We start from the raw sequence: 126,160 nt of genomic DNA on the forward strand, positions 1-126,160 counted from the left end.
TTTTAGACCCGCTGGCACAGTGATGTTTTATTTAATCTGATGATAATCTAGCAACTGATTGCGTAGTATCGGTGTATTCAGTTTAGAAGGTATATATTCTATGTATTACCAATTTCTTGTAATATTCCAGGACTTTATCCCCTTTTGTTGTTTTGGTTTTGTTCTCCTCTTTTTTGTCCCTTTCTGCACTCACTACCTTTTGCTGCTGAATGGATCTGATGGCTCAGTGATTGCACCTGGGCCTGGTATATTTAAATGACTTGGAACCATGAATCTGTGAATACCGAGAAAGATCTGAGGGCCTGTTTGCAACAAGTCAGATCAGATTCTTTGAACAAGAAAAATGTCTTGATGTTATTGAGGAAGTTTACTCCTCTTCATTGTGCGTGGAAAGAATGAAATAGCGTCTGTCTCTTTTTTTTTTCCAACGCTGCTCTACTCAGATGCAGAATGTTCTAATGCATGCGAGGAAATATCGTGTCTGAGAGTGAGACCATTGGTTTCCACCATAGAAAACAATGAAGCGTGATTCTTAGAAATCCAGTTGAATGGAAAAAAACAAATTAACTGTGACAGTTTATCTGTGGTGGAACTGGGTCATGTGGTCAATGGATCGCCCCATTACTTTGTATGAGTATGAGCTGCTGACACAAGGCCGCGTGTGTGCGGGTGTTGATGTGTGTGCGTTCCAACATGTGTGCCGCATGCATGTGCGTTTCCGCTCCTGAGGGCAGATCAGTATATGTCACGGTCGGCTGGACAGCGTCCTCCTGTCACATGGCTGCAGTCTTCACACTCAACAGTGAGCACACACTGGTAACAATAAAGCCTCTCCTGGTTCTTGCAGCAGCCTTTCTGCAGTTTGTGTGATGTTTCGCCAAAAGCACATTTGGCGCGGTCGAATTTTGTGGGTTATTTGTCAAGTTGCGGTGACGTTTGTGTAGCATTCATTGCCCGAGTCATCTCGACTCATCTGCACTTTGGAAAAACATTTGAATGTTATCATCATTAGATCATAGTTTTGTGACTTCTAAAGTCTCTTTATCATCTGCAGCAGCACCTTCAGTCTCTTCACTGCTGCTCTGTCACAGCCTGTAATTTGATGACTCTCATTATATCCGCCAATGAGGTTACAGGTCAGGTCCCATTTGATATTTTGTTCATCAGGACAGGTGTCATCTAGTGGTGAGGGTGTAAATTGCAACCAACTAAACACCACTCACCACACCCTGCACTTACAAGCATGTAGGAGAACACATGTTGGCTGCAAAATCTAATGTGTGGTTTGTCTTTCGTAGGCTCCTGTAGAAACGTGTGTGCAACATTGTGGACTCCATGGAAGAAGACCTGCTCCCTCTGCAGAATGGTCTCACTGTAAGGTAACAAAAACAAAACTTTGTTTTTTTATTTTCAGGTGATTAGACACTAATGAAAACACACATATGAATATTATACTCAATTCCCGCCGTATTCTGCCATTATGTTCCCCCTAAATCTTAAGTTAGTAGGATGAAAAGCTAAAGTAGATTCCAGATGATTTCAAGATATTTGGGTAAAAGTTAGGATGCAGGTTAGGGAGTATTTGTGCAGATCAAATTAAAATGAAAAGAGCAAAACCAACAATGAATTTAATCTATAACAAGTATTGTCTGTGAAGCTGAAGCCTCTAAATACCAAAGCAGAAAGTTTTAAACAATTATTGAGCATTTTTAAAATTACATAATATGTTTGTGACCCATTTTTATGAACCAATGGGATTAAGGCTGAGCGCCACAGAGGGCGTGGGAACGTAGAAGTATTGCAAGATGGACCAACAGATTCTGATTCACTGAAGTCAAACAAAGACAAACAAACTAACTAACCGATCAAAGCAGCCAGAGACAAGAAACTCCTGTGTTCTGGGAGATAAAAATGTTCTCATTTGGAGAGAGCGATATTTAGCTTAAATAATGACAGTTTTCTGTCAGAAAAAGCTGGCTGACAGCAAGGTAGAGTGGGGGGAAAATGCTAAATATAGCATACACTTGATAGGACAGATACACTCATACAGCCCCACTTCAAATAATCTAGACTATCCCTTTAAGAACATTTCCAAATATCAGCAGTCCTGACCTTTAACTTTGTGATAGTGTGCTCATGAATTTGAATATGTGCAACAGATTGAAAGTGAAAGTAAACTTCCCGCAGTCATCCATCACGGAGAGCGTTTTTCAGTGTTTGTGGAGATCTGAGAGAACCTCCGAGGTGAAATATGTGCTGAGCCCTCTTTATGTATGAGACAAAATGTACTGTGGCGATGATCTTTGTTTTTATTTAAACAGGCAGTGATGTGATGTATTCAGCAATGATTTACAGATGGGTTAATTCAGGTCAGGAACCTTTTTTCCGCGTTTCCTAACATTTCTATCCTCGGGCCAGTTTTTTTTAGACTGCATGAAGCAACACATGATGTGAATGAACCAACTGCGCCTGCTAATGAGGACCTTGTGGGTACGAATTCCTCTCAGGATGTGCGCGCGTGTGACCGTGCAAAAAAAAAAGCACTGTGAACGCTGTTGCTCATAAAACATGCACTGCCTCACACAGCCCCATCCAAAATGTGATAAAATAAACTGAAATCCGCATTTTATTTACTGACATGCATGAATTCTCCCCCCCCCCCCCCCCCCCAGGAGTGGGGCTGAACTCTTATACTGGCAACACAAGTGTTTCTGTGTGGATGAGTTCATGCATACCTATTTGTGCATGTGTGTTTTTCTGGCAAATTGTCTTTTAGCTTGGCCAACTGGATAGCGTTACTGCGGGCCAAGTCATTAGCCACTGAAATAAAGCAGCTTTGTTTTGTTGTCATGGTCCACGAAATTCTATTTAAAATCAGGCTCCCTTCCAGAAACCGACAAAAAGGGGACAAAAGAAAATAAAAGAAGCGCACTCAGAGTACAGTATCTGAACCAAACCGCCTCTACGCCTTCGCTGATCACAATTAATCAGAACCTCTTTGAGCCAGAACATGACATGCTCGTTTCCAAACATCACGGCAAAAGTTTTAATTGGTGTTTTGAGGGATGGACGCTGGGACGAGAGCACGCTTCCTCCGAAAGAAGTGGCAGAAAGAGAAGACAAAATCCCACGAATAAAAAGGTCCTTTTGCGGATCCAGAAAAGATTCTAATTACTTTCCCAAAAGTTTTAGTCAGAGTTGATCGGGGCTCTGATAAGGCGAGCGGTTAAATCGACTTCATTCTCATTATTCCACCGAATCAATTACGAGGAATGGAGAGAAAGCAAGTGTTCACATTATCTCGATTTCAATTATTCTCTGACTCCCATCTGTCAGTCACACGCTCGCTCAGTCTTTGTCCCCTCACGCTCTGAGTTAGATGCCCAAACGCTCATCCATTACCTTCTCCAATGTGTCTAATGGTCTGCGAGCAGTTAATTCCACCTCTCTGGGGGTCTGTAAGGTGATTTAATATACTATCACCCAGGAGGTTGGGGAGAATTGAAACCAAAAGGCATGAAATTTTTTAATCTTTTCTTTTCTCTCAAATCCGTTTTCCTTTCTTTTTCCATTACAAACCATTGACATTACTTCAATTATAACTTTTTCTGGTTTTGTTATAGCTTCTAGTTGTCACCTTCTATAAGTAGTTTTGTGTAATTAATTCATTATCAGCTGTGGTTTGGCTGGTATGAATTGAAGAAAGAGAAAGATTAGTTACTTTGGTCTTGAGAGATAAAGCATCTCAAAACTTTGTATCTGCTTCAAAAAGCTTTTCAAGGCTTGTGACTGACCTCTAGTGGACAAAGAGTGACATTACACCCAACACTTTGAAAATCAAACACAAACTCCTGATGTCTGAGCCTTAAAATATTCCAGATGTTGTTTCAACCTCAGAAAGACATGTTTAACTCTGGACAAACCTGCCAAAAAAAAAAAAAAAAAAAAAGAAAAAACAAACCTTAGTAGAATTAATAGTGTATCACGGATCACCTGGACCACCAGAACAGCTACATGAGGCCTTGGCTTTACTGTAAAAATAAACTATTTTTAACTTTAAGTAAAAGTAAGTGTCTGGGCTGCCTTAAAAAATTTAATTGACTGAATCTGAAAGTATAGATTGATTAATTTTGTAATATGCAAAACAAATATACTTGATAACAAGTTGTACAAGAGAAAACATGTTCAGTAAGCTTAAGATATTAAATAAATCATGGACAGTTGCTCACGGAATGACAACCATAACAGCTCCACACTAAAAATTAACTTTTTAAAAAAAGTTTGCATTCTGGTCAAATAAATGTGATATTAATTCAGTTGCACTTGATAAAACAAATTCAATAAGCTTCAGAAATTAAGTTGATCCAACAAGTCTTCACTGACAGTCATTACAAATAAATGATTACTTTTACATTTTGTCATTTTTTTGTCCTCAAACTGTAAAAAAAAGAAGGTTCTTGTGAGAGTTTTAACTCATATTTCTAATATGACTAACTCACTCACTCAACTCATCATTTCAAATCAAAAGAAAAGTCAGAAGAAATAATGTTTAGAAGTTCTGAAATTAAATAGAACACATTTTAAGTTTAATTCACTTGAATAAATAAGAGTTAATTTATGTTAATTTGTTGGGAAGAGGTTAATAGATTCCACTAAATTCCTGTATATTTTACAGTGTTGGGATTTCTGGAGTTCCCCTGCAGGACTGTGACATCATTTTTCCACGAGAAACTTTATTATTTGGTGTTTTGATATCCATGGAAAATGCCACCTCAGGCGCTTCTACAGTTGTATTTCCCATGAATACTGAACCAGCAGGAAATCTGCTGACTTACAGTCACATTTGCATCAGCTCATCAAATTATTCAGCGGTCCAGCGAATACCGGCGATCCTCGTGTCATGTGCTGCACATTTGCACCAGATTAGTTCTGTGTTTTTTTTTTTTAGCATTTCTGCTGTTAGAAGAGTCAGACCTCAACAGGAGGCCCTGATATAATTATATAGTGTACATAACTGTTTTGGCCATAATCCTTGTTGTGACATTAGCCCCCAGACTTAATTTAAACATATAAAAGCTGCACACATTATTATTTACATTGTGTGTGGACACTGTTTATATGAGAGAGGCAGCTCTGGAGGATGGCATGGGGGATTGCTAGAATTTGGATTTATTGAATTTGCAGTAGTTTTAATGATCTTAACATTGAATCTTCCTGGAGGGATTGTGTGGAACATCTTGGGGGCCTCCCTGGTGGCAACAGGGGCCCTAAGCAGTGTTTATTTTGCTTATGCCTTGGGCTGTCTCTCTCCTTCTCTGCAGGAAAAAACCTCGACTTGTTGACTGGCTTTGGCCCGAGCCCTGCATACACTTTTCTGCCTTCTTGAGAGATGACTCATCTGACCATCTGACATTTTCCCCATTGCTCACCAGACCACTGCCTCTGTTCTGTGCACCACTTCACTCACCGTTATGTATTTTCCAGGTGCAATAAAGGGCTTACGCACTACAGCTCAACCTCTGCACCCCGTGCCGTCAACTTTTCGAAGGTGAGACTTTGAAACTGCCTGCTCACGCCTCACTTTGACATTTACAGTCGAGTGACTCAGAGTTGCTTCTTTTCCCCTGTTTGTCCTTGCATCACAAGTCAGAGGCACCGCTGTCGGGGTTAAGGGGTGAGAATGACATCTTTCTCTCAGACTCCCAGGCTCACACTGCTCTTGTCACTGTTCGTGGCCAAAATCTCTCCTTCTGTTTCCAAACTCCTACATGTCACTTTGATCCCTCCTCCCTCCCTCCCTCCTTGAAGCTAACTAATTGAAAAAATCCACAGAAGCACTGTGCTTTATATCCTATTTTTCAAGTGTTGCACTGCAAAAAATACCTCCTCAGTGCATAATACAAAGGGTCTTGAAAAGTTGTTTATCTTTAGTGCAGTCTGTGTGAGTCAGTGGGCCACTCGAGGATCCACACAGCCCTCTCAGTTACTCCCTGAGGGAAAAAGTAGACTGTCATAACCACACACCACACAAACAATAGTGGTAAGCCCACCCAGCTATCCCTGAACCAGCTCTGAACCATCGCATGAAGACACACCCAGGATGTGTGGTGATTCTGGGATCGAAAAAAGTACCTAACTCTTAACTCAATAAAAGCAGTAGTGTCATGTCCCTTTGTAGATGTTTAGCTAAGCAGTGCTGCTCATTTACAAACTAGAACAAAATAATGATTGACACTTGCTTTGCCAGCTGGAGATAACTGATACTGACACTTGCTTTATTAGATAAAAAGAATAACCCAAGTAACAGCTGTGATGTTATTAGGCAGACAATTGCCTGATCTGACATAAATACTCCTCAGAATTCAATATTACTGTGTTGTTCTGCTAAATATATTCAGGGTCATAATATGCCTTATATCATGCTAAATTGTGTTTAATTGCAAAGCAGCACACTCTAATGATGGTATCAGCATTGACTGAAGAAATGCATGCATGCATGTGATGTACTGTTAAAAATCAGTGGTGATTGCATGAGTTGCCACAAGGTGGGGCTATTGGTAGAGATGCCTTTGGAGAGGCTGTGTATCAGTAGCGTAAAGAAGAGCACATGTTGTTGTTGTTTCTACAGTATTGTGGACAATAATTACCGTAAGCTTCAGGAGTTGCTTAGCAACAAGACAGGATGCTGATCTCACTGAGATATTCTTGAGGAATAGGAAGGATGCAACCTGTAACTTGGTCTCTAATGATGACCCCCCCCCTCCAGGTACGCTGATACCCCAGATTACGCCCCCGGCCGGTCTTCGCTCGGAGGACGCGTCAGCGGCAGCAGCAACTGTTGGAAAATGAGCGGATAATTCGCATCATAAAGGACGAGAGGACGCGGGGAGGACAACGACAACATGGACCGAAGTTTATTATGAGTTCCGGGGTGAGTCAGAGGCTCAATGGACACACAAAGACAAAGACCAGGATCCGCGCGGCCGCTGCTAACGAGGTGACAGGTAAGCTAACAACACCTGTGCAGACAGTAGATGACAATTTGAGGCTCAGAAACAAACTGCCCAGCGATCAAACCGCCTGAAAGACTCGAGGTTAAAATGAGGGACTGTTGTGGGAAGGAACGTGGTGTTTAATGTCGCTTTTGTTTGAGTTTTACTGCAGTTATTGTCAGAGTGCACATCTGCGGGTGCGGATGTGCACTCTATGGCTTCAAGGTAACACCAGACCTGCGACAGATCTCGCGAGAGCTATTATTGTAACTCAGACCGTGAGTGTTTGATGTCCCTAAATCCAGCTAGACTTTTACATCTGCTTGCCTCATTATAGAACCACTGTTGATAGCATTATTAATTTGTAGAACCTGTTCGATGAAGAACTGAACCGTGCAGATCTCGCGAGAGTTCCGTAAATCAAGACAAGACCCCTCTCTACATCATCAGAAGGAAAGAAAGGGCGAGTGAAAAATTGTAGAAAAACTCATTTATAAATCAGATGATGTAAAATGGACTAAGTTTACTTTTTGAAATGTACTCGGTGTGCATGTGTGTGTGTATGTGTATGTATATATATATATATATGTATATGTATATATGTATATGTGTGTGTATATATATATATATATATATATATATGTGTGTGTGTGTGTGTACATATATATATATATGTTTATGTTAATTTAATCAGGTTCTTTGGCGCAGTTCAAAGCAGACACACAGTAAACTGTAAGAAACATACAGTCCTTATTATAGAAAAGCATGAGCATTTTGTATAAAACCCACTTTGAAGGAGTTTGCAGTGAATCTTTTCTCTTTTGTACATTGAGCACACCTAGGCCTGATTACTGCCACACCTGTTCTCAATCAAGAAATCACTTAAATAGGACCTGCCTGACAAAGTGAAGTAGACCAAAAGATCCTCAACAGCTAGACATCATGCCGAGATCTAAAGAAATTCAGGAATAAATGAGGAAGAAAAGGTTATAAAGCCATTTCTAAAGCTTTGGGACTCCAGTGAACCACAGTGAGAGCCATTATCCACAAACGGTGAAAACATGGAACAGTGGTGAACCTTCCCAGGAGTGTCCCGCCGACCAAAATTACCCCAAGAGCCTCAGTTAAGGTCAGTGTTCATGACTCCACCATATGGCCTGCATGGCAGAGTTCCAAGACGAGACAAAAGTTGAAGTTTTTGGAAGGTGTGTGTCACATTACATCTGGTGTCTTTCAGAAAAAGAACATCATGCCAACAGTAAAATGTGGTGGTGGTAGTGTGATGGTCTGGGGCTGTTTTGCTTCTTCAGGACCTGGAAGACTTGCTGTGATAAGTGGAACTATGAATTCTGCTGTCTACCAAAAAATCCTGAATGAGAATGTCCGGCCATCTGTTCGTGACCTCAAGGTGAAATGAACTTGGGTTCTGCAGCAGGACAATCAACCAAAACACGCCAGCAAGTCCACCTCTGAATGGATTGGGTTTAGGAGGCAATCGCTTTTTCACACAGGGCCATGTAGGTTTGGATTTTTTCTCTCCCTTTAATAATAAAAACCATTTAAAAACTGCTTTTTGTCTTGTCTTTGACTAATATTTAAATTTGTTTGATGTGAAACATTGAAGTGTGACAAACATGCAAAAAAATAAATCAGGAAGGGGGCAAACACTTTTGTATCTTAACGTTCACTTTTTGTTTTGCATTAAGTTTAATGTTCCTTTTTTCTTTTATTGGTGAAATTGGTTTCATAAGGCCAAAGTTACAACAGACTGCTACCGACTCCCCTTTGAGTGTTAATGGTAAAAAAATAAAATGAAATTCAAACCCAAGTCAGGGAGGGTACATTCAAAACTGATTGTTTGCAGATTTTGATAAAATTCTGGAACTTTAAGGTTTCCTTGTAGACTGTACTGTTAAATCCAGAATCTTACATCATCTGTATGAAATTAACAATTTGGGATCAAATAATTCTGTTCTCATAATGAAAATTTTATTTCCTTTAGAGTGCACTGCCCTGTCTAGCCAGAATGTACCAAAGTTCAGAGCCTGCCTCACATCTAACAATGTGCCACTCTCTGTAAAGTCCACCTCACATTTAAATATGAATGTTTGTCAGCACTCCTAAAGTGTCATCTCTATGCAAGCTTTTTCTTCCCCTTATTTCCATGTCACTAACTAATTGAACAAATGGAAATCAATGTGTCATGTCTGTTACAAAGAACCAACATCCTGTTTTATGCGAACTACACATCCTGCTCAGTCCACATCCTGTTTTATGCGAACTACACATCCTGCTTTATGCGAACTACACATCCTGCAAAGTGCACATCCTGTTTTATGCGAACTACACATCCTGCAAAGTCCATATCCTGTTTTATGCTAAGTCCACTTCTAATTGTTAACATTCTAAAGTCAAACATCACTTTAATACCAGATTTTATTCACATGTTTAAAGGTTTGATATTTATTCCACAGAAGTGGTGTATCAAAAACTCCCAAACAATTTAAGTTAATGGTGACCAGTTTACATAAAGAAGAACCTAACACACAGTCCCACCCAGACAGTGTACATGCTGACATGCATGTGGCTCCAAGCTAAAAAAAAAAAAAAAAAAAAAAAAAAAAAAAAACACAAAACAAAGTGAAAACTAAGTTTAATTGTCAAGTTAGCTTAGCATGTTGGAGCTTTGGGAGACCTGACTTACATCAGCTGAGCAGAATGAAGGCATTTAATTTTTTTTGAAAACCGTCACCTCTTTTTCAGAGTTTGCAGCAATGTCTTCCTGTGAAACTTCAGCAGTGTTTTATGGACTACAAAAAACTAAACCCCCACCCTTCAGTTGGCATGAGAGCCAGTGGATAATGACTGAATTTATTTTTGCCTGAACTATCCCTTTAAAACAGCAAGTAATATGGCTTCTGAAGAGAAAACAGAACACTTTCAAAGGTTTGATGCTGTTTATTCAACAGATTTGGTGCACAATTTAAACATTTACCACTCAAGAATTCAACATTGTCAAACTTGTCCACAGTACTTGACACAAAGTCCTGTAGGAACACCAGAGGGGAAAAACATGCAGTGATTGGTTATCAAAAACACCTGACATTTTGCAAATTTCTCCTCAGAGTAGTCTGGCAATGATACCTCACCTGGAAGAAACCCGACTTCCTTCCTGGGCTGGTCGTGACGTGGATGCGCCGCCATTTTGCCCACATGGGCGAAATGTTTGCTACAAGTCTGCCGGATAAACACCATTTGTCTTGGCTCTTTGTGGACCTGCAACATAAAGACATGCGGAAGACGAGTGGAAAAGGGAGAGAGACGAGACTGGATGAAAACCAGAAGGAGTGCAGTTTCTTGTCAGGTAAGTAACTGCACACAAACACACTGCATCTGCTGTTATCAAGCTAGCTTGCTAAAGTTTGGTTGTGCCCTTCGTTTGCTCTGAACATTCAACAGTCAAATTGGCAGTAAATGAAACCAGGTAAAAAAGTTAGATTTTGAGAAGGGATGTCGTGTTTTATCTCACCTTTGTTGTAGTTTCACAGTCATTGTCCAACGAAGTCAAGCCTGCCGAGTGAGCACATGCTGAAAGCAAAAACCACATGGTTATCACAGCCAATATGTATTGTCTAAGCCAGTGTTTCCCAACCCTGGTTCTCAAAGCACACTGCCCTGCATGTTTTAGACGTTTCCCTGCTCCAACACACCTGATTCACATGATCAGCTCATCATCAAAGCTCTGCAGAAGCCTGACAACAACCTGATCATTTGAATTAGGTGTCTTGGAGCAGGGAAACGTCTAAAACATGCACGGCAGTGTGCTTTGAGGACCAGGGTTTTTTGGCTGCAAATTTCTCACATACATCGAGCTGGTTTATGACAAATATACAGCCAAAAAACCCTGGTCCTCCAAGCACACTGCCCTGCATGTTTTAGACGTTTCCCTGCTCCAACACACCTGATTCACATGATCAGCTCATCATCAAGGCTCTGCAGAAGCCTGACAACAACCTGATCATTTGAATTAGGTGTCTTGGAGCAGGGAAACGTCTAAAACATGCAGGGCAGTGTGCTTTGAGGACCAGGGTTTTTTGGCTGCAAATTTCTCACATACATTCAGCTGGTTTATGACAAATATACAGCCAAAAAGAACAGCCAGGTAAAACTAAACCAACATAATGATTTACAAAAAGGTACGAGGTGTGGATATGGAGGCATCAGTAGTGACTGGGATGTGTGTTTTGCAGGCAGAAAAGCAGGAGAGCTGAGCCAAACCTGGGAGCCGTGGAGCCGTGGAGCCAAACCTGGGAGCCGTGGAGCCAAACCTGGGAGCCGTGGAGCCGTGGAGCCAAACCTGGGAGCCGTGGAGCCGTGGAGCCAGACCTGGGAGCCGTGGAGCCAGACCTGGGAGCCGTGGAGCCGTGGAGCCAGACCTGGGAGCCGTGGAGCCCTGTTCAGAGAGAACTCACCTGAGACGTGCAGCCCTGTTGAGAGAGAGGGGGCGAATGACACCAGGCTGCTACTTGTAGGCTGTGGAGGAGGTTCTACCCAGGTGTTGCCACTTTGCCTTAACGAGCCCCCCCCTGATTGCCACTTCCTGCAGGAACACCTGGTGGAGTTTCTACCCGGGTGCCGCCATTTTGTTTTCCTGCACCACCCTGACCGCCAGCTCCTGCAGGAACAGCTCAGCCAGGAAAAAGGCCGTTTTCAGCACATATTAAATGCTTATACTATATTTTATAGTGTCTATGCTATATAGTATATACAGTATATATAATATTCTGTATATACTAGTATATATATATATACTAGTATATATACTAGTATATATATATACTAGTATATATGTATATATATATATATATATATATATATACTAGTATATATATGTATATATATATATATATATATATATATATATATATATATATATATATATATATATATACTAGTATATATATATATATATTACGGCGGCGCGGCAAGCGATTCCAACTTTCGTTCATTCCTTCCTTTCTTCCTTCCAACTGTCTTTCTTTAAGTACGTAGGATTCCAACTGTTCTAAAGAGAGTATTAAGTAAGTAGGAAGTTAGCAGTTAGCAATAGGAAGTTAGCAAATAGCAATTAGCAAATAGCAATTAGCGATTAAAAAATAGGCAGTAAAAGTTTAGCTGCTCATGCATCTCTGTATCATAACACCTGGCATTTATGGCTCCGAAAGTCTGGGAGGGGACACGGCCCCCTCCACTACCCGCCAACCGCATCCGTGCTGGAACCCAGCAACGGGTGGAATCGAACCGCGGGCAGCTTGTCACCCCGGGATGACAACGTTCCTTGTTCTATCCACCACGCCACCAAGTCCACAACACACTTGGATAACTTCTCCGGGCGCTTTTATCTCTACACTTTGGATGTTGGACTTTAAAATTCACTGAGGGTGCTAAGATTTGAACACACAACCTCAGAGTCCAAAGACTTCGCCTTAACACCTGCGCTATCGGAGCAGACAGGCATGCTTCGGTTCTCAGAGGTTTTCACTTTTTTCTTGGAACTCTGGCCTTTCAAAGTCACCGAGGGCGGTAAGATTTGAACACACAACCTCAGAGTCTTTTTTTTTTACAGCTTTTCATATTAACCTTTGGAGATCAGCTTCCAAAATTGACTGACTTATCAGAGGATTTAACCTTAGAACCTCACACCTCACAAGCCATTGTCTTACAGCCTGAGCTATTGGATCAGGTAGTTATTTGTAGGTTTTTAGAGGTTTTCATTTCATTCTTTAGACTCTGGTCTTCAAAAGTCACCGAGGGCGGTAAGATTTGATCACCCGACCTTAGAGTCCAAAGACTTTGCCTTAACACCTGCGCCATCGGAGCTGACAGGCATACATTGGTTCTCAGAGGTTTTCACGTTTTTCTTGGAACTCTGGCCTTTAAAAGTCACCGAGGGCGGTAAGATTTGAACACACAAACTCAGAGTCCAAAGACTTCGCCTTAACACCTGCGCCATCGGAGCAGACAGGCATGCATCGGTTCTCAGAGGTTTTCACTTTTTTCTTAGAACTCTGGCCTTTAAAAGTCACCGAGGGCGGTAAGATTTGAACACACGCCCTCAGAGTCCAAAGACTTCGCCTTAAGACCTGCGCTATGGGAGCAGATAGGCCTACATGGGTTCTCAGAGGTTTTCACTTTTTTCTTGGAACTCTGGCCGTTAAAAGTCACCGAGGGCGGTAAGATTTGATCACACGACCTCAGAGTCCAAAGACTTCGCCTTAAGACCTGCGCTATCGGAGAAGACAGGCATGCATCGGTTCTCAGAGGTTTTCACTTTTTCCTTGGGACTTTGGCTTTCAAAAGTCACCGAGGGCGCTAAGATTTGAACACACGAACTCAGAGTCCAAAGACTTCGCCTTAACACCTGCACTATCGGAGCAGACAGAAATGCATTGGTTCTCAGAGGTTTTCACTTTTTCCTTGGGACTTTGGCTTTCAAAAGTCACCGAGGGCGCTAAGATTTGAACACACGAACTCAGAGTCCAAAGACTTCGCCTTAACACCTGCACTATCGGAGCAGACAGAAATGCATTGGTTCTCAGAGGTTTTCACTTTTTCCTTGGGACTTTGGCTTTCAAAAGTCACCAAGAGTGCTAAGATTTGAACACACGACCTCAGAGTCCAAAGACTTCGCCTTAACACCTGCGCTATGGGAGCAGGTAGTCATGCATTGTTTCCCAGAGGTCTTCACTTTTTCCTTGGGACTTTGGCTTTCAAAAGTCACCGAGGGCGGTAAGATTTGATCAGTTGGACAATTTTCCACCAAAATAAGCAATTTTGCAAACACACTATCAAGTAGTAGTGACTACAGCGTTTTTAAAAAGTCAGCATACCATGTTTTCATTTATATTTAACTGAAATTATCTTTTCCTAACCTTAGCAAGTGCTTTTCCAGCTAAATCCACCCAAAATTATATTTCCTTAATCAAAATGTTTTTGTTACTTTCCGGTTGTGAATCCCAATCTGTGGTACTGTAGTCCTGTACTTTATATGGCCAGCATTCACCCTGCGCTATCGGAGCAGACAGTCATGCATTGTTTCCCAGAGGTTTTCACTTTTTCCTTGGGACTTTGGCTTTCAAAAGTCACCGAGGGTGCTAAGATTTGAACACACGACCTCAATGACCAAAGACTTCGCCTTAAGGCCTGCGCTATCGGAGCAGGCAGTCGTGCTTTGGTTCTCAGAGGTTTTCACTTTTTTCTTGGGACTCTGGTTTTCAAAAGTCACCGAGGGCAATAAGATTTGAACACACGACCTCAGAGTCCAAAGACACCTTCTTAAGACCTGCACTATCGGAACAGACAGTCAAGCTGTGGTTCTCAGAGGTTTTCACCTTTTCCTTGCAACTCTGGCTTTTAAAAGTCACAGAGGGTGATAAGATTTGAACACACGTCTCATTAACAACTGTCAAAGAATGAGAAATGAGCTGTGCTTTATACAGAGAGATAGCTCAGGTGGGCGAGCTGGTGAGATGCAAGTTGTTTGGTCAACTCAGCGCTGGTTCAATCCCTACTTGAGGAGCAGTGATATTGTCTTTAAAAGACAGTATACTGCCCCCTACAGGCTGCTCTGTCACTGTGCATGTACTGATGATTGTAATCAATCTAATTGATAACATTCACGTGCAACTAATCAAGCAGTTACCAGTGTGACTGATAAGGATGACACAATTCAAAAGCAATGAATGACCAAAGTTCTTTATTTCTCATTTTTTGAGCATTTTACAGCTTATTTATCACCTCCTCCTCCTCCTCCTCCTCCTCCTGTGTTACCTGTCAGTGTATCAGGATCCATTCATATGTCAAATATATGTTTGTGTCTTTAATCTTCATGTTTCAATGATAAAACACATGTTCATTAATTAATTGTAATGTATTCAGGATAAGACACAAAGTATTAGTATTGTCACTAACTCATTAATTCATCCAGCTATGTGTTTGATTTGGGGTGGGGGTGGGTGGTGGTGTGGTGGTGGTGGTGGTGGTGGTGTGGTGGTGGTGGTGGTGGCGGTGGTGTGGGGAGTTTCGAGTCTGCCGAGATTTCTGCCGAGTGGTAGACTCGAAACACCCCACAACACCAAAAGAAGCTACCACCAGAACCGACCCCCGCCCAACCCACCTCACCACCACCTCATCACCACCACCACCCACCCCCGCCCAACCCACCTCATCACCACCACCACCACCACCACCCAACCCACCTCACCACCACCTCATCAACACCACCCACCCCCGCTCAACCCACCTCATCACCACCACCACCACCACCACCCACCCCCGCTCAACCCACCTCACCACCACCACCCACCACCCAACCCCGCCCAACCCACCGCACCACCACCTCATCACCCCCACCACCACCCACCCCCGCCCAACCCCGCCCAACCCACCTCACCACCACCACCCACCCCAACCCCAAATCAAACACATAGCTGGAGTTAATGAGTTGGACTGGTTGTAAACTTCCCTCAAATCATGACATGATAATGCAGACAGTTTAAGAGGTTGACTTAAACTTTCTTTTTTTTTTTTTTAGAGCTTTTCATATTAACCTTTGGAGATCAGCTTCCAAAATTGACTGACTTATCAGAGGATTTAACCTTAAAACCTCAAACCTCCCAAGCCGCGTCAGCGGCAGCAGAAACTGTTGGAAAAGGAGCGGATAATTCGCTTCATAAAGGACGAGAGGACGCAGGGAGGACAACGACAACATGGACCGAAGTTTATTACGAGTTCTGGTGTGAATCAGAGGCTCAACGGACTCACAAAAACAAACAGCAGGATCCGTGCGGCCGCTGCTAACCAGCTAACAGGTAAGCTAACAACACCTGTGCAGACAGTAGATGACAATTTGAGGCTCAAAAACAAACTGCCCAGCGATCAAACCGCCCGAATGACTCGAGGTTGAAATGAGGGACTGTTGTGGGAAGGAACGTGGTGTTTAATGTCGCTTTTGTTTGAGTTTTACTGCAGTTATTGTCGGAGTGCACATCTGCGGATGCGGATGTGCACTGAGCGAACACAGAGCTCATGGCTTCAAGGTAACCCCAGACCTGCGAGAGATCTCGCAAGAGCTATTATTCTAACTCAGACCGTGAGTGTTTGATGTCCCTAAATCCAGCTAGACTTTTACATCCTCATTGTAATGCCTCATTATAGAACCACAGTTGATAGCATTATTAGTTTGTAGAACCTGTTCGATGAAGAGCTGAACCGTGCAGATCTCGCGAGACTTCCGCAAATCAAGACAAGACCCCTCTCATCATCAGAAGGAAATAAAGGGCGAGTGAAAAATTGTAGAAAAACTCATTTATAAATCAGATGACGTAAAATGGAGTAGAAGTTTACTTTTTGAAATGTATTTGGTGTGCATATGTACACACACGTGTATATTTGTGTGTACATATATATATATTAGGGGTGGGACTTGATTAAAAAATTAATCTAATTACAAGCTTTGTGATTAATTCATCTCAATCACATTTTAATGGCAAAACAATATTTGCCACAAGAAGCAACATTTTTCAATTTAAATGGATTTTGGTATATGACTGAATCAAATGATAGACACATGCAAACATTTAAACAACAAAATATTGTTTATTTTGCACCAGTCTGACAATGGCACTAGTAATCATAATGGTTCAATTCAAGCTTTCATAGAACTTTAAAAATTTTATTTATTCAAAGCGCAGCATTTTGCCTGTCTGATTATGTTTACCTGCTCTGAATTTGTTGATTAAGTCCTCCTTCCTATGGATAAGCAGGCTACGTAGTTAAATTGTTTAGTTTCTGTCTGTCTTTATGACCGCGAGTCTGCACGGGGTCTTATATTTTGGAAATCAACCGGATTCTCCCCTGTTTTCTGTGGCTGACTTCCTACCCGTTCGACCTGCTCTGTGGCAATTGACGCGCCATCTGTCTGTAATTTGCCTCAGAAATCCAATTAAATGCTTTGACATGATCTGCCAGATCAGATATTAATATAGCTGAAATGTTTTGCTATAATTTTGTGAGCAGAATAATAGAGATTGTGATATTTATTGTGCATCCCTACAGTAAATGTAACCACAAGACAACTTTAGTCCTAAAAACACAGAGGACTGAAGCTGCTCCTCTGCCGGCGTGCTGCTCAAAAGACGCCTCCTTAAGTGAAAAGAAAATGCGACCAATGTATAATATGTCCTTCTGTGGTCTCTGTCCAGGGCTCACACTTGTTTCAACCGGCTGGACCTGCCACCCTCGCCATCCTTCTTTATGCTGTATGAGAAGATGCTGACCGCCGTGGAGGAGACCAACACCTTTGGACTGGAATGAGACCCTCGTAAGTCTGTCTGTCTGTCCGTCTGCCCACCGCTTCCCAGCTCCCCTCAGGCTACCCCTCCAGGACTGCTGGTGGTAGTGAAGACAGGGAGCCATGATGGAAGCTGGGTTCAAAACGCTGGATTTAAAGTCCCATTTCTGGTTTATGTTTAATTTATAATGCGTTCTATTTTATAACAGAGGCTGTTGAGACCTTTGCACCATGAAGCTGCACAGAGGTAATTTTTTTTCTTGTTGTTGTTGCACCTACTTAGTAAGACACGCTTTCACCTGTGTGATGTGACGAATGAAGACCCACACTGCCTTTGGGAGAATTTAAACTGCCAGGGTTTGATCAACTGGACACGGGGATGTTATAGATGCTCAGATATTTAGATATTTAAAACTCAGTTTAATTTTTACTCTTAACCTCCATTAAATTTAATTTTGTTGCACCACCAGTTTTTAAATGAACTTTTTTATTATTAAGGGAGAAAAAAAATCCAAACCTCCATGTGAAAAAGTGATTGCCCCCCCTGTGAAAACTTAACTGTGGTTTATCATACCTGAGTTCAGTTTCTCTCCCTTTAATAATGAAAACCATTTAAAAACTGCATTTTGTCTTGTGTTTGACTAACATTTAAATTTGTTTGATGTGAAACATTGAAGTGTGACAAACATGCAAAAAAGTTTGTATCATAACCTATTTTGCTTAAAATTAGTCATGTTTTTGCTCACTTTTTCTTTTGCATATTTAAGTTTAATCTTCCTCTTTTATTGGCAGGAATTGGTTTCCATAAGACCAAAGTTACAGACTGCTACAGACTCCCCTTTATGAGTGTTAATGGTAAAAAAAAAAAAAAATGAAACTTCAAACCCAAGTCAGGGAGGGTACATTCAAAACTGTGTCTGCAGATTTTGATAAAATTCTGGACCTACTGGTTTCCTTGTTTACACTTGTAGAATGTACTATTAAATCCAGAACCTAACATATCTGTATGAAATTAATATTTTTGGGGTCAAATAATTGTGTTCTCATAATGAAAATTTTATTATTTCCCTCACTGAGTGCACTGCCCTGTCTAAACAGAATGTACCAGAGTTTAGAGCCGAAGCCGCCTGCCTCACATCTAACAACGTACCACTCTCTGTAAAGTCCACCTCACATTTAAATATGAATGTCAGCACTTCTCTCCTAAAATAAAGTGTCATCTCTATGCAAGCTTTTCCATGTCACTAAGTGTAATTGAACAAATGGAAATCAATGTGTCATGTCTGTTACAAAGAACCAACATCCTGTTTTATGCTAAGTCCACATCCTGCTAAGTGCACATCCTGGTTTATGCTAAGTCCACATCCTGCAAAGTCCATATCCTGTTTCATGCTAAGTCCACTTCTAATTGTTAACATTCTAAAGTCAAACAACAATGTACCACTCTGTAAAGTCCACCTCACATTTAAATATGAATGTTTGTCAGCACTCCTAAAGTGTCATCTCTATGCAAGCTTTTTCTTCCCCTTATTTCCATGTCACTAACTGTAATTGAACAAATGGAAATCAATGTGTCATGTCTGTTACAAAGAACCAACATCCTGTTTTATGCTAAGTCCACATCCTGTTTTATGCAAACTACACATCCTGCTAAGTGCACATCCTGGTTTATGCTAAGTCCACATCCTGCAAAGTCCATATCCTGTTTTATGCTAAGTCCACTTCTAATTGTTAACATTCTAAAGTCAAACATCACTTTAATACCAGATTTTATTCACATGTTTAAAGGTTTGATATTTATTCCACAGAAGTGGTGTATCAAAAACTCCCAAACAATTTAAGTTAATGGTGACCAGTTTACATAAAGAAGAACCTAACACACAGTCCCACCCAGACACAGTGTACATGCTGACATGCATGTGGCTCCAAGCTAAAAAAAAAAAAAAAAAAAAAAAAAAAAAAAAACACAAAACAAAGTGAAAACTAAGTTTAATTGTCAAGTTAGCTTAGCATGTTGGAGCTTTGGGAGACCTGACTTACATCAGCTGAGCAGAATGAAGGCATTTAATTTTTTTTGAAAACCGTCACCTCTTTTTCAGAGTTTGCAGCAATGTCTTCCTGTGAAACTTTAGCAGTGTTTTATGGACTACAAAAAACTAAACCCCCACCCTTCAGTTGGCATGAGAGCCAGTGGATAATGACTGAATTTATTTTTGCCTGAACTATCCCTTTAAAACAGCAAGTAATATGGCTTCTGAAGAGAAAACAGAACACTTTCAAAGGTTTGATGCTGTTTATTCAACAGATTTGGTGCACAATTTAAACATTTACCACTCAAGAATTCAACATTGTCAAACTTGTCCACAGTACTTGACACAAAGTCCTGTAGGAACACCAGAGGGGAAAAACATGCAGTGATTGGTTATCAAAAACACCTGACATTTTGCAAATTTCTCCTCAGAGTAGTCTGGCAATGATACCTCACCTGGAAGAAACCCGACTTCCTTCCTGGGCTGGTCGTGACGTGGATGCGCCGCCATTTTGCCCACATGGGCGAAATGTTTGCTACAAGTCTGCCGGATAAACACCATTTGTCTTGGCTCTTTGTGGACCTGCAACATAAAGACATGCGGAAGACGAGTGGAAAAGGGAGAGAGACGAGACTGGATGAAAACCAGAAGGAGTGCAGTTTCTTGTCAGGTAAGTAACTGCACACAAACACACTGCATCTGCTGCTATCAAGCTAGCTTGCTAAAGTTTGGTTGTGCCCTTCGTTTGCTCTGAACATTCAACAGTCAAATTGGCAGTAAATGAAACCAGGTAAAAAAGTTATAGATTTTGAGAAGGGATGTCGTGTTTTATCTCACCTTTGTTGTAGTTTCACAGTCATTGTCCAACGAAGTCAAGCCTGCCGAGTGAGCACATGGTGAAAGCAAAAACCACATGGTTATCACAGCCAACATGTATTGTCTAAGCCAGTGTTTCCCAACCCTGGTCCTCAAGGCACACTGCCCTGCATGTTTTAGACGTTTCCCTGCTCCAACACACCTGATTCACATGATCAGCTCATCATCAAGGCTCTGCAGAAGCCTGACAACAACCTGATCATTTGAATTAGGTGTCTTGGAGCAGGGAAACGTCTAAAACATGCAGGGCAGTGTGCTTTGAGGACCAGGGTTTTTTGGCTGCAAATTTCTCACATACATCGAGCTGGTTTATGACAAATATACAGCCAAAAAACCCTGGTCCTCCAAGCACACTGCCCTGCATGTTTTAGACGTTTCCCTGCTCCAACACACCTGATTCACATGATCAGCTCATCATCAAGGCTCTGCAGAAGCCTGACAACAACCTGATCATTTGAATTAGGTGTCTTGGAGCAGGGAAACGTCTAAAACATGCAGGGCAGTGTGCTTTGAGGACCAGGGTTTTTTGGCTGCAAATTTCTCACATACATTCAGCTGGTTTATGACAAATATACAGCCAAAAAGAACAGCCAGGTAAAACTAAGCCAACATAATGATTTACAAAAAGGTACGAGGTGTGGATATGGAGGCATCAGTAGTGACTGGGATGTGTGTTTTGCAGGCAGAAAAGCAGGAGAGCTGAGCCAAACCTGGGAGCCGTGGAGCCGTGGAGCCAAACCTGGGAGCCGTGGAGCCAAACCTGGGAGCCGTGGAGCCGTGGAGCCAAACCTGGGAGCCGTGGAGCCGTGGAGCCAGACCTGGGAGCCGTGGAGCCAGACCTGGGAGCCGTGGAGCCGTGGAGCCAGACCTGGGAGCCGTGGAGCCCTGTTCAGAGAGAACTCACCTGAGACGTGCAGCCCTGTTGAGAGAGAGGGGGCGAATGACACCAGGCTGCTACTTGTAGGCTGTGGAGGAGGTTCTACCCAGGTGTTGCCACTTTGCCTTAACGAGCCCCCCCCTGATTGCCACTTCCTGCAGGAACACCTGGTGGAGTTTCTACCCGGGTGCCGCCATTTTGTTTTCCTGCACCACCCTGACCGCCAGCTCCTGCAGGAACAGCTCAGCCAGGAAAAAGGCCGTTTTCAGCACATATTAAATGCTTATACTATATTTTATAGTGTCTATGCTATATAGTATATACAGTATATATAATATTCTGTATATACTAGTATATATATATATACTAGTATATATACTAGTATATATATATACTAGTATATATGTATATATATATATATATATATATATATACTAGTATATATATGTATATATATATATATATATATATATATATATATATATATATATATACTAGTATATATATATATATATTACGGCGGCGCGGCAAGCGATTCCAACTTTCGTTCATTCCTTCCTTTCTTCCTTCCAACTGTCTTTCTTTAAGTACGTAGGATTCCAACTGTTCTAAAGAGAGTATTAAGTAAGTAGGAAGTTAGCAGTTAGCAATAGGAAGTTAGCAAATAGCAATTAGCAAATAGCAATTAGCGATTAAAAAATAGGCAGTAAAAGTTTAGCTGCTCATGCATCTCTGTATCATAACACCTGGCATTTATGGCTCCGAAAGTCTGGGAGGGGACACGGCCCCCTCCACTACCCGCCAACCGCATCCGTGCTGGAACCCAGCAACGGGTGGAATCGAACCACGGGCAGCTTGTCACCCCGGGATGACAACGTTCCTTGTTCTATCCACCACGCCACCAAGTCCACAACACACTTGGATAACTTCTCCGGGCGCTTTTATCTCTACACTTTGGATGTTGGACTTTAAAATTCACTGAGGGTGCTAAGATTTGAACACACGACCTCAGAGTCCAAAGACTTCGCCTTAACACCTGCGCTATCGGAGCAGACAGGCATGCTTCGGTTCTCAGAGGTTTTCACTTTTTTCTTGGAACTCTGGCCTTTCAAAGTCACCGAGGGTGGTAAGATTTGTACACACGACCTCAGTCTTTTTTTTTTTTTTACAGCTTTTCATATTAACCTTTGGAGATCAGCTTCCAAAATTGACTGACTTATCAGAGGATTTAACCTTAAAACCTCACACCTCACAAGCCATTGTCTTACAGCCTGAGCTATTGGATCAGGTAGTTATTTGTAGGTTTTTAGAGGTTTTCATTTCATTCTTTAGACTCTGGTCTTCAAAAGTCACCGAGGGCGGTAAGATTTGATCACCCGACCTTAGAGTCCAAAGACTTTGCCTTAACACCTGCGCCATCGGAGCTGACAGGCATGCATTGGTTCTCAGAGGTTTTCACGTTTTTCTTGGAACTCTGGCCTTTAAAAGTCACCGAGGGCGGTAAGATTTGAACACACGAACTCAGAGTTCAAAGACTTCGCCTTAACACCTGCGCCATCGGAGCAGACAGGCATGCATTGGTTCTCAGAGGTTTTCACTTTTTTCTTAGAACTCTGGCCTTTAAAAGTCACCGAGGGCGGTAAGATTTGAACACACGCCCTCAGAGTCCAAAGACTTCGCCTTAAGACCTGCGCTATGGGAGCAGATAGGCCTACATCGGTTCTCAGAGGTTTTCACTTTTTTCTTGGAACTCTGGCCGTTAAAAGTCACCGAGGGCTGTAAGATTTGATCACACGACCTCAGAGTCCAAAGACTTCGCCTTAACACCTGCGCTATCGGAGCAGACAGGCATGCTTCGGTTCTCAGAGGTTTTCACTTTTTTCTTGGAACTCTGGCCTTTAAAAGTCACCGAGGGTGGTAAGATTTGTACACACGACCTCAGAGTCTTTTTTTTTAAGAGCTTTTCATATTAACCTTTGGAGATCAGCTTCCAAAATTGACTGACTTATCAGAGGATTTAACCTTAAAACCTCAAACCTTACAAGCCATTGTCTTACAGCCTGAGCTATTGGATCAGGTAGTTATTTGTAGGTTCTTAGAGGTTTTCATTTCATTCTTTAGACTCTGGTCTTCAAAAGTCACTGAGGGCGATAAGATTTGAACACACGACCTCAGAGTCCAACGACTTCGCCTTAACACCTGCGCCATCGGAGCTGACAGGCATGCATTGGTTCTCAGAGGTTTTCACTTTTTTCTTGGGACTCTGACCTTTAAAAGTCACCGAGGGCGGTAGGATTTGACCACACGACCTCAGAGTCCAAAGACTTCGCCTTAAGACCTGCGCTATGGGAACAGATAGGCCTATGTCGGTTCTCAGAGGTTTTCACTTTTTTCTTGGAACTCTGGCCGTTAAAAGTCACCGAGGGCGGTAAGATTTGAACACACGACCTCAGAGTCCAAAGACTTCGCCTTAAGACCTGCGCTATCGAAGCAGACAGAAATGCATTGGTTCTCAGAGGTTTTCACTTTTTCCTTGGGACTTTGGCTTTCAAAAGTCACCGAGGGCGCTAAGATTTGAACACACGACCTCAGAGTCCAAAGACTTCGCCTTAACACCTGCGCTATGGGAGCAGATACGTGTACATCGGTTCTCAGAGGTCTTCACTTTTTTCTTGGGACTTTGGCTTTCAAAAGTCACCGAGGGCGGTAAGATTTGATCAGTTGGACAATTTTCCACCAAAATAAGCAATTTTGCAAACACACTATCAAGTAGTAGTGACTACAGCGTTTTTAAAAAGTCAGCATACCATGTTTTCATTTATATTTAACTGAAATTATCTTTTCCTAACCTTAGCAAGTGCTTTTACAACCTAAATCCACCCAAAATTATATTTCCTTAATCAAAATGATTTTGTTGCTTTCTGGTTGTGAATCCCAGTCTGTGGTACTGTAGTTCTGTACTTTATATGGCCAGCATTCACCCTGCGCCATCGGAGGAGACAATCATGCTTTGGTTCTCAGAGGTTTTCACTTTTTTCTTGGGACTCTGGCTTTCAAAAGTCACTGAGGGCGATAAGATTTGATCACCCGATCTCAGAGTCCAAAGACTTCCCCTTAACACCTGCGCTATTGGAGCAGGCAGTCATGCTTTTGTTCTCAGGCTTTTTTTTACTTTTTTCTTGGAACTCTGGCCATTAAAAGTCACCGAGGATGGTAAGATTTGAACACACTACCTCAGAGTCCAAAGACTTCGCCTTAACACCTGCGCCATTGGAGCAGACAGGTATGCGTTGGTTCTCAGAGGTTTTCACTTTTTTCTTGGATCTCTGGCCTTTAAAAGTCACCGAGGGTGGTAAGATTTGATCACACTACCTCAGAGTCCAAAGACTTCGCCTTAAGACTTGCGCTATCGGAGCAGACAGCCATGTGTTGGTTCTCAGAGGTTTTCACTTTTTTCTTGGGACTCTGGCCTTTAAAAGTCACCAAGGGTGGTAAGATTTGATCACACGACCTCAAAGTCCAAAGACTTCGCCTTAAGACTTGCGCTATCGGAGCAGACAGGCATGCATTGGTTCTCAGAGGTTTTCACTTTTTTCTTGGGACTCTGGCTTTCAAAAGTCACCGAAGGTGGTAAGATTTGAACACACGACTTCAGAGTCCAAAGACTTCGCCTTAAGACCTACGCTATCGGAGCAGACAGGCATGCATTGGTTCTCAGAGGTTTTCACTTTTTTCTTGGATCTCTGGCCTTTAAAAGTCACAGAGGGCGATAAGATTTGACCACACGACCTCAGAGTCCAAAGACTTCACCTTAAGACCTCTGCTATCAGAGCAGACAGGCATGCTTTGGTTCTGAGAGGTTTTAACTTTTTTCTTGGGACTTCAGTCTTCAAAAGTCCCTGAGGGTAAAAAGGATTGAACACACAATCTCAACAGATATCCTCTTATAGCCTGAGCCATTGGTTTAGGTGGTTGAAGTTTGGTTTTTACTTTGAACTTTGACCTTCAATATTTACTGGGGGAGGGGTGATAAGGATTGAACACACAACCTTAACCTCCCAAGGCATTCTTTTACGGCCTGAGCTGTCACGTCAGACGGTTAAATGAGCTATTGGATCAGGCACTTCACGTCTGGTTCTTAGAGGTTTTCATTTTTATTGGACAGTGGCCTTCAAAATTCACTGAACCTTGCAATAATCAAACACTCAATCTCAGGACCTCTAAGTACCAAGCAGCTCTCTTACAAAATGGGCTCAATGATGAGTGTTTTAAGCGTCTTTGTCCACATAGTCCCATTAATCTCCAGGTGGCCACTGGCAGGTATCAAACCAGTCATATCAAGCACCATGCTTCACCCAGCTGCAAACACTAGTGCTCAGAGAGAAAGCCCCAGTGTGAAGGGGACTGAAGGGTGGTGCTCTGAGATTAAGTCTTCACTTTGAGGTTGTTTGTTTAATTCCCATGAGTCGCAGTGAAGTTTGAAGTCCAATGCCCAAACTCCCAAGCTGCTCTCTTCCAACCTGAACTATTCGATCACTTGGACAATTTTCCACCAAAATAAGCAATTTTGCAAACACACTATCAAGTAGTAGTGACTACAGCATTTTTAAAAAGTCAGCATACCATGTTTTCATTTATATTTAACTGAAATTATCTTTTCCTAACTCTAGCAAGTGCTTTTACAACCTAAATCCACCCAAAATTATATTTCCTTAATCAAAATGCTTTTGTTACTTTCTGGTTGTGAATCCCAGTCTGTGGTACTGTAGTCCTGTACTTTATATGGCCAGCATCCACCCAGACAGCTAGGCTTGTGTGTTTGCATTGCATTATATTATTTAAAAGAAGCGTTGTCTTTGAACATAATCCAGGCAGGAACTACACTGTCAGCACAAGGCAATTCTGAAAACAAATATCCAGTAATATCTTCTCAGAAACAGTCAATAATTTTCAAAACAGCAGGTATAAACTTTATCATATTTAATTCCATTGTAGCATATTGATGATGACACGCAGTACAAAAGCAATTACCAGACATTCCATTACAACTTGGACCCAGTATACCCCACCAAAAATATCAACAATAGACACCATAACACTAAGCTTCTCTTAGTTTCATAGTGAAGTCAACAAGACGAACAAGATCTTGGTTATGGGGAGACGAAGCTAGGACCATTAAGATTATTCTCTCTCCTTTATTTTTCTTTCCCCCCCTTGAATAAAAATTGTTATATTGTATTTATATATTACAACACTCAACAGAAAATGGAGCAATACAAAAATTACAAACATGAACCTTGAGTAATGCATGGAGAAACAGCTTTTAAGAGCAACACCTATGGCACATTTTTTTCATTTCCTCACACAGTTTTGTACATTTTCACAAAAGGTGCTTATAACCACAAGCTATTTGATTCTGAAATGAATACAGAAGTATTCCATGGAAACAGTGAACTGTGGGAGGCAGCAACATGCTAATGCTCACGCTCTGACAATAGATGGCGCCATAATACCACAATCCTTCCACTTCTTGCTCTTGTGAGGCTCCTGTGCCCAAGTGACAGGCAACTCAATGAAAAAGAAGACTTAAATTATACATAAGTACATCATGTATGTCCAGATTTAATGCTGAAGTGGCTTCAAATGAGCAAATATTACATCGTAACTTGAGAAAATGTGAAATATTTGCCAGCAAATACCCACTTGACTGTGACATTTGAGAGGATTTGGGCAGGTTGGTTGCAGTTGTACTCAAACAGGTTTTTCCTGACCAGCACAAACACCTCAGCTGGACCATCGTAGAATCTGTACATTTTTGTCAATTTTAATGATTCCTAGAAAGATTCATCAAGCCTGTCAGACAGGCAGTGAGTCTGCACCCACCTGGAATATTCAGTCAAGCATGAGAGGTATAATAAAAAATGGATCAGTCAGAGACGTACATGTGATCTGATGTAACCGTGGTTTCATCATGAGAAGGTGATTATCTTAGCTTAATGCATACTTTTAGTGAAAACTCTTACAAATGTTTACAGTAAATTTGAACTTTGCACATGGGAAATTAAGTTCCAGGCTGTAGTTCATCGTTTGCTCTTATGCAACCAGATTTAGGTCAAATACTACTTTCATATAATCCCCAATGTTTTAACCATTATCTCAGAGGGTGAAATGGACAGAATTCTTCACATCTGGCCTTTGAGAGGCAGATGTAGAGCTCTGTGTAAGCCATTTTATGGTATTTGAACAAAAAAAAAAAAAGACTATTTATTAATTCTTGCAGAGCATTTAATATTATTTATAACATGGCTGGAGGTGGACTTTAAATCGATTCTGGGCATCTGGTGTGCTACTAAGGCTGGATTGCATTAACAGGGATTAATCTTTAAACCTGACTAAATCATGGTTTAACTTTAAATTATGTTGCAAATTTATAAACTAGCTTAAAATGAAGGAAGATTACATTTAATCAATATGGAGATGAGGATGTGGAGCTTACCCAAAATAAAATAATAGATAACTTAAAATTAATGAACAAACTGATTGATAGCAAGCTAAAGTTAAAATACAACAATCTTATATTTTTGCTGGCTAGTTTGTGTGTTAGCCTACTCATTCTGGATTGGAAGAGAAGCTCTAAATTCCTCTTTGAGAAAAACTTAAATGTTTTTTTTTCAATCCATTTAAAAAAAAAAAAAGATACCTTTAATTTGATTAAATTGGAGTTTTGGTTAAACAGAATTATATTTTATCTAGGGTTTAAGTAAAACAAAATTAACTGAAGTTTGAAGAGAGGTTTAAACTAAAATTAGTTTTTAATTGTGCAACAGAGCATTTTAAACCTAGTTTTTCTAATCTCTGAGAGATAAAACTAATGTTAGATCTAATTAATCTTCGCTGGTGCAACCCATACCCAGGCTTCATATGTTTATTTATTTTTGAACAACACGACTTATGATTTTTCACTGAACAATTGGAAATATGATCATTGCAGTATCCTGACAATGAAGTCATGAGTGTGTGTTAAAAAGAGCCTCTTTACTCTCACACTGCTGTGCTGAAATTCCTGCCAACATCACAAGTTCTTGAGTCCTTTTCAGAAATGAACAACTGGATGAAATGAACACAACTGTACGATAAATATATCAAACTAAAAAAAAAAAATCAAAAAAAGAGACTTTGGCACATTGTTCCTGCAGTGCAGCAGGTGGCAAGAGCACATATAAGCAAAGTTACAGCCGAGTGCTTTATAATTAGGTCGAAGCATTTTGCCACAAGTGAACTACTTTACATTCAATATTAAAGACAAAAAGAAAACAGCAGTCTGACACACACCAACATTTAGACTGCCAGTTAAAGGGCTGAATTGGCAAATTATACACTTTACATGTCAATTTACATATATATTGTTTAGGTACGTTTGTATATATACAGCCAAACAAAATTTGACATTGAAAAGTATTGTAACATTTGATCTTTTTAGACAGATGTGGCTGAACTACATTACCAGTACACACACAAAAAAAAATTCTACATTTAGCAGCAGTTACAAATACGTACTTCTTAGTGTCGGTATGCTGAAAAAGTTTTTAAAAAATTTAAAATGACAAAATTGAAATTATAAACTAAAGAGACAAATGCTTTCCTATGGTTCTCCATTGAGATATGAAGAATGAAAATTAGTCATGCTAACATTCTGAAGAGTTGTGAAAGGATAGTTTTTTGAGGTATTTCATGTGGGCATTTTTAAATGGGTTAGGAACAGAAGCAACTTTTTAACATCCATACTAAACAAGAAATACTAGTGGCTCTTGGATGTAAAAGTCTGGATAAGGCAGCAGCTGCGCACGTAAACAAAAACGCCGTGGCGCTAAGACGCAGGAGAAGCACAGAAGGTTCATGGGAAGGATGAAATCCGTGGATGAAAGGCAGGGTTAAGGTCTGATTGTCAGTGGAGGGGTTTGATCACGCCATCGGTTGGCTGGCAGAGCAGAATCTCTGCTCGAGTTCGTAGGCCGTGATTACACCAGCGTTTCCGGCAGTGCGTCAGCATTGTCCGAGGACAGCAGCTGCCAAATCTGCCACCGGTCTCTCTGCCAGTCCTGCCACTCCGGGCTGTGCGGCACCATCTGGGCCTCTGCCGTTGAGGCTGAGTTACTCTGTGCTGCGTTCCTGTGCTGCAGAGGGGGCCGCTGAGCGGTCGCCAGCTGAGGTGAGCTTTGTGAACTAGCCAGTCGATGGTGGGCGTTATAAGGGGGAGGACAGTGGCCGTCATTGAGCACAGGAGGACCATCACCAGTGTTCGCTCCACCTTGAGGTCTGGAGTTCGGGTTAAGTCCGTGCCCGCTTGCCCGATGGAGGCCGTGCGTGCTGTTGTTCGACATCGCAGAGGGGTTCGTGTTCAGCTGCAGGCGTGTTTGCGGGCTCGTGCACACCCTGGTGACCGGGGGGTGGGGTCTGCACTCGCTGACACCAGGTGCCGTTTGAGTCCGTTGTAGCGATGCCTGCTGCCTGCCATCGCCATGGAGCCCATCGAGACCTTCCTGCGAGCTGCGGGAGCTTCCCTCTGACATGTTACCATGGGAACCTAGAAACAGAAGATGAACTGCATCAGTCAAATTAATTGTAGCGTAATGAAGCACAAGGGATATACACAGCTCAAGTAGGTGCTTGACATAAAAATGTACAAAGAAATGCTCCAATACACATCAGCTCTTATTGCATCTTCAAAGAACAGGGAAAATAAAATAAAAACATAATTCTTCCTTTTTTATGCAAAAAAAGTATTAATGATTTTCTTTTAATTAGTTGATGCATTCACCTGACATCACAGGTATAAATTAGATGACTAAAAATGAATAAAAACAATAGTAATGATAGTTGAGCCTTCGGTTCTCGGTGCTCCTTGATTTTAAATGTTCCTCAGATGTCTGTTCCTCCCTGATAGTTAAGAACCAGCAGTGTGTGAAGTATTTACAGCTCTGAGTTATTAATCACTGAGAACAAGATCTGCAGACAGCCTGGACTGATTGAAATCTGTTTACCTGTGTATGGTTGGTCCTTGAGTATTGGTTTCAGGGTAGTGTGCCATGTCCCCCAAATGTTGGCATGCTCCTCTGATATAGCATCTGAACGAAGCAAAACGTAGGTCAAATTCTTCTCAATATTCACACAGTCACATAGTAAACACAAGCAAGTGGACAGGGTTGCATGTTAAAGAGTTGGCTAAACATGTCTCTAGTTGCTAGCTAGCTATAAAGTTAACAAAATGTTTCCACAATCAATAAAACTCATCTGATTTGAGTCTGTCCCTTAACCCCTCAGCTCAAAAAGGCAGCTGTTTAAACCTCCTCAAGTGTAAGTTTAAACTTAAAATTGGATCAAAGTTTAAACTGGAGTTGCCTAAAACCTAAAACAGAGGTTTAAATGCTTAATTTCTTAACATTAATCTAGTTTAAACGTTTGATGCAACATAAATGAAATTAAACCAAGGTTTAATCTAGTTTAAAAATGAATATTATTGGTGTATTATGCAGCAAAAATCTGACTTTGAAATGCACCAAATTTGAAAATTCAAAGCCAAAAATGAGAGAAATTAATGCTGTATGGATATAAAGCCTTCACCTTTGCTCCCCCAGGTCTCAGCTCCAGACTCTCTGCTCCAGCCAGCCACCTGCCCCATCAGACTGTACTGTTCTGGGATGCGGAAGTGCTGCTCGCTGCCCGGGCTTCCCGGCTCTCCTCTCCGCTCGCTCAGGACCGGGGAGTTGTTGTCATAAGGCGACACTTCGCCGCTGGACGCCTTGTTGGAGTCGCTGGAGGAGCGGCGCTCGCTGAGGGTAAAGGGCTCTTCCGTCTGTAGCAGGTCGGGGCTCCTGTGGTTAAATTAAAGACAAAAATATGTACGAAACAGGAAAAACTGACTGGGAAGGAAGCTTCTAAGCTTTGAAATTATGTGTGTAACTCACTGTGATGCTTTTCTTCTCAGAAGATAGTCCACCACATCTGGATCTGTCTCCAACAGGCTCATTAAAACCTCATTTTGCAGATCAGGAGGCACCTAAAAAATATGTTAACCATTTAAAAACAACCATTTGAGTGAAATAAATGGAAAAAATAACTTTTTGTTGTTTTTCTTTTACATAAAAATTACATAAATACACAAATGTGTCATGAATATTTCCTCTAGTAAAGTGGTTACATTTTGGACTTGTCATAAAGAGGTCATTAAATGTTATAAGTTTCTTTTAAGTTTGATAATGTCCAGTTTTCATAACAAAGACATTATTGTCTGTCTGATTAATGTCAAGGTGTCAAAGCAAAGATGTCTCAGACAATGTTTGCATTAAAGATTGACGGAATGAGTCATACATGATCATAAAGACTCCTTCATGTTCAGGACAGGTTATGACAGTATAATGTCAATCTTATGCTCACCTGTTCAAAGTGTTACCACCCATTCTTTTCTCTTAGGAACACATAATAAATAGTTTACTGCTTGTTTAAGGGCCCGATGTTTAAACATCAAACAATGAGACGTGAATGATTGTCTTATTTGCCCCGTTACCTTCATATCCAGTGAACTTCTTAATCTGATCTTCAATTATCTGAATTTTAGCCTCATCAGACATGGATTACAATGCTGGCCAAACACTGTCCACAAATCACTCTCATCACCAAACACTTTGAAAGTTGCCAGATTCAGATGTAAGCAGGTTATGAAACAAATTTCAGATGTCATTCGGAGAACCTGAGCCACCCACAAATCTGTTTTTACTCACTAAGACTGAGCGAGTCAGTACCAATTCACTCTGTACAATTAATAGCTCTTCATTGGCTTACTGCAGGAATGTAAGCCTCGGCGGAACGGCAGCGGCAGATTACAAAACATTACGGTGTAAGGTTTCGGACCCGAAATGACCCGAGCTGCCCGCCTGCGCTGTTTGAGAACAGAACGGAACAAAAGCATCTGATGAGGCGGTGGGCTAATCCGTGTGAAATCATGACCTCCTCTGACACCGCATGAGCGCTTTCAAGCCTGAATCTTCTGCTTTTATTTTTGAAAGAACAAGTTAGAGCAGAAGAGAAGTTGTTGATGTTTTAGTCTTTTGTCTTTTGCCTTCTTGTTGCACACTCTTAGAAATAAAAGTGCCATCTAGAACCATATATGGTTCTATGGCTTGTCCCAATAGGAGAACCATTTTTTGGTTCCAGATAGAAGCCTTTGAAAGGTTTCAGTTTGAACCCCGTCAGAGGGTTCAACCTACAACATAAAAGGTTACACCTAAAACCATCTGTGAAAGGTTCCACCCAGAACCCCCTATGAGGGATTCTACAGAGAACTTTCTTCTATTTCTATGGTGTCAGTTGTTCCAGAACCTTTCGACCTTCTAAGGGTGCTAACAAGAAACTCAAGAAGAACCCTTTTGGAACCCTTATTTCTAAGAGTGCATTAACTCACAAGAAGTCAGGTGTGATTTTGACCATAAACACAACCATCTGTCATCTTTCAGTCTTTGTTTATTCTCATTTTCCTCTGCTTTCACTGACTGAGACGACTATTGTCTGCCGAGCCAGGACGGATTGTCTTACTTTAAGCCTACACAAGAATGTGAGAGGGGAAGGTGTGCATGAGTGAGTGTGAGACTGTGTGTGTGTGTGTGTGTGTGTAGTGGAAGAATCAAAGGAGGAAGCGAGGAATGACTGACCATGAAGAGCGTCTGGTAGCTGGCGATCATCCTCTGCAGCACAGCGATGACGGCCGTGCTCTCCTCGGCCCGGGCCGAGCTCTGGACGCTGAACTCCTTGTCCGAGCTCTTCTGCTTGTGGAGCAGGTTGGGGCCGAAGATGGTGGCCAGGTTCAAAGACGTCATCTTGTTCCCCGTGATCTGTGTTTGGGGGACACAAACGGCACAAAAGTGCAGCCCTGTTAATGCCAGATTGTCGAGACCCAGAAGGACTCCTCCACCACTCTCCCTGCCAAAATAAAGGTATATTTAAACGAAGAAAAACTTGTGCTTTAATGCATTTTTCCCATGAATCTGTCTTATCTGCAACACAAAACATACCCAGGGGTAGTGACAATGTTTAACAGCTATAAACTACACTACAACTACAGCAGTTTTTTCCAACCCGACGGGTTTAATTAAGTATAACGAAATTATTTAGACATTTCTCCAGAATTTTCAAACTCAAACTCTTTTTACTTAACTTTTAACTTAGTTATGTCAACATTGTTGATGAAAACTATGCCATCACAGTATTTTGCTGCCATTACACAGTCCTCACAGACATTTCCTCTCCTCCCTCCTGACTGTTCTTCTCTCCCCTCTGATTCCATCCTCCATCCAACCTTCCATGTTGATTTTCTCATCTCTCCCTCCAACGTTCTGCATGTCTCGTCACGTCCCCTCTGTTTTTGTCACTTTGTCACATGGGGTTCATTACCGCTAAATGTGTTGGAGTGTGTGACAGCTGAATCTGTTTCTACCAGGGTTTGGTGACGGTGAACATCCTGTGACACAATTAGTATCTGAAGTCTCAAGCCCTTCAGAGCTTTTTTTTGTGATAAATTCATTTTTCTGATTCTTTCCCAGTTTCCTCCCTTTCCACTCCCAGTCCCAAAGGAGAGACGGGAGCCACAAGCGGCCGAAAGTATTGATGTGTTGCTGCTGGCCGAGTGTGAAACGCATCAACTTCCTGTCACGATCTCAGATACACATACTGGAGCCACAGAGTCGTGAAGGGAAAAAACACACACACATCAATGTTCGATTCCATTCTCGTGTATACACATGGAGACGACAAAACACACTTCCATCTGCGCGCAAACATGCCAAAACACACACTCCCTTGTACAAAGTGGAGAGATTACACACATGCAGAGACACTAAAACAACCATCTATCCTGACACACACACGCGTCCATGGTCTGCAAGTTAAAGGCTAAAGGGAATGTGAGACTGGGAAAGAACAGATCGTTAAAACCATCATGATGTCACTTCCTTTATTCCAACCTCTGCTACCCTCTTGACACTTAACTATAGATGAATACAATTTATATTATTCAAGGATTTGTAAATTCGGGTCAGAATTGCATTGGATCTGAGATAATCTGTCATTTAAATTCTCATGATTGACCCCTAATAAGTCCCGCCCCTTTTTTGCTCTGAGCTCTAATAACAGAGCAAGTCTGGTCCCAGCTGGAACCTCTGTCAACTTTCTCCTTTACTGTATTTCTTAAGTTATCTCATGCAAGTGAAACTCATGTAGGTTAGCTAGGAAAGGCACTAGGTTAGTGCTGGAAAAGAATATTGCTCAAACTTTTTTATTTGCACACATTCTTCCTTGTCAAAATCTGGGGCCTACATCACCCACAATGCAGCTCTACTGTGTACAGTTCGAGCCAACAGTAAGGTGTGCTATGCTTGCAGCCGCTTAGCCTCAATCAGAGATGAGGAGCAGCCTCCAGAGTTCTGGTAAGCTCACATCTCCACATTCTTTTTTGTCTTTTTTTTTCAGTTTCAGTTTATCAGATTTCACACAGCTGAAAACAACTCTGCGTCTCCTCAAAACAACTTTTTCCACATGCAGCATGAGGCAGCAGTCCTCCCCGGCACCTGTAAGCGGACGGCTCGTGCTGTAGAATGTGTGTACATACCAGCGACACAAACTGATTCCTATCGCTTCTGTGGTAATTTACTCCCAATGAGATGGAAACGCAGGGCAAACACAGTGCTACCAAAGCAGTTTGCACATGTCTGAACACAACTACATCTGGATGGTTTTGGACAGGATCTTTTTCCTGTGTTTTTAGTTTTTGAATCTCAGCTGTGGTAGGAAATTTATTTTGGTATGATTTTTTTGGTGAAAACTAGACTTCTGCTTCCCCTCTTGGCTCTAATTTCAGGCTTTAGAAAATCTAGCCTGTGAAAGGAGACTTTGGCCAATCAGAGGTCAGTGCAGTAGGCGATTCTGGTGAAAGAGAGTTTATTATCTGTCCTCCCCAGATCGTCAGATACCGATGCTTTGGGTTGGTGGATCAAGTCCAAGCAATCTTTCTCAATTATCTTTTGCCAAAATTGCATACTGTACTTTTCATTCATAAATTTCGCTCACCTCCTGCCCGTCTTTGTCCTGCCGATCGGGGGCGTGGTCGGTCACAGTGGACAGAAACTCCAGGAGACGGTGGAGAGTGTCGCTGTTGCATGCTGGGAGCAGGTAGACCAGCAGCTGAGTGATGTTGTGCTGCTCGTCTGGATCCAACACTGCAACACAGGCGAGGATGGATGTGTGAAAAAGAAAAAAAAATGGAGAAAAGAAAAAGAAAAGAGGATCCAGGTGAGAATGAAACCTACATGTGGTGTTGATGAAGGCCGTGTAGAGCTCCTTGGTCAGAAGCGGGTCGGGCATGTCCCTGAGGAACTCCTTCAGCAGAGCCGCCACGTCGTGGATGCTGTGCTCCTCATCCAGCTGGACGTCGACGCCGCGGTCAAACTCCTCGCGGAGCTGAAAGAAAGAGAAAAAACGGAGGAAGAGCGGGAGTTCAGAAACATCCTCCACACATAACAATGGCCATTATATTCCTCGTAGCGCACACACCCACACTCACTCACTTCCTGCCGGTCCTCCAAGTGACCTGGTAGACGCTGCGGTCAAACTAGTTTTACCAGTATGCATGTTAATCTGTAGGATCTGGCCTTTGGCTGACTTCCAGGGAAAGTCTATTGTCGGCCATGATGATGGATAGACGGCGGTCATCTGTGCAGCCTGCTCACTTATATACCAGTTTTCACTTTACAAATGGTGGCAAATGCATAAATGTTGACATTGGATTGTATCAACACAGACTGAACATCATATACAGATGTGTGCATACAAACCATTTAATTTAAGGAGTTTATAATAAAGAGGAGGTGTTATAAACATGCACAGGGGGAGAGTGGTCCATTTAACCACAATTAACACATTACTATTACATTATTGTGTTGTGTAAAGTAATTCGGTCTGTTTAATTCTCTTTCATTTGCCTCCTGCTCTTTAATGTTGTTAAGCGAGTTCCCACATTGTGACACAGCCTGGAAACTAAAAACTGTATTTTATTGGCAGAATACAGATCAGTCTGCACCTCGCCATAGTCTCCACCTATGATTTATTTTTTTCTTATGCCTTTTGACTTTATTCTCAAAATGCAAAAAAAAAAAAAAAAAAAAAAAAAACTTTCTACTCTGAGGGGAGATCACAGATTTTCATGCTGGTTAGAAGACAAATAAAATGCCGCCTTTCATAACCGTAATAACCTTTTGTCAATGCTGTTGCAGAGTAAGTGATAGTTGAGAAGTTTAAATGGAAAAAAGGAAGAATAAAAGCAAAATGTTTCTGTCGCAGGCTGCACTAAGATATGCAAAAACATGTTATTTAATCGATTGTGTCATAGAGATAATGCTGAACCACAACACCATCTGGGACGTCTGAAACCACAGAAGTCACTTCCTGTAGCAGATTTGTGAAACACGTCTGTTCTAAATCATGCTCGTTCAATTTAGCAAATTCTCCAAAGATCAGTAAAGGTCATGAAATATCAAGCTAATAAAACTAATAACATAACCTGACATACCATAGAAAGGTTAAGTATCTTTTTCAGCTGTTAAAGAGGGCTGCACCTCTTTAGGAGGATTAAATAATCATTCTATTCAGAACATCTGGTTGTGTGCTTATGCATGAATATCCCCACTCCCTCAATAACAAATAAGTGTTTCTAGTTCAGATTAACTCCAACAAGTGGAAGTCAGTGTTATAAAAACATGCAACACAAAAGATTATGTAAAAACTAATGCTGCCCACGCTGACTGACCCATGACGCTTCACCCTGGTTTATTCTTTCGCTGTTTATTCACTTCAAGAGGTCAAAGGTAAAAGATAATGAGAGGTGTAGGAGTATGCAGAATAACTTGATAAAAAAAATGTGTGTTGAATAAAAAATACAGCTCTGTTAGGAATGCTCAAGATCTTTATATGTGTGCGTTAGACTCTTGGATGAAGGACTGTTTACATTTAACACAATGGCAAATGCAACAGAAGGAGCTTTGGCAGCGCAGACGACAATATTTTGGTGTTTAGTGTTGGTTATCACACAGTCTATTCTTAGGAGGGAGGTTTTGTTTGTTGCTGAATGTGCAAATAACGTGTGCACAAAAAAGTCATTTCACTTTGTGCAAAATTAGCCTTTTACTTGTTGTTAGGAAAACGTGTGTACCGTCTTATCTGTGGGCAGGAAGGACACTTAAAGGGATAGTTCGGATTATTTAAAATGGGGCAGTGTGAGGCATTTATCCGTAGTTTGGATCCATTTTAGCGTCATTTTACCTTGCAGAACAGAGGAGATGCTGGTCTACCGCTGCCTCAAGAAGCTCCCATTGGCGAGAGCGATATTTGGTTCATGTATCAACTGTTTCCCACTGGAAAAGGCCGTCTGATGGTGAGGCAGAGCAGTAAAACAATATTCTAAATATATAGCGTTCACTTAAACTTTGCATTGCTTAGTGTCCTGCACCAGTACTCCTGCCGCCTCGCCATACTGAGGATGTGTCAACTGCCATTTACTGTAAGTAATACAGTAATAAGGCTGCCCTCATTCTCACTGTTCTCTTGACCCACCTGGCCTCTCTTTCTCTCCCCTTAGGGCATATTTGCAGTGAAGGTTTGCCTTTCCCTGATGTGGAGTTAACATGTGTTCTTCTTCTTTCATTGTGAGTTTACTAAATAGCTCTTATTTTAATTCTAGAAGAGACAATATCAGATGAATCTAGCATATCTGAGCTCACCTCTGCTTTCTGTCTCCCTCAGAGCACCAAGGTCCATGCAGCCTTTTGTCTCAGCATATGTAAGTACAAAATAAGCTATTATGTCTCTGTTCACCTAAACATTATTTAAACTATACCTTAACTGATCCCTGCTCTCTCTCTCTTTCCTTTGTCTGCCTGTCTCTGCATCTCTCTCTCACTCTCTCTCTGCTTCTAATACTTTAAGGTGCCACTTTGGTGAGGAGCTCTTTATTTTACATGGATATTGGCTTACTGTGGGCATAATTGTGTATTTGTATAAACAGTATATTTCATTAAACACTGAAAAGAGATCTATAGCAGTGTTTCTTTGACATCCACTTTTACTTCAAGATGGGAACTGTGACACTGTGGCCATCTCTTCCAAGATGAAAGTCTCTGAGTAGTGAAAGAGCATATAAATTTTTTAACATGTTTACCTCACACAACCCCCCTTCAATAATATGAAGTGTCCCATTAATGAGGTGCTGCTGCCATGCAGAACACAAGAGATGAATGCTCACCTGTCGGACTCTTTTCTTGGAGCTTCCTACTCTAAAGATCCCCACAGTCTGCAAACCTGAGAGGAGAAAGGAGAAAAAGTATTAAAAGAGCTGTCTGTCTCTAGCACCTGTCACTGTAGTAACAGGAAAAATGAAAGACTGGATTAAACATATACGTTGCCTGCAGTCATACCGTATTTCTCGATGTGCTGACAGCAGCTGTCGACCACCCGGGGCACCTGACGGTAGATGGGATTGAGGCTCAGCCTCTTGTCCCGGTGCTTCTCCTTTTTGCTCGGCGTCTCAGCCGGCAGGGAGAGCTGCAGGGCCTCGAGCAGGCGGGACTGGTTGTCGTCCAGGTCTGTGATCGAGTCCACTGACATGCCACCCTGTAGGTTGATCAGCTCATTTAGACACATTCAAAACAAACACCCGCTGCCTGCTCAGATTGGGATCAATTTTATAATCGTGCCTCACCCTCCTGCGCGCTCGTGGCGCTGCCTCAGGCGTGTTGGGTGACGTTGACTCATTGGCTGTCTCCGAGGTGGAACTCAAAGAGGAGTTACTGCTGGATAACTCCTTATTGGACGGTCGCTTGGTTGCAAACTGCAGGACACAATCCAAGAGTTAGATGTCTACAATTTGCCTCATTCTGCAGTTTAAGATAATGCTTGTCCTAAAAGGGATAGTTCATAAAATACATTTTGTTGCTGACAGAGTTCACAGCAGTTCATGCTGTTGCTTAGCTTCCTACACTGGTGCCCCTGCTGCTTCTCCAAACTTGGGGTGTGTGGACCACCATCTAATACAGTACCTCTACAAAAAGTCTGAACTATCCTTTTAAATAAAAGCAATTATCTAAGCCTAGGGGCATTTAACTGACAGATAAACTGTAAAATGACATCACCTGTAAAATGGATGAGACGAGGTCGGAGGAGTCCTTGTGCTCCTCGCGCTGTGGATGGTCCTGTCGATAGCCGTCCTGACGCTGCCTGTGCGTTCTGTCATTAGCGATGACCTGGGAAAGCGGTATACTGAAGGCCTGGGGTATGCATTCTGGGAAAAAAGGAAATAAAGACCAGAAAGGAAGGGGATAAGAGGAGGAGATATTACATTTTAAAAGATAATAGCAAAATACAGCTGTGGTCAAGAAAAGTGCCATGTTCTTTTATAATTAATTAAATATTTCATTTACATTTTACATTCATGGTTTGTCAGGTTGTTTAATGGTTTACATATGTGAATGTTAAGGCAACCCATGATACATTGTTGTAAGTTTTGGGTCTCAATCTGAAAAGTTTTGGGAATCCCTGATGAAAACAAGATGGAAAGGCACAAAGTTAGCCGAGAATGGAAGGAAAAAAGAAAAAGAAAAGCTCAATTAGCAACTTCCAAAAATAGCTCTTAGACTCTATGAACTTTCATCACGGACATCAAACGCGTATCTCCAATGAAACTCTCTTTACTCTCTACTGAACTCGCCTTTTTACATGTGATAAAAGCCTCCCAACACGTTTACTATGCCAGTTAAAACACTCATAGCTCTACTACAGTACTACATCTGTTTTCCAAAATAAGACATCACAGAAAGAAAGTTGGCAGAAATCTGCCTTTGACAGACCACTAATTCTAGTGCCTTTGACCAAAATAACACAACTGTGATTGACTCTAACCCACAAGCAAAGTCATGCACACGCTCAGAAATACGGGTTCCAAAAGGATCCCTTCTGAAGGGCTTTCATCAAGGGTATGTCGAGGGTTCTTTGTAGCATAATAGACAAAACTGAAGAGACAAAAGTTCTCTGTAGAACCCCCGAAGTGCGCTCTAGTTAAACCCTTTCACAGACGGTTCTACAACCCTGATTCCAAAAAAGGGGGGACCTTCAATAGTTGGGACTCAATTTTAGTGTTTCAAAAAAGACGGGGGCAACAAAAGCCTGGGAAAGTTGCAGAACAATCAAGAACATTCAACAGGTAAACAGGTTATTTGTTCACAGGTGATAGTATCATGATTGGATCTTAAAGGCTCAGTTCGTCACAAGCAAAGATGAGACAAGGTTCATCACTTTGTGAAAAACTACTCAACGGTTTAAGCACAATGTTTCTGAACACAAAACTGCAAGAATTTAGGGATTTCACCATCTACAGTCCATAATATCCTTATAAAGTTCAAGGATTCTGGAGAAATCTCAGCACGTAAGGGGCAAGGGCCAAAATCAACATCAAATACCTGCGATCTTTGATCCCTCAGGCAGCACTGCATTAAAAACTGCATTAAAAGCCAACATAATTATATAAAATATACTACATCGGCTCAGGAACAGTTTGGAAAACCGTTGTTGGTAAACACAGTTTGTCGTATCTACAAATGCAAGTTAAGACAAGCGAAGCGAAAGAGACATATCAGCACCAGAAACCATGCCAACTTCTCTGGGCCCGAGGTCGTCTGAGGTGGACTGATGTACAGTGGGAAAGTGTGCTGTGGTCTGATGCGTCCACGGACGTCATGTCCTCTGAGCTCTCCTCTGGAGACCAGTTAAAGAAATTCTAGTTAGCACCTTTGTTTCTGAGAGTGTAGGTCATTTTTAGAGGCTGCTCAGCACATGACACATATGTTTATAACAGCTAGCGTGTTATCTAACTAGCTCTTATTCTTTTGTTCCATTTTCAGTCATTTTAAACCATGACGAGAGACAGAAATAGAGTTTGCTTTGGCAAGGAGTTGCAGGAGACGTATTCTAACTTGAGCAAAAGCGTATGCAGAAACTTGATGAAGCAAAACATGGCAATTGACATGGGACTTCAGAGAGAAATGATGTCATACTGGGCCATCGCAGGCTATATATTCCATTATCCCAAAGCCTGAGCCAACAGCTGAGAAAAAACAGTCCAGCTGTTCAGTCGATGTGTGTGTGTGCGTGCGTGTGTGTGGAGGCAAAGGAAAACAGAGGGAGAGAAAGCAAAATGCATTCCACAACCACAAGTGGAGGGCTGTGGTTCCTGAACAACATGACCACTAACACTGTGACACAACGAATTTGCTCTGCAGCCTCACAGCGCTAACAGGAGCTTATGTAACACGCGCACACACACACAGAGAAACGCGCACACATACACAATCTGGATCGAATAATGCACAGAGCTTTGCCAACGTAATGCACAGCACTTCACAGCGAGTCCGCGGCCAGACCACATTTATCAAACCATGTCAGATTTTCATAAATCTACATTTTCCAGGCCTTAGGAGCTACGGTCTTGGTTTTCGGCACCGTTTTTTTTTTTTTTTTGCTATTTCTTATTCATGACCTTGTACTGTAGAGTGTTTATATAAGCTGGATGTGTTCTAAGTCTTGGTCCACAAAGTCTCTCACAGCCTCGGGAAAGTTATAAATAACATGAAACATTTGTTTTAATGTGCACAAAGAAGTGCCAGATGGGTGGAGTTTACCACACAGGACAATGCGGACAAAGTGCCAAGAAAGCATTTAAGAGACCAATTAGTGAATCGTTGCTTTGACTGACAACTTGCTTGATAAAGTCTGAGGTAAAATGTTACCCATAAAGTCCTCAAAGCAGATCGTACCGGCTATTAAACCTTATTTGCAAATATCTCGACTGAAGTCTGGTCACAATATCCTCATGTTCTCTCTCGCAGAGAAAAGGCTGCGGCTGCTTCAAAGTCAAACACGGGGCTGGTATTCGGGGCGAAAATTAAACTTAGAATCCATTTGGCGAGTTAGACCGCAGTTACATCTGAGCCATCTGCTCCGGAGGGGTACAGCCAGGCATGTCGCGGTGGGAAAAGCCACCTACACCTAGACTCAGAGATGACGTCAATGTTACATAACTTCTAGAAATCAAACTTCTATAATTAATGTCATTCCGGGATCAAGAGCAGTTGACTGCCTCATGATAACCATTGACAGCATCAGGTTCTGACTGGCCAAAGCGTGTGCATTATTTTCAGGCAACACAGCTGTGACATACTGCTGCAGCCTCATCATCCCTCCCATATAAAACTCAGAGCCCGACAGCTGTTTCTTATTGGAGCAGTAAACAAAGATTTGAAGCCCAGTTTTAACACAACATATTGCATGAAAATATGAGTTGCTTGCTTTTTTTTGCATACTTGCCAGAGTCAGATGAATACATGGCTGCTTTTTTTTTTACAATTAATTGAAATATTAGCAAAATCGCAGTATGCAACATGCAAATCGAAGGAGCTGCAATTTTGGGGACATTTTCCAGGGAAATATTTTATGCAGAAATGAGCACTCCAGATCATTAAGCAATCATTATTCTTTCACACAATATTGGTGTTATTCAACTTCTTAAGCAGGGATGCAGTTTAGCATCAGCTTTTCAACATCCACCCCACAGTTTCTTCAGATATTGCCTGATGTTGGCTGACTTCCCTTCTCACAAGAGCGCAGTTACTAAATCTCCATAAACTGCCATTGCTTACTCATTTGTACCATATTAGTCAGTGCTGAAGAACACTGCCGGCTAAGCAGAAATCAGCGCTGGTGAGTGTATTTTCTCTGAGTCTATTTATTGTAATCAAGAACTGAGATCACAAATTTGACAAAGAAAAGCCCAACTCAGTTTATCTCCTGCTCCTTTCACCGAGATCCTTTTCTCTTTCTGCCAAATATGCTGTGCTTAGTGCAGCAGAGCGGCTGCTTCTCAGAGCTAGTCCCCTTACAAGGAGTCCCTTCACTTAAGCTAAATATAAACTGTCAAAGCTCGGTAAACAGAAACTGTGTTTTTATAACCTCTCCGTTCACCTGCCCGAGGGGCGGAGACCGCAGACTGCCTGGCCCTCTGTCTCACGGGCAGGAGAGCGGCGCGTAACAGTCGTGACAAAAACAGGCTGAAAGAGAAAAACCCCGTGAACTGGTGCTTAAATTAACTTGGCATACCTTTGTCTTTACTCTTCTCCTTTGCTAGCGAGTCCAACTTCCTCCTCAGTGACTTTTTCCTCTTCTGTCCATCTGCACGGGGAAAAAAACAAAACAAAACACAAAAATAATTCATGTGAAACAAATTGCTTCCATATCGGCTCTATCTTATCTCCCTTATTATATCTAATAAGCTTATGTCAGGAATGCAGACATAAATTAACCACAGGGGGAGAGCTGTCTATGAACTCAGATCCGTTTAACTGGAACGTCAGACAGGGTCAGCCACGGTATTAGACATCATGAATAATATCCATCAAAACATGTTAAATCACTTATATTACTTATCTACGGTGGATAATACGAGTTATGGATTTTCTGGGAAATATTACAGTGCAACACAGGGGCATCCATAGGTGTTCTTGGCCAGGTTTCCCATGAAAAACAGATTTCAGGTTTTGTCTTCAAAAAAGTTTTGAAAATGCAAGTATTTGCAAATTATTGCTCTGTTTTTATTTGTCCCAAATTGTTGGAATTGGCAAGCATTAAATAATGACTATCAAAAGTTAATATGAGGATATAAAGGAATCTGCAATGATATTTATGATAAAGGCTTTGAGAGTCTAGAAATGTTTGGTTTAGGTGCCTTGAAAGTGCCTGAGATTAACTCTGCCAGAACCCTGCAGTCTGGATTTTAATGTTAGCGCTGCCCTGGTTGATTAAACATGACTTAAACAAATGTAAAGAAAAGCAGTGCTCGAGTTATCACGTCAGTCACTCTGAAAGGGATGTTTATTAAGCGTACACGTGACTGCTTCACATCCAGGTTTTGGAGTGCGGCGCTCTGAAAGGAGGAAAGCCACTTTGTCAGCTGTCAGCGTGATGAATGACTCCTGAATTTGCTGATTAATGATCAGGAAAATCTGGAAATTGCGCCGACCTTAAAGCCTCGCGCCAGGATGTCAGTTCTTGAAACCTCAGCAACTTTTTGATGCTATCACTTGGTCACTCTGCTCTTTTTTTTACACAGAACAGATCATTTAAGATTTGGACCCCTTCAGAGAGTCTTTGCCTTGATCTGCTGGTTTAGCAACCTTAGTTTGAACCCCCAGATGTTCCCTTCTGCTGTATCAAATGAGTCACTCGCAGAGCTCAGGAAATTTTATCCAGCTCCCACAACACAGTGGTAGCATTAGCTTGTTACGTCAGGGAGCAGGTTCAGTTTCCCCATGTGGCCGGCGATCTCTGACAATTCTGAACAAGTTCTGCGTTGCTGCTGCTCTTTGATTATCAGTTGTGGTGATGTACGAGAAACCTGCATGTCCTCGTAAGATTCAAAGCCACAAAGAAAGCCGCAGCTCGGAGTCAGAAGGACAAGAAGTGAAATCTTTGGGTGCATAAGAGAAAAATAGGTGGGAAACAGTGAGGAGGGGGTGTGACATCGGAGAAAGAAAGCAGATGTTGTGATGGAGAGAGCGCAAGCGAGAAGGGAGAAGCAGAGATAGGAAATGGTTTGGATTTTTGACAGATGGCTCCCAAAGCCGTACGGAAATCCCCCGAACCTCCAAAACCTCCCCAGTCCAACTCCTATAAGCAGTTGTGAAACTGTCTGATAAACCTTTTACCTCTCCTCTGCCCTCGTGCCATCTCTCTTTGCCCTATCTCTCTTCAATCTGCACTTTCGTTCTCCAAGAAACACTAGAAACATGACCCCCGCCGCTCGGATAAATATGAGAAACAGCAGGGCCTTAGAGCCTACATTAGCAGTGCTGAAATAGCACTCACACACACACACACACACACATACTCTTACACACAAGTTGAAATATTTCCCCAGCAAGCACATGGCGGCCGTTAGGGGCTCTGGAATTCATAAGCAACACAGACAAGTACGTATTAAATCATGGTGGGGAGAGGTTTAACCTTCAGCTGGAATGCAAGGCCCTGGATAATCCACTGGCTGAACTATACTACTGCCACGGCGGACACTCCACTTCTATACCGTGCAGAGCGAAAAACGCTGCTCACTGTGCATAAAATGCATCAGTGTGACCACGGGCTGACCATCCTGAAAACAAGGTTAAATATTAACATGAAAGTTCTGGTAAACTATTTGATTTAAGTTAAAAAAAAAGTTACCAGATGGGTTATTGCGTAGTCAGACTATCTAAACCAGCGGCTCTCAACCCTCTGTAGGGGTTAGGATCCCTCAAGAGGTTAAAACTATCCTCTGATCTTTGCTAAATAGACGTTAGTTCATTATGTAGATAACATTAATATGTGATTTGAAGGTAAAGTGATCACACCCAAAGTGCACAGGAAAACTGTGTGCACACACCTACCACAAGAAGATGAATCAAGAAAGCATCTATACACTTATCTGTAAAGGATGTTTACAACAGACCCTCCCCTGTTTTACAGTCCAGCTCTAAATATATCTGTCTAACTTGTGAGTTTTACAGTTTTACATGAAGTTCGCTCCGCTTATCAGTGACAGGGCTACTCATCCTGTTAAAACAGATGTGTAATGTCCTCTGTGGCTTTGGAGGAGCTTCCTAAAGTCTGTTTGGCTTAAAACTCACAAGGAGCTTGTGTTACAAATTGGGAGCACTGAGTATAAACGTGCATTTAACAGGAAAATGAAACTGATGCTACTGAGCTGCATTATAGGAAATATAGGCTTCAGTGTTTTTTGAGCTTAATAGGGAATAAAAATCAGGACTACAAAAATAAGACCAGAATTGTATGAAACTACCTACTTTATGTCGTGCATTCCGGTTTTAGTATTCAATCTGATAGGATTTGTGAAGTTTATTGACATGTTTGGTTTAAATTAAGTGGGATCGTGTGCATCTTTATTTTCTATCTATAAACGCTGATGCATGCAGACATTTTTTGCATGGGGGAAACAAACCATGAAGTTTCAGTACAGTGCTCCACCCATTTCTGCTATATCTGGATTAATTTGTCTAAATTTGTCCTTTTCAACAACCTTATTCACTTAACAGTTTGGTTTACAAGACCAGAATACAGTTGTTTAAGTTCAAGATGGAGCCACAAGTACAAATACAGCCTGAGTTAGGACTTTTTAATAGACTCTACATGGTGGTGAGTGGGGTGACTCCACTCAGCTGCAACAGGAAAGGGAGTCGCGTGTCGTTGCGAGCGGGGAGGGTCAACAGATACCACGTCAAACAGGAAGCACCCGATCCCAATGTGAAGTATGGTTTACATCTAAATTCATGTGTTGTCACAACTTCCCCAAACATAGACCATACATGACCTCCCTTCAATACACTTGAGGGATGACAGGAGGATGTGGTCAGAGGCTTTTTACTTTATGGGACACTTGAAAGTAGCAGGACAAGCTTGCACAGCAAACTTTGGTTAAGGATATCAACTGAGTAGCAGCATGGAACAGTTCCGGAGTCACTCACAGATGTGTTTGGCCACATTTAACAGTCACATAAATGTCAGGGGTCTTGAAAGTATGCTGAAGCAGTAAATCCCACCCTTCCGGGACCAACAGACATAAAAATTATGTAACGCTGTTTAACTCAGGTCTGCAATTTGTGTTAAAAAGCGCACACATGCTCCCACCTTTTGGCATGGTTATCTGACATCCCAGGTCATAGTCCTGGTGCAAACGGGTGTAGGCCACTTCCTGCAGCCTGGCCCTCTCCAGCTCCGACAGGCTCTGGATCGCAACCGGGGTCAGACGCACGCTCCGCCCCGACAGGCTGCTCCAGGTGAAGTCACCCTGGGGTACACAAAGGGTAAGGGCAGGATAAGACCATCAGATCACACAAGAAATACATAGAACGTGTATAATGAACCCTCCACTGCAGTTTTTTATCTTGAAAAAAGTCTAATTAGTTTAATGTTCCATGTTAGAGTTTGTTTTGGCATTAAAATGTCTAAATCCCTGCAAAAGAAAAGGTAACAACCATTAGCGTGTTTATATCATAGGATTAGCAACCGTCTTAGTGTCCTTTGCTATTTTTCAAGTGTAGGTTTCTAGCTCGGAGTTTGTTGTTGTTGTTTTTGTATCACTTAGCGACAGGGACTTTGAAAACAGTAGCAGGAGACGAGAATGCTGACTGAAACAGCTGGCAGACAACTTCCTGTAAGACAAAGTGGCAGTCCGCTAACAGCTGCTTAGTTACACATCCGGCAGATACAGAGTTAGCATTTAGCTGAAGTCATATTTTGGTCTGCAGTAAATCCTGAAGGAAATAGTAATTAGCTGCTCAATGCTATGCACCTAGCATCCAGAGTCCAGAATCCAGACTCACACGCCAGAATCTGCATCCCTGTCCCTCATCTCCATCCTTTTCTCTACTTGTCCACCAGATGCTCTCGGACTTGGACTTGCCCTCCTTTCCCCACCTCTCCACCTGTTCCCACTTCTCTTCAGTCTGGCAGTCGCCATGGCTATGCCACCCACGCCTCACCTGCACCCCTTTTCCCTAATCAGCCCACTCTGCACATACCAGTTCACTTCCTTTGTTCCCTGCCAGATCATCAAGTTTAATTTCCCATGTGCTCCAGGTTCTTGTTTTCAAGCCTCTGTTTTTCTAAAACCTGTAACCAGTCTGTTTTTTTATTTTTGCCTGTTTATCAGATTTTGGATTTTTGCCTATTCCTTTTCGATTCGTCTGCCCGTGTTGGATTGGTGCCTTTTTGTTTTGACCCCTGCTTGCCTCATTATCCCATGAGCCTTTTTGTGTCTTGATTTTCACAAATAAATCATTGAACTGCATCAGCTCTGCCTAGAAGTCTGCATTTGTCTCCTGTTCAAAGGGACTTTACTGGCATGGGAAATAGATGACTATAATAGACTTTGCCAAAGCCTGTGTGACACAAAAATAAAAGAAAATTATACATGAAATCAACAACAGATTTTTCTATGAATAGAGGCCTTTTTTTTTATAGACAAATAACTTAAATTAAAATAGAAAAATGGGGATAAAAAAGTAGAACAACCCTTTTCACATGCATTCAATTGTTTGATCTATAAAACTATTGCTTGCAGAGCCTTTCACAATATGTTTCTGAAATTAACAATCATGTTAAAAGTACTGATTTAGTCATTCAAAAAGGTGCAGATAAGTTTTAACCTCACAGGGTCTTCAATCCCACATTAAGGTTCTCTGGACCTTGGCCTCAGCATTCTTTGAGCAATAAAAAAAGCATTGAAAAGACCTTTTTTTTCCCTCATCCTCACAGCTGACGAGCTCTGGGTTATGTCATTAAAATCCCAGAAAATAGAGAACAAATATTAAAAGTATGAAAAATACCGCATGTGTGCAGGATGTTACTTTTACAGTCAAAGCCAAACTAAATGTATAAAATTGAAGTGGCCTAGACAGACAGATAAACAGAGAGACGGCATGTGCCTTGGAAAAGTCTTGTCTTTCAAGGAGCAAGTGGGGACATGAAGTAGCCTCGCATTGATGGATTTGCAATACGCTCCACGCACATAAAAGAAAAAAACATTAAGAACATATTGCATATGTGGAGGAGGAGATGCGGTTGCTATAGAAAACAGTCTGAGTCATCATCCTCATTTTTCAGCCACAGACAGGTCAACGTCGCGGGTTCGGATTAACCCACGATCGAGGTGGGATTGAACTGAATTGTAAAGAATCGCTAGAAACGCAGAGACCGTGCTGGCTTTGAACATTTGAGTCATCTGAATCTCTGGTCATGCATTCCTCTGCGTCTACAGAGAGGAGAGGTCAGGAAGAGGGAGAGGTTAAAAAACGGGGGGGGAAAAGAAAGAGAGGAGACGCTGCTGCAATTTATCTAATGCCTTATCCAGACAGAGGGCTTACAAGTGTACTCTAATGTGTCTGTGTTTATACAGGGTCTTGATTTTGCTCTGCTGCAACCTGAGAGAAACTATTTTACATCACAGTTTATAGCTTGGAAATGCTAAAATCCACTCCCATTCATACATATTAGACTCTTTCCCACTTTTTCAACTATTCATACTACTTCAGCTCCTTCTACATGCAAATTAAGGCCAGCAATTCAGTTTCAACAAACCTACAATCAAAGAAAAATGGCTTTCCCTGAGACCCACTGAAGACTTTTTGTTAAAAACCTCACTTTGCTTTCAAGATTCGGCCTCTATCAACAATATTTTCTTGGAGTCGCTCCCCCTGCTGTCAGCCCTCTTGTTATTTGACCCCACTTAGTGCAGTGAAGCAACAGAGCCATCATTCAGCCATGGGAGGGAAAACAAGATGTGGACACAGGCAACCTGGAGAGCCACCTGAGTGTGTGTGTGTGTGTGTGTGTGTGTGAAACGTCACGAGTCCAGAGAGAAGAAGCTGCCCCCTTTAATAGAGCATTTTATCCAGCACAGCTGTTTTGTGTGTGTTTTTTGTGTGTGCGCGTCAGTGTGTGCCATTCCTTATCGCTGGCTGAGGAAACCCTATTCCCTCCTGCTTGACCTCACACACAGCTTGAGGGGGTGCACACATGCACATGCCTGTACACACCCACGCGTACACACACACACGGCGAAAGAAAAGACAAACAGTTGGAAAAGTTAAATAAGAGGCCTCTCCTCGCTCGAGCTGCTCCAGCTCAGCAGGGTTTCTGAAGAGGATGGATGAGCTTCACTTCTTGAGTGTCGGCCTATGAAACCAGTGGAATGCTGACAGAAGAGCGAAGGGGGCAGACTAAATCCTGGTATCGCCACTGGACTCTGGCAACAGTCAGCCGAAAGCTCGCAGGGACGCCCATTCAGATTTATAAACTGAGATGCTCTGCAGCCAACCTGCACGGTTTAACTTTTGACGCAATACATTCCTGATGAATAATGTTTGATTATTTGTTTCACGTTTGATTTGCTGTTTGAAGGCGTCCAAAAGACACAACCTCTGTGTCATCCCTCTGGCATATTTCTCCTCTAACTGTTCTTAAACTCTAACATTTGTCATTTAAATGATTGGACCACAGATTAATGATATGCTCCACTATTCATTGTCATTATTTTGGATAGACGCTCGCTGCCTCTCTGGCAAACACTGCAGATCGATTCTGTGCAAAGCAGAGCTGCTGCACATGTCAATTTTGTAGTTTTTGTCGTTACAGCTCAGAAATCAGACACTGAGAACAATAATATTAATATGATGGACAGCAGAGCTGCATGTTTTGATAAGAACAGCTTATAATGAAGTATTGTGCTGCAGAGATCATCTTTTCTTAGTCTAAAAATAATAAAATCAGCCTGAAAACACCCACCATGTGGATTATTTAATTGTAAAACAAACCGAGCTGTCCCATAAGTCACTACAACCCCCTGAGTCCTCAGAAAAAATGCCAAGGACATGACCTCAGAGTCCCCAGTGCTGTACTCTACACCAGAAAAACCAAAGAAAAGGAAGTGACACAGAAATTGCTCAAGGCGAGGCTGAAAATTGTTTCTGAAACCTTCACATGGACGAACGATCTAAAAAGAAAAAAAGGGGGGGGGTTCAAACATGCTCCACATCAGCACTCCACTAAATGGAGCAAAAAAACACAGCTTTGGGATCCATTTTGGCCTTCAAGCATTTCGAGTCGACAGCCAAGTTTACCCAGTCAGACATCCAAGCCTGGCCTGAACAGCAGCAGACACAAACACAGAAGCCGATGGTGAAGAGTCACCTTGAGTTCATGATTAAAATTAGAGATTAAAAGTAGAGATTAATGTTTTTTTTCATCCTGCACAGCTGAAACAGTCATCAAATCAAGAGCTCATTTTCTCACACTCGAGACAGTGATGGCAGCTCAGTACACTGCAGTAAATGCTGATTTGTTTGGCTGTATCAGTGGAGTCAATGAAGCGAAGCACACATGGATGATATTATCATAACCAATGTTATAGTCAGGCCCATTCAGGTTAATGGGATCACATGTTATTCATTCACTGCTCATACAGACCGCTCATCTTGCAAACGTCAAGCCTCAGTGCACCGTGACACTGAATGCCTCTGGAACATACAACCAGAACTTAGCGAGATGTAACACTGTTTGCACAGGCTGTATAGAGACAAATCTGCCACGCAGCTACTGTCACGATCCTTTAACTCGGAATGTTTGTCTCCAAAATATAGCTGGTTGCTAAGCCTTCACACAACTGCCATCATCTGTTTTCCTCTGTATGTATTCGAGCCACCGAACCCCCCACAGACGCCGTTTGCTGGAACGACCGCCGCAGATCTAATCAGACGATCCCAGTTTAACTAATGGTATTTTCTGCCGGTTTGCTGCACTTGATCCAATTTTGCATTAGCAGAACTAAATCAGTATAAATCATCAGGAAAGAGGGAAAGGAAAGGATTAAGCGCATGCGGTAAAAGAATGCAAAAAGTGATATATGTGTGTGATATAAGCCAAACAACAGCTCAGTGAGAAGCGCATGAAAATGACTTAACTTTAAGTCTCCCTACTTAACATTTTTAAGCACCATATCAACTTTTTAAATGGTTTATAACACACTATAATAGTTATAAGCAGCTATGAGGACATTTTATGTGTTAGAAAATCTGAGACATGACATCATAATAATCAAAAATACCAATTCAGCTTTCTTTTTACTGTTTTCTGCACTTACAAAACACAGAAGATGGCTGAAAGATGTTGCTGGATCGATTGCTATCTATATCTAAGTACAAGAAACAGCTGCAGCGTTCAAAGGGTTAATGTGTCTAACTTCATCTATATGAAATGTTGTGTAAAGCCTTAGTACAAAGCTTCTGTTTAAGCCTATTGGATTCATGATTTGTTGTGTTGCTGTTGCTGCTGTGACAGATGTTACACTGGAAAGATTAATGACTTTGCTGACTGGGCTGGACTGACACCATGCAGTTAGATGACTAATGCCACTCTGACACACGGCGCACTGCAGCGCTGCGGTTTCTCTTCTATTTTAGACAAAGGGACAAATGTCGCAAAAAAAAAAAAAAAAAAAAAAGCCACTGCCTAAAAAGAATATGTCAGTTTCCGTGGCGACGCATACACAGAAAAATCAAAAGGGACGGGAAGCGAGAGAAATATTGCTATGGTAACGCACCTGGGACACACAAGCACACAGTCAGTGGGACACTTGTTGCTGTGCTGCACTGTGTAAATCATTCACTGTGACAACGCCTCATTAACACTGTTAATAATGTGCATCATTACACTTATTCAGCATTTATATATGTACGTTTTTCTGCAGGAAAAAAATCACTGCCACTTTATGTGCTTGTCCTCTGGACCATTATTGTCCTTGATGACTTATTGACAGCACCATGCTATCTATAATGTAGCCAATAATAGACAACACAGAGACATCAGTGTGAGCATTATTGACCTGGAGCGCCATGGCAACACATTGACAAAAACTGTTATTACTGGTTATACACATGTGACTGTATGACTGTGTGTGTATTGTATTCATGCACATGCTGCCTTCAAGTGCTGGTGGAAATATCCATATTACAGCCCCGTACAACAGTAAATAGAGACAATGACCAAAATCCTCTTTTCATGAAAAAAAAATCTGTTATAAAGCCTTTAATCCACTGGCTTGAGCAATGAAATGAGTGCAAATCCTGCAAGACTCCAATGAGTTTTAACCTTAGAGAATGCCACTCCAGCGGCGTGGCTCTACAGAGGGGCAGACTGCCTTGAAATTATACAAACATTCATGTTCCCGACACAGTGAATTCCTTAACTTTAAATCAAGCAGTGGCAGGTTGCTGAACCTGCTTCCGGTGCTGCTGCTCCAAAGTGGCACTAAGTGGCACTATCAATAAGTGCTTCAACTCCACTTCAGAAAGTCAGAGCTATCCCTTTAAGATGTGTGAAATCGATGCAGCATGTTACCTTTATTTACTTCCTGTGAAACTGCATCAATATATTGACTAAAGTTATAGAATTGCAATTGCATCCCTGCCAGGGGAAGGATGTGCAAATGTCATCTTTACAACAATATGCATTCAAAAAACTACAACTGCAAGAAAGAAGAGATCACTTACAGTGAATAAAGACACTAAAGGCACATTCTAAAATTCTTCACGGTGTGCTTATGGTTTGTTTTCATTCTCTTTTCTGTTGCAGCTGCCTTTAAATGACCCTTGAGCGGAGTTTCTGTGCCACAACACCGATCCAGAGGAATGCGCAAGTATTTTTCAACACTTCTTTTTTTTCCCCTCCTTTTTTTTTTGTCTTTTACAGGTTGGCTTCATGCATGCATGTAATAGATTGCTTTCGCTGACCTGAAACCTCCTCAAGGTTCACATCTGCTTGTAATTACTGACCACCCTCACTTGTCAGCCAGTGCTGTCGGTGTGTGTGTGTGTGTGTGTGTGTGCATGTTTGTACATGTATCTGTCACACAGTAACAATTAATTGGCTTCTCCACCTGTTTTGGGTTGTCCCTGACACCCCCTGAGGGGGAAAATAAGCACCAAATTATGGATCCCTGTTATCCACACACAACACAGGTTACATAACCAAATGCGAAAGTGATTCAGTGATATCAGGCTTATCATTGGCTGTTAAATGTGAGGTTATCGAGCTTCAGTGTGGGAGGTCATGCCGATAGACTACTATGTGCAGAAAACGACCTGTTATGGTTGTAAAAGCAATTATCATACCAACAATTCCAATGCATATAAAAGGGCAGCTGCTGTGAGACATAACTGGTTGCAAGCAGCTTGTCAAATGTGAAGATTTGCCACCTCTTCCTGTTTCATTTGTAACACCGGTCTCTGAAACTGTGATGTGCTTTTTGTTCTCTATTTTCTATTATTCTTGTTATTCACTCTTTTAAAGGGACAGATCATTTCAAAATCAAAAACACATATTTTTCAACATATTTTTCCTCTTACCTGTCCCGGTATTTATCAGTCTAAATCGTTTCAGTGCGAGCTGCTAAGGTTTTGAGATGCCGACTGTTGGGGCAGGTGCGATTTATCAATGTAATCAGTGTCATCAATTACAGAAATATGCTAATTTGCTCTAACATGCATCGGCAGGACATAGAAACAGCTAAATCCACCAAAACTAAATTTTGGATGTGGAAAAATTAGCATATACAATTAGAGATATTTAGGTACATACTGTATGGAAGTTAAAACAATATTTACATTATGGTTACATAAGTTGCATTCAGTCTGGCGGAGAGTAGAGTGTACTGTAATAAAATACAACTCCATAAAATCAGCAGAGAACAAAATGCACTCACTCGCAAATTACTTGAGTTACACAACTTTGAGCCCAGTTTTGTCCTTTCCAGCATGCAGAATCCTGCAGAACAGGACAATCTGTCCATGTTTCCCTCCAAGAACCACAACAAAAGCATGTTTACTTCGGCATATTGTGGGGATCATTCGTCTTATTTTCTAAAAGGGACCATAAGCGTCTAAACAACTTTGGTGTTGACTTCCATACTTAATGTTCTTGATTCACTGAAGCGTTACACAACTCAGTCCAGCAATGCACAATATTTATGAGCCCTTGCTGAATTTAAATTTTATATGCACTCTGTAGATATAGAGAAAATGCAAAAATAATACATTCGGACTTCAGGACAATTGCACCTCACTGTATTTCTGAAATTAATTTTATGCATATCTTTAATTATCACTGCTTTATGATATATTTTCCTGGATGTGGGGAGCCACAACACATCAGAGAGGAAACAGACAATTGGAAATAAGCACAAGAGCACAAATATGTGCGTATCAGCTTTCACCGCATATTGTTTTTTCGTCTCCCTTTGCATTTAATGAGGCCCTCCTGGCTCCGTCGCAAGAATGAGCAACTTGTGAGTGTGCGCTCCAAATATTACCCCCAATCATTGGCAGGCACATCTAAAGCCTCGGGCAAACTTCAAACATTTTAAAGACAGATTAATATGAAGGGCCTGCAGCAATAATGAGGCCCGACCTTGAAGATTTAGAATCTTGCATAATGGTTACGTAAGCTGCAAAAGCAAAGCAAATCAGGTATTGTGTCAACACTACAGTTGATAGTAGAAAGAGAAGTTGAGGTAATGCGTCGGTTGTGCGCGAATGTGTGTGTGTGTGTGGTTGTATGTGTGTGGCAGTTGGAACACAGGTTTCATCCAACAATCTGTCAGGCTATTTCTCTATCAGCTGTCATTGGCAGGCTGAGCTTATGACAGAAAGCATTACACTCCTGTTTGCAACACTCAACTTTATGCATCTTAACCTCAAGTATTTAGACTGTGTGTACTTGTGCCGGAGAACAAACAAGACGTTTAAAGTCTGTGCACAGGCCATCAACATTTTCCTCAGCTAGACAGCAACAAGGTTTGAAGAATCCTGAGCAGAACCGGTTCGAGAATTAGAGCTAATTTGGTAGAAAATGGCCCATAATGTAGAACAAAATCATGCTAATTCCTCTGCTCACAACAACTCGTCCAACAAGGGAAACCAGGGAGAGGTTGAGAAGCATGCTAGTGACTGGTCTTCACCCCCTACTTTGCCTTGCAAACCATAGATTTGCTTGCAAGGCATTTTGGGAAACCTTCATATTGCTTGGGACCATCTTCCTCGCTACATCCTGCTTTATCTCCTTGATACACTTTCCCTGGATTTTGCCTCTTGGCCTCTCATGGAGGTTGTTGGGGGCCGAGAGGAGGACAATACAATTAAACATCAGTTAAAAATGGGGAAGCAAAAGACAACATTTCTTAATAAAGATGAAAATACAACATTATCTGTCAAAATGCATGCATTTCTTGCAGTCAAAGTAGTACTACCACCACTGCATCCTATCCTATGACTATCACTCATTGTCCTTTCTCCTGAGCCATTATGGTGTCCTCTGGCACACACACATACACACACACAACCCAAGTGCTATTCAACTGTATACAAGTCTGTAAATTCTCCTCCTCACTCACTGACTAGCCGACTGAGCCAATGAAGCTGGTTAATCATTACTAATCCCGTACAGAGAGTAGACCTCTTTTAGCGATTGTTGTGTGTGGCATCGTGTGCATTTTAGCATAAATAAGTGGAAAAAATGTGCCGCCGGGCTCCACTCAAGCTGAGACAAAGTGACTGTGACCTGACGGTGGCAGCGGAGACGGTCTGAGCAATCAGACCTCAGCCCCTCGTCCTGCGCGCATGTGTGTGCGTGTTCATGTGAGTTCCTCCAGGCCTGTGTGTGTGTGTTATGGAGTGATTTGAAACTCAAATTAAGGTCACAACTCAGCGGTAGACTAACCACTGCCAAACAGAACCGAGCAGATGACAATTGCGGTCTTTCAACCACCAGAGGTGAGCACAATTTCGGTCAACAAACACTGACTGTACAGCTGAGGAAATGGAGGGACTACTTGCCAGGAAAAAACAAGTGTCCGGGTGTGTTTGTCAGTTTTTAGTGATGATGGATGTAGCTGGATTTATTCATCATTTCATTAATCAATGTTTAATTCAGAAACTGATTTTATTTTGACAGTCTGCAGACTTATTTGGTATTCCACATTTCAAGCTTCTTGGCTCCGGTCGATCAGAAAATAACACAGAAACTGCAGCTCATTATAGTGATGTAATGACTTCGGACCATGCATTTGTTTTCCATCACGGTCAATATCAAATTCCAGACCTGACTGGACGGAGAGACTCGTGGCTTCCCCACCCTCACTCCTTACCGGATCCAAACGTCCGCCTCATATCCACTGACAACAATATCATCCCTTGATAGCTTATTAAAGGGAAAATTCAACACTTTTCTAGTGAATGTCGAGTCAGTGTTCATGATATCTGCGACAAAATGGTCCCCAATGACTGGAAGTATTTTCATCATCAATTAGAACTGCAGTAGAAAGTTTATTTTTGGGCAAAAATTCCACCATAATAACCTTCAGCCTATTGTGGTTGAAGAGGTCTGAGAGAAAACTAGACTTCTGCACCTCTTCTTGGCTCTGCTTTCAGGCCTGATGGGAGTCGCAGTTTCTTTATCCTTTATTTGGAAGTGATCAACACAAAAACAACAATCATAGGTAATTTCAGTGAGAGGGCATTCCTATTGGCTTCTATCACTGCCGCTGTGCAAACTTGTGGGTCTGGTGGGAGGGACAAGAGGCAGCGGCATTGTTCTGTTTTTTTCTCAGAGTTAATTGATGAATCGTTTGGTCAACAAAATGTCAAAAGATAGAGGTTTCTTTTCCTGGACAAACTGCTCTGTTCCAGCTTCCTGATTCACAGCCTAATTCATACCACCATATCTCAGTTTGTGGGCAAATCTCAGATATGTGACCCAGTGCTGAGTTGACTAAATCAATTATTTCTCAACCTTTTAACCTTTTTTTTTTTTCCCCAAATGAATACCAAAAATGCCCGCGTCTATGTGAAAACAGCTGCACAGTTTTCATCCGCTCACAGTGAATCAGCAAATATGCAGCAGACGATGACGACGAACCAGAACTGGATATACATACAGTTCTGGAATAGAGGAGTGTGCGCTCATTAACACGGATAGATTTCAATACGTATACAGCACATTGTGTGTGTGTGTGTGTGTGTGTGTGTGTGTGTGCGCTTTATCTGTCAATCAGTCAAAATGGTTGTGTAAGTCGCCCCATGGGTATTACTTTCCCATCGAACATTTTGCAGCCTGACCGCTCTACTATGACGGCACCGTGAGAAACGGGATCTCACACACACACACACACACATGCATGGGCTTCACAGGAACAACTCCCAGAGAAATATTGTGGCACTCCATCAATCCTGGAATGTTAAATAGATAGATTCAGAGATTAGAATTGGCATCTGTGCCAAAAAAGCCATACTGAGTCGGGCCTAAGATGTAAAGTGGGAATGTGACATATGCAGCCCAGACTCCCTTTATCTTATTCACCACTACTGTGAAAAGCAAAAACTATAATAAGATACATGCAATTGCTGCTCTAATGCCTCAGATTCAACTGGAAGTTATTTTGCTATTATATTGTAGTTTTTTTTTATATATCTTTGTCATATGGGAAGTCCCACAACAACCATAGCAGAGACAACTTTGTCCCATTACTTCCTGTTGTCCAGACAGACACATGACAGCTATGACACTGGGCTAAAAAGACAGGAAGCCTTTCTTTTTTTTTCAAAGAAAAGAAATGTGACTCCTGCACAAACCAAAGATAAGAGTGTTTCCAGACGTCTTAGGGGACATAATAAATCCAAGATTTTCTGGCAAATAATGTCTAATTCAACGCAACTAGTGTCATTAATCTGTCATTTTTGAAACAGCTGCTTTCTTCTGGAGACTTTTTTTTTTTTACACACACAAGAGCTCAACATTTTTCTCAGCTTGTCAAATTTCACGGCAAACCCGATTTCACACTGTCATGCTGTACACGTCGATGTTTCGGTTAAAGGACAGTTTTGCAACCGCGGACCGGGCCTCCTCCTTGCCCAAGAAGATTTCCTCACTGAAAACGTCCGGGCAAACGCGTGGGATGTGTTGGCATTTTTTTGAGGAAGTGGGGTTGCAACTGTCACTTGAGATAAGACTGACTTCTGAACTATTTCAGGCGAACGTTCAACTCGAGTTTGTGGGTGGATTCTTGAAGTGATGAACGTTTCATCTTAGCCCTTTTCTGCTCTTATTGTCTGCATCTACACTTTTAAAAAATTATCAACTTCAACAACACCGTCCATTATAGCAGATCAGCCTGCATTTACTTAACACCTTGGTCTTTATTTTTCATGGATGTAAGCATGTGCAAGATTATAAATTGATCCTATTAGCAGAATAGTAAGTTTGTTTTGTGCACCAATGGCAAGAACATGAGCCGACAACAATCCAGTGCATTCCCCTGATTTCTCCCTCCCTGTGCTTCTTCCACTGTATCCATTTAACACAGCGGGATCAGAGTAAAGTCTCCGTAAGACTCTTTATTTTCCACGTGGGTGCTGGAACCACCCCCCCACCCCCCTACCGGTTAATCCTACGAGGTAGTTAAAGAGCGGGGATTGCAACCTGCTGCTCTGCCCCTCAGAATCCGGATGATGTTGATGATGGAGATGACAGAGTTGAGGCAGAGCTGCGGTTCGCTTTATGAGACACATGGTAGTGTTTTATGCGCGACTTAAACACACGAGCCACACATGCGTTTGCACGTGTTCAGAGGATTGCACAAGTACGCTACAGTTGAAAAAAAAAATCTTGCACATGTGCTATTCTGCACTGTAAAATAAATTGTTTTGACTTAAAAAAGTTAGCGTCCAGACTGCCTTTTAAGTGGGCTGAGACAAGTTGAGGTATTTATGTAATTATTCAAAACAATGAGCTTTTCTACTTAATTAAGTTGAACCAAAAAAATTGGATTTCCTTCCACATTTTCTAAGTTTGAAGAGTCAGTTCTTCATTTCACAGGAAGAACACAAATATTTTTTCTTCAAACTATAAAAAAAAGGAAGGCTCTCAGCAGAGTTTTGACTCCCACGCAGTGAATGCTGGGAAGTGTGCTAACATGCTGATCATGTTTCTTTAGAAACTTAATTTAATGAGTTGATTAAACTTTGTGCAGTACATTCATTCAACTCAATAGTTCAAGTCAAAAGACCTCATGTTCTGAAGTTTTATGAAAAAATATATACTACTACCACTATACAAGGTGTAAATATAAACACTGTTCTGCCTTGTGAGTTTGACAAAGACGCCATCACCGTGTCTGGTCTAAGCAATCTCCTTGTTGCTGTTTTTCAGTCTTCATCTCTCTGTATCTTCACATGATAACGTGATCAATGTATTCCACTTTATTTTTGACACAAACAACGTAAGGGCCCCTTTTTAGACCCCAGGGCTCGTCCTGTGGGAGGAGGCGGGGTCTGGGCCGACTCCGCCGCTTCCGATGGAGATTGAAAGTCTTCCATGACTGGACTGGAATGTATGACCGGGCCGAGACGCGGCACATTTCGGCCCCTGGGGCAACTGATGGCTGAACAACTGGAGCGCACTTTCTTCTAGTGCATCTAGAAAAAGACTCTGGCCACATATCTTAGACCTCTCTGTGTCTCTTTGAAATGCTTTGTTTAAATATGCTAATTAGGCTTTATCTGACTAAATATACACTAATTTACAAGAATTTGCAGAACAGAAAGCTGATATGAGATAAATAAAATGTTGAAACAATGTTTTTGCCAGTAGTATCCTGCCTCAAATGATCAGTGCAACCACTTAATTAATTTAACTTACTTAGAGGGACTTGTAAGTTAATTTGACTGAACTGCAAATACGGTTTAAAACCATGAAACTTTTCTAATCAAGTTAACTTGAAATTAATTCAGTTGCACTTGAGAAAACATGTACAATAAGATCAAATTTGTTTGCAATGTGCATCAGTGTGACTTCAGAGTTGTTGGCTCAACTTAAAATCTTTATTTCCTTATAAATTCAACTAATTTCAAAAAGATTTCAAGTTAGAAGAACTCATGTTTGTAAGTTCTGAAGAGTTAAATAAGTTAAATAAGTAGTATATTCACTTTTGATAAGCACATGATCCTGAAATATTTCTCTGAAAAGGATTAAAAATTGAAAAATGAGCCTCATATAAGATTGAACTATTATAACTTTTAACAGCACTCTTCTCAGCTGACTTTATTCCATAACAATGTGATGTAAACCATTCAAAAACAACGACTCACTGCACATAAGAAAGAAAACACTTCAAAACTAATTAAATCGGTGTTTAAAAGCATCAGCCTTGTTACAGTCCAGGAAGTTTTAGCCAAGTGTAACTTCCTGGAGACCCACGCCACACCCGTCACTGCCCAGCGATGCTTTGTTCTCTCTGGACACTGGATGTGACACTGCATGTGTGTGTGTGTGTGTGCGCGTGTGTATGCATGCGTGTACTTGTGCACGTGTGACGCGGGTCAGAGTCGGGTCAGCTGCTCTATTATTGATTTCCTAGCGGAAATGAGAATGAACACAGCGGTCCAGTCAGTGCTGCTGTCCTGCCAAACACACCAACCAACCTTCAACTGACCGAAACATGTGTGTGTGTGTGTGTGCCAGTAAAGAATGCTATAAAGTGTTAACTATAATGACTAGGTGTAAAGCACTTTAAACAGAGGCTGATAAGTGCTAATGGGGTGTTTGATTAACATGGTAAACTACTTATCACCTTCCCACTGGCACCGCTCCGTGAGAGCGATCAGAACTCAAACAGCCTGTTTCTCACTCGACTCTGTTGAGTGTAGGTTTGATCACTGATCACAAAGCACGCACCGCAAGGTTTAAAAAAGATCCAACACTGAGAATACTTTCAGCAAAACCCTCCTTTGAACCCTCATACTGACTCTTGACCTTCTTCTACACCAATAACCTCAACTCAGCCCCAATTTCAAATCAGTATTGTTTGAGGAACAATCACATCAGCACATTAGCGACATAATAAACATTTTAGTTCAATTTACCAGGCGTTCTAGCTGCTCTAAATAAGTGAACAGGGCTTAGCTTGCAGCTTGTGGCCATAATATTCAGCTTCACCCATTAGCAGAACAGGTTTGGTGGTGTTGAACATGCATTATGCTGCATAAGAGCTTAACTCCATGAGGCTGTTTATGCCTGGTACACGCATCCTGGGTGATCCGATCACAAGTGGTCAGCTATAAGTACAGGTGTGTATGTGCACAGTGCGTCCACATTGAAGGACCAACTCATCTAACGTCCCGCAAGTACACCAGTACCCCTTTTCCCAACATGTGCTAACTTGGCTCGACTCGGTTTGATTCTGCACGTCAGCTCAAGACAGCAGGGATTTGCATTTGCATTTGTTGCCTATCCAGCTGAAAGCGAACATGAAACCATGCAATAAAGCAGAAACCAGAAAATACAAACAGCTACACAAACATCTTTCCAAAGATCCATTTTCCGCCCCGGCCACCCCCTTAATAATTTTTGTACACTCCCTAACTTTAGGCAGCTCTAAAGTCATTTTTATCTGCTTTTTATCTGACTATTAAAAAAACACACGAATTATACTTTCAGTGAAAACTGGTGAAACTTTTGGCCTTGGGCCAAACAGCAAGTCGCTGAACGACTGTGACTGTGTTTTCCTTTGAGCTGCTGCACTATCTTGAATTTAAAAAAAGAAATCTGGCACAGAGGAGTGTGACATTTACCAAAAACATCTTTCCAGGGTCTACTGTCACTGTTTTTACTGGAAGCTTTCACTGTCTTACTTTGAACAATGCTATTTGCCGATGCCATCAGTCGACACGGCGTTTATGAGCGACCACGGAACACTGACGCGAGCTGTTTACGAAGGACGCGGATGATTTCTACCCCTCGCTTCCACCTGCTTTACCAAATAAATAAACAGAGCCTCATATGATCACTGCAGCCACTTAGCATAGATTTAAAAAACAACCCATTTTCCAAAATAAAAGAACCCTAATGTAATTTTGACATGGGAAATAACACATAAAATAAAAGATACTGGTTCCTGGAATCCACAATTCCACAATCTTATCCTTTTGTTGCTGCTGGCTCAGGCGATTTATTGGACCGGTTCCAAAACTTTCCATACGTATTAGTCATTTCGACACCAAAATATGTGACAATGGGGCCCAGGTTTTTAAAAAAAAAAAAAAAATACCTTCAAGGGTATCAGGATGAAGTAATCTGTTAAGTTAGGAGGAAATAAACAAAGCTGCAAAACTTTTTGTTTATACAGTATGTAAATTATTTCAGAAGTGGAGCTGGCTTCTATTAATGAAGAAATCTGAAATATATTTTCTGTAATAAATCATTAAATAACCACGACATGTCATCAGAGATCAATGAAACACTCTGAACACACTGAAATACCCGGCTCATCCCCATGAGCGAGGACGCTGGTGTCAAACATACGTATGTAAACAAACACTGCTTGATGGATGTAATTATATATGCACTCATCCATCAATCAGCACGTGCAGATCTTAACTCATCGATCTGTGGTCAGTGTATAAGCACACACACACACACACACACACACACACACACACAGGGACGTTTCCTGTTTACATGCTCTCATCATTTTACTATAAACTAGTGTCTACCAGCGCACAAGGTGATAATGTACCCTGAGGTTTTCTCATTTGTTTAGCTTTTTCATGTAGTTTTTTGCGTATGTCTGTCCTTTTTATTCAGATTTTATGATGCAAAAACTTTTTTTTCAACTATTAGAAAAGATGCATGGAAAAGGCACACTTTTAATCAAAGAAAGTAATGAATAAATGAAAATTAACAACATTTTTGAGGTCGTCCTTGAGCTCTCTGCAACTCTAAGAGTGAAACAGACAACAAAACATCAATAAATCCGCATTTATATCCACGCCAAGCCGTACAATGATGTAAACGATAAAAATAGCCACTTATTTCCCCCGCCACCAGTGCTGCTTTCATGAAATCCAATTTTGAGCATACTCCCAGAGAGAAAGAAGACAGAACACTGGGAGAGGAGGGAGGACGAATGGAGGAATATTAATAGACTCTAATAGACTGGAAGGTAAACAGTGTGTGCCACGATGAAATGGGCGTGTGTGTGTGTGTGTGTGTGTGTGTGTGTGTGTGTGTGTGTGTTCGTGCATGCACTGCCACAACAGACTTGTTGATCCTCACATTCCAGTGGCAGCCTTGAGAGCAGCTAATCCAGTCTCAGTCAAAAGCCCCTTGAACTCCCAGGTCACACTTCTGCACACATATGCGCAAGTTGCAGCTTAAATGCATGGACACACACATGAAATGGGTTCGTCCTGATGTGTGCAAATATGTGCATACCAGGTGCATGAGCGCACACACCCATTACTGCAAGTATAAAAGCGTGCATGGAATCCCCAACGCGCCAAATGTTCGCGTGTGTTATTCCTGTCACATAAATCTGTGTTATTCCTGGCATCGTCTGCGTTATTCATCATTTAACTCTCAATATTTCCTTCATCAAGTCTCTCCAAGATGTCACCAGACTGGAAATTTGACTTCCACCTTCATGCGTGGCATCATCTGATTCTGTCTGTCTGGTCTTGATTCTATCAGTCCACCTGTCTCCACGTGCCTTGTCTGTCTTATGATGGGGTTTTTTTTCTGCTCTCCATGCTTTGCAAACCAAATCACTAATGATCAATGGGGCAAACACCTTCACGCAGGTCACGTACACAACATGCACCACAGCTATCGACTAATCTCTTGCAGGCAGCTATTACCATCATGACACTGACTAAGAGATGCTGTTTATTTAAGGCTGCAGCGGTTATGCTACTTTTCATCTTGTGGTTACTCGTTCACGCTCATTTACAATAACAACTCAATGAGCTGCCTAGAAAACCTGCACTGTAATATTCTGTGGGCACAGAACAGACCCTACTGACCGAAATGAGCAAACTGCTTTGAGTGGTGTTCACACCAGAAATGAAATGCTTGACAGTGGTGCAAAACTAGCCCTTCGAGACAGTGCAAAGAGAGGACACCAACCCAAATGCAGACAAGCACAGAGAGCATTGTGACATAAACTTTCAGCAATTGTAAGCAAAGGGGCACAGCAAAAAATGTAGATGTACATTACTAAATATTCATCCCTAGAGCCTGAGCTTGTTAAATAGTACATTGTGCAATTCACCTTGGGATGGTGCAGCAATGCTATATCCTTTTTAAGGCAAGTTGCTGCACAAAGGGATGCTAACAAAGGGAGTCGGGACATGGAGAACAGTAAAGACCTTTTTTCTGACAGTTAAGAGTTGGAAAGATAAAATTAGAAGACAAAGTGGTGGATATTATGAATAAGGCAGAAAAAGTCATAGTGACAAGTTCATGAATTGTTGCAGTGAAAATACTTACTATCATTTTTAGAATAAAAAGAGAGACAGACCAATGAAGGTAAGCCTAAATGAGAGAAGCTGGTGGACCAGCAGTTGACCCAGATGTGCTGTCAGAACTCTGGCTCCCACCAGCAAACGGTCTCCTGAACCGGAACTCTATCATGTGAATTATAATCGGATCATCTTCCATCAATCTCCGTCTGTCTCACAAATTATCTGATATAAAGACATCCACTGTTAAGACTTACAGTATGAGTCACAGACTGATACAAACACATGCACCTAGTTAGGGAAAAGCACTCTCAGACACACTTTGCCCCACGCCCTTTGACCCTCTGAGACACACTGAAGCAGTAAAACAGATGACATGACGCTTGATGCCGACCTGACGTTTTTGACCTGTCGACCTTTTGTAAAACGTTCCTTGAAATTCCTAACCCTGGTAATTCTTCGCCTCAAGTCTGCAAGCATTACCATTCCTCTTAAGACTGCTGGATGCAAAAAAAACCTCCACTGATATTTAACAGCTTTGGTGAGTTTTGGCACTGCTCTGTTGCTAAGGTCAACAGTTGTCCTAGGTGTTGAAAATATGAGCAGGGATTTCTCCACCGGACAGCACAATCTGTTCTCATTATTTAGCATCTAGTTCTGCTTTGTGCGCATGACTCATGTGTGCATCCATGTGTGGCTTGAGTGCAAACATCAGTGCGTGTGAAGTCCAGGATTATTCGTAATACCAAGGATGGCAAACTTGATTAGTTCCGTCTCTATTCTGGTTCATTGCACCGTTTTGCAGCGCAGGCAAATCATTGAGAACACGCTGTTATGGTTCTTTCAAATTCCCAAGCTATGATGTAATACTTCTACACTTCACACAGCAACATGGTGATTGACATCATGCCCTCATGGCTTTCATACAAACAGCCAAGAAACACGTCTAACCTTTTCTTGAACCTCCTCACCAACTCCTTTAACTTTCCCCGCAGAAAGAAACACCTCTGAGTGAGGTAATGAAGAAACCAGGGCAAGAGCTCCAGCTGTAAATCAAACTCCCTAAAACATCTAGAGCACATATTTTGTTCAGGCCCAGACAAAGAAAGACTCCTGCCTCTGGTTGTAGCAACATCTCCCACAGCAAACAGTAGATCAGATCTTGCCAGAACTTTCTCTTCTGCGTTTCCTCTGCCGTGTTTCCCCCTCAGCCTTCAACTATCTCCATAAAAAGACAAGCCTTCGGGAGGGCGGACTTCTCTTTGCGCTGTTGATAATAAAACAAGTGCCTTTCCCTGACGGGGTCTAGAAAGAAAAACGAGGGACGGACGGTGTTGTCATGGTGAGCCACAAGTGATGGTTGTGGAACGCTGAGAGGCAGTTTTTGACTTTGAGGTTTCCCTTTTTTTTCTGCCGCGCTGGAGCGGCGCTACACATGCAACGCCAGAGCGGCGGGGATCCTTTCAAGTGTGAGGTTAATGAATGTGGAGGAATGTGTGTCATAACACATGACATACATGATACGAGGTCAACAAGCCCTGAGCGAAGCGGTCAAAAAACAGATGACCTGAAAGTAGGATTTTGCTCAAATCAGAAAGAGGGAACATCCCCCCCTAAAATTGGACTGACAGGCTTCCGTAATGAAACCAGAAATGCAGAAATTCATTTAGTGTCTGTGTGCATTCCTAGCAGTGGACAAAATGTCCACTCCTGCTAAGTTCTCCTTCTGGGTCAGTGTGTGCTTAGGAAAACTTGTGATCAATGTAAATAAACAGGCTCTGCCGATGACTAAGGAGCCGCATGGATGGTTGATGGCATCCGCCCACACAAGCATGCATGAGCACAGCTGTTCATTACAGTCATTACAGTACCAAGGATGGAGATCCACAAAAAATCTATTTTGGATTAAAGGTGCTATATGTGCACATTTTACTTTAAAATATTCAAATATGAACTAAAATTATCAGCAGACAGTGTGGTTTGGCTTCCATGATGCTATCTTTTCCCAGTTTGATACCAGTTCCTGAATTGTTGCCCCCTATTTGTTAGGAGGCGGCCAATTCTTGCATACAGCACCTTTAACACTTTGATAAAGATCTATTCATTAATCCACTCTGTAAAACACATCTTTCAATTTGCCGTATGACTGAAGGCTTTGTGGCTCTTTCTGCGAGAGCTGTTTGTACTAGGAGTGGCACGGGAGTAAAGCAAACACCACTGCAATAGAACAAGGTCACACATCAGCAGGTAAGGAGGCGACAGTGTTATAAAATGTTTGCTCTCAGCATTATGGAGTCAGAGGGGGAGAAGAGGAGGAAGAGGAAAGAAATGAAATTTTCAAAAAACACTGGAGCAGAGCAAAGTCAAATATCGAGAGAACCTGCGAAGAGGAGAACAATTGGAGACAAAAGGGGGGGGATTTGGTGCTTGTCTAAACAGGTAGCTGCACTCTTGACAGGGGTCCCTGGAAGACAGAGGATTTTCTATTTGGTCAGCGATGAGAGACAGACAGACAAAGAGACACACAGTCGAGGATGAAACAAACGATAGCGAGGGAGGATAATCGATCATTTCATCAATACTTCCTTTGTGTTGCTCTGTCTGCCTTTTTACTCAACCTCAGCAAGGCAACACGCATCAATCCAGTCTGAGCGCAATTATACAGCTATTGCAAATCATTTTCAAGCATTGGATTCCTGCATTTGACTGATAGCCACGTTAATATGAACAAGTTGTAACACTTGTACATACAGAACAAGGTTTCAAGACAAAGACGATCATTATTTGACTATTGGCAAAAGCCTCGGTGCCGGCTGGCACCAGTCCAGGATTATCTCACTCGCATCAAACTCATGCATTCAACAACATCCTTGTTCATTCAGCTCTCTGCTGTCATTGTGTGACATCCAGATAGCATATTACCTCACAGCGCACATGACCTACAGCTCAACTTCACTTGAGAACACCAGCCAGCGAGTAAAAACACTGCTGCAATAATTGTACAGTTGTCTTTACCGGTGCAGGTGTTTGAAGCCAGTACTTCCAGTGGAAATGCAGAACAGGCCCTGCAGAACACGGAGTATTCAACTGGCACAGGCGAATCCTGCAGAAACAGGTTAAATAAACCGACTTGTTTAAAGTGTCAGGCGTGATTGGTGTCTGTTTGGAACAACTGACAGTCTTCTGATGTAGCATACATGACTTACATTTCCTGCCTGAATCAATGGGGATGATTCACGACGTGTTCGGTTGCTAAATAAATGACTTAACAGCTCATCTGCTGATGCTAAATCAATCTGCTGCTGAACAAACAGTCTACTTGTTCAAATAACGAAAGACACCAGTTTCATTTGTTCAATTACATGTTAGTGGGTGAGTCAGCGGCCACACAAACCACTGAGTCCAGTACAGAGTACAGTGGAGAAATGTGCAGGGTAGAATTTCTTTTGTTAGATGTTACCATGGCAACACCAGATGGGGAAAATATCTTGTGTGTATCAGAGGAAGAAATTATGAATCAGTTTGCTGATTCAGATTGCTTGGTTCACTTCAGTCGAGAGATTCATCATCACCGACTGTTTCGGAGATGCTGGTCAATTCATGACCCCGTGGTCACGACCGAACACCTGTTTAACTCGTCAGCATTTCCCATCAGCCTCAGCTGCACTTTGTGCTGATTAGCAAATGTTAGCATGCTAACACGGATGCTAAAATACAATGGTGAACATCGTACCATTTAAAAAAATGTCGGCATCATCACTGTGAAGAGGTTAGCACCACTGTACTACTTACATCATTAAGCCTAAGCTATTGCTTCTTGCTCATGATGTCATATTGCGGCACTGTTCCACGTTATTTTCAGCGTTATTTAAAGCACCAGCGGTGCAGGATTTAATGGCATCTAGCTGTGAGGTTGCAGATTGCAAACAGCTCGCCTCATTTCCCCACCTCCATTTCTGTCAGCTTCTACCAATAGACACAGCTGAGTCTGACACATTGACCCTTTAACATTGCATAATGAATATAGGTAAATTTGCTAGTATCCTGTTTTAAATCTATCCACAGAAAAAGTGCAAAAAACTCAGTATAATCTTAGAGTGACTTGGCTTCTCTATGTGTGCAGATGCTCACTCCTTAACAGCATAAAAACAGCAAGTCAGCTTTGGTGATTAGTGGAAATGCTGCAAAGAAAATTGAAGAGCTTGTCTTTTTCTCTCTTTAAAAGTGAATAAACATGAATTCAACGCCAAGTCTGGTATTTTTCTTCTAGTTTTTTGTTTCTTTTTTCTTAGAAATCATTTCATTAGGAATGATTTGTTCCTCTTGACATTTTTACCGCCTTTGCATGTGATGAATCTTGCTTGTTGACTAAAAAGCTCGCCTATGTATCATTCTTTTAATCCCCATAAAACCATGAAAACCTGCAGTCTGTAATATTAGAAAACAAATTCCTTCCAAGACGGGAGCTGAGCGATCAGTCCTGTGCTGTTATACGGCACATTATCCCTCATGGTATTCCATTAGCACAATGCTTTGACGCCATAAGCAGAATACATCACGCGTCACTACAAATGGAACGAATGCACGGCTGACTCGAGGGGGGATTAACGTTTACGCACTGGCAACCGCGAGGTGCTGTAACACATCTCCTTCGCTCGCGCTCCGATTCCGTCTCTCCATCTTCTCCATCCCCGAGTGTGTCTCCAGTCTGCTAACCCAGAATCTGAAATATTTATCTGCCCTGGCGGGAATGACGAAAGCCCACATTTGTTTATCAAAGAGCGGCTTGAAGGGGCATAATCTTCCATTAACACAAATGCATTTCACTTTGGAACTGCTTCTTTGTCATATTTTAACTGCATTCTTGTACCAAGTTCAACTAAGTGCTGAGGATTTATAAGACAGCAAGGAGCAGCCTGGCTGAAAATCCATGAGTATTTGATTAAGACGCATCGTCAGGGCATAACTCTTATGCCTTTACCTGCTGCTTTTTGTAATAAAGTAGTGGTATAAGGTTTCCTAAAGAAAGATTTAATATGTTTACAATCAATAGATGCTGTCTGGATGAATTTCTTACCTTATAAAGCCTCCACAAAGGAGATTACCATCCCTGACTTCTGTTTAGACACATTTTCCAATGCAAACTATATTTTCTTTTACAGCTTGGCAGAGTCACAGTACGCACTCCAGACTTACTTTGCTAGATTACTCGACTTTTTTACAGCTTGCTCATGAAATGTGGAGCATCAACAAAAACTTTTCAGCGCACCAACGTACTCACTGCGAGTCCTCGAGCTGTAGGTGGGCTGGGAAACCGAGTAACAATAAGATAAATTAAAGAGCTGTGACACTGCACACCGGCCTGCATGTTTTACGTGTTTTCCTGCTCCGACACACCTGATTCAAGCAATCAGCCCATTAGCAAGCCTCTGCAGACGCCTGATAGCGAGCTAGTCATTTGAGTCAGGTGTGTTGGAACAGGAAACACAGATCACCTACAGTTATTATTCACTTCAGGGAGGTCACAGTGACCTTTGACCACCAGATTCAAATCAGTTCATGTTTGTGCCAAGTTTCAAGAAATTCTTTTGAGGTGTTTTTGAGAATGCACATATAATACATTCATCCACCCTTTCCTTTTCAAGCTGCTTCTCTGGAAAGTATCCCACATTCCCTTGAACCTACTCACTTCCTTCAGCTCTTCTTGGGGGATCTTGGGGCATTCCCAAGCCCAGCAGGACATGTAATCCCTCAATTGTTTTTTCTCGGTGTGCCTCAGGTATCCTCCCAACTGGACTTAACTAGAAAACCTCTACGGGGTGGCATCCAGCAGCCACAACTTACTGGATTCCACTACCTCAGCTGACTGTACTCCCTCTGTACGTCTGAGCTCTTCATCCCGACCCCTCAGGGTGAGCCGAGACATCCAGCAAAGGATTTTGGACACTTGATTTCACAATCTGGCTCTTTTGGACACTCACAAGAGGTGTGTGTTGGAAAACTGATATCAGCTGCGATTTTCTCCAGGATTTTCTGCAATCAGGATTATTTGATGCGCTAATCATATAGGATTTCTTTATGTTGACTTGCCTTAAATGCTATTAGTTTTGCTCTGAAGTCCAATCAGATCACTCATTCGAAAGGCCGTAGGAAGCCAGAATTTGAATAAACAAATAAGATCCCAGACAGATCAGGCTTTAGAATCATTTCTCTGGAGAGATGACATACACTGTTGTTGAGAAGTGCATCAAGAACCATTTGGCTGGTGCACTGAAGCCTCATCAGCCTGCGTTGGATGAATTTTCAACACCATTACTGCGGGCCATGTGGCGACGGCTTTATTCGCACCACACAGCCGTGCTCCGAAGCACAAATCCAGACCACAGCACGCTGCCAGCCGAGCCAAAGCAAATTGTATTGTTTTCCAATCAATGCTTGTAGCTTTATGAGGGATCCCAGCCACAGAAACATTGCTCATAAAGAGGAGACAGACCGCTGGAGCAGCCAGCAGAGGATTCCTCGCCACTGGAGAGGAGGCGGAGGAGGAGAAGAGGGGGACAGATGGAAACAGAAGGAGGGGACAGAGTGAAAGACACGAGCAATCTGCGTACACTGCACAAACCAACTCCATTCCCACATTTGAATGAGCCTGTTCTGCGAGCAACCTGTCGCTTCGCCACAAATCTCCCTAATCTTTGTCAGGAATATGCCACTCAACCAAACATGAGCTGCAAAACGCTGAGGGTTCCACTTTCAAGGCAAAGTTCTCACCAGAGCCGTGGCCTTGACCCATATCTGTGTGTTTTGCCCTCATCTGTCCACCGAGCATCGAGGTGTAGAGTGTCAAACACAACACCTGTGACTCTCTGACACTCTTAGAAATAACAGCTCTTTAAGGGCTGAGGTTCTACTGAACCATTTTCATCACAGCTGGGTTAAGAGCCCTTGGAATATCAAACAGTTGATCTTGAATGGAACCAGTTCAAGAACCAGAGCTAAGCTGGTGGAAAAGTGCCTAGAGGAGGGTTCTGGGTGGAACCATGACACCATGTTGTCTGTAGAATCTCTCATACGGGGTTCACCTCTATTTCTAAGAGTGTAACAGAAGTCTGCTGCAGGTCTCTGTTCTGTTGGTTCCTACAGCTTTCCCAAAATCAAATTCAAGCACTTTTCAAGAATTTTCAATGTGCATTTCCAAGCTTCTCCAGCATCTTACAGGCTTACATGCTCAACATCAGATGTTTCTGTGCTATAATCAACTAAAAACTATTCAGTCAGGGAGCGATTTACTCTGAACGCCACACAAATACAGTTACAAGCAGTTTCAAGCACTTCATGCAACATCCAAGCACTTTTGAAACCATTACATCAAAATGCACAAGGACTTCCAGGAGCCATGGGAACCTTGTGAAGGCTCCTCTTGCGACCAGGAAACATGTGTGGTCTTGTGCGCTTGCATATGTTGGTGCTCTACACACCACATGTCACTTAAAACGTTCCATCACAGGAAGTTTTTGCATGTTGGGGCCCCGCTTTGCTCTGCAAAGTTTCGAATTTCAGTTTCGGTCACTGACATCTTTACAAGGAAAAGAATCAGTATTTAGGAGATTTATTGCATAAGGTATATTTTTAATTCATGCATGATTGGAGTGTGAATGAGGTTGTGATTGTTTGATGATACAGAAAATAATAAAAACTCTCAAATGGCCCCTTATATGCAAAATACCACAGAGACACAGGTTTCAAATTCTATATGCAAAACAGTCTTAAAGTCATCCTCAGCAGGACACAAACATCCTTCCACAAGCACACACACACGCAGAGAGAGATGTGTACGCGCTCTCTCAGGCAACAGAAGATGGAAGCTTTCAATCCTTATCAGTTAAGTCATTAGAATTAATTTATGGCCAATAAAACAAGTACTTACAAGATAGGAATTTTGCCTGTCGAGGAACACGGAGTCTCCCATGGTCCCGAATGAGTATCCACATATAGCAAGCACCCAAAAATGTATGCAAACAAATGATATCCAAAAAGAAAAAAAGTGTGTGTGTGTGCGTCGGAGCGGAGCGCAGCAAAAGTCTCCCTCTTCTACATGAAAGACAAAACAGAGAGCTTCTTCTTTAACCTCAAGTCACCGCGCCGTGCGTTTTTTAAGAGTTGATGCGTTTCCAGCAGTCAGAGGAGCGTGTCGCGCAGACATCTGTGGCAGACAGGACTCCACGGTGCGTAATGCGTAACGGATCCATACTGCGCGCTCCGCGGACTCTGCCGAAGACAGATGCTGAACCGAGCGAGTCGAGGCAGAGAGGCACGGCTGTCAAGTCGGCTGCGAGTGCAGGGCTTCCGGTGGAGATTTTCAAAATATAACCAGCTTTAGTCACGGCTGAATTTCCTCGCAAAGTTCAGTTATTATTGGCACAAATATCTTGAGATATATTTGTTTTTTTTGTCACTTGAGAAATTCTAAAATTCTAAATAATAAAGTGTGGCCATTCTACTCTCAAAATTATGAAAAATCATCTCAAAAGTAATAATAATAATGCATGCAACATCTTCTTCTAGGCAGCATCAAATATGGATAACATTAGCCATGGCATGTCTTATACTACTACTTTACTAACTGTATGCATGCTTCATGGATTTATTGCATTTTAGCTACATAGATCACTATATGGTGGTTGAAACTGAAAACCAGAGTGAGGCAGATTGGGAGGGGGTGGAGCATTTATGGAGGAAGACCAGCAGCAGAAGAGTCTTTTGATTATCAACAGCAGGGCAGCTCAAATGTTTTCATGTCAGTGACCCACAAATGGAGCTCTGCAGTAGATAAGATTTGACTTGGGAAACTCCATATAGGGAGGTTTTAGCTTTTGAATAGATTATAGTACAGAAATATAACTACTTCTGCAGTGTAATCAGTGTGGAAAATTACATGTTTGACTTATTCTACTAATAATAACTTGCAGTATCTTAAATTAATCAAGACCGAAGCTGAAGTACAATCTGATATTATGTCATTCTGTCTGGAAATACCCAAAAATGCATCATGGTCAAGCTAAAAACAAATCCATTTATCTTTGCATCTGGAAAGTTGTTATTTTGGAGAAAACTGTGACAAATGGCCGGCTGTAGGCACAATTACTTCAGCAAATAAATCAGAGCGGAGGGAATTTACTGGGCGAACTGCAGAACCAAAAACTGCAATCGCCTGCCTCCACTGTAAAAATCAGGGGTGATTTTTATTTATGAGTGTTCCCCTTTTACAAATATGCTCTTGAGGGCAGCGTCTGGGTTTGTGTAATACTTGATGTGGAAGCAGAGTTGTGCAATCTGTGTCAAAAGGCTCCACTTGCATCCAACCTCATAAAAAAACAGAAGTATGCAAAACAAATAGAGCGCAGGCCGGTTTTTATCAAGGACACAGTGGCCGAGGAGTGTGAGAGATAATGAAAACCATTTGCTTTGCTCTGCAGGACAGTGTTTTATTGAGACAGACGCAAACTCGCCACATTCTTCTTTAATTTTATATCCAGTATGTGTGATGTGTGGGTTAAAGACACTGAATTCCTCTCTGCTTATCAGATAGTGCCGTAGATATTTAAAGAATGCAGAGAAGTCAGGGGGAACTCACTTTACTCTGCAGATAACAGACTGGGGACTGACTCAGCCATAAGCCCGCACTGGACTGCAGTTTGTGACTCACCCAGTGTTACAGGTGACAGAAAAGAAAAGCTCTTTGATCGGCCGTCCGCTTATCAGATCTGCTCTAAATGACGTTTGGAGGAGCTTGATATAAAAATCTTTGGATCAAATGAAACTGGGGCAGAAGGCGCTTTATTTCATGCTTTTGAACTTTCAGTCATTGTGTTTGCAGCTTATTAAAAGTCTCAGAGGAGCTGGAGCACATCCCAGCATCAAAGCGCAGGTAGACGCTCATATCTCCAAACAAATCACCGGAATTACATAATGTTTGGACTGGGAAGGAAGATGAGTGCATGAGGAACCTGCAAACACAGAATCTGTGAGTCATTATTTGAATATGCATAACAATACTTGTTTAATCAGCTGCATGCCAGTCACTTGGGATCTAATGTGAGGAAGCAACAGCTGATGAAAGCCACTGACTAATAAAAAGTTCTCTCCAAAATCCCAAATATTTCTGCAGGAAATGACGTAAAGCAAAGGACAGGAACATCGTCTTCTGCTGTGGTCTTCCAGTGGTTGTCCCAGCCAGTTGATTTTGGACGGGATGTTTTCATTTTGGAGAGGTAACGTGTCGCCCTTCTCTTGATCTGACTACAAAACTGCAGCAAACTATGAAGGATTTCCCCCAAAAATCCCTCTCGATCATCAGACCCCACCCTCCACCTGTACCCTATTATTTTCTCTTTATTTTGCTGTGCTCGGGACGCTTAACCAGTTTAAAACATCTGGCATCCTGGGAATGAGATTCAACAATCAACTATCTCTCTGGTGCATTCACAGTAATGGAAAAATCCTGCTTATTCTACCTTTAAACAATTTTAATTTGCATGCTATCGTAATGATACAAAGCTGGTTGAAATTTGGTCAAGGTTTCAGTGAAGTCCCCTCTTGTGAATTAGTTTGAAGATGAGTTTCAGATTCCAAAGAGGAGCAAAAAGAAAAAAACCTTACCCACTGAGAAGCATTTTAATTTATGTCTGCATCTGCCAGTGGGACATCACAATGTGAATAAGAATAATCAGATTTCGCCACAGGAGAGACTTGATGTTCTCTGCAATTAGGAGGGAAAAAAATTGTTATCTGCAGTCTGCCAAAATGAGCGTGAAAATATCTGCATCACTGGCAAAGATCCTATTTTTGGATACTTAAAACCCAAAAATGGATCATAGCCCAGTTTAAATATTTTGACAAAAGATATAACCTGATATGTGAGCTCAGTAGCTGTTATGATTTTATCCATGACTCTTAATCAGTGTTAGCGGAAAGCGTTGATGAAGACGGTGTAATACGGTCAAAAGCTCAATACAAATGCTAGTAAAGGGACGATGAGTTGTTTTTGTTTTGTCTGACTGCTGTTTCCAAGGTCAAGACTGAACTTTCTTGCTTAATAATTTAAATGTGCTCTGAACAGAAAGACGACACTGATGCAATTTGTCTTTTTAAAATAACAGAAAACAAAATTAGTCAAATGAAAAATGAAACAGAAAAAAAATCAATATAACATCAATAATTGAGATGGGATTTTCAAGTTAGATAATAGTCTTGCTATTGAACTGTGATGTCTTGAGAAAAACATGCAGACAAAAAAGAAACAGTCCTAAAGGATGGACGTATGAAGAAAAGCTACATTCTTGGAAAAGATGTGGAGGGAATATGGAGGAGAGGAGAAAGACGTAAAGACGGATTTTTTTTTTCCCTGAAAAGCACTGAGTGAAGTTCAGCCGTAAGGTTAGAAGCTGTGTTTTATGGTCCTGTAGGAGGAGCCCATTGTCTCCTAAAATGGTGTTTCAGTGGTCCCAGTGTGACCAGGGCTCACACACACACACACACACACACACACACCATACATGTGGGAGAGGGAGGGAAGCCTGAAGGAGAGCGAAGAAGAAACAGAAGAGAATGCAGAAAAAGGGAAAAAAAATACAAACATTAATGCATGCATTTTGAGATTTGCAGGAACCAGCTCCCACTGCACTTTGGAACACGATCAAATTGTGAAGGCCACTGCAGAGCGGCGTCTGCGTCTGCGCGCCCTCTCAGCCGTCCGTCGCTTCTCATATCATCTTGAAATTGTTAAAACGACGCTGAGACGATCGTGCATCTATTTCAAAGCACTCTCAGGATTTTCCACTGTTGAATTTGGCACGGCGTGTTTCTGTTGATATATCACATCCCCGCTATTAAGCGTCCATCCAGAGAAGAAGCAGCTTGGAATTTAGGCACCAAAAGTGACAGTGAGGAGTATTTACAGCTATTTAAAAATGCATCATGATTTCTTCCTTATCTTTGTAATCCTAAATCACCTCTAATGCACCTATTCTCAATCAAAAAACAACAAAATATAAATGCTTTGGAGCCACACTGCTAATGAGATTTCCAATATTATTTTACAGGGCACATACAGCCTATAATTCCAGTGCTGTATGGCAAAGGCGGGCTGCAAAACGCTAATGTTTACATCGTTCAGCCGGGAGGTGCGGCGCCCTCCTTCCAAAGGCCCAAATGCCTGAGTTGTGAAATCACTGCATCGAGTGGAAAGTATTCTGTTAAAGTGCTTTAAGACGATCCAGTAAATGACAGAGAGAAATCCTGCGAGGGCCTTCGATCTGTTTAATAAACACTCGCAAAATAGATGTCGCAAGGCCCACATCAAAGTATTTGCATGTGTTGCATCACATACACAAGCTCGCCTCGCTCTCAGAGAATGCTGGGTGAAAACTGTGAGCACGGGGTCAAGAGTCGTATCTCGTAAGAGTTCATAAGTCATAATGACAGTTTGAAAGGTTAGTCTCAAGATGTCAGCTTCGTGTTTCCAAATAGCTGCTGAAAATATGAACATCATGCATGATTTCTCACATATGGTCTTTCATTGCTCAAGTCCATTTAAGCCTATTTTTCGATGACTTGATGCATATCAATACAGCACACGACAACAAATAAAGCATATTAGCCTGCCCACATTAGCATTTTGCAAAAAACACTAGTAAGTACAGCCTCACAGAAATGCTGGCATGGGTTTAGACTCTTAAAGAGATATCAAATAATCCTAAATGCCCTCATAAGGCCTTGTCATGCCAGTTTTTAAAATGAATGAACATGAATTTTAACAAATTTGTGTTCAAAATGTGTTCTTATGTGCACAGAATAAAATGTACAGAATAAAGTATGCACATTTCCACATTTAGTCTGGCTTTATTGGCTGTTATTAAAAGAAATTCACAACAATGTCATAAATTATTTCATGTTATGTGTTCTAATGCCAGTTTCTAACTGTTGCCTAATCAGACACAGCTGAAAGAAGAAAACAAATATAAGCAGATGATAACTATGCAGCTGATAAAAGGGAATAAAAGAACTAAACTGGAGTTTCACCCGATGTTTTCCTACTTATTAGCTTGTGGTCTTTGTGTTTTATCTCTCCTTCTTTCACATGATGAACTCTGACCTCGGTTTCACAAGAACTCCGCAGAACGGGTGTAAGAGAAAGAGAATGAGAGAAAGGGGAGCGGGTGGGGAGAGGAGGAGGGGGGGAAATGGTAAAAACTGGGCACACATAAACGAATTTACAGCAGGAGCTGCACAAAGCAGCTCCGGGGGATGACCTCACAACTGGGGAATGTGTGTGTGTGTATGTGTGTGTGAGTAAAAGAGAGAGAGAGAGAGAGAGAGAGAGAGAGAGAGAGAGAGAAAGACAATGTTGGTTCGCTCCTTCACTTGGGAGGTAAATAAGAAGACACACACATGCAAACAAATATTACTCACAAATTATGTCTTGTCAAGTGTCTCAGACCACAGTCTCCATCCAGAGACAACCATAAGATGTTTTTTTCAGAGGAACTGATCACTCAACATCAACCAAACACAGGACACACACACACACACACACACCTACACACACAACGTGACGACAGCGTGGGTCTGGATTCAATCTGGACGCTTCTATCAACAGGCCGACCCATTTGTCCTAAATCTCCATACTCTGTCCTGAGGGCCAATAGACAGAGAGGAGGGGAGAGAGAGAGAGGGGCAGGAGGGGGATGTAAGTTAAAGGAATTTTGGGTACTAGCCCAGCGTGGCTATACGGCTTTCATCTCCATACCACCTCCATCAGACCATGCTTAAAGCGGCGGGCAGGTCGGGACTGTTCTGCGGTGGAACTGCTCGGCCCTGACCTGAGGTCTACTGCAGTCTGCGTGATAGTAAAGTGTGTTTTGCAAGAGTCGGATGAGAGGCGCACTCCATTCGTGCATTTTATCATCTTACCAGCTGTGAATTTGTCAGTCTCTATAGTTTGGTAAGGACGTCGGGTGAGAGCTCTGTGCCTATTCGTACGCGGGTGTACATAAACACACTGCAGGAAAAACAAAAAGTTATCTGTAGCCTCTACACCTATTCAAGATCAAACTGCACATTTTAGAGCGGCCTTTTACTGTGAGACACACCTGTGACATGTATTTCAAGAAATCTGTGAACACGATTTGAGAGAAATTTCCCTTTTGTGTGCACAGGAGAACTTTTTACTTTAACTTTAACAATTTATTCAAAAGGGCATCTATAAATCATCTAATTTAAGGAACCGTTTTAAGAATTTCCTTTCTGATTGTAGTCTGTTGTTTGCCACAAGGAAATATGAGGAACCCTTGCTATTGCATTTGATCAATCTTTTTTTCTATTTTGGGTCAAGTTTGGTTGGCACTTGTTTGTCTGTCCCATGAATTAAACTACATAAAGGTGCAGTAAACGTGTTTCTGGTGTTGTTCCAGTTGGATCGTGCTCTGTTAAAACCAGTATTGTTGACTCTGTCACCTGGTAAGTGGAGTGAATGAGCTGCTACAACCTCTCAAATATTGATTTTCAGGGCAGCACTTCAACTTCATTTAAGTATTTTTCAATCACAGTTTGTGCCACAAGAACATAATCTGACTTTTGGGCACAATGCAAACTGATTCAGGACCAGCATGTGTTTCTTAATGTTTCTGTGTATGCACAGGTGTTACCCATGTCAGCGTGCATACCTCCAGCCTGTGTGTTTTCATCACCCGACTTAATGACGTCATCTCCGAGGAAAGAAAGAAATCAGCTTTTTGTCAGAGAAGTCACTCTTTCCACTCACCTACGTATGTTTATGTGTGTCTGGTCTCGTCTGTCTGTCTCTTCACCCGTGTATATATCTGCCGATCTGACCTTCCACCCCTCAAGCCCATCGATCCATCTTCCTGCCCGCTGCTCTGTCAGCTCTGTCAGAATCCCTAAGCGGGCTAATGGTTTAAACCTTCAGCTTTGTTTAACGGGTTCTACAGGACGGGTCAGTTAAAATTTGCATAAATAAAAACGAATGCAAGGACGTGCCAACCATCTGCAATACACAATATTAAGAAAAAATGTAAAAGTAGGTCCCTAAAGGTTTTGGAGAAACATATGCTGCCATCCAGGCGACTTGCATAACTTATGAGCCTTGCAAACATCTTAAGAGCGAAAGAAAATGCATCAAATCTGTGAGTTTGATTTTAAAATTTGATGATCCGTTGTTGTATTTGTCTGACAGCAGCCACAGAATGAAAATCAATCTCCAAAAAGATGAAAAACAAACTTATCCTGATCCTCATGCAACTAAACGTTTGATTCCTAAACAGAGGTTGTTCTTTTTTGTATTTTTACTGAGATGCATCCTGGGAAATTATATACTGTTTCTTTTTCAGTATGTGTAGAAATAAGAGAGATATGATGAATAAATGACGTGCATCTGTAGGTGTTTGTAGGTGGCTTTTCTTCTGTTTTAGTCTTGCGTCTTCTGATGATGAGGGACGGCGTCACTCATATAAAGCTGACTGGCGTGACGAACACAACCCGTTTGTTCCTCTAGTGCGACAGAAAGGCCTCCTTGTCTTGTCTGCATAATAAAAGCTGTTTTCCACGTAGAGATACCTCGTCTTTCAGCTCCAGCTCCTTCACCTTATAATGCACACGTGCACACACACACACCGACACACACACACACGCGCTGTGTCCTCCACCGCCCACACCTCCTTAATGTTTTCTGCCACAACAGTTGCCATGGTGTCTTAGCTTGCCAGCTGTGCCGGACAGCACAATAACAAGGACATGTGTGTTTCTGTGATAGCGTGTGCATGCGTCCACGTGTCGGCATATAATATGAGGAGCTAATGTCGCCTAATAGCGCATAATGTGCTATGATCCCACAGAAATCAATTATGTATTTCACACGTGGGTAGATATTTGTGTAACATCAAGTCTGACAAAATAATTGCAGAGATTTCTGGATTTTATGTCGTGTGATGCATTCGCTGGCAGCGGGAAAGCAGAAAATAGCTTTTACTTGTTGCCATAGCACCACAGTAAAAGCGTCTGGGTCATTATGGGTAACAGGGAGAGCAATGAGAGATCAGCATGTTCACATGAGCTTAGATTTGGGATACAAAGTCACAGAAATATCTGGAGTTCTTAATATGTCTTTAAAATCCAAATTTCAATATCCAATTCAATAAAATACACTTATGAGACAAAAACAAGCTGTACTTTGTATGAAAGTTCAACAACTGTGTTTGATCCACACAACACAGTCAAACAAACTGTAACTCATCCTTTTCTCTGTCTTGCAAACTGAAAAAAAATGGAGGCTTTCCCACAAATTCAGGCATTTTTCTTTAATAAAAAGTGGCAGCACTTAAGAAAACACAAGCTCCACACCTGCTACAATACGTCAAGTGATCCCCACTTTGAAAAACAACAACAAAAACTCCCTTTTCTCTCGTCTTCTTTCTTTTGTCGCTGACACAGTTCTGCCTGACGCAGGAGGTTTGGAGCGGCTCTTGAGTAAACCAGAGGGAACAGCCGTTGAGGAGTCTCTCACTGTTGAAGCAAATCTCCAGAGACGCCTGAGTGGAGGGTTTGGAATAGCTCGAATAATAGAATAAAATGTCCACTGAGTGATGTGACGTGAGTGTGTTGGCTTAGCCTCCCTCTAGCTGAAGGATAGCATCTCTCCCGGCACATTTATCCAAACACTTTGTGTGCCTGCGTGTGTATTTGCACACAGGCTTTTGTGTGTATAAATCTGCCATCATGGATGTTTAAGATTTATTATCGACCATTCTGGGACATTTTGAAGACCCCTATTCTTCTTTCTGTTTAGCTCTGATAGTGAATCTATGAAAGTATATGAACTCGTTTTGCATAAGCTCACAGAAACTAGATTTTCCTTTTAGTTTAAGTTTAAGATGTTGGCTACATTAACAACCGTGCAAACTGTCAAAGACCCTCAGGGGCCTGAAATAGCCCCGTTTGTTTTTGGTTATTTGCTAAATTCGTGAGGAAATTTGCACCACTAAAGTACATAATGAACCAAGGCAGCGTACATGGTTGTAGACTTTGCATGAGCCAGAATCTAATTGTTATGCCTGACTATTTCTTGGCTGCGTGCAGCAACTTCATGTAGCCTCAGATTGACTGGCAACCGCCATGATATAGTCTGGTGCATCGTACCCTGTTAAACAAACATCAGCAGGCTGGAAGTCAGACACAAGAAGAACAAAGAGAAACACATAAAGCAAGGAAAGAGGACAAAATCAGCCAAGGCAGATGCAAAGTGCCAAGTGGAATCAAGTAGATAGAGGTTATTAATGTCCCTCCGGCCTCATGTGCACCAGGGATTTGAAATATTCTGAAAAGATGTAGGCGTAAAGGGTGGGATAACCATGACTGACAATTTAATGTTCCACGTCCTCTTTTGACAAAATAATTGAGCACAATTAATCTGATAATTTACCTTCTTGATTGTCAAAGTCAAATTGCCTTGGTAATCGCCCTGCTTTCCCTGAAAAATATATGTTGTAGGCAGGATGAGACGGGACAGTATCATTTTTATATTTATTAGAAATCAGCTGGACTGCAGTATTTTTCAAAGTTTGACTGTAAACATTGCACGTCATATCATATCATGTCATATCAGGTTTCCAAGTGTTCTTGAGCCACGGACGATTAGTGTTAATATTAGAAATAAAAGTGGCGAATATTTTGGAAGAATGGGGAGCTTTTCTGTACTTTCTTTTATTTATTTTCATTTTTGTTCCACTTATTTTATTCCTGAGTAATTAATATTTTGTTTGTTAAATTCTTCTTCTTTTTTTCTCACTTTGTTTTGACACGATTATAATCCAAAAGAGGAGCGCTGCCAAGGACAGTCAGTCCTGTGTTGTGGACGGTGACTGATCCGTGTACACAGGAGGGTGATTGGTGGAGCGTCCATCCAATCGCCTACTCGCATTCAAATTAGTTTTCTTAGTGTTTCCAGCTCTTTTGTCAAATCATTTTTAATGCAAATTCGGTTAAAACGAAATCACAAAAGCACCGCTTGCAGAGGCGAGGAGATGGAGACAATATGGTACAACATACACAGCCTCAACTGCCTTTTGTTATCCTGCTCATTTTCCATGATAATCAGCTCAATCTGGCGGCCATTCCGCGTGTTTCCGATGCAAATCAACTCGTCTCATGATCTTTCATGTGTCAGGTGTTTCTCTGAGCGACTACAGGACAGAGTTTCTCTACTTAAAATCTACAATAAGAGGATGTAATCTGAAAATACAAGATCTGAGGACCTGCATGGGACGGACATACTTTCCTCGACCTCTGCCCTTCTCCTCTGCTTTCTCCCTGGAGTTGTATCTCTTTCTCCGCCACACCTTTCTTTGTATTTTAACTCGTCTTTCTTCCCTTGTGTCCTCTTTCTTTAGCGTTTGTGTTTTTGGAGCAAGTCCGCCCCGCCCTTTACCCCATTTCACCCCATCTCCTCTGACAACTGTTGCAGAATGGAAGCCAACAGATCGTATATGTCCTCCTATGAACTCATTTGACCTTTTATGACAAATGAGCGCAAGTGACATTGCTTGGACATACCCTTCATCTGTATTTGGATTCCAAAGAGTTTTCCACTATTCATTTTTTTGCTAGCATGCATGTAATGTATGCACACGCTCACTACAGGTGCGTGTGCGTCCACAGAGCTGCAGGCACACGGTGTGCAGTGTGTTTGTGTAGCTGTATACACAGTGTATGAATGTGTCACTGTGTGATCTCTGCAGCGTGTAAGTCACCTGGCCTAAAACATATCAAACCTTTATCAAAGTCAAACTGAGCAGCCTCAGTTCTTCTCAATTCGGGGGTCTAAATATTTAGTCTGCAGTATAAACACAGCAGCCTTCTAGGAATGCTCTGTTCACAAATGACAGCGACGCTTTTATCCCCCTGCTGATAATACGGGTGCGGGACAGAACTGTTGATTCATCTGAATATGCAACACGTGTAGCCATGGAGTTATTTATGTAACAAGTCATGATCTGTCTTTATCAGATATTTTGAAGCGGCGCCTTAAATCAGTCTGCCCTAAACTGACAAATTAACACACTACAGCGCTATGGTTCTGTAAAATTAAAAATACGAGCATCCAGATATCCCTACTATCATTATTTCTTGTGCTCCATACTAATACCTCTACATATAGGATGGCTTATATATGATTCAGTGTAATACCAAGGGATTACCATTATCTTTAAAGTGATAAAATGTGAATTTGTAGCAGCCCTAAAGTTCAACAGAAGGTATCCATAAATAATATGTGGCTGATCTGTGTAAAGTAACTTGTTAGATTTAATATGAAAAATAGTCAGAACTCCCAGGCGCTAAGTGGACAACCGTAGACGCTCTACATCAGCCTTAGTAAATTAATGAAATGGCACAAGTCCTGTGGCGCACAAAGCAAAACATTTGAATAATTCAAAACCAGCATCTCTGTCCAAAAATCATGACCCAGTTGCTCAAAATAATCCACAGTTTCATGCAGGAACTACTTTCTTTTTACAGTAGAATCTACCACAAGGTCTGTGAATTGTCCCTTTAACAGCTGGGCAGCAAATGTTACTCGAACAAGAATAAGTAAAGATTTTGTTGGGGACTATTTCCAGCTGCGGATGGATACACATTGAGTGTACCTGAGAATATTTATGGAGGCAAGACAGCATATGAGGGATTGACTCAAAATAAACTACAGTGGTCGTGTCTGTGGTGATGAAAGAACATGTCACATGTGGCTTATTTGTGTTCTGAATGGTTTTTGTGCAGCTTTTGTAAACTCAGTCCACACGCACATGCACACACACACACACACACACGCACTAATGCACAAAAGCTTTATGTTCTGAGGAGGCTTTTAATTTCCCAGACAGTATTGTCATGTGGTTTAACATGAGCTTCACCGGGCAGACTCAGTGTTTGTGTGTGTGTGTGTGTGTGTGTGTGTGTGTGTGTGTGTGTGTGTGTGTGTGTGTGTGTGTGTGTGTGTGTGCACGCGTGTGTGCTTGGGTGGAGGCGTAGGATGAGAAGAATAAGAAAGAAAGTGGAAGGAGAGAGACAGGAGGTGGGGGATGACAGATCCATCCCATCTCTTTTTCTTCCTCTGGAATGCAGCTGGAATCCAAGCTCGACTCCCCTGTTGGCTCCACCCACACTCCCACCACCTCATATCATGCTACACACACACACACACACACACACACACACACACACACAAACACACACACAAACACACACATGCTTAGCACTAATTATTCCCTCTGTTAGGTCATTTTAACCATGAGATAGGTGGTTGCCTGTTCAGACCTGTCCAGCTGATATGTAGCCTCATGTGCACTTGTTTTTGTTGTGTGTGTGTGTCTTAGAGATGAAAGAAGTTCACAAACTCACTGTCTGCACTGTTTTGCGTAGTTTAGTTTTTAGTTTTGAATCAAATTCAAACTCCATTAGTTTCGAAATAAACTTTATAAAGGGGTTGAAGGAAAAAAGCTTCAAAAATCTGCATTTCAAAAACACAGTTTACTTGATTTGACTGAAAATGAAATGGTTGCAATTGAAAATATAAAATTATTAACCCTTACTCGCTTTCTCTTTAAAGGTAGAGACTGTAGGATTTGTCTGAGCTGTGCATAAATGCATTAGGATGGCAAATACCAACGTTTTGGGTTGGTGAAATGATCCGAGCACAGCAGAACAGGAAAAAAATAAAGAAATACAGCCAGAGGGCAGGGTCTCTGCAGATACAGACACCAGTGATGATTTAAAAGGATGCCTGGATGGGTTAGTTCTTTTGCATAATTGTGTGACTTTGGTTGTTTAAAAGTTTTGCTTGGATTCAACAAAATCACACACACAAATAAGCAGCAGGTAGACCAGCAACTGCAGGTGTTCTGCACGGTAAAATGACTGATTTCATCCATGGAGTTTGGTTGGTTCATCTACTGCAGATAACACACTGATGATGGATGAGGACCTCATACAACCCAAATTCAAATATTCTGCACGATCCCTTTAAGATCTTTGTTGCACTTGTTGCCTCTAGCCAGCCAGTAGCACAGTGGTAAATAAGACAGAAAGAAAGTAATGATCCTCAGAGTTTTTGCCCGTAAAACATGACACACTTTCCACAGTTTGTTTTGAGCTGCAAGGAAATGTGCTGAGAGCTGATGTATTTCTCAAAAATGTAAATGTTCCATTTAAGTGCCACTCTCAATAACATTATGCAGCCATGATGTCAGGTACGGCATGAAGAATAGTTAAGGTAAATGACGTCCTGCACCTCTCAACGTCTTTATTGCCATTTCCAATTCTATTTATCATTTCAGCCGACGTTCCTCTTGTCTGAGTTTTCCATTGCCGAGAAACTCGCACCAATTGCGTCAGAGCCTTTGAACGTATAAACTATCTCTTAATGCTTATGTTCGAGGAGGATGCTTTCTTTGTTCTCACTCCTACAGCCAGGGTCAGCGCCGTGTTTACATCACCGAGTTGTTGCCATGGCAACAGACAGAACCTCGCAGTCAGAGTGAGCCTGCAGAGTTGGATTCAGAAATCCTTTAAAGTAATGTGAAACAAAGCAAAACAGGACGGACGGGTTTGCGGCTCCGGCGTTATCCATCTCTCTTCTCAGCCGCTTTCATATCTTGAAAAAAGAATACAGTAACTCTCGCTCAGCTTTTCACACATTAAAACAAATTCTTTCAAATCAATGTGATGTCTAATATGTGTTTTCTATTAATCTTAACACACTCCATGCTGCTGTGCAACTGGGCTGACTGTGGAGTCCACCAATATGATAGCAGAGTGACCTGTGATCCTACATGGGACTGCATCTGCAGGTTGTTATATAAACTTAAGTTTTACCAAACATGAAATAATTGTCTCTGTTCTTAAAATTAATCAGTCCTGTAAAAAAAAAGTTGAGAAAAATCAAAATTTCAAGGCAGTTGCCTTCACTAGATTTTCAAATTTTGAATCAAAGTCAAACTCTTTTAACTTTGATAAAGTTTTCAAATAAACTAAACAAAGTTTTGCTGACTTATAATCTTTTGTTGAGATAATTTACTTGTCTTCTTTAGATAAAACTGAATCTTGTGAGTTTTAGAAGCCGCCTGTGAACCTGATTTGGATGCTTGAATATTAAATTAAAAACTATCTCAACAAAAACTCTGACAACTTCAAGCTGACACATTTGCATGCTCTTATTATGTAATATTATGATTTGAATTTAGCTCATCATAGATGTCACCTGCAAGTTTGGGAAACTGTGATACAGAAATGCTAATGATGTACCACCAGAGAACGCTGACAAGCTGATTAAATTCATCGTAAAATGTCCTACTCTTGGTCAAACGTCTTTAAAAACATATACCTCATTCGCAATGCGAAGGTGGGAAGCTCAAATCAAAATGCTGTTATCAAAAGGACAATGTTGCACTGCTGTTCCAGGCTGCAAGTTGTGTAAATGTAAGGACTCTTGCCAGCTTCCTCATGCCACACACACACACACACACACAACAAAAAATCACTGCCAGTGCTTGGAACAGACTTTTGTGTATGATGTAATCTGTATGAGCATTACACAGAAATGTGTTCCAGTGAGCAAAATGTCCAACAACATTACTGACTTCATAACAGAATCAGCCTAAAAACCCCAGTCTCTGTCAGGCTCTAGAAACCACAGCTCTGTACAGTGATGTACACAACGCCAGCATCCTTCAATCCAGTGCAATTTCCCAACTAAATCCCGTAAACACAACTCAATGAACCAAATCTAAATATCTATTTTGTGCCGTTATGATTGCCCAGCATGAAGGCTCCACCGTGGACAGACTGTAACATGGAAAGATTTAATAACCTCATAAAGCCAGAAGGCATGAAGACACGCAGGTAAACATTCAAAATACTAATTCTGGCACACACTGCATATCTGCACGCACACGCACACACACTGTATGACTGCGGTAAGTCATTTCAGAGCCTATTAAATCTCCATTAACACACAGCCTCCCTGCTAGCCCCAGCTAATCCATCCCAGGTGTGTGTATGTGTGTTTGTGAGTGTTTTCACCCCGTCTCTGCAGCACTGCCTCGCTCTACTCGGCCTCTCTCTTTCTTTCCCTCTACTTTCTCTCTATCTCTTGCTCCCGCCATATCCCCCCATTTCATATCTCCGCTCTGACAAAAGTCTCCATTTCCCACGCTCCTCTTTATAAACCTGGCAGCTCCACAACAGCGAACCTCCTCCAATTAGGTCAAATTAAGGCAAATTGCAGCTCTCAGTAGGAAACCAGACTGACACACCTCACTGTTAATCTCATTAAGCGCAGTCATCTCTATAGTCATAAACAGTCTGTTAACGACAGCTGCAGATTTCTCCTCTTTGATTGTAGTCGATTCTCAGCTCTCCTTGATTATTTCAGCATGTATCCCATATTCTAATTTACGCCTGGGCTCCTAGATCCATCCGTGAGCTGTTTTCATCCTTTTATCTTTTCATTAAGGTGTCTGAGAGTGAAAGACAAAAGCAGACGGAATGAGATGAGATGAGACAAAGCATCTGCTTTCTATTCTGCCAAGTGTCTGAATAATGAGGGAGAAAGATGATGCGCAGTGACAACAGGGTTATAAAACAGACTGGCCGATGAACTGAGAAGAGGTAGAGGATAGCTTTATCTTGGGAGCATAAACGTGACACATATAAGTATGCTTTCTTGGGGTTTTCTTTAGCTGTGGTCACTGGTGGATTCAGGACGGGGGCAGAGGGAGCGGTTGCCCCATTGGATGCCCCTATGGTAGATAAAATATGATATATTGCCCTTCCAGTGGACAAAATGCCCTTAAAACATCATCAAATGCCCTAGGGTGCCCTTCCAATGGAAAAAAACATGATGCATGGCCCTTCCAGGAGATAAAATGTCACTGGTCCCAACCTGTGGTCCAGGACCCCTCTAGGGGGCACCAAAAATCATAGGAGGATGCCAAAATTAGATTTGCACATGTTGAGAAACCATGAGCTGGATGACTGCAAATTTTCACAGACTAATCACTTGATAAATAATTTAAAACAAAGTTATTGGAACTGTTTCACCATAACTGCGTCATAACCTTCTGAGCAATGCAATTACCCCTCGTGCCCTTTTTTGCCCCTGCTCCTCGAGTCTACAACTGCCCGCGGTGGCTCTTGCTTCTCATGTCTACCACCCACTTTTTCTCCTGTTTATTGCAAACACACCACATTTGCTGGTGCTGAAAACATAAAATGCATCACTTCCTGCATTGGTGGAATTTTTCCAGGAAAGTCCTATTAGACACCAGGTGTTCAGAAAAGTAAGCCCCTTCCTGAGCTGGCATTAGGCACTTTTGTTCTTGTGTTATAGCAATCATGATTCATATAGAGTAGCCAAATGAACATTTATTTATTAGAAAAAGTAATATAAATTGCTTTTAACTTCTTAATTTACACTTTATTTTTGCCTGAATCTGAGCCTAAAGAGAAAAATATCTTCCTTCACCACTCAAAGCCCAAAAAGTAGGCCAACAATGGTGTTTTTTTTTTTTGTTTTTTTTAATCTTGTGGGGACTACTGGATCCCAAAAACTAATATGTTATACACACAAAGTCCTCCTCTCGAGCACACACACATTAATGTTCTGGGAAGGTTCTCTGCAGGAGAGAATATGATCTCTGCTTGGAAGTGACGCTGTTCCCTACTAAAGCAGTACAAACACACATTGTTATGTTTGCGAATGAGTGTGTGAGTGTGAGAGTGTGTGTGGTGATACGTGGGTGTTGGTGACAGTACAAACAACTCCACTCCACTGGAGATCTCTTATGAGAATACTTTGCAAGTGTGTAATAATAACAACACGGCCCGCATTTACCATAAGATTTTATTGGTCAAATGGTTTAAACAGTGAGGAGGGACGGCTATTTATAGGAAAATCTATGCAGTTTGATTGTATAAGTGCTCTGCAGCCCACAACGTGGTTTATATGTAAATGTTTGCGGTCCGTCGTATCGTCAGCCTGTAAAATATCCTTTTAAAGCGAACACATTTCAGGACAAATAGTTGGGGTTTCCTCCCTGTCCAGTGCGTTTTAAACAGTTTTATTTGGCCCCAGCGCTGAGAAATATGTTCAGACCACAGCTGGTATCAGCTTTTGTAATGTTTTTATAAGATATTTATGACACAGAGAGGCTGAGGAGACAGATGTGTGCAGCTGTGACTGGCCACAAGGCAGCCCACCCACATTTTTACTGTGATTCATCATTTGTGACCGTGAGAGTGTTTGTGTGTGTGTCGCTGCTGAAATGTTCCCCCCAAAATCCATCCAAGTCCAGGGAGGTTTTTCAGAAGGTGACTGATGCCCTCTGCTGGCAGAAATAACTCTTTACAGTTACTTTCAATCTGTTCTTTCACAAAAATGTCCACTGGGCGATAATATTACTAAGAATTGTGGTCATAAAGGTAGTATATCTGTTTCTGCTGACCCTCACAGCCTGAATTTAAAGCTCGGAAGTTAAGGGAGGAAATTCTTGAAGACTTATCTTGAATTAAGTACGGGACAATGTACAGTGAGCAGGTCATTATTGTGAAATAAATCCCAAGATTCAGGACTTTTGAATCATCCTGAAGGGGTTTAATTCACAACAATGATCTGTTCACTGTACATTATCCCACTTATTATATGGTTGCTTACCAAAAAGAATATACTTGGCATACATTTATGTGACACAAAACAATATAATTTAAGTTTAAGTTTAAAATGATTTTAGTGACTTAACAATGATTTTTTTTGGTCTGTTCTTCATTATACGGATATAACAGACCTTAGAATACTGTAACTGACCAGCCATGTGATAAAAGGTATAATAAATATCCAGGCAACTGTAATTGAGTTACACAGTAGTTGCTTCAATATGACTGGATTATATATGTTTAGATGACTCCTGTTTAACTAAAAACATATCTTAGTAACACTTCTGAGCTGTTTTTGCTGCTCTTAAATTAGGAGGAATTTATTTACATGAACATATTAAAGGCAAAGTTAATATGTCCTGAAATGGAAAAAGTAATGAGCCTATTGATGCATAAAAATCATGGAAACTATCTAGGATGTACTGATGTCATCTTCTTCTGCAGTACCATTACACTCACTTTTTGTTTTAATTAATATTTTATTTTTTAAGACATGTATGGTGACTCTGAGAGCTTCCTGTGTCTCTGTGCTGTGTGTGTGTGTGTGATTGTCTGAGTGTGTCAGAGGCAGTGCACAGCTCCACCAGCAGCTGCATCTCATCTACTAATCAACACTCTGCTCTGCCACACTCACCCCTCCACACCACAGAGTTTCTCACTCAGTCTGTATTCCTGCCTCTCTACACTCAAAAATATATATATATATAAATGCAGCTCTTCAGTTTTTGCTCACAATTTTCACAAGCTGAAGTAGAAGATCTAAGGCTTCTTCTGCACATTCCTCTCAATTTTAGTTCACAAATTTGCATCAGTGAGCACAACTACTTTGCCAGAATAAAACAGCAGGATTATTGCACAGGTGGTCACAACAAAATGATGGTCTAAAATGTGCAGTTCTAGCATCTGTTTACTCAATTTTTACCCACTACCTCTAAATAACTTGCAGAATGTGAAGAATCTGCACAATGTACATAACCTTTAATCTATGTCTATACTTTTCTGCAGAGAGGCCATTCATAATTTAATTGTACCTGAGTATAATGATTCTGATGTACTTTATGTATGATGGAAACACTCTTTAAAAATATCCACTAGATGGCATCAAAACATTCTCATCCAGCACTCTCATCACAATGCCTTTCTGATAAGCAAATGCTCCAGAATTAAAGGCAGTTTCCTCGCATTGTTACCACAAACTTTGCGCTGTTAAGTTCTTTTGACTTTAATGAGACATCACATTTTAACTGCAGCTATGTGCATAAGCTGCACAATCCTCCACACACTCCCTGCCTCTTCTCTGGAACTGGAGTGTTCCTCTGCTGAGCTGTTTTTCTATTTATAGCCTCAGAGCTCCGGCTGTGTCTAAAATGCCTGCTGTCTCATTCTGTTTTGCTTCCTTACTGTCTGACAGATTTGGGAGGAGGGGGCGCTTAGAGGTCCTCCAGCTCTTCAGGGCCCGGAGTCGTACTTATACACATCACTGGATGATAGGGGTTTGCTTTCGCAGAAGCTGCAGCCTTCGATGAGAATTCAAAGACTTTGTCACTTGTCTGATTTTATGCTAAACAGATCGTCAAATTACAGTAGAAAGGGGAGTGTATCTGCATCAGTGTCACCTGAGTATCTGCCTTAACACGACTTCTCTTCTAATCCTTACACCCTACTGACCTCCTGACCCTTCAAAGAAACTTGCAGCAGCTCACTTTGTCAATTGAATCAATTTGCGCTACTTAACGGATGCACAAAAAAACAAAATTAAAGCATGTTTGGTTCGTTACACACTTTGGCAACAGTCCGAGTGACGAGTCTGATTCGGTGTCAGTTAATAGACTGAGCCTTGGTTTGCTCCCAGCTGATAACCGTGACTCCTGCCAGCCCGGCCTGGAGGAGCGAGGAGAGAGCAGAGGAGATAAGATGCCTGCAAGAAGATGGCTGTGGTGTGTTCATGTGTCACTGTGGGAAACTCAAATGAGACAGTTACACTTGGTTCATTGTAAACAGTGACAACCGCACATGTGATTCTGTTTGAGCAGGCCTGTTCACACGTGTGTGTCTCCTGTCCACATCTGTTTTGAAGTATATCGCAGCTACAGCTGAAATCATTCATAAATTAATGTCGCTCCTGGGGACTTTTATGGATATTTTGTAGAATATTCCATGAATAACAGAAAAAGCAGAGGAACAAATGATCAACTGGACAATTAACCCAAATTGTGAGTGCAATAACTGCAGGAAGTCTGCAAAAAAAAGAGCGATTTGGGCAAATTGTTTCTGATATTTTTGTGATTTTTTATACAGTTCTCAGTCTGTTTTAATTGTGTACTTTTCTAAAGCAGGATGAGGCTGTTTAACAGAAAATGAAGACGCTCTGAATATTGCTCATTATTCACAAGCCTTTATCCTGTGATTTTTTTTTTTTTTAAATTATAATTTCATTTGTTTCTCTTCACAGAAACGAATGAAACACTGATTATTTGACGTACTGTGTAAATATTTATACGTATAGATCTTAAAGTCAAGGACTGACAAACCCCCCACCGAAGCTTTGGTGACCCTTATGAACCGTTGAATAACGGGATCAACAGAAAACAAATCTGCAATTATTTTGATAATTAATTAATTAATTATTCAAGTAATCAAGCATTTGGTGGCTGCAGCTCAAATTTGTGGGTTAGCTGCTTTTCCATGTCTTATATTACTGTAAGCTGATTATCTTTGGTTTGTGGACTGAAACTGAACTAAAATGTCCCTCTGGGTCCTGAAAGTTGTGATGGACATTGTTCATTACTTTCTGCTGTTTCACCGGCTAAATCTATTAATAAAGAAATCAATAATAAGCATAATTATCAATTACAGCCTTAATCTAGCTTCTGTATCGGGGACGGCAGGCAGAACAAGTGGAACTTTGGCCTGAGAGCTCATCAAACATTAAGACTTTACATCCAAAGTCTAGCTCATGACAATCTGGCCACTACTTCTTGAAATGGACAGAGTACAGGGAGAAAAAATTAGGGGAAACTACACAAAACACGTGTCAATAAAAAAGGAGTTTTACGCAGCCGTTTGAAAGATGACACTGATTGAGCAGTGCTCAGCTCCTCAGGCAGGTCACTTCAAAGCGGCCTCCATGACAGAAGAACAAATTGCTGCATGCTTTCAGTGTAGTCTTTGGAAGAGCGAAGCTGGACGTGTCCAGCAAACTCCCAGCTTGGTTCATTTTTCCTCAAAAGCAAAGTTTTTTTTTGCCTTGGTTGCTGCATTTAGCATAAGCTGGAGATTAGACAGGGGTGGGTTTGGCAGAGGAAGGAGAATATGGCCAGGGTGTCTGTAAAACAGACTCAATAAAAGTGAGGAATGGACGGGAGGAAAGCTTCTGTGAGGGGGAAAAATGAAACCAGGCAGAGAAAGGATGGATGGGCGGGTGAAGAGGAGAGGAAGCTGTGGGGGTCAGCAGCTACCCTTCTTCAGTAGGAGCCCCGGGGCCTCGGAGTGAAGCTCTGACCTGGAATTCCAAATAAATAATTCCCTAAACCTCCCCACTGAAAGAAACTCACACACACACAAACAAAGGAAGGGGTTGCACCAAGCAAAATGCGCAATTTCTCCCAAAAGCGTGGCTTATTTGAACTAGTTTTCCAAGTATTTGAGGGTGTATTTGGTCAACGCACAGTTGGTAACTCGGCAAGGAAAAAACACACACATGCGTGCACGCAAGCGTACGCGCTCACAGGTATTAATTCTCGAAGCTTAACTCTCAGAGTAGCCTAAATCCTGCATGTGTGAGCAGGAACATTCAGCTAATCCTCGCTAAATACGGCATGAAACAGTTTTATTCACTAATAAGTATCCGTGCAAAGGGAGGCGTGACATTAAGGTCAAATGCCCTGCAGTTTTTACAGTTAATATACGCAGAATGGAGAGTGGCTGCCATCGTGGGTAAAATAAAACCAAGCAGAACGATCGAAACAACAAAGATAATGTGTAGTACTTCTGCGAGGGCTGTGAGCACGGTGTCCTTTGCTGAACTCGGTTCGCAAACCAACATCAGGATAAAAGCTGGAGCTTGATAAAATCAAAAACAAAATTGGATTTTATTCCTTTGGGCTCATTTTTCAGCAATGGGACAGGATATGAACATGCAGTGTCCTCTTGATATTCCTTATGAAGATTGCTGCACACATACACGCTCACTGAAACACAAAGGCAAAACTCTCTTGATTGATCTCGCTCTAGAGATGACAGAAAAAAACAAAATGAATACTGTGAAATGCTATTAAGATGTCACATTCATGATGAGGTGATGTGAGGCTCATATTTTGCATAAAATACAAGAATTCGGGTTTATTAAAACTTCTTTTTGTAGTTTTAACCATCATTATTACTGATTCTAAAAACACCGAACCTAATGCAAGAACATTTTTGTGTTCTTATCTTAATTTTTTCTTTTTTTTTCATAAGAAGGGCTCATAAGAACATGTCACGTCAGATCCAGCAAAATTCATGAGTTTGGAGGTTGAAGTTCTGCTTTCAGAGGTGTTGATGAAGTACACAAGAAAAAGCTCGATATGAAACAAAGAGAAAAAAGCCTCTCCATTCCCACAAGGATCAGCACTGCAAGATGGTTTGCTATCGCTCAACAGCACAATTTTCAAATGTCGGTGTGAATGGGCTTTTACTCCTTTTAAGGCGACATCGTGACAGGCTACCAAAGTGTGAACTGTTTGTTAAAGCACCTGAAAAAACAATATCCAGCCACAGGATGGAAGTAGGTGCATGGAAATATTTTTGCAGAAGTGAGATAATGTGCAAGAAGCACATTTCCATCGCTTATCTGATGATGATAAAAAACAAACTGTTGCTGCTTTTCTTATCACGTTTCGTACAAAAATCTATGGGAGGAAATTTAGAGCCACGGTATTAAAAAACAAAAACAAAATAATTCTGGAGTCATTAAATACGCTCAATCATTTTTCCAGCTCCTATTTTTCAGTTTCTGATCCAGGATCAGACAAAGAGCGGGTGTGTTTGAGATGTTATGAAATGTTTTCACCCAGTGTGAGTATCAAATCACCGCTGTTTACACTGATTGAGACAAATACATAAATGGGAAGTTGTAAACTTAACACACCGTGGCGTATGTGAGAGGATCCATCCCTCCGGCCCGTGACAAACCACATTAAGGTGGACACAGGGGTCACTGTAACATGCATACACACAAATACACAAGGGGACGGACATTTCTGCCTTCGAGACTGAAAAGAGCTCAATTAGATCATCCGCCCACTGCTTTCGGATTCTCTCCGACGCACACGAAAAACACCCCCGCGCCCCGCTAAAAGTAACTCAACACTGCTGCTTTCTCACCGGTGGAGAGGTTTAATCTGCACCAGACAGAGAGATTCTGGCTGCGGAAATTAATGTTTACTTTTCAGCCGTCTCTATTTCAAACCGCTCTCTTTTCCTTCATTGTTGAGAAAACATCCCAAAGGAGATGTGAGATTGCTCAAGCAAAACACGGCCAAACATATCCCGCTGTTTCATATGGTTCTCTTCAAACTTGTCAAAAAAATTGCCTCGCGAGGTGTCACGTTTCTGTGTACAAACGAGAATGAGCTTAAAATATTCTTTCACACACATTATACAGTATGCTGGGATCTCTCTCAGGTATTGGTTGCGTCTCATTGGAGTCAAATGTTGATGTCATATCCTATTGGCCTCTGAAGTGCTTTTCATACTGTTTGCTCTGCATTGTCTGATTATTTTATGGCACAAAAGGAGACCGCTTTACAGCACAAAACAGGAAAAATGAGCACTTATCTTTGGAGAAATCTGTGACTTGTGAAAAAATGCACATTTTGAGTATTTTGTACATTTATACTGGCAAAAATGGCTTGACTGAGGTGGACTAGCACCAAAAGTAGGGCTGCAACCAACAATTTTTTTCATTTTCAATAATCTGTTGATTATATTCTCAATTAATTGACTAGTTCTTTGGTCCAGAAATTGTCAGAAAATGGTGAAAAATGTTTCCCAAAGCCCAAGTTGATGCGCCCCCACACAAAGATATTTAGTTTACTGTCAGAGAGGCATGAACAAACCAGAAAATATTCTGTTTTTGAACCTGGAATCAGAGAGTTTTATAATAACTGGCAAAACAGAGCACTATCTGTTGACAGTGAGGGAGATTTAAAGAGGTGTTTTATGAGGTTTACATTATGCATACATTTGCAAGTGGGAGCAGTCGACTTTATGAGGATCTATAGATACATTTATGGTTGCGACCTGAGGGATCACAGCATATTTTATGCACCTTGTCACAGTAGTCACACCAGAGCTTATGTGCACCTCCTCTAAAAGGCAACTGCACTAGACTACGCCATCTACAGCGATACCTTGTGGGAACCCCAAGAAGTATGATTAGTCAGATTGGGCAGGTTGTATTTTCTCCTACAACTGGTGAAACCTGACGCTGAACTTTAAATCAAAAGCTACACAGCAGGTATCTGCTGGAGATCAGGCATAAACAGAGCCACAACCCCCTGTTAAAGCTGTGAATATCAACTGTTTTCCTGACAAAGCTCTCTGCAGAACGGCCACTGATGACAACACAAGTTGACTTTAGTTATGAAGTTGTCACAGGAAGAGGAAATGCAATGTTTTTGTCAGTAAGCTTGGCACTAAACGTTCATCGAAAATGCATTTACAAAACAAGACAACAGTTGTTTTCAGGTGGGCTGCACTCCTTCAACTCCTTACACTTCCGCTGTTTACAGACTTGCGCCGCGTGCAGCAGAAAATCAGATCACAGTTGCTTCTTACTTCAGAAGTTCTGAGCGCGTTTTCTCGTTAAGTATACTATCTTAAACAGTTACAGGCTAATTAGGCTGAAATCTTTTTTTTTATTATTTGAAAGTCTGACCCCGACAGTGACAGAATCTCCTCTAGTGTCTCATTTGTTTAGTGTAATCATGCCAAGCTACCACATCTACTCAGATAATAAAGCACGATGTTTATAAAACCATGCACGTTGGAAAACTTGAGTCACTTGCATTCACCTTTAGCTCCCTATCCTGTTTACAACAGAGGAGGCAAACATTTCCAAAAAAGAAAGAAAAAATGAGGGAAGACAGCCCAGAAAGAGAGTGAGAATACTAATACTGGTATGTCATAAAAACATAAGTCTAGGTCAAGGCAATATGGAAAGCAATCCTGAAATATTTCAGTTGTAAGAGTGTGTTCAGTATCACTCTGGGTTCTGCTGCTCCCCTTTGAAAGCAGAGATCAGTCTGGTCTGTCTGTCTGTCAGCAGGTTGTACATGTTAACAAGCAGGCCCATTAAACTTAATAAGGACCATAATCAAACTACAGCTCATGCAGACTCGCAATCATAAAGCCAGAGCTTCTCCCTGGAGGGGGAACTGTACCAGAACGTGCAGCAGAGGTCATCTATACCGTAACAAGGAATGTTTGGCAGCAAGAAACGGCAGACTCACTGGTATTTTCTGTAGGACGTTTGAGTTAATGCTGCTAGAACCGTTACTAGAATTTATCAGTGAACACCAGGTGTAACTCATTCTGATGTACAATTGAATGCAATTTCTGTCTCCTTTCACTACTTCTAGCTAGAACTGCACAGGGTTCTTCAGCTTGTAATTCTGCTAGAGGTTCTTGCAGAACCTTTTATAAATGTTCCACTTGGAAACCTTGCAGAGAGTTCTACCAAAAAACCCAACATAAAGGATTATACACAGAACCATCTGTGAAAAGTTTCACCCCCAAGACAGGTTCTACCTCATTCCCTTATTTCTGAGTGTATACTAAATATTGTGTTGTGAGTAGATCTTTATTAGCTTCTTGCATGTGTCTCACTCTTCAGAGCAGCATGTATTTATAGCATGAACCTGCTGTAAAAATTATCTTTAAATCTTACAAAGACAAGAACAGGTGACGTAAAGGTCCTCTGATTCACAGCAGCAGCTCCGCTTCACGATACCGTGAGATCAGGCTGTGACTTTAAGACAACTGCGGACAGATCCAAATCAGAACCGCTGCTGCGAGCCAAGAAAATCAACCTGCACTCCATCAGTTTCAGTGTTCTGATGAAGGCTCTTACAGCAGCGTGATGACATCCTATATCCTTGATTATGGTCTTGTAGTCCTGCACTCACATGCTGCAGAGAGGCTGTTGCTGTTAGATTTGTGAGACTTTGCAAGTATTTGGCTGAACTCCCCGGAGCGGAGTGTGAATTAGTTTTTAGTGTGTATTTTGGTACGAGCATTCCAAAGATGTCCAACCATCAAGGTCTTGTTCCTCCGACGCAGCCTCCTCACTTTGAGGGAACTTAGGGAGGAAAACAGGGAGGAAAGCTGAAATGGATGGCTGTTAGGGTTCACAAGTTCAAGCCTCTCTGATTCCTAGAGCACGTCCAAGAGAAAGCAGCCCAAAACAGGGAATCTTTATCAACTGCAATTAAATGGATTTCTGTATCTTAACTGTGCTTCTATTATTTTTGTGTTTTGTTTCTTAGTTTTGATTTGCATTGAAGGTTATGACCCAATTTTTTTGCGTTTGTGAATAACGATGCAGCAACTAATCATAAACACTGAGAAAAGTTAGTTATGAACTATGCAGTGTACTGTGTAGCAGTGTGTTTTGCTGCTTTTTAACTGAGTTTTCTAATAGCTATGAATGTTTATTTTTACCCAGATCTTTGCAGATGCTTAATGAACTGATAAACTTTGATATTGTATGTGTATTTGTATTATTTGAAGCTACATTTCCTCAGGGTTTAAAAGCCACTCTAACAAGTAACCAACAAACAGATGCAAAGTCTCTTCTCCTACTTCTGATTTGCTGCAGCATTCTTTCCAAGGCTCCGATCACGTGATATTGTTGTTATAAACACTTCAATGTGCGCCACTTTTTTGGTTAAAAAAAGGAAAAACCACACAAGTGTTGGCTCCTGGCAGAGAGCCACGACCTGTATCAGCGCCTCAGCTCGTACGGTACACAGCAAACGCAACAGCGAACATGTGCAGCAGTTCACAGAGGCCGAATCAGAATGCGTGATTTCTGATAAATGAAACATTACAGCAGCAGCTTGAAAAATGTTTTTACAGGATGAGTGAGCTCACAACACTGTTTTATTAATCGCATACCATGTGGGAGATCCTATCAAAACATATCAGAGTAATGTTACGCAAGAAACTCCACCCAACAGCCAACAAACTGTCTCAAATGGACTTGGTGTCCTAGTGATGGTTTTGTTTAATTGTTAACATTGGAGCGTGTCGTAACTGTAACCTTGAAAGGAAACATTTCCACACTTTCTTCACTAGTTGTCTTTTACTGGAAGTGCAGATGAATTTAGTTCAGCAGTTAACTGAATGTTAACCAAATTATTTCTGAATCATTTCCCTCATTGTTATGTTGTTATGTTGCCAATCAGACTTCTTGGCTTCACACTTCAGACCTGGATGCTCTGTCCTTTATTTATTATACAGCTTATGTTATAAAGCATTGAACAAAAAAGAAAAAGTCGACTGATAACCGAAGTCAATGGGGTTCATACTCTGGTAACGCTACGCCAATCCATTCTGTAAATGTTGAGATATGTCTGTCAGCGGTGGACTCACTGACCAACTAACATTGCTAAGTCAATGGGACCAAAATGGCTGAGACAACAAATTCAGCGACTCTAAGAAAGCAAACAATAGACTGGTTCAAACTTTCTCAAAGCCTTTCTCTTCTTATACTCTGAGCGCTGACTTCTCTGACGCATGATGCATAAACATGGGGTCATTTAGATATTTTTAAGAATGCTAACAACCAGGCTACATGTAAGCAACTATCGTTCTAAATGTTAGTTATCCAAATGAAGTCACTGGTCCCACACTGACACTCGAATAAACAGTAAAATTATGTGTTTTTCTCCCCGAGGACAATCTTGAAGTAGGGCACAGAAAAAATCCAAATGGTAATCTTCCCAATTCCCAGTTGTGGTGACCGTGGTTCAGTTACTAAGTAAACAGAAAGGAGGGTTTTGCTTTGTGCAAACACACAGAAGTCATCACCTACTGTATCATCATGGGTGTCACTAAAAGAGTGGTTCTTGAACTTTTCCAGTCGCGACCTCCCAGAATAATCAAGTTGGTGTTGGCGGTGCCCTGGTACGGCTTGGTAGAGGCAATAAAATGTAAAAAACATTCTCCAGTCTAAAATACAGTCCTCATTTCACATCATGCATTCTGGACTGAGTACAAAATGCTATTGTCTGTCCCTTACATTGAATGTCTTAAAGGGGATGACAGTAGGGGTGTGACAATGACCACATTGCCATGATGCCTGAGCTCAGTACCAAAGCTTCTGAGGGGGATACAGTTGCACCGAGCTGATGCTTTAAAGGTACAATGTTAGCATTAACATCAGCTGACGGCCCTCAGAAATGATCTCATGTCCACCTTGTGAGCCCGGAACCCCAGGTTGAGCAACACAATCAAAACAAATAAAAGTCTGGCATTTGATAACACCAGAAGTCAAAGCTCTGGCCTAAAAGAACCCACTGAACTGCTTGGAATCTTCTGTTATCAGCCATTTAGTAGTGGTAGTTGTAGTTTTTCTAATGGTGGAGATTTCATTTTGGAGAGATTTTCTTCACTTAGTCTCTCCTCTAAAGCATTAGGGGTAAGTGTCTCTAAAAATAGACTGCACAATGTCAACATTCTGGCGCCCCATAAACAACCAGGATTAAATTAGCCGACCGCTGTTTCCTCTCCGAGCCTTTGTGCTGGTGCGTCTGTGTGCGCTGCTCTGTTCAGTGCATGTTTCACACGCTAAACTTATAAATTCCAGTGCGTCGACGTTCCTGTCAGAACCTCGGCTGTTTTTATAGTCGTGCCATTCTGCAAGAACGCTGCGTTGATGTGAGGCCTAACTCCGGCATCCATCACTCCACGAGAAGAACCACTTCAGTCACCGACCCTCCTACTGTAATAACACAGAGGGTACTTTCTGATGATCTTTTTTTGCGTCATTGTTCTTTCAAAATCAACAACCTGACCATGGAAACAGCTATTAAGCAATCATGGCCAATATAACTGTCAGACGTTGCTTTTTGTGTAAACCATTACATCTCCACTTTGTCTCTGCAGCTCCCTTCCACTCCGACTTCCTCTCTCTCTCTCTCTGCCTCGGTGTGCACGTCTCCATCCTTAAAAAGGCATACAGACTAATCTGCACAGGTTAGACACACACACACACACACACACACACACACACACACACACACACACACACACACACACACACAGTGGTACACATGCAAATCATTTAAAGTGGGATCTCAACCCGAGCAAAATTTTGGACATCGAATACATCATGATGAACTTGCACCTTCATGTGAAATCTATATTGACAACACTGAGACACAGTGATGACGTATCTACACTTAAACTAAAAGACAAGGTTATTTAAAGGGGCACTCCACTGAATTTACACATCGTGTTCAGTTTAGTGCATTTGTAATTCAGACTTCTACACAAAAGTGATTGTAGCAACACTGCATTTCTGCAAAATTTACTAAAATAACACAAATATCAGCCACCATCCAGGAATTGCCTGAAATTTATTTTAGTCAGCTGAATAATATTTAACTTGCATAAACTTCATTCATCATTTCACCACCTTATTTTTTCAGTTACTATATCATCTTGTGGGAGCGGTGCTGAAAGCTGGGATCATTTTGATAGCCAGACTATAAGCAAATACATTATGCAAACAGAGACAATTTGAGAAAACGGAAGAGGGCATGTGCCCATGGCTCTCTGGCGTCAGCGAGGGCCTTGAGAAGTTTTTTGCAGAGGCGGAGATGTGGCCAAGTCTTCTCGCTCAAGTCCCGAGTCAAACCAGGCAACCAGGAGTTCAGTCCCAGGTCAAGACGAGTAGGAAGCTGAAATCGTTGCATCTCTGTCTGCAATTTTTGACCTGCATGTTTTGCATACTGAGCTGACCACCGTGTATTTTTGTATGCAAATAGAATTATCTTCAGGATCATTTTCCCCAACTAGAGCTCAGTAACTTTAACAAGTCAAGTCACAAGTTATTTAGCACTACTAAAAACATGCAAGAATCTTGACTGTGTCTGACAGATCATCGTTTTTCACAAGTGTCAAATATTAAAAACTACCAATAAGCTTAAAGAATCTAAAATCTGCCACATTCAGTACATTCCCAACATATACTTTCTGTTTACACTCCATTTCAGGACTTCACTTCACAGCCAACAGTGTGTGAACACTCCCGGCAGACCAGCAACACTTCTTGGCTCTGTATTTTTACAAACACTCTGAGGTGCAATAACTTCATGGTCCAGATTGTACTAATGACTCCAAACTGATGGCCTCATGTTATCCTCAGTGGGCCGTAGCAGGGGAGGGGGCCAGAAAACAGCATAGAAAACAGAGTTACAGCAGTGGGAAACTCTGCTGAGTGAGAGCTTCTCGACATCTCAGAGAGGAAGAGAGGGAGGAGAGGAGAGTGTGGATGCGTGCCGATGTGTTTGTGTGTGTGTGTGAGAGAGAGTAAGAAAAGCGAAGCAGAGAGTGAAGCTGGAGCTGTTCTTTGTAATCGGAAATGATGGGAGAGCTGTTTGAGGGCCGCACAGTCTTGACCCTGTGACTGCTTGCAGTCGTGAGAACCGAATCCCGGGCCATGTGTCCTTAAGGCCCTCGCATCAGGCACACACACGCTCCTGCACGTACACGCACACGCACTTCACAAAAAAATACATATCAACTAAGGCAGAGAAAGAGACAGCAAGTCCACAAAAGAAGCAGGGAAATTATCATACCTTTTCACCAGTGCATGTGGACCTGTGCCAACTATGCAGCCTATAAACCCCCTCTCCTGCTGAAAATAAGTCGCCCAAGTATGTTTTGTTAAGGATTTCATACGCTGCTCCTTCACCTTATTCACACTCAATTTGAAGCCTATATGAAGACAAAAGACCAACCAGCTCAGTGACGACAACAGAAAAACTATCTGTGCACGCCATTGCACATTTTGTTGGAATTAATTTAATCCCTGTGAGTTTCTTTAGCTTTCCCAGAGGTGTGACTCTCACAAGGACTGAAAACACAAGAAAAAAATCCAGGTGGGAAAAGTGAAGCTGCCTGATCTCCCCCCCATTTAATTACCCACGTGCCCTTGGGCAAGACTTGGATAACTGCTCTACTTTTAAGTGCACTGGTTCGATACTGGACGGCTTCCAGGTGTAGGTGTCAGTGCTGGGTCAACAGTCCCTGTTCATAAATCTCCTGCGTCGTCTCCGCACACAAACTCATGATGCTCAGTCGAATTTCAGATGCGACTTTCTGAGTCCAAGAATCAAATATACATGCAGTTTTTTGTTTTGTTTTTTTTTTAGTCTGGCTGTGCTTAAAGAAAGATTTTCAGCAGATGTGTCTCCTGGCATGATTTTCTCCTAGAAAGAAGAAATAAACAGTGTGTAAAGTCTGCTGATTGCTTTTTCTAATTGTTCCAGGAGCTGTCAGTTAGACTTGCTAGTATGTAGGTCAAATCAAAAGATGGAATTGACCCGTTTTAAGTTCCACCCATTTTTGCTCCAATAGTATTTAAACTCAACTTTCTCCTTTCCTGTTTCCTGTAATTAGTTATGCTTTGTGCTAGGCTAGTCTATATTGAAAAGAAAACCAAATTCTGAACATATTTAAAATTTTGCTGGGGGACCTATAAGAGCGACATGCATGCTACCGTCAAATTGAACTCATTGATTAGGACGTGGGAGGTCGCACAAACTCAAACAACCACAAATAGTGCTGCAGGGTTGTCGTGTTTTTGTAGGCCAACCCAGAAGTCAGCATCACTCTGGTTTCCTCCACAAAAAGCCAAAAAGCCACAAAAAGCCAATTGGATTTTTCCATTCGATTTGAAAACATGTTAACCACAGACCTAATTTCAGGCAATCAACCAAAAACCCACTCAAAAAATCCATTGTTTCAAGACGAGAGAACCGAACGTGAACTCATTTCTGGGTTTTAGGACTCATTTCTGCAGCACATCAAGAGATGAGCATTCGTGAACACTTAATAATAATAATAATAATAATAATAATAATAATGATAATAATAATAGTCATATCTTAAGTTAGCTCATGTTAGCCAAATGCTTGTTAAGTAGTTAGCCAATGATTAATTTGTATTAGATAGCAAGTTAACTGCATTTTGCTAATATTAGCAATCAGATTTAACTAGTTACCTAACAGTTTATGTAGAATAGTCTTTTTTGGAGCTCAGTGCAAAAAGGGGCGGGACTTAGGAAAATTCAAATGAAGGGCACCAAAATCCTGTTTAAGTTTTTTTCTAAACTCATTTATCCACCTCTTTAAAATGAGGCTGAGAGTTTACGCACTATTTTCAGTTCAATTTGATCAATCAATGAGGAGAAACAAGGTGGATAAACTACAGTGTACCAACCTCTGTATTCACCACTACACCTCTGGCATCAATTGAGGAACTTATTGAAGAAATAAGGAAGAAAACATGGAAGTGATTTGTGGTTGTTTTCTTTCTTTGGGGGTTTGTTTGAACCAAATACAAACTTAACTCTTCACTGCACAAACAGGCACAGCCTCCTGCAGGATGGTTGGATTGATACCACAGAAGAAGAAACTTCAAACTGCTCAAAAAGTTTTTAAAAGTTTACCTCTGATTTCCACACAACGTAAGAGTGAGAGCTGGACGGCTGCACTTTCCTCTGAAGCCACCTCCGCGGGGAGAAGAGCGTGCCGGTGCTCCCTGAGGGCGCAGCACCGGGTCCCTTCACCAGATACGGTAAATCCCCGGCGGTATTCCTTTTGGCACGCTTCACCGTGTCATAGTCAAAGTGGAAGTTGGAGGATGGAGAAACATCCAGAGGTATGGAGGGGGAGGACAGGGACGGGGTTATGGGCTCCTTTAGTGTCGGGATCTTGGTGCGTAAAGCCGGTTTCACAGCCGAGCGCTCCGGGAACGCACCTGTGCCACCACTGTCTCCTTCGGTTCCGGTGTCACAGTGTCTGATGATAGCCGGGTCCAGGCTCCGGGTTTGGCGTAGCCTCCGTTTGGTTATGGCTTTGGACGCAGGAGAGGAGCAGGAGAAGACGCTGTTGAGGAGTCCTTGAGCCGCAGACATGTCTCCTTAGTTTGGATCTCACATCAGCGCTGCTCAATGCGTCTCTCTTAAGCTCCCTTACAACCGTAAGACACGAGTTTAGACTTGATCCATTAACTGGACGGTCCCAGTACGAGCTGGCGAAGAGCTGGAATGTGCTGCATTTGTCTGCAGACGCTGCGCAAAGTTGACAAAGAGCAAGTCCTCTTTTCCTCTGCTGCGTTCCTCTGCACGCTGGTCATTCCCAAACTGAAGTGGAGTGAGAAGACAGCTTCAGTGTGTGTGTGTGTGTGGGAGGGGGGTCAGAAAAGTTGAGATCAGTGCTTACATACTTTATGTACCAATTAATTTTTGGATCTGATGCCGATATTGGGGGGATAAAAAGATTCTTTATTAATCCAGAATGACATCAGGGCAATGAGACAGTAAACTTTCACTGGTATTTTAATAGTTACACATAACTATGCAAACACACAAACACAAACAGAACAGCTTGAATTAAGAAAAGGGGTCAAAACGCTGCTTGGAAAACTAAATAAATAGAAAAATCTGCTTTATATTCTATAAAAACATATGACCGATACAGCTGTGCTGGGCCAATATCAGAGGAGCGATTTATTGGGCTGGCTCTTTACAAAATATTATATCCAGGTGAGTTTGCATTTGAAGAGTCAACTTCTGAAACTCATGGCACCTCTTTTTCTTTTGTAAATGACGTTCAGATGATCATCCATTCAGAAAACCATCATTTTTGTCCTCAGTGACCTGGATTTCCACCACTTTGACACCACTAACTTTGTTTTTTGCTGCCTTTTCTATTGCAGCTGTGAGTTAAGATCAGTCTGTTCTATAATTAAGAAGTTAATTTTCATAAAGGTAATTTGGCAAGTAGACAGACACAATAATCAGACAGGCAGAAGGTCACGCACACAGACAGACATGATTTAGCCAGGGATGAAAATAGGCATATTAATCCTCGTCTCCCATTAATCCACCTCGCTGTCTGGGAATAATAGGCCTATCAGAGGAGCCTGCCGTGTGCTATTATTAGCCAAACAATAAGTGAGCCATAGGATTAATAGCCAATGCCTTTCTTTATACACCTGTGCACGAGGCTACAGGCCAGACTTTTGTTTACACAGATGCTTGTGGAGGAGCTCAGTATTTCAGTGTGTTATGATGGCTGCATGAGTGTGCGCATTTGTTTAAAGGCGGAGAGTGTAAGAGAAAGAGGGACAGAGAGACAGAGACAGAGAGCAGGAGCATGTGTGGCCCAGTGTGTGAAAGTATGGGAAAAATGAAAAGGGACAGCGGGAGTCTGGAGAGGAGGGTGCCGGCCGGCTGATAAAGGAGCTTATGAAGCTGCACCGCATGACACACTCACACACATACACACAACACAGCATGACATGACACTGATAACAGCTGAGATAGATTTTGACCCTTCTAAAAACAGTCCGCGGGGGAAAGAATGAGACACGGACTGAGTGAAAACACAGGAACAGGGCAAAGAAAATATGATGTTTTGCATTAGTTTATAAAAAGTTTGTGGAAAGAAGCCAGCAGCTTGAGGCATTATTGCCCTGAACGGGAAAATGCCAAACATAACAGTAATATGGAGCAACAGTGGAGAACTTTTTGGGTAGAACATCAGCCCTTCAGAAGAACTGCTTTGGAACCCTTATACAGAGTGTACGAATAACTATAAATAAAAAAGTTTTTAATAACCTGAATTCAGAAAAAAGTGATCAAATATACACATAAAAAGGTCCCTATAAACAAGTAAACAAACAGGTAAACAAGTAAAACTTTCTGGGTGGGTTCTTGTTTGCAGAACAGAGGAGTGCAGAAGGTGGAAAGTGTCTGGATGGGTGGAACCCTTGCACCATAGAAGGGTTCTCTGTAGAACCTCTCAGTGAGGGTTCTGGGTGACACCTTTCGCAGTATAGCCCTTTATGTTGGGTTCAAGGTGGGTTCCAAGTGGATCCTTTAAAAAGGTTCTACCAGGAACCAAAAAGGGTTCTTGTTATCTATTTCAGAATATGTTTTACTCTCTAATATTGGTGTCTGCGTCAATCCCAGATCTCCAGTATCAGTCAGGTCCTATTCACTTTAGAGTTCACTGCCTTGGAGCTCTTCATCATGTCAGAGACATTCTGTGTCTCGCAGGACTCATGTTACTAATGTGTTACCATGGAAAACATCTAATGTGAAACAGTCATCACTGGACATGACTGTCAAAATATATCAGACGTGCCGAGGGTGGAAGGTCGGGAGAATAAATCAGCGGGGGCTACACTTGAGCCAGTCACGTTCAGCGTTACATACACACTGTCCATATTTGGTGTACAATAGTAGAGCAGAGCTGCCTGAAACCATTTTAAGCAAAATGAGGCTGGATTCGGCTACAGCTGCAGAGATGCGGTTTCCTGTGCCCGATGGGGATCAGCGTGCATTTCATTGTCCAAGCCTGCTAGACAGATATGAATGAAACAGTCACAAGGTCAGAAACAAAAGAAATCAAATTACTAGTAGGCCTAGATATGGAATATGAAACAATAAACCAGCGATGCAGGGTCTATTTTTATCTGTTAAACACAATTAACATTATATATAGTGGAGAGAGGAAGGAACAGTATTATTCCAGAGTTATTATTCCAACAAATCAGATTTCTTTAAGTGATTAAACACACAGGACAGGCTAAAATCAAAGACACACACAGCTTGAACCCTTGAGCAATATATCCATCCGAGCAAAAGATTTCACGTGTTCCTGGCTGCACATATAAACATCCCCATATTGTATATACCTAAGAGCCACCATATTGTTTCAATAGAGGAAGATTAGATTATTGAGACATGGTGAATTTTCTTTTACTGTATTTTGCCTCAAGGAAAGGAGTCTCTCCCTAAACTGTGTTAACTGATTACCAAAAAAAACGTGTTTTGCTCCTCAGAGGTATGGGGTGTATGATACCCAGGTTGCTTAATTTGTATAGGGTGGTTTAATATAGATATTTAATCTTAAAATATGATCAGCAGAGCTGTAACTGAGGCTTTTTCAATAGTCCATTATATCACTCATGGGTAGTTTTCACATTATGGATCCCTAAACAGACACAGATGGCTTTCCTCTTTGCTGAGATCTCATGAAAGACCTGTTTTTTTATATGAATGTGGGGATAATAAAGATGGTATCAAAATGTGTCATTAAAATCATGATAAATCCTGGTGAATTAATCTGTTTCACATGTTTGTTATGTAATACGTGGAGCTCTGTACACTGCAAAATAAGCTATATATTCTAACTAAAAAAGTTAGTCTCTGAGCTGCCTTAAAATTAATAAGTATGATAAAATAATAAGTATGTATTAAAGCTAATTAAACAAATAGAACACAAGCAGCAGTCTGATGGTGACTTCACAATTAAGGCAAATGAGGTCATGTAAACTATTTTTTGTTCATGTATGCTTACTGACATCTGTTGGTCAGTTGTTGAAGGTGCACTGCCAGTACGGTGTCCGTGAGAGACCATTTCAGCTAATTAAATTGCGTTTTCCATGCTGCCTTCATGGTTACGGGTAATGTTAAGAACCGATGTTGCACGGGCATAAATCATCCAACGAAGCAAGAATATGGCACACAAGGGATGAGGATAACCCAATATTTAAATTGTGATAAACCAAATTTACATGCGTGTGTGATGTCCAGTTTCAAGCTTGGTGTCGTGTTGAATGTGTATGGCAAAAAAAGCTACCAAGCTCAGCCCAGACTGTTCGTGCAGGCCTGAAGTGAGAAATTACGAGTGGTCAGTAAATGCAGCAAGAAAATGGTTGCCTTTATTCGTACTATTCAGAAGGGATCCCCAGACCCGCGAAAGGTCTCGCGAGAGTGACACAAACAATGGTCATTCTCGAACACTAATCGGGTGTTCTTGTACATAAACCTATCCATAAGTATAACCACAGCTTTATTACAACTAAAACAGAATTAGTTTATTCGACGTGTATGATGGAGAAACAACACATACAAGTCTCGCGAGAGTTTAGCAAACATTGGGTTCCTTTCTACACACGACCGCATTTGTCCCACAACAGCCAAGTTCTCCACAACAGCGCCATCCCTCCATCGTCTGTTTTTGTGGAAGACCCTTCGCAGAGCGGGAAGTGTTCGGCACGGAAAGGGTTAAGGAGTTTATAGGGTCCAGATCGATGCCCCCTCTCCCACACGTCGCCATGAACAAATGAATTCGCGGGGAATTAAATATCAATTTCACAAAGGAGAAAGAGTCCTGTGCTTTGAACCCGACCCCACCAAGGCTAAAGTGTTGTATGACGCTAAGGTAATGTTTTGCACAAGTGAATTTGCTTTTCGATATTTTGACTTAGTAAAAGGGGATTATTTATATTGAAAAAGCAAGGTTTCTGTAAGGTTTGGGGTGTATGAATAGACCGTGAAGGCCACTAAGGCCTCCGGAAAAAACACATTAGCTAGTTAGCTAAACTGTAACTGTAAACTGTAAATATAAGGTTTCCGGGTACGTTTGATTTCACATGCGGGCGCAGCGTAACGTTAGTAAACACAACTATGTTGTTTGTAAAGTTGAGTCTTATTTATTTTAAAGTAGGATGCTTGGTGAGGCATTTCAGTCAAACTAGTACGAATGCATACAATAGCGTGGTTTAAATTAACATTAGAAGTTTTTTACAGAGCAGTGAAGTAGTTAGCTGGTTGGCTATCAACCGAAATAATTTAATGCCAACACAGAGGTTAATATACAAACGCACCGATACATCTGCCCGTTAACTGTACCAACACTGTAATGCACGAGTTAGCTAACGTTGTTGCTGTCTAGCTGTTTCAATGACTATGCATGCGAGCTAAACAGAATATTTAATGTGTATAAAGCACACAAAAATGCTCCAGTTGAGTTCAAGTATTATTTTCATGGTGACTAGGTGTGCAATGTTAGTTAGCTGACTAGATAAACTAGCTAGCTGTGGCTAAAAGAGTGTAATGTTTACATCAACGCACTCAAGCTTGGCTTCTGCTAACTGATGTTAGCTAACAGTTAGCTATCATTTCGACGTAACCTTAAATATCTACATAAAGCAAAACGAGGAGTGTTTGCTCCGTGAATGAATGCTCTGTCTTGCTATATATAATAGATATTTTCACGACGGCCATATTAATATAAATAGTGAAACACAGGTGCTACCAATGATACTAATTAAGCAGCCGTTACAGTTAGTGTAGCAGAGCAGAGACAATAACACTGAACACTGGAACTGCAGCTTAATTAGTATCATTTATAAAACTGTAATTTTAATGTCATAGGTGCTCAATTCAATGCAAAGTTAAATCAGTGACAGTGTTGTGGACATTCATTTAAGGCCACATTCCTCTGATATTCCCTTGTCCCTTGCAGTTTTGGGGAAGTTTAAGCTTCCAGTTTCAGGCCATAATAATAATACACAATAATAGCACCCGACCAAATGCTGGTAAAATACACATAGGCTGGTTTATATGCTTCAAACTGATGAATTGACTATAATATATCTGTATAATAGTTGACAATTAATTTAATAATCAATTATTCAATTAATCGTTGCAGCTCTAAGCCTGTTACTACTGCTACTGTTAATTACTGTGTCGTCATATTACAGGTCCTTGATGTGTTGATAGGTACAGATGATCATGGAAGAAGAGTCCCAAAGTACCTGATTCACTTCAATGGTTGGAACAGGAGGTAACACTGTAATTGCCTACTGAATGGTATCATACTAATTTATAGCACGTATTGTTGCAAAATCTCACTTAATGAACGTGTGTAATACACTGCTGTCAAACCATGCTTGATTTCTACCATGTGTTTGTTTTCTACTTTTTGTATGTATGTGTGTGTTTTTGGCTAGCTGGGATCGTTGGGCTGCAGAGGATCATGTCCTAAGGGACACTGAGGAAAACCGTAAATTGCAACATAAACTGGCTCGCAAAGCTCTAGGTCGCATGTAAGTTCATATTGTGTTCATTCTTTCAGTCTTGAAGATAAACACAATGAAAATATATAACCAATATATTTTCATTTATTTATTTTCATGTACATGTATTACTTAGGCCCCTCTCAGTAAGAATTCAGAGTATAATCATTGAATGTTTTTTGTTACTTGATTATCAGGCTGTAGAAAAGTTTTATAGTCGATTTAAGAGGAACACAATGCTGTCAGTGATTATGCGTGACACCTGCTAGTCAGGCCACAAGTCCAGTGCACTGTATGTCAGTGTCTGGTCTCTATCTGCATGATTTGGATTTGACCTTTCTATTGCTTTGTTCTATCTTTAGACAAGACTGATACAGATAGCGCGTGTTTTGTTTCCCTTCCCAGGAAGAGAAAGGGATGGGCGAAGAGGCGTCGTCGTCAGTCTGGTACTAAATCTTCTCTGAAGACTCTCCCTAAGGAGGACGACAGTGATGACGCATGTGAGAAATCGCTCACTGTTTTTGTGTGTTGGCTCCCACTCTCCCTCAGCAATCAAATTAATCCCTCCGTATTTTTTTTCTCCTCTTTCTAGGTTTGATTTCGTCTTCGGAGAGCAGTGACGGCGACGATTCTGACCCTGAATCTTCAAATAGCGGGGACAGCACCTTCTCGGAGGATATCAACAAAATGGTGAAGTGGATCAGTTTAGTTCTAAAAAGGGCATTATGAGACTGACATTTTCATTTCTGGCCTTTATTTGATGGGTACAACTTGCAGTGAGAGCCCACAGAAAATTACCTTCCTTTAATTCATCCCATTGTCCAGTTATAGTGAACTCATAGACCTGTAAACATTTACTCTTGTGGATGCGATAAACCACTATTTTTGTGCAAAATAATTTAGCTATAGAAAACCTCTTAGTTTTTAAAGAGCATGTCCCTGAAGGTTCATGTCGTGTTTGTTTCAGAGGGTTGAGCCGGACATTAATGTCAAGAGGGAATGTGAGGAGAAGATTGTCCATGTTGACATCAACATCCCGGATGTGCTGAAGAAGAAACTGGAGGATGACTGCTTTTACATCAACAAGAGGAAGAAGGTAAACGCAGCACGCATTAAGCAGTGTTACACTGTCTTTTAGGAATGTGAAAAAGAATGAGGGACAGTGGACAGTTTCCTTAAAATAAATTAATTGTTGTGTGTATGGATCAGATTGTCTCAGTGACTAATTGTAAATTGACAAAACTTGAGAAGAATTGATAACTGTACCTTGACAGTGATGTTGCCAGGTACGTGCTTTGCATCTCTGACATATTAAAGTCCAAAGGATACATTAAACTCACAAAGTCTGGAGGGCAACAACTGTCTTCCTCATAATGCAACATTGTGAACAACAAATGTGCGTTGAAATCATAGAAATAAACAAAAGAAATCAAATTTCTTCACCACAAATAATTCATTTCAACGATCAAGGCTACAAACTTGGCACTGGAAAATAAATTCAGATTCCTGGGGACTCACAGTTGATTTGAGGCTTATCTGTAACTAGCAGTGTTTTTCTCTTCTTCTAGCTGGTGATGGTTCCCTGTCAGACGAACGTGGTGCACATCCTGGAGTCGTATGTCAAGCACTTCGCCATCAACAAAGCCTTCATGGCCAACGAGCGGTACCGGCGTCAGCAGAACACCACACAGAACAGCAGCCCTCAGCCAGTCCCTCCAGAGAAGAGGTGAGTCTGCACCAAAGTTACTATAATTTACCAAAACTAAACTAATAAACTAAAACTATTTGAGAATTTAATAATCGAATAATACGAATACGTACAAATAATTTAATAATAATTAATAACAAAAAAGTTTTAATAAAATAAAAACTATTGAAAAAACAAAAACTAACTGAAATGATATTTTATAAACTGTTTGTGCTTTTAAAAATATACAGGAAATGTCTTAAATTTTAATCTTTGTCCATTTGGTCAAATTAGTCATCACAACAACAAGCCGATGTGTTTCGTACAACATCTGTCTGTCTGTCAAAGGTGAAATAATCATTCAGGAAGATATGTTTTTAAATGATAGGATTCATTTCTATATTTGGTACAGATCCAGATTTGATGGTGCGTGTGTGATTATTAATTTTAATTAATTATCCTTACGTTTGCTTTTCTATTAAGTGAGGAGTTGTGTAAGGAGATGGTCGACGGCCTGAGGATCACGTTCGATTTCACCTTACCCATGATCCTCCTTTACCCCTGTGAGCAAGCTCAGTTCAAAAAGGTCAGCTCCTCCCGCCTTTTCCTCGCCATCAATGAAAGCTCTCCCTGCTCCAGCAAGTAAGTGTCTGTGCCATCATGTGATATGTTACATTTAACTATGGTGCTCTCCTCTTTAGCTGTAAGCCTTTTCTTTTTTGTTCGAAGCGCCCAGCGAGAGCGCAGCCCAAGCCCGTTGGGGCACAACCCACCTACCCCCCAGTCCACAGACAGCCAACCAGCGCTGAGCGACATTTCTGCTACCACGCCAACTGCCCCAGCCCCCACCCCGAAGCGCCGGCGTCACCCCGACATGGACTGTATCTCATATCAGTCGCAGTCACTCAGACGGTCGACCAGAAACACATCTGGTGGTGACAAACCAGCTGAAGGAAGCAGCGGAGGTAAAGATCCATAAATGCATTGTTTATGAAGAGGCTGTTTCTATTCATCTATGTTTTATTGTGTATTTTTGTAACAAATACAATGTATGTCATGATCCAGGTGGAGGCAGTGCCACAGCATCCCCGCAGCTCAAACGCCGTTTGGTCGACACCTCATCCCAGCCCAAGTTCTTCCTCAACCTTGACCGAAGTAAGCTGACACTCCACTAAAAATTATTGCTTCAACTAAAAGCTTATAGTGATATCACTATAACTCTGACATTCAACCTGACCCTGTGGAGTTTTCTTGATGAAAATTGTGAACTAGTTGGATTTCTTTCTGTTGAGGACAATTAGGATCTGAAAAATCAATGGCTGTTTTCATGGCCTACAATCATCAAACTTTATTTTTATCTAAATAAGTCAGTATTTAAATCGAGCCTTTACTTGCAGAAGGAAATGCACATATGCAATTAATAATATCAGCAACATGTGTGTTTCATTGTGAACACCATTAACTGCACCTGTGTTTGAAACGTCAAGATGTACACAGTGAGGCAGGCCTGTTGTCCAGATCACATTGCTATCAAAATAATGCACTTCATGAAACTTTCATTGTAGTGGCAACCTTTTGGTTTTGTAGTAACCACTTTTATCCAATAGATGGTGCTGTTCTACTTCTTTCTTCTCACACCTCCATCCCTTCTCAAGTGCATTAGATCTACACTCTCCCAAGAATGACTTTGTTCTGTCAAAACTTTTTGCCACTGGTTTATTTTGTTGCCACATGTCAGCAGTGCAAATTTTTCTGTTAACACGCTACCGTTCTCTGCTTTTTTTTTTTTTACCTAGAAACCCCAGTGCACAGCGGCTCATCTTCCCCGTTGCCCCTGACGCCGAGCAAAGAGCGAAGTGGGCCTTTCTACGGCCTGGAGAGCCGGAGGAACAATGAGCTTAATGAGGTGATGAGGTTGTTGATGTTGAACGTGCTGTTAGCTGGAGGGGAAACGGTGTCTTGCTCAAGGACACTATACTTACATAAATGGCCTCCCACATTACAGGAAGCATCCTGTGTGGATAAAAATAGACAGAACAAGCAAAATACCCAGTTTATAATACAGTTTGGTCCTTGCTTGTGTTTGGCTTGGTAATTTATCATTGATCATAACAGGGTTACTATGCAGTATGGAAAAGTAATTTCACAAAAAACAGAAGAGAGATAATGGAAAAATATGTTTTAAAACTATTCTAAAAAAATCATACAGGCAGAAAATTTTGTTTACCAGTGTGAAGGTCAGAGCAAGCTTGAAATTGTAGAAAGCAAGTCAACATTAAATTCAATATTAAAACTCATTTTGAATTATTATTTATTCAGTATGTTAAGGGAAAATGTTGCAAATATAGGTAACACTGGTTAGTATACTTCTGCTTTGATTTAGGATTTTAAAAACCTTTATTTACAAAGTAAACCACTAATTATTTGTACTAAAATGGCAAATATGGTCTGAAAAATGTCTGGAAAATGTGTAGGAACCCTGTCATAACCACAACTGCTAGTTAACTGTTTCTTTTAAATGTTTTTTTTCTTTAATCTTTAGGTCCTAAGTTGGAAGCTGACTCCTGATAACTACCCTCTGAATGACCAGCTTCCCCCTCCATCCTACCTGTACGGAGCACAGCACCTCTTGCGGCTTTTCGGTAAGTGTCTGTGATCGATTTACTCTCACTGCTTCACTTGTCATTCATGATTTCATTGGTTGCATTGTGATGGGAGGTGGAAATTTCCCTCCTGTTTTATGATTTTGATCACATTTCTGTCAGTCTTCTTGTCCCTTTGTGCTGCGGTTCCCACAGTCAATGCTTTGCTTTTCTTCCAGTGAAGCTTCCTGAGATCCTGGGAAAGATGCAGATCCCTGAGAGGAATCTCCGAGCCCTGGTCAAGCATTTGGAACTCTTTCTCAGGTAAATGATGAGTCAGTCCAAATCAGATAGATGAGTATCATTACCTTTATGCATGCAATAAGAGGTCTCAGAGGTAAGTGCTTCACCAAGCAAGAGAGGGACAGAAACTATTTAATTAAAACGGGTTAAAGAGTCCAGCCCTCCTCAGGCTGTGCAGATGGGTTAGTACCAATCTTTGGTTCACTCAGGCCTGAAGGCTTACAGTTCCTTCGCTGCAAACATTCAGGCAAAGTATTGAAATCTCAACGTCTTCTTGAAAAATAGATTGTGCCGTCAGGGTAACGGAGGCTGTGTGAAATCACGTATAATTTCCTTGGAGGATAAATCATTAAAAAGGTGAGGTGCTGCATTAAATGAACGGGACATTAAATTAGAAGTATTCCGACTTAAAATGCACCTTGCTAATAACCTGCGTGGTTCATTAACCAAAGTTTGACTTAGCTAAGCATTAAAGCTCCATCTTAAGTGTCAGTGTTGAACTGCAAAAAGAGAGGAGACCTGGAAGCTGTTGGTCCAGTCAGTCAGTTTGAACATTTAATATCTTGTGTACTGTATTCAACTGAATATAGGTAGAAAAACATAGCTTGAAAAATTGCTAATCATTGCATTCTGTTCTCAACACAATGTCCCAACTTCTATGGAAGTGGAAACTTATCAATGCATCAAAATAATCCAGAAACACCGAAGCAAAAAGGCAAGGAAAAGTAAGTAAATGAGAGCATTGTGGGGTGGAGGGAGAGATGGAGTGAGAAAGAGCATGTGTTGGAGGGAGGGAGATGAGTGGGCGTTACACAAGCGCGGGAGTCTAATCTTTAAATCCTCCCGAGCGATCTTCAGTTCAGCCGGTCCCAAACCTGGGGGATTTAGGTCCTCTCATTCTCTTAATCAAACACACGCAGTGCCGCCTTCCGCCACCGAGCAGCGCTCTGGAGCAGCACCCGAACGCACCACAGAGTGGGCACAGGAACAAACCTATGTTCCATTTCGCCACTCGACCAAAAAAAATGTATATAAATAAATAAAGTGGGGCTCGGTGCCATAAAAGTCCAGAGGTGGTCTTCTGAAAATAGCTCGAGCTGGCATTCATGTCAGAGTGGTGTGCAGTATGAAAGGATTACAGCATTCAGCTACATATGTGATGCTTCACCAGATTTTTTTTTTCTCTCACAATTGCACTGAATGGCTTTATTATCAGCACTGTCAAAATGGGACAGTAACGCTCTGCAAATGCAGTGTCATCAGTAGTAGGGGTAACACGGGTAGAAAATTACTTTACTCAAGTGGCGCCGGATTGCAAATCACTGCATCTCTCTCTGTAGGACATTATTCAGCTAAATGGCAATGACTATAACTTGGATGCATAGGAGAGTGAAGTGCTTAACAGTAAATTACTTTCCCAGGTTCAATCTCCCCTGTAGCTCTGTGATGAAGTGTAAGTCGTTAAAGGGAATTTGGATTATTTAATGTAAAGATATGCGAGGTGCTTATCAATAGCCAGTGTATAACCTACAGTAAATACCAGGCAACACGCCTCCAGATAGGAGAAGCAGAGAGGGGCATGGAAAGTAAGCAGTTGCACTGTAGTTGATAGTGGTCAGGAACAAAAGATATTTAAGTCACTTAACCACACAGCCTTATATGACTGGAAACCGCTGTTGCATAAGCCAAATACTGCTCTTTCCAAGTGCACCGAACTCCATGGGTGAAACCAGTAATTTTACCTTGCAGAACAAGGGAGTTGCCGGTCTACTGCTGCCATGATCTTAGTTTGGTTGTGTTGTTGTATGGCTTCTGTGCTTTTGAGGGATTCACCAAAGTCACACGATAACGCAATCAAACTAGCAGATTAAGGCAGAAGTAGACCAGAAACTCCTGTGTTCTGCAAAGTAAAATGATTGATTTCATACAGGGAGTTTGGTTGGTTTGTAGAGAGCAATATTTAACTTGTATAATGGCAGTTTCCCATTAGAAAAGGCTGCCGAACAGCAAAGTAAAGTTGCAGAAATATTCTATAGTGTACACTTAAACTGATGTATAACTGATTATATTAGGCAGGACTGATATTCAGTACAGAAAACAGTGACATTTTTCCTCAGTACCTAATTAATATTTTCTCTGTGTTGGAGACTCTGCAGGACACTGGTCACAAACTAAAACAGTGTCGTCTTTTGGGAAAGCCTTCATGCCTTTTGCTGTGAAATCAGCCTCATGGCAGATTGTGCAGAGCGGGAAAAAACTGATTGATGTCGCAGAGACTGAAGTGCAATGCATTCTGGGATTTGGCCACAGTTGATCTCTCACTCTCCCTTTCTCTGCAAGAATGATTATGATTAAGTGTTAGTGTGTGTGTGTGTGTGTGTGTGCACATGTGTACGCACACGTTATTCTGATTTACAATGTGTATGCCTAAAGCGGCTTGCCTTGTGTTATTACTGATCTTACAGCTGTAAAGATTAGCACAGGCCTGAATTTATGGCACCAAATCAGCCAAAAAATTATCTTCTAATTAATAAATTTGCATTGAAACCTGTTCGGTGCCTTTTTAATTAATCTTTTGAGTCAACTTTTCTTTTTTTAATTGTAGTGAAGAATTAAAAACTTAATTTTGTCCCGCGCACCTTTGATTCATTCACTGTGGGGTTCTCACATGTTCCCTTCATTGTTCCATTAGGTTGTCTTGTTTGTTATTCGTTGTCAAAGCATTCTTAAGTTCTCCTCTGATGAGGATAATTTGTTTGCATTGAGATTAGGAAGGCCGGTGGAGCTAAGATGAGATGGCAAGATTTAGAGGATTTGGCCGAGTAGCGGATACTAAGAAGATTCCGGATTAGTTTTCCCCGCTACTGATTAGATGGGAGGGTGGAGGGGGGGGATTTTTCACTCTTCCCCTCTCTGACTGTTGGTCGGTCATTCTCATGTTCTCGGTCTTTCTGTCAGAGCGATTGGTTCTCTGGTGGTGGTATAGGAGGGATGGATGAGGGGGCTTTCTCTCTGGCATATATACCCCAGGCACAGGTCAAAGGGTCTAGGATTTATGCGGAATGAGCCAGGGATATCCAGGAAAACCAGAAGTCTATGTGAACTGGGACCTGACATTTGATGCTTCCCTGTCATTGATTTTTGCCTCACGTAAGCCTATCAGGTCTGCGCCGTTCGTCATGTGACAAACGGCTTATGTTGAATATATTTAATGTGAACAGGGAGGACCGCTGAACATTTGTTGGAATCAAAATATCTCACCATATTTCCCTCTCTCGCACCTCCCGCCCTCTCCCCGCCCTCTCTCCTAGGTTTATGGCCGAGTTCCATGAGGATTTTTTCCCTGAGTCTGCATATGTGTCAGCATCTGAGGCCCACTACAGCATGAAACAACCGAGGCCGGTTTATTGAAGGAGACGGCAGCCATTGCGTTTCCTTCTCTTGCTTGTCTCTGCCCTGACCTACCTCTCAGCTTGTCTAGACTGACCTGTCTGGGCAACGTGTACAGAGGACTAAATAGCCACTTTTTTTTTCCTGGACCAACCTGTCTTCTCCTCTGGCCTCACAGTAGTGTTTCCGTGTGGAACCAGTTGCTTCTACCATGCCACTAACCCTTACCCGTGCTCTGTTTGTGGGACTGTCCTGCATGGCAAGCCGTCCTGTGCTGCTTTGCTTCAGTGTACTGCTCCAAGGCGTGACGAGTGCTGTGTGTTGGCATACACTACCTTTTTGTTGGCCCCAGATAAGATTTAATACTGCAGTTTTACACTTTTTAAGACCAGGCTAAGGCTGGAAAGTTCTCCAGCCTCTTAGATATGAAAGCCTGGCCAAAACAAACCAGTTTTGAATCACTGAGCCGTGGAAGCAGACACAATCAGTGCTGTTTGGCAAAGCCCCCTGCTCTCCTGCATTGTTGCTCCTCATAGCCACAGTTTTGGAATATTGTCGTTTTTCCATAGCAGGGGAAATAGGAAAACACAGATTGAACAAGTGCTGTGTTCTTGTTCTGCCTGCCCAGTAAACTCATTTTGGATACTCGTTTGCCTGTTTGGTAGCTTGGCCCGTCTTTTTGTAGTGACTTTCTGTAAGCGCCTCCCAAGCAGCGCTGCCTGTTGTGCTCTTCTGGATACGATTCCTCTAACGCTGCAGTAGGACTTGCTTTTCTTATCCTGGAGATTGTGCACCGCTGCTTTTGCCGAGCAATTCTTATTTACTGACTCTTAAAATTTAAAAACTTTTCATCAGGAATTTTGTTTTTCCTGTGGTTTCCACTTGTCCATTCAATTTTAATAAGATGTTTTTGTTTTTTGCTTTGCTTTTCATGTTGTCCCGTGTATATCTGATAAATGTCTAACTGTTCTTTGTGCTTTTTTTCTGTCAGTTTCTCACACTTTGGCAAATCGAAAAGAGAGAGCACAATTGTAAATGTGCTGAGTAAACCACGTGTTGCTCCTTCATTTTCTCACACGGAACAATGTTGTAATATCTCAGTAATTCTTGGTGATGTAAAGACCTAAGAGGCTGTTAGCATTTGCAAATATTAAGGATTGTTCCAGAGCAGCTCAGCTAATTGAATACCAGTTAAATTAGACAATCACTTCAACGTGTCAAAAGCTAATTTAGCGTACATGTGATTTAAAACGTTACGACAGATGCCGTTTGTTAAACGTTTTATAGGAAATAATAACTAAAACAAATGCAACAAATTATTCCTGAATGCAAAAAAAGTGTGATTGTTATAGTTACTCGTCATGACATTGTGAAAATGTAAATACAAAACACCTGTTGATGAGTATGTTATTTATTTTTATTTGCACATCACTGGATCACTCTGTTCACATTTGAATTGCGTTGGTTATAAAATACTTGACATGGTCCATTCCAGACTGTTTCTTGAACAAATACATCTGTCTGTTCAGTATTGTATGTTATACAATGTATGTTTACAGTGTTATTTTGAGTTATCATTTGCGTCAGACTGTTTTTTATTTTCAGCGTCTGTTCCCTTCTTGCTTTGTTCTCTTCATAGAGTTTAATAAAGACTTTCTGAAGCTTATAAACTTTCTCACGTACAGGCCTACATAAAGCACCCGGATTACGTATGCCTGTACTGCCTTAGCCCGTTTTATGCATGTCGGTTTTCCCGGTGTGTTGTACTACCTTGATTGACTCCTTCGCCTTTTCCTGCCTTTGTGCATTTCACTGTAATATAAATCATCTAGGAGCAGGCAAATGGACTGAAAACCCCTCAAAGCACTCCTCTATTAAAAGTTAAAAGCGGACAGAAGAATTTTATCAGCTACCTTGACCTTCCATGTCCCCGGACTATAGCTGATTAAAACTATAGAACCTGAAAAAGAAGCCAGTCGCCACAGCTTGACATTTTGAATCTGCTGTCCTTGTCGGCGGGGCTCTTCTGTTTGCCTTTGAGCTACTTAAGAGCAATCACAGTTTGAATCTAGCGGTGCCCATTTATTTGAAAACTTGACACTACTTTGATATTATTTAATCAAAGTTGATTAAAAGAAAAACTGCCAGAATAAAAGCTAAATTGGCAAGACAGGGCCGCTATTGATGTGGTATGATCCAGTCACTGGTTCCCTGGCGAGCATTGGAGAAGAAGTTGAAATTTTGATCAAATCAATTGTGCCCTTGTCTGCTGAAGATGGATGGTTTCTCCCAGCGCTTGTTGTTCCAAGCAGAGGTGGGCATGTTTTTGGCAGAGATTAAACTTCTATATATATTGTTCTAAATCAGGCACTTTTGGAACTAGTTATCCTGAAACACAACTGTGTTGTGCGCCCAAAGTATTGTCATACTTTATTGGTGCCTATTTAGTGGAGTTATGAGTTTGAGGTCACAGGTTTACCATCCTACAACTCATTAGTCGCTCCTGCAGCAGCAGGAAAAGTGCCAGCAGACAATTTGTTACAGTATCTGTCCATGGGCTGTTGGTCTGAGTTTACCGCCATACTGCTCTGCTAGCTTATTTACATATTCACGTGTACACCCGAGAATAAATCTGTTGCACAGTTTTTGATTTTGAGTGTTGCATGTTGCATCCTGTCAGCACCGAACTGGTCCACCCATCAAGTGTAACAGTTTGGTCCGGGATGTCGAGTCTCTTTTTTCATTTTTCCGTTCCTTGTAAGAGCGTTATTTCATAGGTGATACATGTTGATGCTGAGCATTGAAGCCAAAAAAATAAAAGATTAAAAGAGAAAACCAACAAAGTTTGAAGATGCTACCATCTGCCACGGCTACAACATGGCACATCTGTAGAAATTTAATTGGAAACATGGATCCGATTTGCAAAAAAAAGCATTTCATGGTAGTGTTTTTTTATATCTAGACTTTCTTTCAGTCTGAAGGGGACCTGAAAGACTTTAGTATATTTAGTGTAAAAGAAAAACACTTTCCTTTAGGCCGGACAGTCAGCTCATTTGAAGCGTGCTGAACCCTTTAGGCCCTTGTACTGTTTTAGCTCTGTACCAGGGAAATTTGCTTTTTTTGCCAAGAGATTGAAGAGGAGATTATAACACTCTCATGTTTGTGAATGAACTTTGGAGCTCAAGGTGGAAGTTGATTAGCTTAGCATTAAGACTGGAAGCAGGGGGAACAGCAAGCTACAAGAACATTTATAGCTCACTAAAATGGGTATGTTTGTGTGAATTAATTAGTTCCAGCACATAACCCCTGCAAATGACATCTTTTTAAATTTGTCTGTGCACACATTATACCAATGAGATACATTGTGTTAATGAATTAGCTTTAGTGTGCTTGGTAGGCTTGTTGTGGAGCTCGGGAGTGTACCAGGGCAGCTCTTATCCTTTGCTACAAGTTAGTGTTGTGACAATTACAAAAGTTTAAATATGATACCATACAGTGGGCCTTTTGGGGCACACTTGAATAGCCTGAAAAAGGTAAATACTAAAAGGAACTTTGATTTCATGTCAATTTGATGTGTGTAAAGTCTCTTCTTCTATGTATTTATACTGTATCTTTCTTGTCTGTTCAACTATACTCTTAGATCATTCCCAGTTTACCTATGGGAGTTTGGCTAAACTGGCCTCCCCTTATCAGGGCCCTAATAGGTTTTAGCGGTGAGCCATAATTATATTTGAATTGGGCCGGACTTCTTGTAATGAACCGCTTATCACTGCAACCCAAGACGGCACTCTCTTGCCTGGCGCTATCATGTAGCCACAGAAGCCACCAGTTCAAGCCTCTCCATGCATCTCAAATCGATTTCCCGTCCTGCACCGTCTCTATCCACTTACCACATGATTCAATTGTTGGGTGGAAAAATGGGGTGTAATGAGATGTGAGCTATCACCTCGTAAGTGCTGCTACCCGCACCTTTCACCTGATTCCGTCTCTTCTTTTGTTTGTGTTCAACCCTCGTCCATCTGCAGCGTCTCAGTCCTATCTTCCAATCCCACTCTGTGGTCTCGGTCTGGCTTCTTCTTTAGTCCCTGAGTGGTTTTCTTTTCCTGCCTAGACATCCATATCACCATCTTTATTGTCTAAGGTTTCCTGTGATTGGTCTTTTGTCTTTCCAGTTTCTCTCTTCACTCTGCTCAGTACTTCACTGAGACAGAAGAGAAGAGACTGAGAAGCTTTTTGCCAATAGGAGTGCACAGACAAATCTCTTTCCATTCATTTATCTAATTTGGAAGTGTTTTCCACTTCCCCTCTTGTCATCCACTCCAAGCTTTTGCCTTATCGAGACATCCTTTGACGCATTCATCTCCTTACCAGTCATCATCCAAGTCTTCTCCGTCACTCATCTTCATCGCCCCCAGTTTTTTACCCCCTGTCATCCCGTTCTTCATTCTCATTCTCGCACCATGGATGTAGATGGATTTCAAGAGGAGCAGGTGGACACCAGCCCCTCTGTCTCCTCTGACTCTTCTTCTTGGACATCATTTGGCATTAGCACTGACCTCACATCGGTCAGTTCTGATCAAGTTTTGACTCCCCTGACAGCTCCCAGCGGCTTTAATCCTTTTGAGAACCAGCAAACAAAGAAGTCCTCTTCAGTCAAGGTGTCTTCTGAAGTGCGAGCGGGGAGGGTTGTATGGAGGGAGACGTCTTTTCTTGGAGATGAGGAGTAAGTACATCATTGTAATAACTAGAGTGTTCATCAGGGACAAGGTGAAAATAAGTGAGAGAAACACTTTGATGTGCAATCTGCTGGTGAGAAATAGGAATTTGGCCAAACTTTCTTTTTTTCAGTAAAATGAGATGGCTTAAAATGATCATGGGCACATAATGTACTGCAATATTAGTTGCTCATATTTCTGTTGCTAACTTGCAAATAGTTGTTGTCTACATATGTTGCATACAGGAAGTTGTTTTCTGTTATATTACAATGGCGATCAGTCTCTCCACCCAAGCTGGCACTTCTGTGAGCATTGCTATGAGCTAAATGCTAAAATCAGCATGCTAACATGCTCAAATGATAACGTTGGCATGGTGATGTCCAACAGGTATAATGGTTACCATGTTCACTGTGTTATTTTAACAAATTAGAATGCTAACATTTGCTAATTAGCACAAAACATGCAGCACAGATGGCTGATGGGGATGTCATTAGTCTTTCAGGTATTTGGTTGTGAAATGGTGGTGCTTAAAGTCAGGAAGATTTATCCTCTGGGAATCATGAAAATACCAAATTAAAGGGAATCCATCTAATTGCAGTTGATATATTTCATTCCATACTAATGTGGTGGACCAGCTAATTAACATATCCATCTCATACTGATAGCACAGCAAAAAAAGGAGGTCAACATGGCCGCATGTCAGACTGTCCTTGAAAACAAATCAAGTGAGTCCCATGGTAAATTGCATGGATGATTGTGCACATTAGATTCAAAATAATCAAGGCAACATTAAATATTCCACTCTGTGATGTAGTCAGTTTAAATTATGCCACCTTGGTTTGACCTGCGGTCGTAATAACACTCTTCGGCCTGTGAATGCAACAAGAGATGCATTATTTCTCACATTTTCACCAAAATTCAATCAGTGGATTGAATTTTTTCTCGTATATCATTTCTGTGCTGTGTATTAAACTGACTACAATGTAATATAATGAGTCCCTTGATACAAACTCGAGGTCTGGTCAATATGTTTTCATTAAGCCCACCAATATCAATACGTGGTTCAGCGTACTTTTTAAGCTCATAGCACTCCATTGACATTTTGATAAAGGTGTCTGATCGAGTCATTAAGAAAAGTTTTGTTCAGTTAAGACAGGGTTTGTTCTTTTCCCCCTTTCTGATTCAGAATTTAGCCGCAAGAAAAATAACACTAACCTCTCCAGAAAAGGGAGAAAGATCCATACCAGTATGACTTGAATGCAAGTGTTCTAAGTGAGACTTAGCTTTCAGCCCGCAGTGGTGATGATTATCTGTTTCATCTGGTTTTAATCATGAGTGGTTCTGTAATGGGAGTCTGATTCCCAGTAGCAGGACTGTGAGAGTGGATAAAACAAG

At 41.5% G+C, this 126,160-nt stretch overlaps 2 protein-coding genes and 2 long non-coding RNA genes across 6 annotated transcripts; 3 read left to right on the forward strand and 1 right to left on the reverse strand.

The window, feature by feature from the left end:
* The first annotated feature begins 7,666 nt into the window (after positions 1 to 7,666).
* Positions 7,667 to 11,295, forward strand: LOC146304819 (uncharacterized). 2 transcript variants are annotated; one of them, XR_014769304.1, is made up of 4 exons: positions 7,667 to 8,121; positions 8,230 to 8,509; positions 10,118 to 10,356; positions 11,243 to 11,295. It is a non-coding gene; the product is annotated as an uncharacterized LOC146304819 (long non-coding RNA). The 2 variants fall into 2 exon arrangements; XR_014769303.1 differs by having other exon boundaries at positions 7,667 to 8,509.
* A 4,210-nt stretch (positions 11,296 to 15,505) lies between these two features.
* LOC146304820 (uncharacterized) lies at positions 15,506 to 20,984 on the forward strand. The gene is made up of 5 exons (XR_014769305.1): positions 15,506 to 15,862; positions 17,255 to 17,373; positions 17,553 to 17,590; positions 19,805 to 20,043; positions 20,932 to 20,984. It is a non-coding gene; the product is annotated as an uncharacterized LOC146304820 (long non-coding RNA).
* Positions 20,985 to 28,033: 7,049 nt separating this feature from the next.
* On the reverse strand, positions 28,034 to 106,314 carry LOC146304821 (rho GTPase-activating protein 6-like). Of its 2 annotated transcripts, none has more exons than XM_084713506.1 (14): positions 105,661 to 106,314; positions 46,948 to 47,107; positions 43,369 to 43,440; positions 39,354 to 39,502; positions 38,924 to 39,052; positions 38,640 to 38,835; positions 38,468 to 38,523; positions 35,481 to 35,631; positions 35,242 to 35,390; positions 32,832 to 33,011; positions 31,092 to 31,183; positions 30,748 to 30,998; positions 30,168 to 30,251; positions 28,034 to 29,710 (listed from the first exon to the last, which is right to left on the reverse strand). In XM_084713506.1, the coding sequence occupies exons 1-14, from the start codon at positions 106,126 to 106,128 to the stop codon at positions 29,145 to 29,147; spliced, it is 2,703 nt and encodes a 900-aa protein (XP_084569632.1). In that variant the 5' UTR covers positions 106,129 to 106,314; the 3' UTR covers positions 28,034 to 29,144. The 2 variants fall into 2 exon arrangements, with proteins under 2 accessions (XP_084569632.1, XP_084569633.1); XM_084713507.1 differs by lacking the exon at positions 105,661 to 106,314 and adding an exon at positions 73,090 to 73,187.
* A 3,864-nt stretch (positions 106,315 to 110,178) lies between these two features.
* Positions 110,179 to 121,720, forward strand: LOC146304822 (MSL complex subunit 3-like). The gene is made up of 14 exons (XM_084713780.1): positions 110,179 to 110,449; positions 111,774 to 111,856; positions 112,023 to 112,118; positions 112,494 to 112,588; positions 112,681 to 112,778; positions 113,056 to 113,184; positions 113,657 to 113,814; positions 114,259 to 114,417; positions 114,505 to 114,740; positions 114,841 to 114,930; positions 115,572 to 115,681; positions 116,318 to 116,417; positions 116,597 to 116,681; positions 119,972 to 121,720. The coding sequence occupies exons 1-14, from the start codon at positions 110,351 to 110,353 to the stop codon at positions 120,069 to 120,071; spliced, it is 1,638 nt and encodes a 545-aa protein (XP_084569906.1). The 5' UTR covers positions 110,179 to 110,350; the 3' UTR covers positions 120,072 to 121,720.
* Positions 121,721 to 126,160: the final 4,440 nt, after the last annotated feature.

This window comes from Lutjanus erythropterus, chromosome 24, assembly GCF_056507025.1.
Source record: "Lutjanus erythropterus isolate fLutEry1 chromosome 24, fLutEry1.hap2, whole genome shotgun sequence".
NCBI classification, from domain to species: domain Eukaryota; kingdom Metazoa; phylum Chordata; class Actinopteri; order Lutjaniformes; family Lutjanidae; genus Lutjanus; species Lutjanus erythropterus.

Excerpts from the sequence above, each read along its gene's own strand:
- LOC146304821 (XM_084713506.1), bottom strand. The coding sequence starts at position 106,128 with ATGTCTGCGGCTCAAGGACTCCTCAACAGCGTCTTCTCCTGCTCCTCT. Across the intron at positions 33,012-35,241 it reads AGGACAAAGACGGGCAGGAG|ATCACGGGGAACAAGATGAC; the intron begins GTGAGCGAAATT and ends CCCCAAACACAG. Across the intron at positions 30,999-31,091 it reads CTGAGAAGAAAAGCATCACA|GAGCCCCGACCTGCTACAGA; the intron begins GTGAGTTACACA and ends ATTTAACCACAG.
- LOC146304822 (XM_084713780.1), top strand. The coding sequence starts at position 110,351 with ATGAATTCGCGGGGAATTAAATATCAATTTCACAAAGGAGAAAGAGTC. Across the intron at positions 110,450-111,773 it reads AAGTGTTGTATGACGCTAAG|GTCCTTGATGTGTTGATAGG; the intron begins GTAATGTTTTGC and ends GTCATATTACAG. Across the intron at positions 113,815-114,258 it reads CCAGTCCCTCCAGAGAAGAG|TGAGGAGTTGTGTAAGGAGA; the intron begins GTGAGTCTGCAC and ends TTTTCTATTAAG.